Source organism: Vicugna pacos, chromosome 13 (genome assembly GCF_048564905.1).
Source record: "Vicugna pacos chromosome 13, VicPac4, whole genome shotgun sequence".
Classification (NCBI taxonomy): Eukaryota; Metazoa; Chordata; class Mammalia; order Artiodactyla; family Camelidae; genus Vicugna; species Vicugna pacos.
Genome location: NC_132999.1, coordinates 55,611,369 through 55,714,375, shown reverse-complemented (window position 1 = coordinate 55,714,375; position 103,007 = coordinate 55,611,369). Strand labels below are relative to the sequence as shown.

At 49.0% G+C, this 103,007-nt stretch overlaps 1 protein-coding gene and 1 non-coding gene across 2 annotated transcripts; both read left to right on the top strand.

Moving 5' to 3' along the window:
* Nucleotides 1-9,741: 9,741 nt before the first annotated feature.
* On the top strand, nucleotides 9,742-70,970 carry ACTL8 (actin like 8). The gene is made up of 3 exons (XM_006197048.4): nucleotides 9,742-9,820; nucleotides 66,957-67,373; nucleotides 69,729-70,970. The coding sequence occupies exons 2-3, from the start codon at nucleotides 67,026-67,028 to the stop codon at nucleotides 70,476-70,478; spliced, it is 1,098 nt and encodes a 365-aa protein (XP_006197110.1). The 5' UTR covers nucleotides 9,742-9,820; nucleotides 66,957-67,025; the 3' UTR covers nucleotides 70,479-70,970.
* Nucleotides 70,971-71,340: 370 nt separating this feature from the next.
* TRNAT-AGU (transfer RNA threonine (anticodon AGU)) lies at nucleotides 71,341-71,413 on the top strand. Its single transcript has one exon. It is a non-coding gene; the product is annotated as a tRNA-Thr (tRNA).
* Nucleotides 71,414-103,007: the final 31,594 nt, after the last annotated feature.

Genomic DNA, 103,007 nt, shown 5'->3' with positions numbered 1-103,007 from the left:
AGGCAGACTCTGAATTCCTACCAAGGGCTCAGGTGGTGTCTGTGCTGCTGGCCCATGGGCCGCAATATGAATGGCAAAGATTGTGAAGATGAAATGAAATGTAAGTTCTTGGCATCATAGGAAGTGCTCAAAGTACGTGTTACTTACCATCATCATCACCACTACCACCACAGCCACCCTCAGCGTCATCACTTCATCTTCATCACCTGTATCCCTGGCATCAGCAGCATCTTGTTTATCATCACTGACGTCACCGTCTTCATCGTGGTTGGTATCATTGTTAGATCTTGTCTATGTCCTCCCTTGCTCCCATTCTCCAGGGGAGGTAACTGAGACCTGGAGATGATTTGAGACTTGTATCAGCTAGTTTTACACATAAGAGAAACTCTCAGGACTGGAGGGCTGGTCTGTTGAAGTAGACAAGAGTCTGGTGGTTGAAAGGCGGGAGACTGAGATTCAAGTCCTGCTCTGTACCTTGCTAATTAAGCCTGTGAACTTTCCAGATGGCTGGGCTGTGCCCTTAAGGGTTAGCCCATCTGACTCCTTCCTTTAACATCTCTAACATTTGGTGAGACTGAGGCCAGGTAGAGGAGAAGATACCCAGTTTGGGGTCCAGCTGCTGGAGCAGGACAGTCCTGCATTCAGATCTCTGCTCCTTCACTTGCTGGCTGTGTGGCCACAGGCTAGTCACTTCACCTGGCCAAGTCTGTTTCTCCATCTGCAAAATGGGATGCGATGGCCAGTTTCTAAGATGTTCTCAGATGATCCCCACCTGCTGATATTTACACCCTTTTATCAATTTTCTTTCTGCATTTATCAGGTTTGGTCTGTGAGACCAATAGAACATGGCAAAAGGGATGCTATCCACTTCCAAGGCTAAGAGATTAGGTTGCTAAAGATGCTCTGTCTTGGGATTCCTCGCCCCGTCCTTTCCTCTCTCCCTCTCTGTCTGATCACTCACTTTGAGGGAAGCTAACTGCCGTTTTCTGAAACCACTCAGGCGGGATGTGGAGAGGCCCACGTGGTGAAGAACTGAGCCTCCCAACCGCCACAGGGATGAGCTTGGAAGTGGATTCTCCAGCCCCCGGTTGGGCCTTGAGATGAGACAGCTGTCCTGGCTGACAGCTTGCCTGCAACCTCGTGGGAGACGCAGAGCCATCCAGCTAAGTTACTGCCAGATTCCTGATCCTCGGAAGCTGCATGAGATAATAAATGTTTGTCGTTTTAAGCTGAGAAGTTGTGGGGTAATCTGGTACACAGGAGTGGGCAAATAACATATGGGAGATAATAATATCTGTCTTGTAGGTGGGGTGCGAGGATGAAATTCAGGTAGGCACTTTGCATAGCACATGATGCACTTTGAAGTCTCTGAAACCGAACAACACAGGGACAGCATAAATCATATCATTGACAACACCCAGGGTCGCATAGCAAGGGGGTGAGAGGGTTGATGATCCTATGGCTCCCAGATGCTCAGTTTTAACTCTTTGTGTCCCCTAAGCCTTCGTGACCTTGGTGGGCACCAGAGACGAAATGATGGGATGGAGGGGGAGGGAGAGGCGCTGAAGATATGATGGTGGTGATGAGACTCACTGGGCCTCTGGGAGAGGGAGCAGCCATGGTATGTGCAGGGGGGTGTAGGGCTGAGGCACAGAGTTAGTGTCTATGTGCATGTGTGACAATGTATGTGCATGTGCACATGTGTGCATGTACGTGTATTGATATATGTTTATGTAGGTGTGCACATGTATAAATACATGTGCTTTATGTTTATATAGGTGTGTGCATGTGTAAATATGTGTGCATGTGCAGATGTATGTGTGTGAGCACATGCATGTATGTGTATACACACGTGTACACGTGTATGCATGCGAACATGTGTGTATGTGTCTGTGCGTGTGCATCTGTGTGGGTCACCTCTGAAGACCCTTCAACCCAAGAGCGACCGATGATCTGATTCATTGCTTGTTTCTGGGCCTTCTCTCTGTGGAAGGCTCAGAAAAACCATGGCAACAAAGAGATGATTAATGAACAGGGATGGAGGAGGCCAGGAACCAGGGTATCTCTGAGGTAACAGAGAAGGAAGCTCAGGAGGAAGGTTCACTGGGGTTTGTTTCCCTGGCCACGTGGGGCTTCTTGGGTAGAGAGCGATCCAGGTGGGTCTGAGTGGGAGGGAAGCCCTCGGACTTCCAGCCCCAACATTCCAGGGAGCACAGGGCTCTCAGTGACCACCAGCTCATTGCGGGGCATCTTCCTCAAGGTTTTGGGCTGCTGAGTTAGACTCATTTTTCTTGGGAAGCTGTCCATGCCTTCCACCAGCTTCTCAGATGGGACTGTGAACCATGGAGACTTCCTAGATATTACTTATTGTAGAGACAAAAGAAATGGAGGCACAGAGAGGTTAAGGAAACCACCTCAGGTCACACAGCAGGCTCAGGACAGAGTCAGGGCGGGAATCTAGGCCTCCTTGATGAACACTCTGTGCCTGGGTGGGGCCTATGGTGGGTGTCCCGGGCCGCACTTGTCCAGAGGCCTCCTGTATGTGTGGGCCTCTCTGGCTGGTGGAGCCTCTGCTGGGAAAGCTGGCCCACCCCTGCCCCCTGCCTGGACCAGATGGGCCGCCCTCTCATCCCCTGTCTTTTCCACCTTTGCATTTTCACAGGGAATAACTGGGGCAGAAACTTCTGGGGGAGCACAAAATCTGCCAAGTTTGAGTCTGGCATCAGCCTGGGTGCCTGGATGCCAGGCAGAATGGAAATAGAATTAGTAAAGGGGGCCCCTGGGGGACGGAACTGCTGGAGGAAGCTTGGCAACTGCTTCCCCTGGCGCCTGCCAGAACTTCCGTCTCAGGAATGCCTCCTCCCCGCCAGCTCCTGCTTGCTATGCTCCAGAAACATCTGGGAGAGGCTGTGCTGGCATGTTCTGGGGTACAGAAATGGGTTACAGGGGTCTCAGTCATGTATTCAATCATAAACATCTTCCAAAGAAAGGGAATTGGTGTGCATTTGGAGTGCCTGCTAGTGCAAGGCACCAAGTGAAGCCCCTGCACATCCTTTGCTTCATTTCTCATCACACATGGGATCTAGGAAGCCCCTTTTTGCAGATGAGGAAACTGAGACTTATGAACTTCAGATGACTTGTGACTTGCCCAGAGTCACCCAACTTTTAAGTGTTGGAGCTGCGATTTGAATCCAGAACTGCCTGACTCCAAAACCTGCCTTATTCCATCTCTGATATCTCTCTGAGTGCCCTCCACACCCACTATGTCCATGTGCAAGAGATAGACGTAAATGAGCTATGGACCTTGCCCTCCAACCATGCATAGTTTAGAGAGCGTATTAGCTATTGCTACTATGTTAGTGCTGTGTAACAGATAATCCCCAAATCGCAGTGGCTTATAACTCTAAGCAATGATTCCCCTTGCTCACAATGATTGGGTCGGCTGGGATTGCTCTGCTTCAGGCTGCAGGCTGGGCCCAGGTCAGCTTCACTTGTCTCCAACTCCTTGTAACAGTGGTTACTAGGTGCCTACTTTCATGGCCTGGGCAGAAACATACAATATCCCCTAAAGCTTCATCTTGAAATGAGTGCCCTGACCTGCCACTCACATTCCAAGGCAAGTTACATGGCCAAGCCCTACATTGCTGGGATGGGGAAATTTTATTTGCCTACTCTGATGGGAAGCTCTACAGAGTCATATGATGAAGGGATGGTGTCTAACTCTCTAAAAGGAAGACAAGAAGAATAGAGAACCATAACATAATTACCTGCAGTGGGGAAGACAGACTTGTGATGATAATACTGTAGTGCATTTCATCAAACCTAAGAAACCATAAACTGTAAGACACACCATTAATTTAGGTACCACTAAAAAAGAAAAGCAGCTGCCAACTACAGTATGACATGATGCTTTTCCAGCTCAGCGTATTTTTATTTTATTCTTATGGAAAGAGCTTTGATACTTAGACATGGAAGTGACAATAGTATGAATGGTCTCAACCAGGTTTACTCCTGAACAGCCAGCGACAGTGACAATGACAACTGTGTCCCAACAGCCACTGTCCAAGGAGACAGTGAAATGTCATTGATAGCCAGAACATCCTGATTTCAAAGATATGAAAATGTGAAAACATGTAGGTCTTAGGATTGATGAAATGCATTGTTTACTCATGGTGAGAGCTTGCTCTGAGGTGGACACCATGCTAAACATTCTATGTGGATAAACCACGTGTAGCTCAGGACAACCCCAGGGGACATTATTATCCCCATTTCAGAGATGAGTAGAATAAGTCTCAGAGTAATCAGTTGTCTTGCCCAAGACCCACAGTTAGCAAGTGGAAGAGCTGGGATATGAACCTAGGTCAGTCTGACTCCAGAGATAAAGTGGTTAACCGTGTAGAGAAGCTGTATCTCAGTTTCCTCATCTGTAAAATGGGGATCACAGAGGTAATTACTGCACAGGTGGTTAGGAATGTTAGAAGGTTGAAAACAGTGTCAGGTACAGAGCACTCAGGACATGTTGGTCATTCTGATGGTACTTCTTGTCCCTCTGCAGGACATCAGTATAATAAAAGCTAAGACTGAACTCAGAGCAGAGGGCTATGGGAGCCCAGAAAAGCAGGTCAGTAGCTTAGTGATGTGGGGGAATTGTCAGGTCAGATGTGAGGAAAGCAAAAAGCATATGTGATTCACACATCCGTTTACTTACTCAAGCACATTTGTTTATCTACTGTGTGCCAACAGTACAGAGTGACTGAATTTGAACCCCCAAATTTGGAAGCTAATTTAAAAAATTTGAATTATAATTTATCTGCAGTGAAATGCAGATAAGTTCAGTTTGAAGTTTTTTTTTTCCACAAATGTAAATATCTGTTACCACTGCCCCAATCACAATAGAGAATATTTCCATTACCCTAGAAAGTTCCATTGTGCCCCTTTCCAGTAAAACACCTCTTTCTATTGCATTTTTAAATTTCTCTCGCTGCAGATCAGTTTGGTTTTGAACTTCCTATTAACTGGAGCTGGCAGATTGTGCTGTTTGGTGTCTGGCTTCTTTCACTTAACATAATATCTGTAAAATTAATCCAGGCATTGGTTGTTCTTTTTGCATTGCTGGGTAGTGTTTCTCTGTGTGCGGGTTTATCTATGATTACCCTGCAGCTGCAAATTCATCCTTCTTGCCTGCTGGGTGAAAATGGAGCTGGGCCCTTTAAAATTTTTTCCCCGTTCAGCCGGCAAGTTAAGCTTCGGGCAGTAGAGGGCGCTGGAGAGACCGCGCGGCAGGAAAGGCTTCTGCTTCCGGGTTTCCACGCACTCACAGGCAGGCTTCTGCAGCGCGTGCAGCCTCCCCAGCGCCTGGCTCCTGCAGTGCACAGTGGTAAGTAGCTCTCAGTGCCAGCACCCCGTTTTAGGCAGTTTTGTAGTGGGGTGCCTCTGGTGAGATACCTCGTGTGAGCAGCTTATGTTGCAGCCTCCAGGGAGGAATTCTGGCAAGTCCCGCAGGTTGGATTTCTAGCGGGTTCCACTCGTGTGGCACTAGACCGGCTTTTTTTGCATGTCGTGAGCCACAGGTGTGCCCTGTTCAGCAAGGTCTGCTCTGGAGGGTACGTGCGTGGGTTTGTAGGGGCTTTTCCTGGGGAACTTTATTCCAGTTTTGAGAAGGGGCTCTTCCTTGGGGACCCTTTCTCGGCCCTAAATGGGAGCTCCTCCTTGGGGGTTCCCTCTTGCTTGTTGGGGGGCTCTATCTCAACCTAGTGGGAGGTTTATTTTGGGGGGGCTCTATGCTCTATATCAGCCATGAGTGGGGACCCCTCCTTGGGGGCTCTGTCTCATTTTGGGGAGACTCTTTCTTTGGGACTTGACCTTAGCCTGATATGGGGATGCTTCCTGGAGCGGGGCTGTCTTTGGGGCTCTATCTCAGCTCTTTCTTTGGGACTTTATTCCACTTCTGGGTGTGATGGAGGGGGATTTATCCTTGGGGGTTCGACCAAAGCCCTCAGAGCTCTCCCTTGGGGACTGTACTTAGCCCTGCAGGGCGGGTGATGGAGTCTTAGGGGCTCTGTCTGAGCTCTGTGGGTTGTACTGCTCCTTACAGCTGCTGTTCTTATATTAATTGTAGTTCTCTTTTTTCTTTATTAGCAAATGCCTGTTGATTCAATCCTTTATTATAAGTTCACAATTCTTTTTTAAATTAAAAAATTTTTTAAAAATTTTATTGAAGTACAGTCAATTACAATGTGTCAGCTTCTGGTGTACAGCACAATGTCCCAGTCATGCATATACATGCATATATTCGTTTTCATATTTTTCCATTAGAGGTTATTATAAGATATTGAACATAATTCCCTGTGCTCTACAAAAGACTTTTGAAAAAAATCTATTTTTGTATATAGTGGCTAGCATTTGTAAATCTCAAACTCCCAAATTTATCTCTTCCCACCCCCTTTCCCCAGTAACCATAAGATTGTTTACTAAGTCTGTGAGTCTGTTTCTGTTTTATTTTTAGAGGAGGTACTGGGGATTGAACCCAGGAACTTGTGTATGCTGAGCATGTGCTCTACCACTGAGCTATACCCTCCCCTTGTTTCTGTTTTATAGATGAGCTCATAGTGTCCTTTCTTTTTTATTCCACATAGAAGTGATATCATACAGTATTTTTCTTTCTCTTTCTTTCTTACTTCACTTAAAATGATGATCTCCAGGTTCATCCATGTTGCTGCAAGTGACATTATTTTACTCTTTCTTATGGCTGAGTAGTATTCCATTGTATAAATATACAACGACTTCTTTATCCAGTCATCTGTTGATGGACATTTAGGTTGTTTCTGTGTCTTGGCTATTGTAAATAGTGCTGCTATGAATATTGGGGTGCATGTGTCTTTTCACATTAGAGTTCCCTCTGGATATATGCCCAGAAGTGGGATTGCTGAATCATATGGTAAGCCTATTTTTGTTTTTTTGAGGAATCTCCTATTGTTTTCCATAATGGCTGCACCAAACTGCATTCCCACCAGCAGTGCAGGAGGGTTCCCTTTTCTCCACACTCTGTCCAGCATTTATCGTTCATGGACTTTTGAATGATGGCTGTTCTGACTGGTGTGAAGTGATACCTCATCGTAGTTTTGATTTGCGTTTCTCTGATAATTAGTGATATTGAGCATTTTTTCATATGTCTATTGGCCATTCGTACGTCTTCATACAATTCTTCATTTGAAACGCTCCCTGTTAAAATGACTATGTGGTTTCTTTTTCTTGTTTGGACCCAAACTAAAATAGAATTGGTGTCAGAAGTGATAACCAGGAGATGGACCTATAGGAATGAGGTTTGTGAACTGGTTTTCTCATGCCTTTGGACTTCAGCATGAGCCCTTGCCAGTGGGAAATGGGATGCTGGTAACCCAAGGCATGTAGTGGCCTTACAGTTAACCAAGGTGTCACCTGTGGTTGATTGAGATAAAGCCTGGCTGAGGCACATCCCTTAGGAGCCTGAGTGATGCTGCACTTGATTGTTAGGGCAGTAATGATGACTATAAGGAATGTGGGGTGGGGTGGAGTGGATTCTCAAGGGCTCTTGAGCACTTCCAGAGAGAAAATGACAAGCTTGGGTCCATTAACCCTCTCTCATTTAGTGTGAGAACCAGAGAGCTTACATGACAGTCCCTCCAGAAGCTCTTTATTTCTTGCAGCTCCAGGGCTGATATTGCTGAAAATCAAATACAAAATTTAATTGTGCTGGTTGCTGAATTACAACTACAATTGAATTCGCCTCTTGACAGATTGCCCATGTGAAAATTAGGGCATTAATTGAGAAAGAAGTGAGGGTCATGGCATGTGGAATGGGGACTTCTGTGGGGCCCAGATGAAACTGATGATCTCAAACCCCAAGTGGCTTCGAGCCTCTCTTATTGGTGGTGAGAGTTTCCCTCCTGTGTCTGGGCAGGTTGTTGATCCTCTGCTTAAAAACCCAGTAATAACCTCAGTGGGAGCACATGCCCTGAAAGAAGATGCCCATTTTCCTTAAGATTCGCTGGAACCACCCTCCTGTTGTCAGTAGACTCTAAGGGTCAGACCTTAGTGCATCCCTTGGTGACAGAGACACGCTGGGACCTGCGAGGCAAAACCAAAAGAATTGCCAGACTTTGCTAATATATATCTGTAGAAACCTGGAGAACATGACTGGGAGTGGATTCTAAGGGTTTTTGACCAAACAGGGTGGAATATCACATTGCATTGGGCTGAATTCACTGCTGTGGATGTTCGTACTAGAGATTCAGGGTTCGGTTATTAGCGGGTGCAGCTGGGAGCGGCTCTAACAGCTTACTTGGTTGGTCCTCTGAAATTTGGACTCAACAGTGGCCTACAATTAATGAGGTTGTGATGTCATGATGTGGAAGGGGGAATTGAAAGTCTTGGCGATACAGGAATGTTGGACTGAATGTATTACATGAAATCTGCAACCCTCCCCCACCCCCAATTATGTTTCTAATAAGAAGGAGCAGGAGACAGAGGCACCTTCATCCTTGAAATGCTCTATGGCTGACCTTTTTGTAGAGGGGTGTGTGACTGCAGGGGTTGCCTCCATTGATGTCAGTGGGGATAAGGACATCCCAGAGAAGGAGAGACCAGGGGACTTACTGCACTGCTGAGGACAAGGTGGGTGCATCCACTATAAGGCAGCAGGGATGTACAAGCAACCAGAATGCCTTGGCCATTTTCAGTGATGGCCGATGGATCATAGTGTCCCTGGGATAAAATAAATGGCAGCCTACTAGATTATTCCTTGATGTATACAACATGAAAAGCTCCAGGTCTGGCAGCTGAAACCCAACTTGCATTGCCACAATAAAGAGGACTGGCCTCTCCTCCAGTTTCCAAATCTAAGTCAGTTCACAGACCCAGGAGCCCTTGAGAGGCTATGTCCCCTTGAGGAAGGAGTCTGCATTATTGCTGCAAATACTGTAAATATACCGCCAAAGCTTCCCCTCCCCCACCCCAGGGACCTGGGGCCGTTTACAGAGTGATTGTGCACTAGGGGAAAGGAAATTCCCAGATGGTTCTGAGATTACTGGGCATTGGTTCTGAATACACATGAATTCCTAAGGGTCTACAGTGTCACTCTGGCCCACCCGTAAGTCAAAGCAGGGACTTACGATAGGTGATAGAAAGAATCTTGGCTCCCGTCTGATTCACAGTGTGCCCAGTCGGTCCATGGACCCACCTGGAGGTTATTTCTCCAGTTCCTGCATCAATAATTAGAATAAGCACACTTAGCAAACCTGTTTTTTTTTTCTGTCTCCTTTCCAGCTTTATTTTATATGTATGCAAGTTTTTGGAAGTTAGCTTTACAATTTAGTCTTTAGGTGACGATAGTCTGTGGAACTGTGACATTTGAGGAGTAATGAATGCAGTCAGTGATGACTCGTGGGACTGTTGGTTTCATTTTATGGAAAGGAAGAGAATGTCTTTTGTAAGAACAATAGCTGTGTCTTCTTAGGTAGAAATATAGTGTCGTGTTGTTGTTCAGGAGTTCAGCTGTGTGAGAAGGGTTCGCGTGAAAGCTGAGTCATCGAAGGGGTGGAGTGTGCCGATTGTCTACAGTTGCAGCTGCAAATTCATCCTTCTTGCCTGCTGGGTGAAAATGGAGCTGGGCCCTTTAAAAATTTTTCCCCGTTCAGCCGGCAAGTTAAGCTTCAGGCAGTAGAGGGCGCTGGAGAGACCGCGCGGCAGAAAAGGCTTCTGCTTCCGGGTTTCCACGCACTCACAGGCAGGCTTCTGCAGCGCGTGCAGCCTCCCCAGCGCCTGGCTCCTGCAGTGCACAGTGGTAAGTAGCTCTCAGTGCCAGCACCCCGTTTTAGGCAGTTTTGTAGTGGGGTGCCTCTGGTGAGACACCTCGTGTGAGCAGCTTGTGTTGTAGCCTCCAGGGCAGATTTCTGGTAAGTCCCGCGGGTTGGATTTATAACGGGTTCCACCCGGGTGGCACTAGACCGGCTTTTTTGCATGTCCTGAGCCACAGGCGTGCCCTGTTCAACAAAGTCTGGACAATAGCCCTGGAAGGTATGTGAGTGTATATACTTCCTCTGGGATTCTGCCTCAGCCGCGGTGGGCCGGGGTGGGGGGGTGGGGTGGGGGGGGCGCCTCTTTGGGCAGTCTCTCATCCTGAGGTCGCGACGCTTTCTTGGAGGCTCTATGTCAGCCCTTGGGGGCGTCTTCCTCAATGCTATTCTCTAGAGTTCTCTACTTTTTTCTAGCCAGTCCGTGTTAATTCAGTCTCCTAGTATAGTTAATAATTCTTTATATGGAACTTGCCCTGTTCAAATTACTGCGTGGTTTTTCCCTCCTGATTGGTTGCAAAGGAATACACATTGAATGCGTAGTTTGTTTATCCATTTTCATGTTGATATTTCCAACTTGGGGCTGTATGAGTCATCTATGCGTATTCTCAAATGGGCAAGCCTTTCTGTGTAAGATGTTTTCATATCTCTTGGATAGATACCTTGAATGGGGTTCCTTTGTGAAAGCCAAGCTAATGGGCTTTAACTTTGTGTAGAGGGTGCTGTGGAGTTACTGGAAGTTTTGTGGGTCTGTTTTTTTTTTGTAATAGCAGTGGTGGGATTTGATGTGGGTCTTAGAAGGATCGCTTGGCCTTGTGTGAGTGGGACGGGAGGACACCAACTTAAATTTCCCAAGATGAAGGTGACAGCTCAGCCTAGTGACTCTGGCTCGTGACTTTGCTCTCTCATTTGTTTTCGAATCTGTGAAATGGGAGTGTTCACGTGCATCTGTAGGATGGTTGGCAGGACTGAACAGGCTAATGCCATGGGGCACTTGGCACGGGGCTGGCATGGAGTTGGTGCAGGGGTGGGGGTGGCCAGCACGCTGATATTATTAGGTATTTAAGCCAGGATGTTCCTGCCTCTCCCTGGCACTGGCTATCGTGTGTCCAGAGGCCAAGAGCCTAGAGGGGAGGGCAAAGTTTTCAGCATCTTGCCCAGAGACAGCTCTGGACCTAGAAAAGGCAGAGCACAGCTGCCATTTGCTGCCCGGCGCCTGGTGCTTTCTGATGCCTTCTTGTCGCTTCCTTCTGGTTGGTGGACCCACAAGGTGGCCTTGGGTTCCAGGCTTTTTGCCCAGCCCCCTGACAATCACCTCAGCTGGCATCCTGCCAGCTGGATCCCCGAGCCACCGCACCCCAGCAAGTCAAACGACCATGATTAGTCAAATAAAATTTCCATCTGTTGAGGAATTTATGAGAGTTATTACTGGCTATAAAAGCGATCGGAGGAGAAGGATGGATCTGAGGGGGTAAGTGCCTCCAATTATGTGCGGTAGTGACTTTTAAATAAGGTTGCAGATGTCCTTATCGGAGTGAGCCAGATCCCCGGAGCAGGCTGGGCGGGAGGTGGCTGGGCTGGTGGGGGCCGGTTGGTCACTGCGGAGGGAGGAGGAAGAGGGTCCTCTGCATTTAAACCTTGGGGGGTGTGGCATTTAGAAAGATCCTGGATGCACGCTGCAGGTGCTTAATGAATGCACGTTTCTACTTTCCCTGCTTCCCTACCTCTTCCCCTGGGTCTGGTTGAAGGCAACACTCTTTCTAGGCTGGGTTCTTGCTCTCAGACTCCAGGTGACCAGTCCATGTGACCTTGCTGGGCCTCTAGAACTTCATCTTTAAAATGGGACAGTTAATTATCAAGCGTCCATCCCAAAGGAACGCTGGGAGAGATGACTTGAGAATGTGGACCCAGTCTTGTTCTGATATTAATATATGGCTTTCCTCGAGTGCCTGACTTGCTTTATCTCCTCAGCATCTGGGGATGGAGGTGACGCCCCGTATCTTGGATGGGAGGGTTTGGGGAGGGAAGGGACTCATCTGTGGTCACCCGGAGGCCAGGTGCTCCTGTTTTTTTGGAGAGTTGTAGCTTTAGAAGTCCAGGCCCCTACCTTCACCCTACTTGAGATGCTGAGAGCAAGACTGCACTTTGGGCGCAAACTTGTGCTCCTGATGGCTGGGGTGAGCTGGTGGGGTTGGTGGTCTTCCTGGAAAGGACTCAAGCAGGACTGAGGGTGGAGGTGGACTGCCCTACTCCAGAGAGAGGGGTTCACAGGGTCTAGACCCTCAAAGGTGGGGCTTGGGCCTGAGGGTCTGAAGGCACACAGTCCCCTGACTGCGAGGCCAGGGGTCTCTCCATGGTCACTTCCTGTCCCTCTCCTGCCTCCCCTGCCCACCTCCCCATCAAGTGAAAACCAGCACCCCCACCACCCTGAGCTCTCGGGCCCTTTAAAACCTGGGGCGCATGCCCAGGCCCCGCAGCTGGCCCTGCTTTCATTCCTGGGCGTCGGTCCTGTTGAATAGCCCACATCTGTGCCCAGGAACCATCCGGATCCAGTCCTCCCCAGACCCCGGCTCACCTCCGGGCAGGTAACTCTGGCCCTGGACCCCTTTCTCTCTGCCGGGCAGTTTGAGGGTGACCTTTTAGCAGGTCTGGAGTCCCCTGGTGCCTGACTCTGGACCCGTGGGGTGGGGAAAGGGGGGAGGACAGGCGCTGGCTGAGCCAAGGGCCTGGGTTGGCAGCATGAGAGCTGAGCCCTCTGGTTGCACCTGTGGTCAGGGAAGCCTTCTGCCTCAGTCTCCCCAGTCCTACGTCTTGGTCCTTTGGGCTGAGGGTGGCTGTGGAGGGGAGAATCTGGCCGCGATGGGGGGGCCCCCAGTTCTGCCGTGGCCCTGTGACCTGGGCAGGTCCCATGACTTCCTGGGGACTCGGTTTCCATCCCTGTGAGTAGAGATGACAGGGCTGCCTTGTAGGGTCCGGGTGACGATGAGAGGGAAGTGTGGGAGAGAGACCCCGGGCCAGGAGCGGGTCTCCGATTCCTTGCTGGCCTTTCCGGGTCAGGCTAGGAGACCTCTAGGGACGGGAGGCTGTGGGGCTGGGGTGAGCGGAGTATCTCGGATTCTCCCCGGCACCCCACTAGGGGATGGAAGAGCCTGTGATGGGGTGGCCGCCAGGAAAAAGCCTTGGTGCCTGTCGGCCCTGAACAGCAGCAGGACTTGTGTCTTTGGGCGAGCGTCCGTTGTGCTGATGGCTTCATTCCCTGCTGGGTTTCCTGGTGTCTCAAGTATGGGGTGGGGGGGCCTTGTTGGTGCAGCTCCTGTGGTGGTCCTGGCTCTGCCTGTGGCACATGCGTGTGCACTGCTTCGTGCCCCCTCCCTCCCACGTTTGTTGATGTCAAGGTGGCCACACAGCTGTCATCATTCCTGCTTTCCAGATGATGAAACAGGCTTAGGGATCGGGGCTGCGGTGGAGACAGGGTACAGTTGGTTTCAGGCCTCGGAGCTCGGACCTCCCGTCACTGTAACATAGCATTTATGTGCTGAAAGTGCCGTCTTACGCCCGGTGCTGTACCGGGGACAGGAGAAGCAAGGAGAGCCAGAAGCTGCCCGCGTGGCGCCCGGGTTGGCTGGGGGAGACAGACAATGAACAAGCAAACCCAGGATTAAAAAGATTTCGGATAACGAGCGGGTGGTGACTGCTATGCAGTAGATGAGATGGGTGAGCCGTGGGGGTGGGCAGGTGGTGCTCGGGGGCTGTGGTCTCAGAACGGCTCCCCCGAAGAGAGGGCATCCCTGGTTCCCTCACGGTCACAACTGCATGCCCCCCACCCTGCCCCATGATTCTCCCATCTCAGACTGGGGGCGGGGTTGGATCCTGTGCTCCTGGCCTCCCCCTGCCCCAGGCGTTGGGAGCCCGCAGGCCAGGAGCCCAGCAGCTCTGAGCTCCCTCCGGCCCCTCCTCCCGGCCTCCCTTCCCCACTGTTGAGGGACCCCAGCCCCACGCTCTACTGCCCCTTGTCTCTGGCCTGGGAAGGGAGTCTGGTCATTTCCCTCCGGAAAGCCTGGTTTGGAGGACACAGTAAATCCCTCTCACGCTGCAGGGACTTTTCTAAGGGGCTGAGTCCATCTTCCCTTCCCTTCCTTTCTAAGGGGCTGAGTCCAGTTCCTCCCGAGCTGGAGGCCTTCTCCATGAGAGGGTCCCTGGGGCTTTTGAGTTTGTGCCCATGCCTTGGGCACAGGAGGGCATAGAGCAAAATGTTCCTTAGTCTTTTCCTTCATTTCCCCCCTGCCCCCCACCCCCGCCCCAAGGAACGGCGGCTGGGAGCCTTGAGCTGACAGGTGTAGGGGGTGTGGCGCGGTGGGCGTCCGCCCTCAGGAACCCTGGGTTGAGTGGAGCCCTGCACCTTCCCAGCCGATGACCCTGTGAGTAGGAACCTCACGTTTCTGTTCGCTAAGTGGGAACGGTCACCTCACAGGGCCATCACCAGGGTTAATGAGACAATGGCGCCTCTAATGCTTTCTGTCACGATCATCATGATTTTTGGTGATGTGTCCCCAACCCAAATAGCAAAGGATGGAAACTAAGCCACATGGCGTGGAGCTGAGGAAGCAGCGGCAGAGCCCGCTGAGGGCCAGCGGCCCCATGATGTGTGCACAAGCTTCTGGCTGGTCCCTCCCCTCAAGGGGGCATCCCTGGGGCTGGCTTTGGATGTGGCCCTGTGGTCCTCCTTCCTGAAGGTCCCTCTGTCTTTCCCTGAGAGGCTGGGTCCCCTGTCCCCACAGGCTTTGGAGTTTATCAATGTCCCCTCCAACTCTAGACTTCCCTTCTTGACCAAGCTGGGCTGGGAAAGCAGGTGACCACGGCATGGTCCTGCCCACAAAATGCTTAGCTGAGTGCTGCGATGGAGTTAGCTTTGGGGCCTTGGGAGCACAGAGAGCGTGCTACTTCCCTGGGGTGGGGGGAATAGCAGGGAAGGCTTCCTGGAGGAGGTTACGTCACGAACAGACAGAAGCCAGGAAGAGTGCTTTGTTGATGCTGGAGGGTCAAGTTTGGGGTGAGGAATGGTGAGCATTGGCCTGGAGGGAGCCAAGTCACGGAGGCCTTGCATGTCAGGCCACGGAGCTTGGATGCCATGCCCAGGGTCCCGGGTGCCAGGGAAGGTTTGAAACAGGGGAGCAGTGAGGTCAGACTTGCTGTTTAATTGCTTTCACCTCTCTAGCCCAATAGTCTTTAACTGGGGGCATTTTTGGTCCCCCCAGGGGGCTTTTGGTTGTCATAACTTGGGGCAGGGGTGCTCCTGACATCTAGTGGGCAGAGGCCAGAGATACTGATAAATATCCTCCCTGCCTGGGACGCCCCTCCCCCTACGACCATCAGTTATGGCCCCAGATGTCAACAGTGCCTGGCCCGTGTTGGCGCTTGGTGAAGTTTGTCTGAATGAGAATCTGGGGCCAGGCCAGGGGGCCTGGTGTAGAGTCAGCCTGAAAATTGGGAGTTTTCTTCCTCTTGGCATGTTCCCCTGTCTCTGATAGGGGTGGACTCGGCTAGGCAGGCTCAAGCCTGGGTACCCTGGGCCCTGGGGCAGCGCTGTGACCACAGTGGCCCAGCCTCCCGCGGTCCCTCCGTGGATCCCCCTCCCGATGCCTGTGTCCGTTCCAGCCTCCACCTCCTTGCCTCCCTGCTGTGGTGCCGCAGAGAATCCACCAGCCCCACTCAGTATGCAGTCCTAGCTGGCCTGAGAGCCTGGGTTTTAATAGCTGAATATTTCAAAAAAAAAAAAAAAAACTCCACTTGTCTGGAGGCCCTCATCCCTGCAGCCCCGCCCGCCTGGCTCCCTGGGGGAGCTCATGCAGAAACTGATGTGTTAATAGGCCTGCGGCCTCTCCCGGCCTGGCTCCCACTTGGCCTCCTGCGGGAGCCTTGTGCTGCTCCTTGGCCTCTGCCTGCAGCCCAGGCTGGTGTCTGGCTTTGGGCCCCGGGTCCAGGAGGTGGGGGCTGGGGGGGGCACCTGTGATCTGCCTTTTCCTCATTGTGAAATTCCTGGACTCCTTAGCAGGGGCGGGCCCTGTGCTTGGCCCCTGGCGAGCCTTTTTTTTATTCAGTCCTCACAACCTCACATAATAATGGGAGTGCTATTATTTCTCCCATTTTGCAGACCAGGAAGCTGAAACTTGGAGGGGTCACCTGTCCAAGGTCACACCTCAAGTGAGTGGTGGCCCTGGGGCCTGCATCCAGGTCGATGCCCAGGGAGCCTGCCACCTGCGTCAGTCTTTCCAGGCCTGGCAGGTTTCTGGTGACTTCCCTTCAGTTGGGTAAAACAAGAAGCATCCCTGATCTGTGGGCTCTGAGGGCAGGACTGGCTTCCACAGCAAGAGCTTCCTAGCAGTAGGCCAGCCTGCTTCACAGTGTGATGGGTTTTCTAGTGAGGTGATGAGCACCCCATCACTGGGAGTATTCAGGCTGAGGCTGATGGCCATTGTTCAGGCAGGACAGAGAGGACCCTTCTCAGGTGTGAGGGGCTGCACTGGAAATTGTCTGAGATCAAAATCCTTTGTGTACATTAACTCATCAGACCCTCATGATAACCCCATGAAGTAGGCATGATAATTGTACCCATTTGACAGACGAAGAAACTGAGGCCCAGTGAAGGGAGGTAGCTGCCTAGGCCCCTCTCCATGGCTGGCCCCTCAGCATCCTTTAGGGCTCAGCTTAGATTTTGCCTCTTCAGAGGGGTCTACCCTGAACCCTGGGCCAATTACACAAGCATCCTCCTCTTTGCTTCCTTCATAGTGTGTAGAAATGTGCTATCTCTGCTGCCCTGGAGGGTAAGGTATCTGAGGACAACGGCTGCCTTGTGGTGGGCACAGGGAGGGCAGAGCCAGCTGCTTAGACTTGACATCTGTGTTCTTAACCACTGGGCTTTCCCGCCACTGAGCTTGACAAGAGCTGTGAGTTCATTAAATGACATTGGCGTCCTTTCCCGGGGACCCTGATGTGAGGCAGTTTCCCCCAGATTGCCCCCACCCCAACTCCCAGGGAGTTAACTCTCACCCCCAGGTTTTAGATAAGGCAGAGTTCACACAGCCAGCCCTCCCGTGCAGTAATTACTATAATTTCCCCTGCATAACCGTCAGCTCTTGGATGATATTGTGACCGAAATGTAAGAAGCAGTGACACTCCTTGCCCTTGTAATTGAGGCTTTGGAAGCACTGCCAACATCTCCAAAGGGAGCTGATGCTGGAAGCATCGTCACCTTTGAACTCTGGCGTTTTGACTTTGTGGCTGCCGGGGAGCTAGAATGACTAACGGGTGAGATGCATTGATTCACTGTCCCCCCACGTTGTGTTCACATCGCTGGTCCAATTTGTTGTCTCGTGGCAGCCCTGTGAGCTGGATGGGTGCTCAGCCCTGACCTGTTGGGCAGAGAAGTTATGCATCCCTCTACATTGCACAGCGTGTAAGTGGCAGGGCCTGTCACCAGCCGGGGTCTCCTGCCCCCACACATCCTCTTCTGCCATCTCCCATCCCTTCTGCTCAAATGTCCCCTTAGAGAGGACTTCCTGATAATCCTTCACCCAGCTGACATTTGAAAAGCAGTAATATAAAAGCAACAGTCACAATCCTGGGCAATGACGACTCACCACACACCACCCTCTTCCTCTTGAGTGTGAAACACATGCCGTCTTCCCAGCCCGCTGTGGTCGGGGCTCTTATTAACCCCCATTTACGGATGAGGGAACTGAAACCCAGAAAGTCTGTGCTGCCCGAGGGCAGGCAGCCGGGAGGTGATGGATCTGGGGTTGGAACCCAGGCAGACCCCAGGGCCGAGCTTCTAGCCATCCTGCCACGTGAACTGTTCAGAAAGTCAGCCTTCCCGGATGTCCTCTAGTGTTTCTCCAGGGAGTTCATTCGTTCATTCATCATTCAGCCATTGCTTATGGGTACCTGTTGTGTGCCAAGTGTTACTCTAGGTGTTCAGGATTCAGTCCTGGATGAAACAAGGTTCCTGCCCACATGGAACTTCCGTTCCAGTTGGGGGAGACAAACCACAAGCAGACAGATAATGCAGTTTCAGGCAGGTGAGCTGTGGAGAAAAAGGAGTTAGGACGGAGGATGCAGAGTGATGGGAGAGGGGAGACCTTAGCTAGAGAGCGCAGGGGTGGGTTAGAGACCCAAGGGAAGTAAGAGGGGAGCTATGGGAACGTAATGGGGAGGCATTTTCAGGCGGAGGGAGCAGCATGTGTTAAGGCCCTGTGGTCGGGCTGTGCAAGACATGCTTGAGGACCTGCAGGGAGGCTGGGAGGAGGTGAGGTCAGAAAAATAAGAATGGGGAGATGCTGGGTGGTGGTGGTGGGTGGGGTTTGAGCAGAGGAATGACAGAATCTGGCTTCCACGGTTGAGGACAGGTTGTAGGGTGTGAGGCAGAGGCGGAGGGGCCGGCGTGGAGGCTGATGCCGTGGTGCCAGGGAGAGATGGTGCTGGCTGCTTAGACCACAGTGGTGCTAAGGAAATCTCTCCTCTCTGCTTTTTCTGAACCAGCTGATTTCTAAGCATCCTTCCCTCATGGCTAAGACCTTCCCTGCACTCCTGGGGGGCTGAGTTTGGCTGCTTCTCCGCCCACGGGCCCTGGGTGCTGCTCTCTTGTGCCCGCTGGGCTGTCTTGTCCGTCGGTCTCTCCACGCATCGTACGTAAGCCGTTTGCTCTTTGGACATTGACTGAAGATCTGCGCATGCTGTGTTTATCCTACTCAGGTCGTCAATTTTTATTTTTGGCATCTGCAGAAATGCCTGCTTTATAGGTGATCGGCTCAATTACATCTCACTGTTACCTTTATTTATTTTTTTTCAAGCAGGAGGCACCACCTCCCCCGCTTGGCTTGTCGGCTCACTTGGATTCTGTTCGCTGACACGGGAGGAGTTAAGCTGCGTTACTTAAGCAGTTGACAGCTTGGCTTTTTCCTGAAAGCATGAGAGTTTTGACCTCTCACTATGCAGAGGTGGTGCCCTCGAGCCTCTCTATGGGACCGGGTATCATTGGTTTCGGTTCTGGGAGGCGGATATGAGCACGGATGTGATATGGGGTCTCTTAGCAGGATCTGTTCGGAGGCCTCTGGGACCCCACCAGTATGGGTGGCCCCAGCTTCTAAGGACCTTACAGGATGGGATTCCATGTCCTGGGAGAGAAGGGCTCTAACAGAAGGGGCTTTGGCTGTGTGACCAGTCCTGGCCTGGGGACATTTAGGACTTTGAGATCAGCAGTCCCCCTAAGATTGCATTTTGGAGGGGAGGATCAGCCCTGGACAGGAATTTGGGGGTGCTGGTATCAAGAGACGAGAGGATGGGTGCTTGGCTGCTACAGATACCTACTGTCCCCTCAAAGGCTCTCAGAGCTGTGTGAGCTGTGTCCTGGACCTTCACGATGCTAAAGACAGAGAGGGTGTCACTGTACGGAACATTAACCCACAGGACCAGATTCCCCCGAGCAAATGAAGGAGCCGAGTTGAGGGTGGTTAGAGGTTCCTGGGTCTGGGGGAGGTTGTGGAAACTCTGGGGCTGGCTGGGCCTTGAGGCCTGGGTGGGCTTGGAGAGGAGAGGGGAGGGGAGGGTGGGGAATGTGATCTGAGTGGGGCTTACCCCCTGGGCAGAGTCACGGAGGCTGCGATGTGCCTGCTGGATTGAGTGGAGGCGGAGACCAGCTGGTGATTCACTCCTTGGTAGGGAGCGGGGAGTGCAACTGAAACTGATGGAACTGAATACCAGGTGGAGGAGGGTGACTGTGTCTGGTTGGGGAGGACCAAGGATGGGGAGGAAGCGGATTTTGAGGAGTAATGGAATACATTGCTTTGTGGAGCACCTACTATGTGTCTGGAGTTCTACTAAGTGCTTTGCTGTGGCCCTATCTAACCTGCACAGTAATCCTACCTGATAGTGCTATTACCCCTACTATACGGGTGACAAGATGGGCTCAGAGAGGTTAAGTGAGTTGGCCAAGGTCACACAGCAAGCAAATAGCAGAGAGGGGATTTGAGCCCAGGCCTGGCTGATGTTCTCTGCTCATCTGTGTTACAGAATCATCAGCTGTGAAGTTGGAGGCAGCCTGGCGACCTGTCCTGGGCTGTTGTCCCCATTCTTTTTCCTCCAGCCTTTTCTTCCTCGGTATTCCTATGCAGTATTGAGTGTGTCTGTGGGCAGGTAGGGGTGGCAGAATGCAGGGGGCTTGAGAAAGGTCCGAGGAGACTTTCTCCTTGTCCCTGCAGAACTCTCCTTCCTCCCTGCCTTCTCCCTGCAAAGCGCTGAAACGAAGCTGGCAAAATTGGCGTCAGCAGAAAAATCTAATTTTCACCTTAGACACTTTTGTAGCTGACAGACATTAACCCGGCCTCTAGACTTCCCTACCAGATGGGTCTGAGCTGAGTCCTGCCCCAGACATTGGGAGACCAGCTCTGTCATGGCATCCACTGTCGCATTTTAGGCATGATGTTTTCCCTCCATCGGCCTCAGTGTTTCCACCAGTAAAATGGGGGTGCTCAGGGTAGTGTGTCACAAATTCAAAAGCCTACTGAGACCCGCCAGGAGAGACAAAGGTATGAAATAGGCCAGGTGCAGGAGAGAAGAGGATGCTGGGGACATAGGGGCCTGGCGGGCACGTGCCTGCCTCCAGGGGCAGCCTCCGGTTAGGACCTGCTATGCAGGGTTGCTATGGCCAGAACTTCAGATTCTTTTCAAGAAAAGTCAGAACTCCGACTTGTGCTCTAAAATATTTCAAATTTTAAATGTTAGCAACTTCTTTAGAAGTTTGGGAAAGCGCGTGGAGGCCAGTAAGAGCAGCGCCGTGGTCTGAGGCTGGCTTGTGGGTTGCCGGCTCGCAGTGCCTAGGCTGGACTGTTTGGGTTTCTTCCAGCTGGCTGAGATGTGGCTACATTTAAAATGCATATAAATAAAAATCACATCTTTGCCTTCCAGATACATCATATTGTAGTTATTGATGAGCCCTTTGGTTTATAATGTGCATCTAAGTTCAGAGTTAATGATGGGGCAGAAACCTCTTTGAGAAACTTTAATCACAGATTAGAAATCCATGTGCCTGGACCTCTCCCTCTGGATGACTTCTTCCTCTCACGTCTATCTTTAATCCTTCCTGCTGCAGCCATAGCCTAGCCTAGTTTCTATGGCAACAGAGCATACTACTTTCTCCGCTTCCTTCTCTGCATATTCAGAGAGAGAGAAAAGCGGGGAAGGAGGCCTCGAGATTTCCACCACCTGGACAGCAGTCCCAGGGCCTTCTGTTCTCTCCCTCTGTGAAATCGTGGGCAGCGCAGGTTTATCTGAAGCCAGTGGGCAGCCCCAGAACAAGTTTATTGGCTCTCATAAATTTCTAGAGACTTTTGGCAAGAGCTACCAACTGTATCATACATATCTGCCGCTGTCCCTTCTGGTGGGTGCTTGTGGATTTTTTTTTTTTTTAGTATCCAGAGAGCAGTGGGTTTTTAGCCCATTTAAGGGTGGGCTTGGGAAAGGCCTAAAAGAGCCAGTAGGATTAGAAGAGGATCTTGGGGTCATAGTGGCCAATGAGCTGACTGGGTACTCTGGTCATTCCCACCAAGCACAGTGAGACCAAGAGGGCCTGTACGCAGGGGAGGGAGACGGCTCCACTGGGGCTCTGGTGTGTGAAAACTGTCAGCCCTGGGCTCTGGCAGGAAGAGTAGGGGATTGGGTAAGGCTCGGAGGTGGGAATCGAATTGTCTGCGTTTGAATCTTGATTCCATCAGCATGAGGCTGTGGGACTTGGGCAATTTACTTACCTCTGAGCTTCCTCTTCTCTGTAAAGATCGCAGTTACAACCTCCTTGTAGGTTGTGCTAAGGACTGAGATGATACAGTACAGCACCTCGCACGCGAGTCAGCACACTGTTCCTGGGAAGGGTCCAGATAGTGAACATCTGAGGGTTTGTGGACGGTAGGGTATCTGCCAAACTCCTCAGCTCCACTGTAGCAACTTGAAAGCAGCCATAGACAATATGTAAATGATGGACAGGGCTGTGTGCCAATAAAACTTTATTTTTATAGACACTGGAATTTGAATTTCATATACTGTTTATGTGTCACGAAAGAGTCCTCTTTTTCTGATTTTTTTCCTCAACCATTTAAACAGGCAAAAACCATTCGCGGCTCGCAGGCCGTGGAAGAACAGGCAGGGAGCTGGATTTGGCCCATGGGCCACAGTTTGCTGACCCCCGATGTGGAATACTGCCTACTGAGTGTTCGTTAAATGTTAGGCATTGAAATTACCTCTCTCTTCTTTATTATTCTTTACATCCTAGGAGGGTGGATTGGAGGCAGTCAATATTTGGTCCAGAAAGAGATGACTTGGGTGGGGGAGGGAGGGTACCCAGTGACTGCACTCAGAGAGGGAAGATGGGGTTTGTCCCAAAAGCCCAATAGGGGTGTCCTCCCGGCTGATGGATTTTTGGCCCCGACACTGCTAGCATCTAGAGGTACCTAAAGTTGGAACAGGCTGCCCTGGGGGCACTGAGCAATTCCCACCAGACATGCTCAAGCAGAGGCCAGATACCCCTGACACTCTGCTTCGGGGAGACTGGCTCACTGGGTGAATGGACACCAAGGTGCGGGGTCTGAGCTGGGTTCCTGCAGCCCTGGATGGAGGGGAGTGGGTGAGGGGAGAGTCTTTTCTTCTACGTTCCCCTTCCCTAATTCTCAAAGCACCTTGCCCTCTTGCCTCTTGAATAATCCAACGATGTGTATGGGTCCAGCATTGCCCCCATTTAACAGGTGGGTAAGTGGGGGATAGGGGACGAGCTGGCTACTTGGCTGGACCTGTCAGCTATGCAGGGAAGCATGGTGTGGTGGAGACACAGACTGTGGTCCTGAACCTGGTTCAGGTCCCAGCTCTGCTGTTTCCTACCTCTGTGTTGCTGTGAAAGAAGCCCCTCTCTGAGTCTCAATTTCCCCCTCTGTAAAGTGGAGGTGTATTTTCTCCTTGACAAAGTGGTCATGAGGCTGAAAGGAGTTACTGCATATCAAGGGCTGACCGTGGTACCTGACGCGCAGTAGGGATTCCAGCTGTGCCTTCATGTTCACCCTCGTCCCAGCCTCTGGTCCCAGGCTGCTGGGGTGTCCTGAGAGTGTCAGGGAGCAGCTGTCCTTTGCGATGTGGCCTGACTACCTGCAGCTGGCTGTTTCAGAGTCCTCCCATGACCTCGCAGTGCCAGCATCTTCCAGGGAGGGGTGGGTGTTAGGAGGCAGTGACCCCAGTCCCGGCCAGCCACCATCTCTGGGCCTGGAGGGAGATGAGGCTGAGTCTGGGGCATAGTAACCACCCACATGAGCCACCCCCCCTTAGGAGATGGGGCTGTTGGGTTGGGGGTCCCGGGATTCATGTGCTGGGCCCCCTACATGAATGACTCACACGGGGGAGTCCATGAATCCTCACAACTGCCCTACAAGGAGTGTGCAGTTTTTACCCCATTTTATGGATGAACAAACTGAGGCTGTGAGCCCAGGTCACCTGTCCAGGGCTATGGAGGAGGAAGTGAGAGAGTTGGGATTTAAACCTGAGTCTACAGCAAAAGCCTGTACCTCCCAACCTGGCATCCCCACCTCCTTTGGTGATGCTGGAGCCGTGGGGTGGAAGAAAGCCTTGATAATGAGAGTAGTCAACATTTTGGGTGGTGACTGTGTCTCGGACATTGATCTACACAACAGTGTAAGAGTCCACGTTCTCCTACACCTCTTAGTTTTGTAATCCTCACAACCTCTCTGAGCTATTCCCTGTTTTATAGACGAGAAACCTGAGGCACAGAGAGGTTACGTACCTTGCTTGAGGTCACGAAGCTAAGTGATAGAGCTGGGATTTGAACCCAGGAAGTCTCACTCTGAAGTCTGTTCTCACTCAGCTCTCCTGCCTTCGTCGGACACAGAATAGGTGAGCAATAAACATAAAGACTCAAGACTGGCAGGTGGAGGGAGGGGATAGCTCAGTGGTAGAGCACATGCTTAGCATTCACAAGATCCTGAGCTCAATCCCCAGTACCTCCATTAAAAAACAAACAAACAAAAAAACCAACGAAAAAACAAGACTGGGTCCAGTGTGAAGATATTCGGAGATAGGTGAGTCTTTACCCATCATGGACTTTATCTTCCCTCCTGTGTGATGGGGACGTGACTCTCCACCACACTGCTCTTGCCTTGAAGGATGGTTTGTGCAAGAGGAGAAAGGCCCCTTCTGCTATAACAGCCCCTCGTGCATGCCTCAAAATCATTGTGCTGCGCAAAATCTCACGATTCAAAACCACAGGGTTTATGGGGAAGTGGGGTTAGAGGCATAAATAACACTCAAGCACTTTGTCAGTGACACATAAAAAAATAGGAAGTAAATAAAATGGTGGCCTACTTTTATCCATATCTAAGGTGAAAAGTTCATAAATACTAAAGTAAGTATAGCACTTCGTCCTGAAGGAGACAAAGTTTGCTTGTGGGAGTGTGTGTGCCACTCTCTCTAACTGCTGGCCGCCTGCCCTGTTCCCACACCTGCCACCAGTGGGCAAGAGGAAGGGAAAGAAAGGGGTAAAGAGAGGAAAAGGCAAGAGGGTGGAGAGAAAAAGTACCAACTTGGCCGAGGGGAATAGCAGTGAAGTTGCCCTGGGAAGCGGCGGGAGGAGGGTTGTGGGAAGTCAGCCGGACAGCTGCAGCCCCAGGTGTGGCTGGATGGACCTGTTTTCTAGGGAGGAGTGTGTCTCTATGTCCGCCTACCTGGCTCTGTTCAGCTGGGCGTGGTTTTCTATTTACTTAGTGCTTCTTGCGGATGAAATCTTGTGTAAGCAAATGTGAAATTTGCATGATGCTCAAACGGTACCCTGATGCGGGGATTGCACTGAAACAGATCTGCGTTTTCAGAACGGGTGCTCTAGCAGCACTGAGGTACTTTGGAACGTCAGGAGTCAGGAGGGTCTCTTAAAGAGGGATTTCCTTGTAAGTTTCACCTCATCCCGGAGGGTGGGCTGTTGCTCCACGATTCAGGTCTAGGATGGCCTCTGGGACTTGAGTGAGGTTGGCCCTCTCTCCCCTAACGTGTGTCCCCTCTCCGACCCCCAGCAGCTGGTCTCTCAGATCTCAAGGCACCGCCCCAGGTCGTCTCATAGATCCCACTCGTGCAGCCCCTGCTCCTTGGAGCGTCTGCCGTTTGGCCAGGAAGTCCATGTGCTCTGCAGCTCAGGGGACCACGCGGTCTTTCTCTGGTCAGACCCGGGTGGTCTAAGAATCTGCCTTCCTTTGCAGCAGAGCCCACAGTGGGGCCTCCATGTGGGTAACAAGGTCTCGTAAGTGGGTTCTCCTTGGAGCAAAGAGGGAAAAATCCAAAAGGATTGCCCAGAATTTATGAGTCTAATTACATTTTCCGAACGTGGTTGACCCCCTGTTCACAGCAGTGTGCTTATCAAAGCTGCAATCACGCCAGCATTATTGGAGTTTTAATAAGAGTCAATTGGTTATTGTCCTCGCTGCGTCGGACACCGGAGATGTAATCCCCTGAAGCCCCTTGGGGAAGCAGGGAGCTTGCTTTCTCTGCCGGAATAGTATTTACATTAATAACAAGGATTAGGGGCTGGTTTCATGTGTTTAGGAGAAGCAGACCTCTTCTTAGTTCAAGCAGCTTCTGCCACCAGCTGAGTGCCCACCAGCGCCCCCCTGAAGTTGGGAGAACACTGGACTGGGAGTCCAGAGATGGAGTTTACCACTCACCACACCTTGCTGTGAGCTCAGGCAAGTGGTCGCACCTCCCCGGTCCCTCCTGGGAGTATGCCTGGGGAACACTTTCTTAGCACATAGCAAGTGTGAATAAATGCTGGCTGTTTTGGAAATAGCCAGATAACGGGGGGTAGCTAAGCCCCCCTCACACATATTTATTGTGCTTTACAGTCTAGCAGTTTCGTATCGGGAAGGAGCTTTTCTGGAGTGCCAGCTGCTGGCCTAGGTTATGACACGTAGGGGGCGGTCTCGCCTGGTGGAGAAGAGATGGGACCGCAAGGGCTCGAATTTCCGGTCTCCCATCCACTGTGTGACTTTGGCACCATTCGTGATCTGTGCCTGACTTTCCCTGTCTGTGAAGTGGAGATAGTAAGAGGCTCTCTCATGGGGTTAATGAGAGGATTAAACGAGATAGCAATGCCAAGTGTGTAGGACGATGCTGACTAGATGCTGGTCATTGGGGTACTGACAGGCTTTCTCGGCTTCCGTTTTCTGGAAGGTGATGCCGCCTTTGCAGGTGATCGCGAGGATGTGGTGGGATCGTGTCTAGGCGATGCTTGGGAAGGTGTCTCTTCACTCCTGTTCATGGACAAGCTCAATCAGAAGTGCACGCTGTAGACAGCAGATCGAGGACTTAAGCCCAGGACGTTCTGAGGCCAAAATCTGGGCTCATTTGGCTCCAGTGGGGATGCTAGGGGGCTTTGATGACCGAGGGCTTGGCAGCCTTACAAATAATTGCTTCATGCGTTTGGTCCTGGTCCTGCATTTCCCCCATTTGCAAAACTTCTCTGCCAGCTGAGCAGCTGTAATGCTCTCGCTTTCAGCCACATTTTTGGGCTTCTTGATTTATTACCAGTTCAAAGGTCAGCACTGAGGGTGGATGTGTGGGCTGTCTCATCCACTGCTGTGTCCTCAGGGCCAGACACAGTTCCTGGTACACAGTAGGTGCTCAGTAAACATCAAACGGAGCTTGATGTTCGTCTGGAGCTTATAGTATGTCAGATGGTGGTAAGTGGGACAGGAAAAGATAAGGGAAAGACAGGATGAGGGACAGGGATTCCGGAGAGTCTTTTGGGAGGCTTGCAATTTTAAATCCCCAGGGGCCAAGAGGGACCAACCAAAAAGGTGTCATCTGAGTAGAGACTCCAAGTTGGTAAAAGAGCAAGCTATCTGGGGGAAGGGTGTTCCAGCAGAAAGAATAGCAAGTGCAAATGTCCTGAGGTAGGCACATGCCTGGAGTGTTTGAAGAGCAGAAGGGAGCCAGGGATCTTAGAGTGCAGTGAGCAAGTGGTTTGAGGTCCGACCTCTCCCTGCTTTGATAACAGCTGGGGCACCAGGTTCTGGTGGTACTTGAGGCAGCTGATCCCCAGGGCAGCTGGAAGGAGGCTGAGGAACACCTCCTTGAAGCCCTACTTTGTCCAGCCTCTGGTGACAGGTGTCCCCTCTCACCTGGTGATGCACCTGCATTGCCGGGCTCTTTGACATGGCCTCCAGCCCTCTTTTCCCTGATTCCCATGCAGGAAGCGTGGCTCTGGAGCCTGGGGGTGAGGAGAGAGAGCCCTAGAGGTGCCTGGGAAATGCTTTCTCCCACGAGTTCAGGGAGGGGGGCCCTGCTGGCCCCTTGGGAAGGATTTATCAGATCAGAGCAGAATTAACTGACTCTCTCAAGATACAGGGAGAGAAGCTGAGGTCAATGGGCAGGGCTTGGCCCAAGTTCATGCAGCAGTTAGAGACCCAGGGCCGACATCAGGCAGGAAGTCTAGAGCCCAAGGTGTCTAGCTGGGTGGGGGTAGGAACAAGGGTCCTGGGAGGAGCCTGCAGAGGTGGCCCCCTGCCCACCCTACTGATTGGCTTCTGGAGCCTAAGTTAGCTTTGCCTGGAAATGGAGGAAAGGTGGCTTTGGGGATGGGAGTGGCCCAGAAGTTCATTCACCAGCACTGGGCTGGGGAGGCAGGAGATTCTGGAGAGAAGTAGACAGATGCCAGAGGCCAGGTGGTCCAGCGACCAGGGCTGTGCTGGCAGTATTGAAAGTTGAGGTGGACCCAAAGGTAACATCGGAAGGAAACCATTACAGGCCTGGACCAGGGCGTTCCATCCAAAAGCTGCAGCCCCCTGCTGAGGTCACCTGTGACCAATGACAGCTACAACCATCAGCCACTTCAGTCCTCAACCTGATTCAACTCAAAGATAAACTCTCTGTCTCTTGGCTTGACTTAACTCTATACGCTGTGTATGTGTGAATACTTTTCTCTTGGAGCTCCTTGAGGTTTCTCCCATCCCCCCTCCTCCTTCCCTCTTAACAAACTTGCCCTATGTGTCTCAGTCTGGTGGGGTGGACAGACCAGGGCTAATGAACCCAGCGTTGGGTGGGGAGGGGTTCTTAGAACTAAGACAGGAGGTCCTAGGGCAGTGTGGGAAGTGCCTGGTCTACCTGGAAAAGTCAGGGAGGACTTCTTGGAGGAGGTGTCACTCAGTGAGCAAACTGTAAGCAGAGCAGTTACTTGGGAGCCTAAGGTGGGGTGAAGGGAAGGTCACTGCAGGCAGAAGGGCACAGTGATATAAGAGATGGCGTGTTTGAGAGACTGCAGAATTCCATGTTGTTCCATACTGTTAATCTCTGAGGTTTGGGAGCATGTGGGATTGGGGGCCAGAGAAGAAAACTACAGAAGGTCTTGGACAGACTGATAATAATGACAGCAACCCCTCGAGTATCTCCGGGGTGCTGAGCCCACGTTGTCTCTTGTCCTCAACTCTGGGAGTAGCTGTCATTTTCTGCACTGTGGAGGTGCCCAGGTGCAGGGTGGGGAGCGGGGTCACTGGCCCACATCACACAGGCAGGAAGTGACAGGGACGGGATTTGCACCCCTTAGCCTCTTCTCCCCAACCAAGATTTGTGACCTGTCCCTGAGGGCCACAGGGAGCCACAGAAGGCTTTAGAGCTATGGAAGAAGCTTACAGTGAGAGCAGCATGAAGGTCCAGGGCAGGATGGGACCTGTCCAGGCAGCCGTCAGCCTGCCCTTTCCACCAGCTCTGACAAGAACTATCCTCTCTGGGAGGTCCGCTGTGGACCTAGAAGATGGCAAAGATCATGGATTCGAACCAGATCCCGTGTCAGCCCCCTGGGGCCGATTAAGTCTGAGTTGCTCAGTGCCTGGAGTGGGCTGCGAGAACTTCTGTGTCAGTTGAACTCCTGAGCTCAATTCGCCTTTCTCCTGTTCTGGGCCCTTCATCTGCCCCCTGGTGCACGGGCAGTTCTAGGAGTCGGGAGGGAGGCTCCCTGCAGCCTTGTGGGAGCGTGGACAGAGGCTTTCTTGCAGTCCCCGTCTCTCTGGAGCAGCCTCGGCTTGCCTTCCATGCCACGCTCCCCACTTTTCCCTGCCACGTGTCCCTGACGGCCTCATTTCCCCTTGCAGGCGGAGTCAATTCCAGCTGTGATCTTGGCAATCTCTTGCATGTTCTTTTGCCTGACTCACTTGTGAGGGTTTTAAATAAGACTGATTCTAGCACCAGTCCCTAGGGCGACCTCACTTTTCACATTTTTCCTTCCAGAGGGACCTATTTGTCCCTATTCTTTATTTCCTTTTTCTAAGCCAACAACCTCACCATAGCCAAGCAAGTGCATCTCCTTAAAAAATGCAAATAATGTGCATGTTGTGCCAGGTCAGACCCTTCAGGAAGTCTGAGGTGCCACATCCCGGTTCTGGGGGAACCTCGTGGCCTCTCCAGAGCGGTAACTGGTGGTTTACATCATAGAAATGCCGCCTCCCTGACCCTGTGACTTCTACATGTCCAGCATCTCTTGCTCGGCTGAATGCCACTTGAAATTCATTATCCCGGGGCTCCAGGCATGCATCATTCCCACTTCTAAGTGTGTCCCGATTTTTTCACTCACGCCACCAGCTAAACGCGTGCCCAGAGGTGGAAGGCAGCCCTCGAATCTGAGATCCTTGGCCGGCGATAGCAGGTGTGGAAAGTGGCTTTTGTCTAGTGCAGCAGCTCTGATAGATGGCCATGGCTAACTGCGGTGGCGTGTGGAGAGATCCCAGGCTGTGTTTCTGCTCTCTAAGAAAGAATCCTATGATTAGTGATGTCTGCTGGGACTGTTGGGGAGCAGAGTGATGGTGTGTGTGCTAGAATTCGCCATCTGCGTTTTCCTCTCTGGTCACGCCATGAGTTCTGGAAGCTGGCATTGCAGGTGGCGGTGCCCACTGGCTGCTTTGAAGGCTGAATGGGAGACAAGTTTCTGTTAGTCCCAGCACTGGAGGAAACACTCTATCCTGAGACATGTGTTTCTCCAACGGCATGTGCTCTGCCAGTAGCAAGCCACGAGGTGCCCCCTATGCTGGGGCAAGTCTGGGAGATTGGGGTGAACAGGAAGTGATTATCTGGGCACCAGTTCTTGAAATTCTTCTAGTCTTGATGCAGAGGTCTTGCTCTTTCCTCAGTGGAGTCTCACTGGCCAGAGGGGCTGCAAGGCTGAAGCATCTCTTGGCCATACCCCAGGCTGTCTTTCAGGCCCCTGGGGGGTGGAGGAGGGGATGAGCACAGGGCTGGGGTCTCTGCCAGACCCATGAGGGTGCCCTAGCTCAGCTGCTCCCCCCAAGACCCTGGCTCACCTTTCCCCTCCTCCCTGCAAATAGACCGGAAGTGACAGCCAGTTGGCTGAAGGTGTATTGTTGGGCATGGCTGCTGATTCAGAGAAGGGTCAGTTTCTGGTGAATTAGAAATCCCAAGGACCCTGGGATCTTAAGAAGTGGAGTAGAAAAGAAAGAACAGCATGTTTGGGGCCCAGGCTGCATTCTCAATTCACCGTGGATTTGCTGTGTGGCTTTAGGCAAGTTGCTTCTCCACTCTGTGCCCATCTTTCTTCTCTGTAGCAGGAAGGGGGATGACTAGAGATCTGAGGGCCTTTTCTGCTGACTGCAGCAGTGGGCTGTCCGGTCACAGCCTTGTCTGAGGGCTGAATCCTGGCAGTGGGGGTGTGTCCCAGGAGCCCGCTCTCCCAGATACTGGCTACACACCCCTTCGCATGTGCAGGGTGGCAGGTGGGCTGCCGTAGGAGTGCCAGTGGCTGGCAGGGAGAATGATGATGACCGGTCTCCAGAATCAGGAGAGGCCTGTCTGTGGGCCCACCTCTCCCCAGAACTCGTTGTGCTTGGAGGTGGTCAAGGCTCATGGAAAAGCCTGTGGTCACCTCCTCCCCCACCGTGCTCCTGCCTCTGCCGCTCCAGCCCTCATCCCCCTTACACACCTGAGATCCAGCCATGCTCAACAGCTCACAGCTCTGAGTTTAATTTCTCCTCTGGGCGTTTGCACTGGCTGATTCCTCTTTGGTTCTCTTTCCTGTGCCCTTTCTTGCCTCTTCCAGCCCTCAGCGTGGGGGGACCTCTGAAAAGCTGCCTCAGACCTCTGCCCCATGCCTTGCACCTGGCTTGAGTTAGAGGCAACCCGCCACTCCTTTGCTGGTTAAACTCTGTGCCATGCTGCCTGTTTGACTGCTGTCAACTTGTGAATTCAGGAAAGTCCCTTTTGCTTTTGCCCGGATTCCTCGTCATCAGATCCTTGAAAGGAAACAGTACCTGTGCTCGTCAGGCTAGGCCAGGCCGCGCTGCATTGTAAATACATCCTGAAATCTCAGTGGCTTAATCAGCCAAGCCCAGCTCTTGCCCATGCGGAGTCAGAGACGAGTTGGGTGGCTCCCCAGGGTGGCTCCCTTCCACGTTGTAGCTCAGAGATCCAGGATGGACCTTGGCTCCACCGTTTCACCATGGGGCCTCTACAGTCACCGCTGAAGGGCAGCCTTTTAAGTGCCTTCACCCAAAAGTGATCGCTTCTGCTCACAGTTCATAGGCCAGAGCTAGTCCTCTGGCCCCACCTGGGCTGGGAAGGGTCCTAGGGTGGGGGCTGGAGGGTGGGCTGGATCTAGGTGAATATTAGGGACTCTTATCACAGTCCATGAATCCAAAACGAGTTAGAGATCTTCTGGTTTTGTGACTGGCAGGGGCCAAGAAGTGACACTAGCCTAGACAGACCTTGACATGCCTCTCATGTTTATCACAGACGGGAGCACTGAAGTCCAGAGAGGGCTGGGGTCTTGCGTGAAATGGCACCTGGAGTCTGCAGAGGGGCCGGGGACACTTCCTGGTCCTCCTGCTGTCCAGACACTGTCCTTTGCTCCTTCCTGTTCTGATGCCATAGCCTGGAGTCCCTGTCTGACCCTGCTGTGTGATGCGGGAAGGGAGACGGACGGCATCGCTGGGGCTCTTCTGAAATTATTTTAAGACCTTGGAAAGCAAATTAGAATTTCCAGCCATCCAGCTCTCTTGAAACCAGACCAGGGGTGTGTTGGAAGTAATTTAATTTTTCCTTTGTTTTATTAATAGGACCTGGGAGGGGAGGGCGTGAGTTGTGGCTGAGGGTGCTGGCTTCGGAGCCTGGGTGGATGGAGCCAGGACTGAAGCGGGCACACTGGAGGAGGGTGGGGTGAGGTGCAGTGATGAAGAGGCAGCCGTGGGGAGTGTCCGGGGGGCTCTGGCCTGCACACGCAGATTTGAGAGCTCCAGGCTCATACCCGGGGGGTCTACCCGGGGGCCTCTAGGCTCTCTGGGTTGAGGGGCTGCATCAGTTTCCCGGGTCTGCTCTAACAAACTGCCACCAACTTGGTGGCTTAAAATAGCAACGTATTCACTCAGTTCTGGAGGCTAGAAATCGGAAATGAGTATCATGGTACCGAGCTCAGTGCCGGCAGGGCCTGGCTCCCTCCGGAGGCTTCAGGGGAGGAAGCGTCCATCCTCTTCCAGCTTCCGGTGGCCCCTGGTGTTCCGTGACGTGTGGCAGCATCACCCCAGTCTCAGCCTCCGAGGTTGCAGACGGAAACACTGAGGTCCAGAGAGGGCTGGACTTAAAATTCATTGGATTTTGGGCCCAGCCAAAATCCGGGATGATTTCATCTCGAGGTCCTTAGCTAATTCTGCCTACAAAGACCCTATATCCAAATAAGATCACATTCTGAAGTTCTGGGTGGACATGAATTTTGGGGGGACAGCATTAAACCTACTATGGGGGCCATTCATAGAGGGGGTTCAGGAGGGTGCAGACCTCCTAGATTCATCGTAAAATTCAACGTGTACCTCCCCGCTCCAGGAAGACACATAGCTTTCTCTGATTTGTCAAAGACCCCGAGATGAGGGCCCTGCAGTCTTGCAGGACACCTGTCTGGCAGGTGGGACTATAGGACAGAGAACATGTGATGGGAGAAAGAAGAGGGACTCCATGAAGGAGCCTGATGGAAGGAGAGGAGGTGGCGGAAGGGTGTTCTGGGGGCCTGGCTCAGCAGGCCATACCTCCCAGGGGTCACGGGCATCTTTAAGAATAGGGAGTTTTCATTCTTCTCCAGGAAAATGTACTTTAGATAAACACACACACGTTTGGTGTACAAATCAGTGCGCAGGTGCCTGCCCCACCCCGAAGCCCATCCCTGGACCCTGGAGACCCCAGTTAGGCTCCCCACCTCCCGCGCCCCGCCACTGCCAGGGGAGAAGAGTTTTGTAAGAAAAGCAGGGAGGGGGGGAACAGCAGGAAACACTGCGGACAGCACAGACAGCTCAGGCCGGATTTGGTAGTGTCTGGGCCAGCATGGGGGCCCTCCTGTCTTCTGGTTTTGAGGATTACAAGAGATAATGTAGGTGAGAGTGCTCCCTGGTTTAAAAAGCTAAATTACTTATTTTATCTTTTTTTTTTTTGTTAAACTGTACAAAGCAATATCTGTTCACGGTAGGAAAAAAATGAGGAAATGCAGATAAGTGAAAGAAAGAAATCCCTTTAATCTCATTCCCTGCAGAGAGCCAGGGGTAATGCCTCGGTCTAGGGCCTCAGGAGCCTTTCCCTCTGTATTTCGTTGGACTTGAAGGGGATGATAATATGTGTAATAGTGAAACTCACATTTAACCTAAAATATTCAATACCTTTTCGTGGGAAGAAACGGTCATGAAGCATCTTTCCTGACAGTGTGAAATTCTGGTGTCTGGATGTACATCACTTAACCGACCTGCTTTTGGACTCATTGCCCTGTTTCCTGTCCGTCTTTATAGAGGGTTCTGCTGTGAACATCCTTGTAGCTTCGTTCGCACATCTGCGTCTGTACCGGGAAGCGTGTTGTAAACCATAAGCTGTAAAGCACTTTACTGAGGGACCCATTTTGAAAAGCTGCATTTGACCTTGGGTCTGCGTATGGGGCATGGGGGAGCCCCGAGCAGAGGACGATGCCCTGGCTTTCACGCTTCCTGGAATCCTAGCTGGGCCCCCGGGTCAGATTACACCTGGGGCTCTCTGTGAAGGTGGTGTTCATTATTTTTTTAAATTTTTCATTGAAGTATAGTTGATTCACAGTGTTATGTTAGTTTCAAATGTACAACATAGTGATTCAGTGTTTTTATAGATTAGACTCCACTTAAAGTTATTATAAAATATTGGCTGTAGTCCCTGCACTGTACATTACACCCCTGTGTCTTCGTTTGATACCTAGTAGTTTGTCCCTCTTAATCCCCTTTCCCTGCCCCTCCCCTCCCCCCTCCCCACAGGTAACCACGAATTTGGTCTCTGTATCTGTGTGTCAACCTGGTTCCGTTTTGGGTGGTTCATTATTTAAAATATTCACTACTTTATGCCTGTGTTGTGGACTGAAAGGGCTTGGAATAGAGGAAAAGGACTCCCTTTCAGGCTGACCTTGGACTCTCTGTGGCTTCTGCAACTCTGGCCCCCTGGTGTGTCCTAGCGATGAGTTCTTGGTCTCTGGAGAGGTTGAAGGGAGGGAGACCTGCATGGTCATGGCTCTAGAGACATGATCGCTGGCTTCTCCTGCAGGTAAGTGTTCACTTCCACTCCAGGGAGAAGCTCTGTTTCTGGGAGAATGCATCTCTCGGGCCTGGGCTGCTGGACTGAGAAATCGCGCTCGGCCTGGGCTGGTATAAAGGGCAGGTCTCTGCCAGTTGGCTGAAAGCCTTTGAACTGTTTAACAATTTAGAACTTGGGGGTTCCCGGGGTGGGCCCCGGGTCACCCTCAAGGTCTAAACAGGCATCTGTCTTCCATCCTGCCTCCCACTGTGCAGCCTCAACCATTTCAGGCCTCAGTTGTTGTCTCTGATCTGGGAAGGTAGCCCCTCCCTTATGTGTCTTGTAGGAGAGTTAGAAAGTTAGTCTCTTTGACCCGTATGAGGGAAGAAAAGTGCCGTATGCTTGGAAGAAAGATTTACATTAACCCATTTCCCCAGGAGTTGTTACTGTTCAGAAACTGAACTTTTATTCTGTCTGTCCTCACTTTTTGGAGAGCAGCAGAGAACCATAGGGAGAAGGTTCGGCACTTTCCCCTCCTTTCCCGGGCTCTCCTACAAATGCTACATGTGCATGAATCCATTTGCTCCTCACTAGATGAGCCCAGTGCTTCTCCCCATTTTACAGGTAGAGGAGACTGAGGCCAGAGGGAGGCAGCATGGTGTGCTAGGAGTGGGGCTGTGGAATCAGAGGGGACACAGCACGGTCTTGGCATGCCCTGCAGAGCATGTGACCTTGGAACCTCTGCTCTGTCACCTGTGCAATGAAAGCAGCCCCTGTACCTGGTGGGTCTGTGGGTACCACTTCAGTGCCTGGACCCACTCTCAGCGTGGGCTGGGGAGCACATGGCGAGCCATTCTTCCTGGAAAGGTTTGTGCTGCAGTGTACTGTCCGCCCGCGATGAGAGGATTTGGATGGTTCTGTCTGTTCCTAGGGATGCTAGAAGCACCCATCTGACAGGTTGCTGCAGGGACAGTTGGGAGTTCTAATTTTCACTGCCCCCTCCATCTCCTTGCCTCCTTCCCGGTCCCTGGCAGCTTAGATAGCGACCCTCTGCTGTGACCAGGGTGCTTGTAGGATCCTTCCCCCTGACTCAGGACGGCCCCAGATAGTTGTTATCTGGTGTATACCTGCAATTCTTCATCCTCATGGTTGATTCTTACAGTTCTTGGTGTATTTTTCCTAGTTCACCCTTTAATTTCTTGATTTAACAAACATGTTCGTTTTCTCTTGCGTTGTAACAAATCACAACAATTTAGAGGCGGGAAACAACACACATTTGTTGTCTCATGGCTTCTGTGGGCCAGGAGCCCAGGCATGGCTTAGTTGGGTCTTCTGCTTGGGGTCTGGCAAGGCTGCAGTGAAGGCATATACGGGACCATTTCTCACTTGAAGGCTTAATTGCAGAAGAATCACTTCCAAACATTCAGATTGTTGCTTTCATTTCCCCATGGTTGGATGACTGAGGACGGGAGCTCTTTCCTGACTGTTGGCTGGGGCTGCCCTCTGGTCCTGTAGGCCACCCTCAGCACCTGGAGGCTGCCTGCAGACGTGTGCCTTGTGGCCTCTCTGTGGGCTGTTCCCAGCGTGGTACTTGACTTCTTCCAGGCCAGCGGGAGCGTGTCTCTCTCTCTCCAGCTGGCTAAGATGAGTCATATAATGAAACACATCATAGGTGTAACGTCCCGCCACCTTTGTGATGTTGTGTTGGTTGGAAGCAACCCTATGTGCCAGGGGAGGGGATTATGCCACCATGTGGATCCCTGAGGTCACTTTCAGGTGTGTCTGCCACAATGAGCTTAAAAAGCTTATAAAAATTGGGTAAAATAAGAGCAATTAGCTCAACACACTTTCCTCAGAGCAAATAATATATAATCCTTTTTGACTATCAGATCTCTTTTTGCTTTGTTGTTCTAGGCTCTGTTTTGAACAGTTAAGAGTGCCGGATAAATAGGGTATTATTTTATATTTGGAATCTGTTTTTCTTATCTGAATTATATGTTGTGAGAGGAAGAGTGAAGAAAATAGGGGATAAAAGTGAGCCCGAGGCCCTGAGAAATAAAGGAGGAAAAGGAACATGGAAGTGGAATTTCTTTACATGCATATGTAGATGTCTTTTCATAGGCAGTTTTATACAAATGCATAAATATTATACATTTTAGTGTAATTTTTCTTTAATAGCAGTGACGTCCTCCTCCTCAACTCCCACCCTGAAACCATGCTACTGGTCTACTAGAGAGCCTTTCATATTTTCCCATGATCTCCTAATCATATACAAACATCTATGAATGTTTTTCCATTCCTGCCTCATCTCTCATTTAACAGTGCCCCGTGGAAATCCTTCTACACCAATAGCTATGGTTCTAGCACATTCTTTTTAATGACTGTATAGTATTCCAGAAGATGGATGTCCTGTCATTTCGCTGACCATTCCTCCATCGATAGGCATTCATTTCCTGTTTGCTACTGTAATCAGCAGCTGAAAAATGAATTTCCACTCACATACACATCCTCAGGCACGCCCTTCAGTTTTATTTCCCTGGGCTATAATTCCAGGAGTTGAATCGCGAGGTCGAAAGGTTTGTATACTTTTAATTTTAATAGCTGTTGCCAGCTTGACTTCCCCAGAGGCTGTAACACTTTCACCCCAGTAATTGGAGGCTCATCTTTCCCCTGTATCCCGCCAGCAAGACTTGTTATGGGTCTTGTTAGTTTTGCCCAGGTTGGGAGTTATAAAGTGACATCTCATCATTACTTCTAATTTGCATTTCCCTGACGAGCAGTGGGTCGGAGCCCTGTTTCATCTGTTTGGCCATTGGGATGCACTCGCCTGTGAATTGCCTGTGTGGATCCTTTGTTCATTTGTCCTTAGGGCCATTTGTCCCCTTCTTGTCAACTTGTCAACTTTCTGTATGGCATAGATATTAACCCTCTTTCGGCTTCTGCAGAGCAGTTATTTTGCCTGATACCATGTTGTCTGTTAACTTTGTTGACGGTTTCTCTAGCCAGGCCAGAGGTCCGAATGCTGCTCAAGCTAGGCACACTTGTCTTTTCTCCTGTGGTTTCTGGGTCTTCAGGGTCGGTTAAGAGGGCTTCCTCACATACGTCTGTTTGCTTTCTTTTCACACCAACAGTTCAGTCTAATAGACATTTGCCAAGTATATGAACTGCGCCAGGCCTGGGCCACCCGCCACAGAGGTGGGACAAATAAGAAGCATTCCCACCCTCAAGGAGTTCAGCTTCATGTGGGTAATTGTAGCCAGCGTGACGGAGCACAGGTGGCAGGGTCAGGAGGGCTGCTGCCTCAGCTCAGAGCCTCCCAGTCAGGATACAGGGGACAGGTGTGCCAAGGTCTAATGCCCTCAGAGCAGACAGGTGGGCCCTTGTGGGGCCCAAGCCCCCAGGAAGGTCACTGCCTGCCATGGGCAGCTGCATTCCTGTACCCCATACAAGTACCATGTTTCTCTGCGGTTCGTGTCATGGGGTGGCCTTGGCTGATGTTTCAGGGATGCTGGCCGAGTTAGCCAGGCAAGGAAGGAAGGTGGGGAGGGGTCCCACCAAGTTTCAAAAGGTCAAGTGCAAAACATAAAGGGAACTGGAGCTGGTGCCCACTGCCAGGGGATGTGCTGGGGAGAGAGCTGAGCTGGTGGCCTTGGAAACTTGACTCCTTCCTGGCGCATCTGGGTTGGAGGGGCAGTTTGTCTGCCAGCTGACCTCCTGGCCTGCCTCGGGCATCTCTGGGGCTGCTGGTGATTCGTGGTCACTAAGTGGGCTACGTGGATGCCCAGGAGGGTGTGAAAGAAACCACAGAGAGTGGGAGGCAGAATTAGAACTTCATTTCTATTTATGTCCCCACCTCCTCCGCTAAAGGTGTATTTTTGTGTATGTTTAATGATGTACATAAAATTAGGAAGGCAGTGCATGTTCATAGTGATAAACAAATGCATATCGGGATGGATGCACAATCAACAGTGTGGAGGTCATTGATCTTAGCGGGATGAGCGATTTCTGCCACCCCCAGGTAGCCCGAGAGAGGGGAGGGGAGCCCCTGACATAGATGGGGAGGGAAGTTCACATGGGTTGGGGGGACCTGGGAGAGTCACTGCTGGGAAGGAAATAACTTCACCCACTCTCCTTCTCCTTACATCGCCTCCTTGGAACAGCCCCCTTCCAAATCCCTCTTACATTTTATTTTAGCCTCTTTTCCTTTAGAAAATCTTTTATAATTTACAGTTACTTTGTTTAACGTGTTGGCTATTTCCCCACTAGACCATAAGCTCCATCAGAGCAGGGAACAAATGTCTCAGTCCTTCGGGTGACCCCAGTACAGCGCCTGGCACACTGGCGGTTCTCATACCTGACTCAGCACAGTGAATGGATGTGTTGGCACAGAGTAGTTGTTATCTGTGCCCCGTGAAGGTAGACATCATTCTCTTCATTTTGTGGACGAGAAACTTGGATTCAGAGAGGCTGAGTCATGTCACACAGCTCGTTGGGTACGGGTGCAGGAGGAAGGGGGCTGACATTTTTTGGAGTGTCTACTGAGTGTCTGACTCTCGCTACAGCTTGATACCACCTCAAGCCTGTTCACAGAAGAGCAGACTGAGGCTCAGAGGTGGGAAGTGACTTGCTCAAGGCCACTCAGCTAGGAAACAGAAGAGCTGGGATTTGAACTCAGGTCCATTCGCGTCCCAAGCACATTCTCTCTCCATCCTTGACAGTGATTTCTTTATTCACGATCAACTCCGGGGCTGTGGTGTCTTGTAAGGGGCAGGGATGGGCACAGCCTGAATGGCAGGCACCCCGGCAGACACCTCCCTGTGGGCAGGCAGTGAGGAGGCCGTCTGGATCGGGGCACCCCGAGGGTGGGTGCCGGTTCGCAGGCACCAGGCCCCAAAGCCCAGCTGATCTGCCTGCCTGACGAGGAGGGTGATGTTTTATGCATGGTGCCTGATTTTGCCCCGGCAGTCTCTGGCTATATTTAACACCATTAATCATTATTGTTGGCTCCCAGAGGGATGGAGCTCTGATTACTGTCAGAAACACATCACACAAGGAAGAGAGAGGGAGAAGATAAGAGCTCTCCCCCACCCGGAGTCTTCCTGACTGGAGATGAGACGCGTGTTGGTGGCACCCCCCCCCCGCCATCTGTGAGGTTCGTGACTTGCGGCTGCCTTGGGTTGGATTCCTGCCCCTCCATGGCTGGGTCACAGCCAGGCTCTGTTGCCTCAAAGCCCCTTCTTCTTTGCATCTGAACAGCTCAGCCAAGTGAGGACAGTTGCCTCAGTCTGAGCTCAAGAAAGGGCAAACCAAGCACATATTAGGCTCCTACTGTAGGCAGATGTCCCCGCCTAGTCCCTTACCTACCTTCTCCCCATCACTCTAACTCTGTCTTGGAGAATGTGTTTTAACCTGTCTTGATGAATTGATAACTGAGGCCCAGAGTTAGCATCCACAGGCCAGTGGCTGGTTTGATCCAACGTGTGGAATCACTACCCCATTTACAAAAAATGACTTGAACGTGATGTGACCATGTGCCTTTGCCTTCAGATATCTGGAAGGGGTTTCTGGCTGCACTGGGTACAGGAAGAGCCCAGTCTTTCTTATCATCAAATGTGAACCTACGTGGAGGCCAGAGAGTTGAGTAAATTTCTTTTCTGCTCCTTTCAGTCCTCAGATGGGCTGGAAGTCCCAGCTCATCTACCTTCACTCCCACTCCCATGCCACCCACCCTGTCCTCCCCCGAGGGCCCTGCTCATCCTGCCACCACCTTTATGTTGACATTGGGGACAGAGGCTCCTGTCTCATCCCAGAGTTTACAGGGGCTTCCCTCCTGGGCAGTGTGTGCCCTCCTGCTCGTTTATCCATGTAGCCAGTTAACCGAGGAGTGTTAATGCTTCGTGGGTAAAAACAGCAAACGGTTTTGATTTTTCTATTTGTTGCCCTTAATGGAGTTCCTTCAAATTTTCCTTTCTTTGGCTTTTATGTCCTCAGGCAGGTTTCACTGTTTTCTGGCCCTTTCTGGTTATTAAAATGTCGTCCAGTCCGTTTTAGAACTACAGAACTCACACTTTATCTAAGGCTCTCTGTTTCACTCCCACCCAAGCCTTCCCAGGCTCCTCCCTTCCCAGGGAGGTGGGGGCGGATGCAGGTCCACTCTTAGTTGGAACAGGCAGGGTGCAGAGAGCAGGAGCCACCTGCCCTGCGTTGGGTTGGTTCTGTGCACTCTGATGGCCTCTGCTGCTCTGATAGCATCCCCTGCAGCCTGCTCCTTGATGACCTTCCCCTCTTTTCCTATGTCACTGCTCCATGGCCAACACTGCTCTCTGTAAAGCTGGCCTTCTGAACACAACATGTGTGGGGAGAGTTGGTGTTTGGAGCTAGCTCTGCTCCCTCCTGGTAAATCCTGGCAGGGGGCAAGAAGTGGTAATCTGGCCCCAATTTAAGCAGTTACCTGTGAGCTCTCTCTGGAATCTGAGGGCACTTGGCCCTCCTTATCTCTCATTTTGGTTTCCATGTAATTCCAGGGCACCAGGAGAAGTCCCACCCACATTCTGATACATACAACATCCTGTTTGGTTTAATGGGATTATTTCCATCAACAGGTGAGGAAACAAGCTCAGAGAGGTGCAGTCACTTGCCCAGGGCTGCTCAGCAGTGGATAGTGGGTGCGATTTGAACCGAGATCTGGCTAACCTCAAAGCCCTTGGTTAAAAGGATCATAAAGCCTATTTCCTGGACTGGAATCTCATCTTTGCCATTTCCTCGCTGGATGACCTTGGGGCAGGGTTACTTACCTTCCTTTGCCTTGGTTTCCTCACCTGTCAAATATGGATGGCAATTAACAACAACACCCAGGGTTGTTGAGAGGATTAAGTGCATTATGCTCCAAGACTCATTACTGCACTTGCCACCAAGATTGTTGCTGGCATGATCCATCAACTGCACTGTCTAGGCTCCACATGAAAAATGACTCTCAGGCTTTGAAGACTCGGAAATAGATAGTGAGCAACCAACAATCACCATGTGTTGATTGTGTTTCCCGCTTTGCTTTGGCTGCTAGGAAGCTCAAAGTGCTGCAAGTGTATAGGCCTTTTTGATCTCATTTTATTTTTTCTACTTTTTTCTTTGCTGTAATTTTTAAACTTCATTATGTTTTATTTCCTACTACATGAAGTTATATAACATTGTCTAAATTCCTAAGTGAAGCTCTGGTTGCCATCAGAGGGGAAGTTGAGGGCAATGTAAATATCCTAGAGGGTTGCTCTTCCAGATAGTGTGGAATGCTCCCCACTCAGAGAAAAGCATCTTTGAAAATGGAATGCGTGGGAGTGGGTGGTCAGTAACACTAGAAACTCCTTCTAACCCTTTGCATGCTGAGGCAGTAGACCATCTGCTGATAAAGTCTGCAGAGGGAGGATTACCTCATAGGTCCTTGTATCCATTTAAGATTAATGCAGAAAACCACCCAATAAGAGGCTTAAGCAATATAGAAGTTGATTCACATTCACGTTCAAATACTTTAGAGATGAGTCCATCCTGGCGTGGCGTGGGGCCCCACTGTGTCGAGGTCTGATCTTCCTCTCTCTCTGTTTCTGCTGTGTAATATCTTCCATCCTCCGAGACACTCATGTTCCGAGACAGTTATAGAACTCACCAGCATGTCTGTCTCCAGCCGGCAGAAGTGAGCAAGGACAAAGGAGGGCACTTTCTTCCATTAAGGACATTTCCTAGATGGTGCAGATAGAAACCTACCCCCTATACTCGCCTGTGACCAGTTTCAGGACCATGGCTAGCTCTGAGGAAGGCTGCGAAAGGGAGTCTATCCCACGCAACCCCAGCTTCTCCTATTTCCTCGACTAAAAACACTCACCACCTCGCAGGGTTCTTGTGAGGATTAAATAAGAATATAGTAAAGTATAACAGGTGTTCTGCAAATGTAAATTTCCTTCTATTTTTAGTTTTCCCTTCCCCTCCATTACTTGGGACTAAGAAGGAAGCTTTAGCTACACCGGGAAAAGTTTAGGAGCAATAAAAAAAGAACACTCTTTGGGAGGAATGTCACTCACACCCGAACGTGGAGGGTAACAGATTTCCTTTCGCTCCAAATCAGTGAGGCTGTAAAACAGATATGTTTGAAAAGCAGAGTTGGGGTCCCACGTTGATCACTAGAGGTTAGATATGTGTAGAAATGGGATGTAGACTCGATGACCTTGGAGTGATCTTACCTGCCTTTGGTTCCCCCAAATCGCTATGATTGTCTTCTCCAAATGCACATGATGCTTGTTCCAGGCGGGCTGGGTTTGCGTGTGTGGCTGTTTTCCAACTCAAGATGAGCGTGGGCAATTCCAAGACTGCACACCAAGCAAAACAGGCATGGGGTGCAGCATATGCAGCCTCTCCTTCGCCTGCCACCCACTCCTTGCCAGGGCTGACTCCCCCCAGGAACCCCCTTGGGGCCTTTAAAAGCTGAGCTGGTGAGTGTGGGAACCCAGCAGGCGGCTCAGCCGAGCTTGCTGGGAATGATGGTCTCCTCCGGCGTCTCACTGGGTGGGGATGTTGAAGTCAGCAGTGGGGCAGCAGGTCCTGGGGACCCCCCTGCTGCCCCGTCTACTGAGCATGCCCAGACCAACTCCACTGGGTACAGTTTGGTTTGGTTCCCTGGAGGATGATGGAGAAGAGGAGGTGGCCTGGGTGGGTTTTAACTTGATGGAGGAGGGAGAATGGCTCTGTGTGTGTGTGTGTGTGTGTGTGTGTGTGTGTGTGTGTGTGTGAAGATCCTGGCACGGGGAACCTGGGAACTTTCCAACCTCCAGGCTCACACAGATACCACGTGCCTCATCCAGGATTCAAACCCCAGGCCCAGCTGGCTTCAGAAACTGACAGTGTCCTTCTTGACTTTGTCTTCTAACCACTTCCAGGTGGACCCCTCTGTGTCAGCTGATAGTATGTGCGAGACTCAGCCTGAACCAGGCAGGGAGGTTTAGGTGGCAGCTTGTTTGAGTATCGACTTGTCCTCCTTCAAGCTGGGAATTTCCAGAATGATAAAGTTGGTATATCTCTGGGACTCCAGGGGAGGCAGTCCAGCCCCGAGGACCAAGGCAGTTGGCAAAATCTACTCTGCCACTGACTGGGTGCCCCTCTGCTCTGGCCTCTCCAGAGTGCATCCAGTCAGCGCCCTTCCCTAGCTGCCTGGTGTGGTACCCATCACTCTGGGCCCCATGCCCTCCCCTCCCAAGGCATGTAGCTCAGTTTGGGAGTGCCTGTGACTACGGAGCACTCGGTTAACAGAAAGAGCACAGGCTTTCCACCAGACCAGGTTGGAGACCTGAATCGCTCCTGCCTGGCTGGTGGTCCAGGCCCAGGTCCCCAGCATCTCAGAGGCTCAGTTTCCACACCTCCACATGCTGTTTGGCAGTGGCCAGCCCCTGGGGCCATTGTGGGATTTGAGGTGATGCTGACAGCTCGCCCAAGCCCCGCTGTGATAGGTGCTCGATACACAGTAGCTGTTAGTGGTGATGTTAGGCCCCCTCTGCTCTCCTGTGAGACTGTGATGATTGGAGCTGAGCCCCCTCCATCCTGGAGCTGACCTGGCGCCACATCGGCATCTCCTGAGCCATGTTCTGTGGACACAAGTGTCTTGGGAAGGAGGGGTCTGTACTCTGATGTGCGTGAGAAATGCCCTGTTAGACAGGCTTCTCGGGGTCTTCAATATGTCACAGAGTCTCTAAGGGGGACAGGGTAAGGGTGTGGCATTTCTGATTCATCAGTCAGACCTTCCTCTCACCCTCCTCATGAAACACAGTGTAGAGCACCCCTGAGAGGAGGTTCTGGAAGCCTGCAGGCCTGAGTGCTGTCTTCCACTTACTGATTACCTTTCAAACCTTGGTTTGCTCATCTGTAAAATGGGGAGAGGGATCCCCAGCTTTCCAGGTGCCTGAGGTTTAAAGGATATGAAGTAGGTAAAGCTGTTAGCACAAGGCCAGGCATGTAGTTGATGTTTGGCAAGCGGCAGCCTTATTACCAGCAGGAGGGTTATGGGCGTGGGGGGCAAGAACCCTGACTTGGCTCTAGAGGAGATGAGGTGGGACCTGGAATTATTAAGAAGCTGGAATGCTATTGGATCTGAATGCAGAGAGGATGGAGGCGAGGGGGAAAGTTCCCCTCTCTTCTTAAAGGCATTTTGATGTAGCCAAATCCTCGGGTGCATTCCCAGTCCAAGTTGTCCCCCATCACGACTCTGCTCTAGGAACACCTGAATTCTCTCCGAAGCTCTCAAAGAATTAGCTAATTAGGCCAGTTCTGCCTAGAAGGCAGAGGTCGTATCAGTTTGTAATTCTATGAAATGTGCACGTAACTACGCAGCCTCATCGGCCCGGGCTCTGCCTTCTGTCTCATCTTGAATTATGCAGTAAAAGTGCTGCCGGATGTAACATACGCCGTCACTTCACTCTGCAAACACTGGCCACCTGTAAGGTGCCCAGAGCCAGAGCATAGCGGAGCAGGTGGGGCGCCCCAAGGAGCGGACATTTGTGGGGGGAGCCAGGCAACAGATCTGCAATTAGGATTGGCAGCTGAGGTGGTGTCTGGGAGGGCAGTGGACCCTCTGATGCTGGGAGGCAGGGCCTGGATAGCATCTTGGAGTGGGTGCAGGCTTTTAAAGGAAGACTCACAGCTGACCTGTGGGTGCTGAGGACAGGGAGGGACATTTGACAGATAGATAGATAGATAGAATATGAAAATAATAGATTCAAAAGGCCCGAAGAGTTTTCTTGAGAGCCCTGTTTTCAAGATTTGTTAGTCTGAATCATGCCCTAATTTCTACCAGGGTGACTGAGACACACATGATGGTCTGCATTTGGTCCACTCTGCTTTTCAAGTGCCAAAACCAATTTAAAAAATTCTACCTCTGTCCCCAGGTGAAGTCAGTTCATTTCATTCTACCGCTTGTCTGGCCAAGGCTCCTCTCTGGTTTCACTCTTTACCCATCTTTCATTCCCAGACTCTGCTCCTACACCCTCCCCATGGGGCACCTGTGCTTGTCTGTCCCGAGGGACGTGCGCATCGGTATGAGACATGTAGGCACTTGTGTTAACTTCTGTCACCGGCATTGTGCTATTGAAGGGCTCGTTTTATTCCTTAATCGTTTCTGCTCAACACTGTTTTAAAGATGTGTCCATGTGGCTGGCAAGCAAGCTTTTTCTCATGGATGCATCCAGGGCTCAGTAGTACCCACGGCGGTTACATCTCCAATTCCTACTCTGCAAGCAGTGCTGCAGGGACGTGCTTGTAAAGCCCCGTTGCAGGTTAGGAGGGGTGTAGACCCAGGAGTGGGAACACCGAGTCACCAGGACGCATGCATGGAATTCACCGGATTCCATTAGATGACCTCCCAGAAGGTCCCACCAGGCTCATTCTCACCACCAGGGCTGGGACCTTCCTTCCCCTGCATCCTGGCAAGCACTCGTGGATGATTTTCTAATTTCGCTGATCTGATGTGTGTAAAACATCTTGCTTTACTCTGTGCTGCCAATCAGTGTGTGGATGAACACCGCATGCTTGCAGGCTGTGTAGACGGCTGGTCTGCACATCGTGCACTTTGTCCATTTCCCCATTTTTTTTTGGTCTTTTTTCTAGCCTTACTTGTCACTTTAAGACATGGCCAGTATCTTGTCCCATTTTGGTATGTTTCAGCTAGATGCAGCTGTGCTTTCACTGAACAGAAGTCTATCACTTTTATGTTGTTACATCTCTCTCTTTTTTGGCCTTCGAAATTGTGTTTATAGGTGTGTTTTTCTGTCTTGGTTTTAGAAGTCCTTCCCTGTTCCAAGGCCAAAAAGATTCCCCCATGCTTTCTCCCCTTAGCTTGCTTTATAGTTTTCCTTTTAACATTTAGGACTTTCATCACTCTGGATTCTCTTCTGTGTTTTTTTGTACGGTAAGTGCACAACTTTATTTTTTCTCCATACTGTAAATCAGTTCCACCCGCCCTGCCCCCGGCCATCCACATTCCATCCTTTCTCCTCCAGTTTTGAGAACCGCCTTTATTGTGCTTCAACTTTCCACGCCCAGAAGGTTCTGTTTCTGGGCTCTCTCTTCTGTTCTGTTGGTTCATTTGCTTATAGTGTGAGCATCACAGCTGGTTTTTATTACTGCACCTCTGGGATCTCTCTTAATCCCTCAGAGGCTTTGCTCTTCTTTTTCGAGACTGAGCACTTGGAGGACCTTTTCTTCCTCCAGATTAATTTTAGAATGAATTCATCAAGTTCTTAAAAAAAAAAAAAACAGCTGTCATTGTTATTGAAACTGCATTACAATTTGTAGATTACTTTGGGGAATTCACACACTAACAATGTCGATGTGACACTTAGGTTTCCTTTTTTAATTTATTTTTTTGTCATTTAATAGTTTAAAAGTTTCCCCATACAAGTCTTGGGCATTTGGGTCAATTCCAAAATAGTTTATATGTTTTGATTGATACTAGAAATGATATTTCATCTTCTGTTATGTTTCTAATCGGCTGTTGCCAGTGTGGAAGTATGTGATTGATTTTTAAGTTGCTCATTCTAAACTGTTCAGATTCTGTTGGATTTTTTCAATAACGCTGACATTATCTTAAATGGGAACAATGATAGTTTTCTCTCCCTTCTTCCGATTATTTTGCATTTTATTTCGTCTCGTCCTGCTGAGTGTGATAGGACCTCTGGTGCAATGTGGGAGAGGAACAATAGTGCCTGGCTTCCTTGCTTCGTTTCCAATCTTAAAAGGAGTACTGCTAATTCTCAGCCAAGGATGGCATTTACTTTGGGTTTTACTCTGTAGTGTTGATCCAGTTAAGGAACTTCTCTTCAGTTCTCTTGTTTGAGTTTGAAAAAATAAATAGCTTGTTAAATTTGATCAAATGCTTTTGTCAATTTTGCGAAATTGACAAAAGAAATTCTTGCACTTCTCTGCTAAGCTGCACTCTGTCTAAAAGTACTTATAAAGCACTGTCTATGTGCCAGATTGTGTTAGAAGGGCTTTATAAATATTAACTCACTTAATCCTTATAACAATTGTGTGAGCTGGGCACTATTTATTATCCTCTCCTTAGAGGAGACAGAGTAGGCACAGAAAGGCTAATTAACTTGCCCAAAGTCACGCAGCTTGTCAGGCACACCTCTGGCGTTCTCAGAGCCAGGGGAGGAGTATAAATGGGTACTCATACATCAACGATAAATATTTGAAGTTATGAAACAAGCTAAGAAACTCTGAAATAAGTATATTCCATCCTCCTATCTGAGAAATATACATCGATAAAGATCAAATCTTTGCAAGATAACCAATGCATAAGATACCAAGATGACAGAGTTTAATTATTTGCACACATTTCAGTATCCTGTTGATAAATCTAAGATATTCAGAAGAGTAACAGTCATACACAAACCATAAGTTATGTATTTACTTCATAAAACATAGTTTTCTTGCCTCCAAGTCAATGAAATAACTGAATTTTGTTGTAGTCGAGACTTTCCCATAGTTTGTGCTCTGTTGATAGTAATGATATAAAAGATTAAAGTATAAAGCATAATTATGTTCAAAGTATACAAGGGTAAAGTTTTATCAACTATAAATTAAAGTAAATATAAAAAAACAAAAAGGATTTCTTAACCTGTTAAAAAGATTTTTATCCAAAATTTAAAATTATGTGTGAACATTAAAAAGCAAAATATGTATCGAGAAGTCTAAATTCAAAATTATTTAAAGCTTAAATGTATCTACCCGTTGGAAATATAATTCTAGCATTCAATGTCCATCTAGTTGCCAATATAAGTAATTGGTATTGTGCTTTTACCTTAATTACATTTAGATCCAGGTTAATACAGGCAGGCCTGGTTTTATTGCATTTCACTTTATTGTGCTTTGCAGATACTGGGTTTTTTTTTTTACAAATTGCAGGTTTGTGGCGACCCTGTGTCAGACAAGTCTATTGGCGCCATTTTCCAACAGCATCTGCTCACTTCTTGTCACATTATGTCCCTTTGTGTTATTTTGGTAATTCTTACAACATTTCAGACATCTTTCATCATTTTTATATTTGTTACAGTGATCTGTGATCAGCGATCTTTGATGTTACAACTGCAAAAAGATTATGACTCGCTGAAGGCTCAGGTGATGGTTAACATTTCTTAGCAATTAAATATTTTTCGTTAAGGGATGTACATTAACCTTTTTAGACACAGTGCTTTTGCATGTTTGCTAGACTACAGTATAGTGTGCATGTAGCTTTTATATGCAGTGGGACACCAAAAATACTTGTGTGACTCGCTTTTTTGCGATATCCGCTTTCTTGGGTGGTCTGGAACAGAACCTGAGGGCTGCCTGTACACGTATAAGAGTCATCTGAATTGTTCAGTGCTTCAGAATGTTCCTGAGCTGTCACGAGAGGCATCCAGCTAATTCATGAGTACCTTTTGCCCCCACAAATTGGACTATGAAGAGCAGCAAGGAAATGGGTGCACCGCACTTCCAGGAATGGAACCTGGTTCTGCAGGAATCTGTCACCTGAGTGCTGAGAGAAGGATTTGAAAAGTTCATCATCTCTCTTACTGAAAGGTTTCTGCTGCTCAGTTCCTCCTATGACTTAAAGCCGTGTCTCTCTGGTGTCTGCAGCGTTTCCCCCTGTTTCCAAGAGGTTGAGCAGGAGCTGCTGCAAAGCATGTCTCTGGGGTCTTGGTCATGAGAGTGGATGTTGAGTCAGGGGTTTTGTGGTGCTGAGTGATGGAGGAGGGGTGCGTGTGTGCACGTGTACTTACCATAGGGGGCGCCCAGAGCCGGGTTCCCCCTTCCCTGGCTCTAAGGGAGTTACTACAGTGAGTAAGGAGTGGAGGGGTCAGGATTAGAACCCCAGCTGCCTGGCTCTAGTCTGTGCTCTTAACCATAGCACCACACGCCTCTCCACCAGATTGTTTTAAGTTGACTCTCACACTTGGCTAGCTGGTACTTTATTTGGGAGTTTTACAAATCCATTTCTATGTGAAATGGGGCTATGATTTCCTTTGATCATATTTATTTTATTGTGAAATTCAGGTCCTACTCACCATATAAAGTGGGTTTGGTAACTTTCCTTTTTCCCTATTTTCTGTAAGCTGGGGAGAACCGGTTTGGTGGAACTCGCTCGTGCAGCCATCTGACTACTATTTGAGCTTACTGAATAGGTTGTTTGGTCTACTCCACTTTTTTGGTTTCTTTTTTTTTTTTACCAGCATTAGCACTTTACATTCTTCTGGAAGCTTTAGTTGATTTTCAAATTTGTGACCTGACCAGGGCCATGTTGGGGAGGACAGAGGATGCAGCGTTGTCCTCTGGGTGGCCCTCGTGGGTGGTTCCTGGCGTCTTCTCCGTGGGTCTGCTGTTCTCCCACAGCGGGCCCCGCCTCCGTCTGTCTCTGGGTGGCTTCTCCTAGTTTTCAGCATCAATGATCACCTTCCTTCCATGGCCCCAGCAGGGCAGGGTCTGCGAGAGGGCAGCTTGTGTTGGCTGGGGAACCATGATTCAGCAGCCTGTGTGACTTCTTGATCTTGTCAGGACCGTGTTAGTCATTACCTTGTGTGGGAATTCCGAGTGGCCAGAAGTGCGTGAAGAGATTCCACGCTGCTTCGGGGCCCTGCAGGAAGGCGTTTTTCAAATGGTTAGTGATGCCTGTTAGTGATGGTGTTGCTAAGGGTGTGCGGGGTGGCGGTGGGGTACCATGTAGGCTGCATCTGCTTTTCTCACATTACATCATTCAGCCCAGCTGAAGGTCCCTACGATTTTAAATATATATATATATATATATATATATATATAGAGAGAGAGAGAGAGAGAGAGAGAGAGAGAGAGAGAGAGAGAGAGGCGGGGGGACAGAAAGAATGAGAATAGAAGCTCAAAGCAAAGCGAGGGTTTTTAAACCAGCAAGACCTAGGATCATATTCCAGCTTTGCTCAATCCTAGCAACATGCCATTAGGCAATTTATTTCGTTGAACCTTGGCTTTCTTATCTGTAAATTAGAAAATTGGTTCTAGTACTTACTTCCTAGGGTACCTGTAAACCTGAGGTAAAATTATATACAATAGCATGAGTTTCTGTCAGTGAGGAAGCTAACCTACCCAAAATGGCTCAAAACAAAACAAGGAAATTGACTGACTGGAAGAACTGAGAAGTAGGCTGGCTTCAGGAGTCATTTGATCCAGAAGTGCATGGTGTCACGCCCTGGCCCTGTTTCTCCAGACCTTCTTGGCTCGGCCCTTCTCCTTGGGTTGGCTTCATCTTCAGACTGTAGCTGTGTCACAGTGAGTGCTGTGATCATTTCAGACCCGACATCCACTATATTCAGTTTCTTGTAATCTATAATGAAAAAGAATATGGAAAGGAATATATACAGAACTGAAGTACTATGTTGTATACCAGAAACTAACACAACATTGTAAACCGACTATACTTCAATTAAAACATTTTTTTAAAAGAAAAAGAAAAGTAACTTTCTTCTTCCGTAATATCTACCTCAGCGCCTTGCTTTCTTTTCCTTTATAGCCAATGTTTTATAAAACAAACATGTTTTCTTACACACATGTACACCGATGACAGCTCCACTGTCTCCTTGTTCATGGCTGTGGAGGCAGACCTCAGAGATCCTGCAGGTTCAGTTTCAGACCATGGCAATAAAGCGAATATTGCAATAAAGTGGGTCAATTTTTTTGGTTTTCCAGTGCATATAAAAGTCACGTTAGACTGTACTATAGTTGGTTAAGTGTACAACAGCATTATGTCTAAAAAAATCCCATGTATATACCTTAATTAAAAGTATTTTATTGTTAAAAAATGCTGTTATCTGAGCCTTCAGTGAGTCACAATCCTCTTGAAATAGTGACCTCCAAGATCACAGATCACCGATCACAGTAACAATTACAATAATGAGAAAGTTTGAAATGTTACGAGGATTACCAAAATGTGACACGGAGACAGGAGACAAACAAAGGCTGTTGAAAGAATGGTGCCAGAAGACTTGCTCGGCACAAGGTTGCCACAAACCTTCCGTTTATCAAAAACACGGTATCTGTGAAGTGTGATAAGATGAGGTCTGCCCGTATCTGCAGAGCCCAGCACAGTGCCTGGCGCGTAGTAGATCCTTATGTGTCAGAGGTTGTAGCACTAACCTCGCCACTGTCTCCTACTAGCCCGACAAGGGCCCCCTTTCCCTTTCTTGCCTGCCCGCCCGACCGTGTCCTGGGTCCAGGGGAGGAGGTCCCAGGGAGCAGATGTCACCTGCCCCCGATGATCTGTGATATGTGGCCTAGACATCGGTGCATCCACTCTGGTCCTTGGGGGCAGCTGGTTAAAGGCGATGCTTCCCCCGCTGCCTCCTTTCCCTCCTCACTCTAAGCTGCCAGGATCTTATTAGCCCTGTTTACACGGCCGGGTTGTCGAGCGATTAATTTTTAATGGCTTGGTTTATTGCATGTTTGAACGGTTTATTGAGTAATTCCCACATTTAAGTGATTAATTCCCCAGAGTTCAGAATGACTGGTTAGTTTTACATTAATCAGGGTTTCTGAATGCCAAGAGACAATCAATCAATCCTTCCTGCCAGGGAGAGTAATGTTAAAATACCTCAAGGCACAATGAGGTTAAGAAAAGGAGTAATTAAAACCCTGTCTTCCCCTCATGCAAATTTGATGTCTCTCTGTCCCTCTCTTCTGCCCCCCCGCCCCTTCCTCAATAAAGGCTCTCCCTGAACGCAGTTGCTCCTTGGAAAGATTGGTTTCACCTTTGTCCTTGGACTTCTGATGAGTTTCAGCCCACCTGCCTCTGGGAGGTGGGGCCTGCCAGCTCCCCGCCCCCAGGGAGGAGACTTTAGAACCCATCAGGCCCGCTGTGTAGGGCCCCTGGCTTCTGCTCTCCCAGCTGGATTCCTGATTTACAAGGAAGCTGGGCCATGTCTGGTCTTGGGGTAAAATGTCTGTGTTCACCGGGTAGCCAGACAAAGCCTGAGTGGACTTCAGGAGGAATCCCCTGACAGGGGCCAGGAGAGGGTGTTTGGGGTGGGGCTTTGCTTTTAGACCTTACCACAGAGCTCCGGTGGCCTGGTCAGTTTTGAGCAGGAAGGAAGTGTGAGCTACTTCTGCATCTGTTTGAGTTTCATGGCTGCTGCTATGACAGATGACTCCAAACTCTGCTTAAAACAATACAGTTTTAGGATCTTATTGTCTGGAAGTCAGAGCATGAAATGGATCTCGTTGAGCTAAAATCAAGGTGCTGTCAGGGCTGTGTTCCTTTGGAGGCTCTAAGGAAGGATCCATTTCTTTGTCGTTTCCAGCTTCTAGAGGCCGCCCATGTACCTTGGCTTGTGGCCCCTTCCTCCGTCTTCAGAGCTGACAGTGTCATTGCATCTGCACGCCCTTCTCTGACTCTGACCTTTTTCCCCTCTCTTCCCCATTAAAAGGGCCCTTGTGGTTCCATTGAGCTCACCTGGATAATCGGGGCTACTCTCCCTAGCCCAAGGTCAGGTGGTTAGTAACCTCGATTCCATCTACATCTTTAGTCCCCTTTGCCACGTAACCTCGCACGTTCCCGGGTTCTGGGGTTGGGACGTGGATATCTTTGTGCCGTGCCGACAACAGCAGCAGTAGGATGAGAAGCAAAGTAGTGGCTTGGTGAGGGGCACGGACTCTGGAGCCAGAGACTGTGGGTTCCAGTCCTAATCCAGCCCCTCAAAAGCTGTGGGAACCTGGGTAAGTTTTCTGTGGCTCCGTCTCCTTAGAAAACAGAGGCCAGTGGCAGTTCTGCATCATCGCAGAGTGGTTGTGTGGTGAAATGAGGACGGAGGTGCCCGGCAGGGTGCCTGGATTGTGGGGAGTAGCCTCAGCAGTCATGGAGTGCCGATCCCCATGAACGGGGCCAAACCCGGGATGATGGTGCCCACCTCCCGACGTTAATTAGGATTCCCTGAAAATGTAGATAAAAGTGCTAAGTAGAGAGAGCTCCTTGCAAAATGTTTACAAGCACAAAGCAATTCACAGGGTCCCCAGATGAAGCCTTGATGGACACACCCTCAAGTGCCCCGGGTGTACAAACACGGTGAAGAACCCAAGGGGGAGTGGAGCCTCGGAAGGGAGAGAAGGCAGACGCCAGGTAATTAACAGGAGCAGACAGCAGTAAGGGGCGCCACAGACTAACAAGAGCTAATGTGTTAGGTTCTGCACGCTGTTACCTTCAAATGATATTGCTAGTTCTTTGAGCATCCATGAAAAGGAATCTCTCTCATCTGAAAACTAAAGCTTAGAGAATTGATTAACCTAAGGTCAGATGGTTAATCATGGGGTAGTTAGGAGCTTGGGCTTGGAAACCCACAGGCATGGATTTGAATCCTGATTGCCCTGGAGCCTGGGTGTCTTGGAGCCAATTCCTTCCCTTCTCTAAACTTTAATTGCTCCCTCCGTAAACCAGAAATAGGATGATAGTACTATGCCCTGGTCGTTGGGGTGTGCAGATTAAATGAGATAATATATGGAAAATGCCTGGCTCAGTGCCTGGCAGGTAGTGAGCGGCGCTCAGAGAGTATTCTGTGTTGCGGTGGTCCTGGGAGGGTAGGGCTCCCATGTGGAAGTTGTCTGGTGTTAGAAGCCTTCAGGAGACTAGATTTGATTTGGACCTTAAAGACTGGTGAGGTGTGGTGGGAGGGAATTTCAGGCAGAGAAGTGATGCAGAAAGGACACGTTTCTCAGGCAACACATACTGCAGCCTGGCTCTGGCTTCATGTGCCTGGAGAGGAGAGAGATGAGACTAGCTGGGAAAGCCAGACCCAGGTGCCTTGCAAGTCAAGATGAGTTCAGGTTGTATCTGCATGTTGGCTGTGGGAGTGGTTAAATGGTTTTGAGCAGGGAAGCAACCAGAAGCCTATGGAAGAAACTAATGTTTGAGGGACATGGGAGGGGAGTCCATGCAGAACCATCCTTCTGCCAGCAAACCAGTGTATTCTAAGACAGTGATTCATTCAACACAAATTGATTTAACAAAAATATGCCAGTTCTGTGATGGGAACATGGAAGCGAAAGACAAAAACTTGTCCACCTTGGAATCTACATTCTGGTGGTGCTGAGGGGGAGATAAGTCAGAGAGCACACAACAGGAAGATGGAGGATATAGCACAGTGGTAGAGTGCATGCTTAGTATGCATGAAGTCCTGGGTTCAATCCCCAGTACCTCCATTAAAATAAATAAGTGAAAACCTAATTAACTCCGCCTCAAAAGAATTTTAAAAAGAACGCAATGGGATTATGTGTTGAGGTAAGTGCTATGAAGATAATAAAAGTAGTTGATAAGATATTGGCTGGGAGCAGAGTTGGGGTCCAGTGAAGCCTTCTCTGATGGGGTGACCCTTGAGCTGAGATCCAGATGGTGAGATGCTGCTGGTTTCCAGAAGACCTGGGACAGGTGCTCCAGACAGAAGAGAAAACACATGCAAAACCCTAGGGGAGGAAGGAACAGGCTGTGGTCCAGGGACAGGAAGAACAGAAGAAGGGCAGTGGGGCTGGAGGTCCATGATCTAGCGGCGGGTCAGGGGCTGGGAGGTGGAGAAGTAGGCAGCGTCTAGATTTAATTGTGGTTCTAATTTATTCAGCTTTTCCCTCCACTAAATTATTCCCATCAGCACAAAACCTTAGCATACTATTTCTCATCTTAAAAAAGAAAAAACCCCAAACCTCCTGGGGTCCCTTATCTCTCTACATCTATTGTTGAATTTCTTTGCTTCTTTTCATAGCAGAACTCATCAAAATCACCAGTACTTGCTGCCTCCAACTTCTCTCCTCCCATCCTTTCTTTTTCTAAAGCTTTTTAATTTTAAGAACTGTTCATCCTTAGAGAAGGTATAAGAATAATTCAGCGCACCTCAAAATGCACCCTTCACCTATATTCAGTAGTTATTATCTTTGACCACATTTGCTTTGAGACTTTTTCTATACATACATGCTGGTTTTTTTCCCCCGATCTACTTGAAACTAAATTGCATGACATTCTGCCTGCAAATATCTTTTTATGGATCTCCTTAAAATCAAGGATATTCTCTTTCAAAACTACAATATAGTGATCAAGTGCAGGAAATTTAACATTGAAAATATAACCCATATTCAAATTTCACCAATAGTTCCCCGAACGTCGTTTTTAAAAATTCACTTTAAAAATGTGCATGCAGTCACCCTTTTTTTGTGTAGTTCTAAATTTTGACAGATGCATACAGGCATGTGACCACTACTGCAAGCAAGATATAATACAGTTCTATCAGCCCCCAAAATTCCTCCATGGCCCCTGTGTAGTCAGCCCTTCCCACCGCACCCAGCCCTTGGCAACAACTGATCTGTTCCCTGTCCTTAGAGTTTTGTCTTCTCCAAAATGTCATATTAACAGAAACACGCAGTAAATAGGTTTGGCTTGCTTCGCTCAGATACCAGTTTTGGAAGTCATCCACATTGTTGCTTGTTTCAGTAGTTGGTTCCGTTTTATTGCTCAGGGGTGTACCATGGGATGATTGTACCGTGGTTTATCCATTGCCCAGTTAAAGAACACATAGGTTGTTTCCAGTGTTTAGTGATTTACATTGGTATAAAGTGATTTTTACATTGATGTGAAGGCTTTTGTGCAAACCTAAGTTGTTCTTCCTCTGAAGTATAGAATTTGTCGGTTGAATGGTATTAAGTGTGTGTTTAACTGTATAAGAAACTTCCAAGCTATTTCCCTGATTGTAGCTTTGTATACTCCTACCAGCAATGTGTAAGTTCCATCTTCCATATCCTTGTCAGCAGTTGGTATTATACTTAAAAAAATTAGCCTTCCTAGTATGTATGTAGTAGCAACTCATTGTGGTTTTAAACAGCATTTCCAGAATGATATTTAGCAACTTTTCATATACTTACCATCTATACAGCTTCTTTGATAAAGTGTTCAAATCTTTTGCCCAGTTTTAAAAAGTTTCTTTCCCTTCCTTTCCTTCCTTCCTTTCTCTCTCTCTCCCCTCCCTCCCTTCCTTCGTTTTCGTTTTCTTCATTCAAGTCTGATTTGCATATAATATTATATTAGTTTCAGGTGTACAACATCATGATTTGAGACTTGTAAACACTGGCACTAGCAAGGTAGAGGGAGAGTGCAGATACGATCGATGCTCGCCAGTGCATCCCTGGAGGGAGTCCCGACAGCCTCCTGCCCCCGTGGTAGATGCTTTAAAGTTAACCCATGAACTTCCTTCACGTGTGGTCCAGGCGCTTTTCAAACTGCTGCTTTTGCACTGGATCCCTGGGCCAGTGAGTCTGTACGTGATCCCTTCAAGAGTGGACTCTCCATTCCCTGCAGCCCCGTGGGCCTCCTGGATATAAGTTCTGTGGGTCTTAAAGGGAGATGTTTAAGGGGCTTCTGTCCCCAAGGGCTGGGGTGCCTTAAACATCTCACTTTGAAGACCCACATGTAACGTTACAATTGGCCTTTTGTATCCACGGTTCTGCATCCGTGGAGTCAGCCAGCCGCGGGGAGTGTCGCAGCGCAGTATGTATTTACTGAAACAAACCTGCATATGAATGGACCTGCACAGTTCAAACCTGTGCTGCTCAAGGGTAAACTGCGTTTTACTATTCTGTGGTGTATCTTTTAAATTTCCCTAATAGTGTCACAAAGCAGACCTTATTAATTTTGATGATGTCTAGTATGCCATTTTCCCCTTTTATGGCTCCTACTTTTGATGTATCTCAGAACACTTCAGTGTTCTCAGATAAGGTCACAGAGATGTTCTCTTATGTTTTCTCCTATAAATCTTACCGTTTTGGGTTTTATAAATATGGTTTACATGATCCATTTTGAGTTCATTTTTGCGTTAGCGGTAAAGAATAGGTTGAGGTGTTTGTTGTTTTCCCCTCAGAGAGGTTCAGTTTTTTTCCAGCACCATTTATTGAGAAGACTATCTTTCATCACTGAAATCCTTGGAGAAATCAATTGGCTGTGTTCGTCTGCGTCTGTTGCTGGACTCTGTTCTTTCCTGCTGATCTGTGTGGCTGTCCTTTCACCAATGCCATACGTCTTGATTACTGTAGGTTCATAGTGGGTCTTGAAATCACGTTATGTGAGTCTTCCGACTTTGTTCTTCTTTTTCAGAATTATTTTGACTATGTTAGGTCCTTTACCTTCCTATATAAATTTTAGAATCTTTTTGTTGATATCTTAAAAAAACTCCTGCTGAGATTTTGATTAGGATTAAATTTATAAATAAATTTAGGGAGAATTAACATCTTAATGATACTGAATATTCTAATCCATGAACACAGCGTATCTATTTATTTATTTAGGTTTTCTTTGATTTCTTTCATCAGTGTTCATAGTTGTTAGCATATTTTATGACATATTTTGTTAGATTTATACCAGAGTATTTTATAGTTTTTGATGCTATTACGAATGGCACTGTTTTTAAATTTTTGATTTCCAGCTGTTTATTGTTAGTTTATAAAATATAATTGCTTTTTAAAACATTGAACTTGTATCATGTGAGTTGTGCAAGCTCACATATTACTTCTAGAATCTTTTTTTGTAAGTTCTTTGGAATTTTCTGCATAGACAATGGTGCCTTCTGTGAATAGGGACAGTTTTATTTCTTCCTTTCCAATTTCTGTGCCCTTTCTTTCTTTTTCTTGCCTTATTGTACTGGCTAGAACTTCCAGTTAATTGAGTGGTGAGAACTGACCTCTTCACCTTGTTCCTGATCTTAGGGGATCCCCTAAAGGGGGAAAGCTTTCAATTCTTCACCATTAAGTGTGATATTATCTGTAGGTCTTTTGTAGATGCCCTTTATTAGGTTAAGAAAATTTCCTTTTATTCCTAGTTATTGATCCATGGTGAATTTTACCCAATGCTTTTTTTTTTTTTTGCAGCCACTGTGCTGATAATGTGGTTTTTCTTATTTAGTCTGTTGGTAGATTGGATTACATTGATTTCAAAATGTTAAGCCAGCCTTACATTTCTGGGATAAGTCCCGTTTAGTTGATATATGTATTATTCTTTTTATATACTGCTGGGTTTGCTAGTATTTTATAGAGAATTTTTAGTATTTATGTTCATGAGAGAATTTGGTTTGTATTTTTCCTTTTTGGTAATATCTTTGATTTTGGCATCAAGGAAATGCTGCCCTCATAGGATGTGTTCCCTCCTCTTCTGCTTTCTGGAAGTGATTGTGTACAATTAGAATCATTTTTTCCCTTAAATTTTTAGTAGAGTTGACCAGTGAAGCCTTTTGGCCTGGAGTTTTCTGTATTGGAAGGTTTTAAACTAAAAATTGAATCCCTTTAACGGTTATAGTGCTATTCAGGTTATATATTTCTTCTTGAGAGAACTTGGGAAGATTATGTCTTTGAAGGAATTTGTTCTTTTCTCCTACATTGTCAAATTGATAGTCACAAAGCTGTTCATGATAATTTCCTGTTGCTCTTTTCATGTCTGCAGTGTCAAAGTAATGTCACCTAATTCCTGATATCAATCCTTTGTGTCTTCTCTCTTTTTTGCTTAGTCTGACTAGAGACATATCAATTTATTAATCTTTTCAAAGATCAGTTTTTGGTTTTATTGACTTTTCCCTATTGGTTTCCTATTTTCAGTTTCAATGATTTTGTTCTTTATTATTTCCATCCACTGCTTACTTTGAGTTTAATTCATTTATCTTTTTCTAGTTTCTAAAGGTAGAAGCTTAGATTATCGCCTTGACATATTTTTTTCTTTTCCAAATACAAACATTTCATGCTGTAAATTCCCTCTGAGTTCTGTTTTAGTGACATCTCACACATTTTGATAAGTTTTACTTTAGTTTTCATTCAGTTCGTAGTATTTCCCCATTCTTCCTTTGACCCATGCACTGTTCAGGCTTGTGCAATTTCCAAATATTTGGGGATTTTCCAGATATCATTCTGCTTGTGATTTTTAGTTTAATTGCTTTATGATCAGAGAACATGCTTTATATGATTTCAGTTCTAATTTGTCAGGGTTCCTTTTGTAGCTTATAATGTGTCCTGTCTTTGTGAGTTTCATGTGTTTCTGAAAAGAATGTATGTTCTACTATTGTTTTTGATAGAGTGGTCTATGGATATCAGTTAGAAAATTGGCAAAGATAGGGAATTTCTGAACAACCAACTTGACCTGTCTACTTTTTCTGTCAATTACTGAAAAGTGAACTGAAGTCTATAAATTGAAAGGTGGGTTTTTCTGTTTCTCTTTGCATACCTTCCAGTCTGGGCTGAGAGTTTTGAATAGCTGTTGCATACATGCTAGGAGTGTTATGTCCTTTTGGTGGATTGACTCTTATCAGATGCAATGTCTGTATTCCTGATAATATTCTTCGTTCTGAAGTCTACTTCGTCTGATACTAAGATAGCTATTCCAGCTTACAGTTGTTCACCTGGTGTATCTTTTTCCATCCTTTTACTTTTAACTGATCTTCATCACTTTATTTAAATTGAGTTCTTGTAGGCAGCCTATAATGACGTCTTTGTATTGCTGTTATTCCAGTCTGGCAACCTCTGTCTGTCAATTGTTGTATCTTGGGACATTTTATTTTAATGTGACTATTGATATGGTTGGATATAGGTCTACAGTTTTTGGCTCCTCCAACTCCCCCCCCCCCCCCGTCCTTTTGTGTCTCCATTCCATCTTCCCTGCCATGTTTTAGATTATGTGAGTATTTTCTAGTATTCCGTTTTAATTTGTTCTATTAGAGTTTTGGCTATGTCTGTTTGTACCTTTTATTGGTTGCTCTTGGGATTATCATATACCTGCTTAACCTATCAGTGCAATTAGTCAATATTTACACTTCAGGTAACACGTAGAACCTGTAACCATGTGGGTCCCTTTACCCTGCCTCCTTTTTGAAAGTAGTTGCATGTGTCACACCTGCCTCTGTTGGAAAACCCATCAGACATTGTTACCCATTTTTTTTTTCTTTCAATGACCACACATATTTTACGTGGAGAAAATACCCTTCTGTAATTTACCCCGATATTTGCCGTATCTGTTGCTCTTCCTTTGTTCCCCAGGTTACAGATTCTGTTGTTATTTTTCTTCAACCTGAAGAACTTTCATCAGAATTTCTTTTCAAGGAGTTCTACTGGTGATTAATTTTCTTAGTTTTCCCTCCTCTAAGAATGTCTTATTTTGTCTTCATTCCTGAAGGATTTTTTTCTTGGGTGTAGAATTCTGGGTTGACAGTCTTTTCTTTCAGGGCTTTAAAGATGTTCTGTTGCCTTTCTGATGAGAAATCTACAGTTGTTCTAATTGCTGGTCTGCCATAGACCATGTTTTTATTTTTCTCCAGATGCTTTTAAGACTTAAAAAAATTCTTAGGTGTTCAGCAATTGACTATGATGTGTCTGTGCATTAAAAAATATTATTCTTTTTGGGATATACTGAGCTTCCTGAATATGTTGATTTATGTCTTCCGCCAAATTTTGGAAAACTTTAGCCTTTATTTCTTATTTCTGTAAGTATTTTCATTGTGTCAATCCTTTTTCTTTCCTTCTTGGATTGCAATGACATGAATGTCAGACCTTTTTTATATAGTCTCATAGGACCCTGGGGCTCCTTCTATTAAAATTTTTTTTAGATTGGATAATTTCTATTGATATCTTAACTTCTCTTACTCATTCCTCTGCTATCTCCATTCTACTATTGAATGTAATTTAAAAAATTCAGATGTATAATATATACATCTTCTCAAATTTCTATTTGGTTATTTTTATAGTTTCTATTTCTGTCTGAAAACACTCATTTTCCTGTTCATTTCCAGCATGTCTGCCTTTACATCATGGGCATAGTTATAATAGCCTCTTTAATATCTTTATAGTTCTAGCATCTGGATCATCTCAAAGTTGGCATTTTATCTTTTCCCTTAAGAATTAGTTACATCTTCCTGATATTTTGTATGTTGAGTAATTTTGGTTTCTGTCCTGATTATTTTGAATGTTGTGTTGTGAAGCTCTGTGTTCTGTTAAAATCCTCTGGAGAATGTTTGTTTTTGTTTGTCATGTTTTAGCATTCGGCCAGCCCAGTTGGATTCAGACTGTAAATCCGTCTGCCTCCGTGGGTGGTGGTCGCAACGTCAGTTCAGCTCATGAGGCCTTTGCTGTGTTGCTTTGGGCCTGTCCCACATGCACAGGGGCGCCTGGGACTTGAGCGAGTTCTTACAGAGAACTAGGAGAATCCTTTCAATGCTCTCTTCTCTCCATCCTCTCTGACTTGCAAAGTCCCCTTTTCCTGAACTTACGGTCAGAAAGGCAGGTTTTTCTCTTAGTCTAAGTTGCCAGTCACCACTCCTGAAGCTCTATTGGGAACCTGCCTCAGGCCAACACTGCAAGAGAAAAGAGACCCTCACCCCTATGTGGTTTGCTTCTCTGTTTATTTCATTTTATTTTATTTTTACTGAAGTATAGTCAGTTTACAATGTAGTGTCAACTTCTGGTGTACAGAATAATAGTTTTGTCATACATGTATCCGTTTTCATATTCTTTTTCATTATAGGTTACTGCAAGATATTGAATATAGTTCTCTGTGCTCTACAGAAGAAACTTGTTGGTTATCTCTTTTATATGTAGTAGTTAGTATCTGCAGATCTCAAACTCGCAGTTGTCCCTTCCCACCCCCTTCCCCCGCCTGAGTAATCGTAAGTTTGTTTTCTGTGTCTGTTTCTGTTTTGTAAGTAAGTTCTTTGTCTTTTTTTTTTTAGATTCCACACATAAGTGATCCAGCTTCTCTAAGTTCTGATCCTTCTCTTCAGTCTGCCTGTTTTGTTCTCTTCTTGCTTTTTAGAGCCCTGGGGTAGTTGCTTTTTGTATTTGTCTGAACTTGTTATCTCTTTTCTGCGGTAGAGAGGGCTGTAGGGAGCTTACCCCATCCTGACTGGTACCAGAAGTCTGTAATAATGAATGCTCTTTATGGGGATTTGTTTCTGATGGATCCAGAATCAGAAAACACACGTTGTGTTGGTGGCTGTGTCCTTTAATTCTGAACTCTTAACACTGTTTTCCGTTTTGCACACTGCTGATGTTTCTGCAGAGCAGGGCAGGTTTTCTCTCTCCCACCCCTCAGAATTTTCTGCTCGCCATTTCAATGAAACTCTTGCAGAAGTTGCTGATGGCTTCTGTGTTGCTAAATCCCCTGGATGTTCCTTTGTCTTCATCTTAATTTCTCAGCACATTTAATTCTTCTCTTCCTGAAATACTTTCTCCGCTTGGCCTCCGAGACACGACTCCCTCTGGGTTCCCTCTGACCTCCATGGCCAGTGCTTCTTGTCCTCTTTACTGGTCCTTCTCAAGGCTCAGCTTCCAGACCTTGGAGTCCCCTCAGGCACCAGTCTTTTCTACCCTTCATGATTGCGTCTGTGTCCATAACTTACAATTTCATCCATTCAGTGATTCCCAGTTATAGCTCCAGCTCAGGCATCTGTAAACTCCGCCTTTAGACATCGTCATGTGTGTCTAACAGGCACCTCAAACTTTTAGTACGCCTAAAATAAGATTCTTGATTTCCTTCTGACCCCAACTAAAATTCCTGATTTCCTCCCTACCCCAAACCTGTTCCTTCCGTGGCCTTTTCCATCTTAGTAAATGGATATGTCATCCTTCTGTCTTTTCAGAGTGAAAATCTTGGCATCTTCCTTCATTCCCCATCTTGTCTCACACTCCGTGGTTCCAGCCCTTGTTAAATATATCCAGAATCTGCCCACCTCTCACCCTCTTCACTGCTACTGCCATAGTGCGGGCCACCATCATTTGTCACATCCTTTCCGTCTCCTGGTTCTCCTCTTGCCTTCTACAGTCTGTGCTTCGTATCAGCCCACATGGTCCTTTTATGACTCAAGTCCGATCACAACATTCCTGTGTTTAAACCCTTAGTGGTTTCTCATGTCTCTGAGCACAATACAGGGGCCTGAAAGTCCTGTTCAAGATCTTCAACGCTCTTTCCCTTGCCTACCGTGTCCCCTCTATACTGGCCTCTGGGCTGTTCCTAGATCACAGCTAGCAGTTTCTTCCTCAGGGCCTTTGCACTTGCTGTTCTTTTGGCTTGGGATGCTTTTCCAGGCAATCATGTCTTACTCTCTCACTGAATTCAGTTCTCTGCTTAAATGTCACCCTATAAAGAGGCTTTTCAAGTGCCCTATTTAGAATAACACCAAGCCTCTGTGCCCCTAATACTCCTTGTTGCTTTTACTAGCTTTTATTTTTCTTCATTGCACAACCCCCCGCCCCCCCCCCCCAGCATGATACATTTGATCGAGTGGTTACTGACAGTCTTTCTCAGTAGAATGTAAGCTCTAGGAGGGCAGGAAGCATGTCAGTTGAGAATGGTTTTGGGTACATAGTGGGTGCTCAGTAGGGACTGTACAATAGGTGACTCAGAAAATGCCTTTGAATGTGTAGATTTTATCTTTATCCTTGGGGCTGGCTGCTTGGAGTCATCCAAACTTCCTTCCTACAGTCATGGTCCAGTGGAGGGATGGCCCCTTGCTCCCCACCCTCATGTTCCCAGACCAGGTCAGTTGAGCCACCAGCCTGGAGCCCCCTCAGTGAGCATCCCAATTGACAATCACAGTGGAAATCACCCTGCTCTTGAGGTGTGAGGATGTGAGCGGCAGAGCCCACTTCCCAGAATGTCATCCAGGTGCCTGGTTCTCCTGATTCAGTGTCGGGAGTCCATCACTCAGCCAGCCAGCCAGCGGGCGAGGGGAGGGGACCAGTACCTCGGCCCCCTCTTTCCCCTCCTTTTCGCTCTCCCCCATCTGTTGTCAGAGCTAATTCAAGGCAGTGAAGTCTAATCACTGCCCTAAGATTGGTGACAGTGGGCAGCTGCTGGCCGGGGCCATGCAGTGGCTGTCATGCTCCATGGTGACAGGCAGATGTAACTGCTGCTCAGAAACTGAAGCAGAGCAGATAGCTGGCAGAGTGACAGCCCCGGAATGAGGCCTCCAGGCTTAACTGCCTCCCGGGGTGTGTCTCTTACACAAGATACCTACATGCATCCTGGGCACCGAGTCTGCAGTCTGTGTGATGATTGTATTCTGCAGGGGGATTTCATTTACTTTTTATTTGTCCCCACATCCACTGGGCTTTTTCCCTTAAATATTTTCTGCTTAGAGTAAAAGTCACTCTTCTTGCTATGTAGTTGTGAGAATTTTGACAGACGCGTACAGTGCGTACTCACCTCCACAATCAGCACAGAACGTCATCACCTCGCCCCCACCCAGTTCTGCCATTACCCCTCATGGTCAGCCCCTCCTCTCCACCTCTGGCTGCTGGCAGCCCCTGGTTTGTGTTCTGTCCTTACAGTTTTGCCTTTTCCGGGCTGTCGTACAAATGGAACCCTCCAGTACGTTGCGTTTTGTGTCTGGCTTCTTTCACTCAGCTTCAGGCATTTGAAAATTATTCATGTTACTGTGTGTATCAGTTATTTGTTCCTTTTTATTGCCGAATATTATTCCATCGAATGGAGATGTGTTTATCCCTTCCCCAGGTGAAGGAGATTTAGGCTGTTGCTAGATTTTTGGTGATTACAAATAAGGCTACTAAAAATATGTGCATGTGGCTTTTATATAAACATAAGCTTTCATTTCCCTTGGGTAAAGACCTAGGGGTAGAAGTACTGGGTTGGATGGGAGGTGTGTACTTAACTTCCTGGGAAGCTGCCAAATTGTTTGCCGAAGTGGTTGTACACTTTTCCATTCCCAGCGGCTGAGTGTGAGGGTTTCAGTTCCTCCACCTCCTTGACAACACTTGGTACAGTCAGCCTCTAACTTTAGCCATTCTCACAGGTATACAGTGCTGCCTCATCACAGTGTTAATGTTCATTTTCCTAGTGACTAATTATGTTGCACTTCTTTTCATGTATTTTCCATTCTTATATCTTCCTCTGTGAAGTGTTTTAGTCTTTTGTCCATTTAAGAAATTGGTTTTTTTTAAATTGGGTTTTGTGAGTTCTTGATATTTTTTTGGATACAAGTTCCTTATCAGCTACTTGATTTCTAAGTATTTTCCCCTGGTCTGTGGCTTATCTTTTTATTCTCTTAACAGTGTCTTTTGAAGAGCAAAAGTGCTTACTTTTTTTTTTAATAGTTTTTTAAATTGAAGTACAGTTGACTTATGAAGCTTAACTTTGATGAAGCCCAGCTTATCCAGCTGTTCTTTTATAGACCAGGCTACTGATGTTGTATTTGAGAAAACATTTATCTGCGGTCACGATGATTTTCTGCTGTTTTCTTTTAAAAGTTTTATAGTTTGAGGTTTGATATTTAGGTCTGAGATCTAGATTTTCATTCTTGAAGTACAAGGTACAGATTAAAGTTCATTAGAATTTTTTTTGTGTATGGATATGCCATTGTCCCCTATCATTTATTGCAAAGACTCTTCTTCCTCCACGTCACTGCTTTTGCACCTTGTCATTTTTTTGTGCGAGTCTGTTTCTGGACATTCCACTGTGTCCCGTGGATCTATGTGATCATCCTTTCACTGATGCCGCGTTGCCTTGGCTACTATTGTTTTATAGTTAAGTCTGGAAATCAGACAATGACCACACGTACCTTTCCAGCATGATGGTTTTTACTACCTCCACTTTACAGATCAGAAAACTGACCCCCATCATGGTTAGACGTTCCACATGCAGCCTCCTGCACGTAATACGTTAGCTGCTCAGCGTATACTCAAAGCTCACATCTTCTCATCAGCCTAGCCTGATGCTAGCAGTGTGGTCTTTGGAATCCAGTTTGGGTTTAACTCTCAGCCCTGCTTGTATTAGTCGTGTGGCCCTGGGAGAGTAACTGTCATCCCCCTGTGCCTCAATTTCCCTACCTGTAAAATGGGCATAAGGATGGCGACCACCTTAGAGATTGTGGTGAAAATGAAATGAGACCATTTATCAGGTCAAACCATATGAAATGGCTGATATTTGATCCTTTCTGATGGACACACAACAATTTTGCATAGTTCAATGGGAAATTCAGATGTCCCTCGTAGTACTGGATGGAGGGTGTGTACTCCAGAAATGGTGTCCAAAGCTGTCATTGTCACTATTACTCCTGCTGCTCCTGCTGCTAAACTATTATTGTCGAGGGTGGGGGCCCCTAAGGCTGATGGTTTGTGTCCCATGTGTCCTCAGATCAGGCAGCCAAAGTCTGTCAAGTACTTCCTGGGTGACAAACTTCTTGTGAGTCTGCAAAGCATAATAGGGCCCAACCTCTGGGAGCAGAAGTGCCCACCTGATGTAATAGACGGGTGTGTCAGGTGCATAGGAGGAAGCCTGGTGGGAAGGTGGGGTTCGCAGGACCCGTTAGGGCCCATTAGGTGGGCCTTGTAGGGTGATCAGGAGTTTGGGATGAGAAGAACATTCCAGGGATGGGGTACAGCCTGTGCAAAGGCTTGGGAGGGGGAACAGACAGGCTCAGAGGAGCCTGAGGTTTGGCTTGTGGTGGCCTAATGGGGTCACAAATAAATCACCCCTATCCTTTCCCTCCGCAGGTGGCCCTACTTTGCCAGACATCCTTGGGGAGCCACGTCTAGCAGACCTCCCCGACCTCTGCCTCCGCCATGGCTGCAAGAACCATTATCATCGACCACGGGTCTGGCTTTATGAAGGCTGGCTTGTCGGGGTGGAATGAGCCCCAGATGGTCCTCCCGAGCATTGTGAACTACATTCCATGCAGGGAGAACCCCGGCCCCAGCTATGCCCGGCGGCGCGTGGGTCTAGGCATCGACTTTTGCCGTCCTGACACCTTCAGCTACCCCATCCAGCGTGGCCGTGTCCTCAACTGGGAGGGCGTGGAGCACATCTGGTCGTTTGTCCTGGAGAAGCACAGGCTGGAGCATGACGACTGCCCTGTGATGGTCACGGAATCCCCCCTGCGGGAGCCTGGGGACCGAAAGAAGACCCTGGAGGTAAGATCTCCTTGGGGCTGCCCATGCCAGAGAGCAGGGAACACCCTGGCTCTTTGTGTTCAGACATGATCGGGCACCAGGAACTCTGCTTTCTAAATAATTTTCCCTACAAATATTTGCTGAGTACCTAGTGTGTGCCCGGCGCTTGTGTTAGGTGAAAGGGGGCTCCCAAAGGCTCCTCTTGCAGGAAGAGACGCAGCAGGTAAAATTATCTGTGAACCGGGCACTATCACCGTTTCCATAAATGTTCACAGATCATATTCTGACCCTCAAATAGCTTATGTTCTGGGTGGGGGCCATGAATAAGTTAACCAACAAAAACTTCAGATAGTAATCAGTTCTAGAGACAAAATGAAATGGAGTGCGAACTGACTGGTGGGGAGAAGGGGAGCCCCTTTGAAGAGGGTAATGGGAAGGGGCTTTTTTGAGGAGGTGATTTTAGCCAGTGAGGCTGGAGCCCAGTGAACTAGGGAGGGTGGCAAGAGAGACAGGAAGGTGAGGTTTGCAGGCGCTGGACCTCACAGGCCTGGTAGGCTCTGGGAAGTGGTTGCATTTTACTCTAAGCCAAGGGTTGGCAAACTAGCGCTGGTGGGCCCATCATCTGTTTTTACAAATAAAGTTTTATTGGTATATAGCCACACCCACTCATTTACATATCACCTAGGGCTGCTTTCACACTGCAACAGCAGAGCAAAGCCTAAAGTATTTACTGTTGTAGGTTTGCTAGATAAAACCCATGAGAGATTTGAATTTCAGATCAGCAGCAAATAGTGTTTTAGTATAAGTTTGTCTCAAATATTACATGGGATATACTTATACGAAAACATGATTTGTTTCTCTGAAATTCAAATTGAATTGGGTATCTTATGTTTTTATGAGCTACACCTGGCAACCTTGACTCTTTAAAGAAAAGCTTTTACAGAAAGTGCTGGCCAACCTCTCCTCTGAGTGAATAAGCAGCTTCTGGAGGGTTTTAGTGGGGCCATATTTGATTTTCTGTTTGATAAAGAGGACCCTGGCCTCTGTTTGGGGAATGGATGGTGAGGGGATGATATTCTGAGCCTGGGAATGGAGGGAGCTCCTTCCCACTGAGGGGAGAAGATGGGCCTGCAAAGGTGAGTAAGTGGCCAACGGCTGCAGAAGGATGGACTGTTGCAGACTCTGCATTTGTAGTGTCAGAAACATGGGGGTGCAGCAGAGCTGGGAAACTGGGGCGGTGGTGGAGGTGCTCTGTAAAGTTGGAAGGGGTGATGGGCAGGAGAAAAATCAGCCTAAGGGCTTTGCCAAACCCTAAAGATCAGAATTCCAGCTTTGTCGTGGTGTTTGAAAAGTTTTTATTTTATTTTATTATGATGATTGTTTTGCTCTGGAGGATATTATTATTTTTTAATCCTGTTTTTTAACTGAAGTGTAGTTGATTTACAAGGTTAGTCTCAAGTGTACAGAAAGCGATTCAGTTATACATACACATAGATACACATATATATATATATACTTCAGTTTCTTTTCCATTACGGCTCATTACAAGAAATTGAATATAGTTCCCTGTGTTATACAGTGGGTCCTTGTTGTTTATTTTATATCTAGTAATGTGTATCTGTTACTCCCAGACTCCTAATCTATCCCCCACTTCTGCCCTTTCCCCCCTGGTAACCACAGTTTGTTTTCTATGTCCATGAGTCTATTTCTGGTTTGTAAATAAAATTTGTATCTTTAGAAAAGTTTTTATTTTAAAAAATAGGCTTTACTTGCCAGGAGGTGAATATATTTCCCTCCATTCCTCCTTTCCTCCCCTCCACCCCTCCTTCCTCCCCTCCATCCCTCCTTCCTCCCATCCCTCCCTCCTTCCCTCCTTCCCTCCCTCTCTCCCTCCCTCCCTCTCTCCCTCCCTCCTTTCCTCTCGTCCTTCCTTCCGCACTCTTTTGGAGGCAGTGGTGAACATGCAGCACTTGTTTCTTTTCTCATCTCTTCTTTCTTCTAAAAAAATGATTCAGGCTGCAAATCTGCCCCTTGGCCGTGGCCCCTACTTGTGCCCCGACTGCTCGCAAGACCAGGCATCTCAGTAACATTTCCTGCAGGCTGGGGGCTCTTTGCACCCATCCACCAAAATGGTCTTCTGAGAGACTGTCATCAAGAAGCTCCCAAGGCAAATCCGGCTCCTTCTAATCCTCTAGAGCCCTTCCCTTATTCCCCCAGCCTGAGCTCCAAGGACCAGCCAGTCCCTTGAAGATGCAGGTCTGTGCCGATTCCCTCTTTAAGAGGAGACACGTAGTGAGGTCTTGGGGAAAACAGAAATGGGTCAGGGCACTTTGGGGAAAATACTTTGAATGTCTTCTGTCTTCTCCCGTCTTGCAGATTATGTTTGAGTTACTGGATGTCCCATCCATTCTCCTGGCTGACCAGCTGGAGATGTCTCTGTACGCCTCCGGCCTCCTGACCGGCGTGGTGGTGGATTCAGGCTATGGCCTGACCCGCGTGCAGCCTTTCCACCTGGGCCGCCCTTTACAGCCCAGTGGTAAGACGCTGGAGTTCGCGGGCCAGGATCTCTCGGCCTACCTCTTCAAGAGCCTCTTTAAGGAAGATTGCAATCGACACGACATCTTTCAGCTGGAGACGGTCACCAGCACTCAGATGACCAAGTGCTACGTGCCGCAGAATCTGGGGGAGGCGCTGGACTTTTGTCAGAGCCTGCCGAGCGGCTCAGACGAGAATAACACCTATCAGCTCCCAGATGGGACCCCCGTGGAGCTGACACCCATGCAGCGGCTGGCTCCCGAGATGTTCTTCAGCCCCCAGGTGTTCGACCTGCCAGGGCCCGGCATCTCTCAGGCCGTCGTGGATTCCATCGAGACCTGCGAGGCCGCCATGCGCCCTCTGCTCGTCTCCCACCTGATGGTCTGCGGGGGCAACACCCTCTATCCTGGCTTCACAAAGCGTCTCTACCGGTTGGTTGCAGACCATTTCTCCTCCACCAAGGCCACTATGTGGGTGGGTTCCAACAGGAACTTTAGTGTCTGGCTGGGAGCATCTGTAGTGGCTCATCTGTCGACTTACAAGTCTGAGTGGATGACCAAAGAGGAGTATGATGAGAGCTTCAAGCTCTGACCTGTTGGCTTGCTCTGGGGACCCGACTCCTGTCAGATGCGCACGGGTGGATTAATTTCAAGAAAGGAGTCTGGGCCAGGGTGGGATTAGCTGGCTTTGGAATTATGTAGTCATGAGCGAATTTTTAGGTTTCTAGGGTTTTATCTTGTTTCGAGGGTGGGATCCAGCCTATGAGAGGACAGGGTGTTGTCCCTGGAAACCCTCCAGGGGAGTGTTCTGTCACTGGGATGGGAGTGGCCAGCTGCCATCCCTAGGCTTAATTTTCCCAGCATCTCCCCTGGGTTGTCCCATTCTTTTTGGTTGAGTAGGTTTTAAGTGGGGTAAGAGAGAACTGTTTTTGAGCAGGATATAGGGAGGGTGGGTAGTGGAGTGTTGATGTTTCCAGACCTATGTACTCTTTCTGGCCAGGGAGGAGCTGGTACAGGAAGCCTTGCCTTTTCTGCCCCTGGGCTCCTGGCCAGGGTCTTGTTTTATATATGCAAATAAACAACTTGTTTGGAAGTACTGGCTTCTGTGATGGATAGGGGTAGGGTGGGCAGTCCCTTGGGGTTACCCAGGGAGTGTGTGAGAATGAGGGTGGGACCAGGGCAGCCCCTGAGGACTTCGGGGACCTGTGAGCGGACCACTGAGCTGAGTGGATAAGGGCTTGGAGCCTCCTGTTTATTGAATGCCGCATTCTCTCCGTTCTTACATCCCACATGTCCTGATATTCTGCTAAAGTTTGTGTTCCTATTAGTGTAATATTTATTTGGTAAATATTGGAGAACCTACTATGTGCCTGGTACTATGCTAGGTACTGAGGACTTCAAGGTGAAAAAGATACATGAAATTTTTTCTGGTTTCAGAAGATTGTCATAGTGGGGGAGGGTATAGCTCAGTGGTAGAGTGTGTGCCTAGTATGCACAAGGTCCTGGATTCAATCCCCAGTACCTCCATTAAAAATAGGTAAATAAACCTAATTACCTCCCCTGCCCCCCCAAATATTGTTATCTACTGTAGGGGCACAAGTGAGAAATACAGGCAGACCTGGGAGATACTGAGGGTTCAGCTCTAGATACTTCGATAAAGACAATATTGCAACAAAGCAGGTCCCATGAATTTTTTGGTTTCCCAGTGCATGTACAAGTTATGTCTACACGAAATGGTAGGCTATTAAGTGTGTAATAGCATTACCTCTAAAAAAACAAGCACATGCCTTAATTTAAAAATACCTTATTGCTAAAAAATGCTATCATCTGTGCTTTCAATGAGTTGTAGTAGGAACGTCAAAGATCACTGATCACATATCACCATAACAAATATAATGATAATAAGGAGAAAGTCTGAGATATCACAAGAGTTACCAAAATGTGGCACAGAGACATGAAGTGAGCAAATGTCGTTGGAAAAATGGTGCCTATAGACTTGCTCAAGGCGGAGTTGTCACAAACCTTCAGTTTGTAAAAAACACAATTTATTTGCAAAGTGAAAAACAAAATGAATTCTGCCTGTAAGGAGATCTATTTCAGATGATGAAGAATGAAGTGAATGTTCCAAGGCCCTGTGACTGGGGTGGTGGGGTGGACCATCAGCGACAGCGGCCCCTCCCTCCTCAGCACACTGTGAGGTGGCACTGCCCAGCATCCCGGTAGTTAGGTAGGGCCACGTGACCATACACAGGTTCTGGCCAGTTCCGTGAGGGCTGTTTTTTCAATTCTTATTTTTTTATTGAAGTGTAGTCGATTTACAGTGTTAGTTTCAGGTGTATAGCAAAATGATTCAGTTATACATATACATACATATATATATTTTCTGTTTCTTCTCCATTATAGCTGATTACAAGAAATTGAATATAGTTCCTTATGCTATACAGTAGGTCCTTGTTGCTTATCTATTTTATATATAGTAATGTATATTTGTTCATCTCAAGCTCCTAATCTATCCCACCACACCCCCTTCCCCCTTGTAACCACAGTTTATGTTTTCTATGTCCATGAGTCTATTTCTGGTTTATAAATAAAATTTGTGGTTTTTTTTTTAGATGCCACGTATAAGTGACATCATGTGATACTTGATTGAGGGCTATTTTAAGGACCAGGCACAACCAGCCTGCGGGATGCAGAGGATCTCATGGGGGAGGGGCTGAGCAGCAGACGGAAGGGGGCTGAATGACTGGGTGGAACAGTGCCTCCTCCCCAACCTCACCCAGCCCCACCACCCTTCACTGCACTGAGACATGAGGAAGAATCTACCATGTTTAGCCACTGAGATTTGGGGATTGTTTGTTACAGCTTATTCTAACTAACACAGAGAAAGGAGTACTAACTTACTACTTAACAAGTTTTTTTTCTGGTAAGTGGCTGAAGTGGGTTTCAAATCTAATCTGAGCTCTCAACCACTTTGTTATTTGGCAGCATCTGGAAGGGGACCTTGGTTCCCCACATTTGAGAGATGGAAAAGAGTAGCAAGTATAGTGGGTGGAGGACTGAAGTGCAGGGAACCTGCATGTTGCAATAGGAGGAGGAATTTGGAGACCAGGGTCAAGCGCACCTCATCTTTGACACGTGAACCATAATCTCTCAGCCACATCCTTACCCCCAAGCTTGAGCCATCAGTGGTTCCCAGGGGCAGAAGTGGGGCCGAGAATGCCACAGGGACCTGGAGTCAGACTTGAGTTGCTGGCTGGTCCTGTCATTAACTAAGCTCCCTCTGGCAAGTTGTTTACCCTCTCTGAGTCTATCAGGTGTACAATAGGGAGTGAAACTTCCTTCTTTCAGAGATTTGGGGTTGAGGGTGAAAGTATGAGAAGTCACCTTGAAAACTGGAAAGTGCACTGAAATATGAGAGGTGACTTTAAATTTTATAATTTGATATTGCTCTCCTATTAATCAGGAGCATTAATAGCAACAGTGGTCACTGTGCCTTGTCAGGCATTGTGGTGGGTGCTTTACAAGTGAAGTTGCATTTCATCCTTGCATATACACTGAAATAAGTGATATTTGTCTCCATTTACAAATAGGAAAACTGAAGCTTAGAGATGTTAAGCACTTGCTCAAATTCACACTCATGCTCAAACCAACAATGGATTGTCACAGTTAGGAATGGATTCAGCATTCCTAGAAAACTAGACTAAAAGTGGCTGAAATATTGGGATTCTTTTTTTGTCTCAGGTAACAATTAGGCAGGCAGTCCAGTGGGACAATGCTATATCTGTATTATCAAGGACTCTCTTTTTCCACTTTTAAGTTTGTTGCCTCATGGTCACAAAATAGCTGCAGTAACTCCAGGCATCACACCTACATTTCCTGCAGGAGAAGGCAGGTTGAAGGGAGTCTACCGTCTATCTCTTTATAGGCAAGCCTCATTTGGCTGATTTCTGCTTATCTCTCATTACTTAGAAGTAGCTGAAAAAAACAGGAGACAGATTAGCATTGTGTGAGTCAATCCATAGTGTCTGTCCCTTTGCAGAGAAGGGATTTGAACCTAGGTCTATCCATACTAAAACCCATGTTGTTAGCCACAGTTCTAGACCATCTTCCCAGTTTTCTGGGCCCCGTTGGACCCCTTGGCCTGAGAGATGCAGACGTGCAATTTTTCCAGGCTTGAGTGAAAGCTGCTTTTGGCTTGCAATCAGAGTGTTGACATACCAAGCAGTAACCTTTGTGCTCCAAACTGATTTATTTGTGTACTCTTGAGCCTTAAAAGGCAGAAGCGGGTGGGGGGAAACACAAAAATGAGTATGAGGGAAAAGAGGTAACTGGAGGAGAGCTGGGCAAGGGGTATTTTTTTTTTCCTTATTTAGCTCTGGGCAACTGTCATCAGAATTCTTTTTCTCATTTTATTCCGAATGTAACATTTAACCTTTCTGTTCAAGCATCAAATCTGGCTGCCTGGTGTATAATTACGAACTTTTCTTCACGTCCCCCCCTCCCCTATTCCGAAAGCGTTTAAAACTCCCTCACTGGGTACCATCTCTCTCCTCTGGCTCTCCAATTAAATTAAAAATAGCTCCACGGGGCTGTGCAGGGCCATCAACCTTATGTGGAACTGCTGGCACACCAGGCCTGGCAGGGCGGTGAGCGGTGCCCGGAAGATGCCTGCCGGCCCCGGCACCACCTGGCGGCTGCTCAGGCCTGGAAGAAGCATCCTCCATGAGGGGTCTGGGGCCACCTGCCAGGGGCAGCCAGCTGCAGCGGGGTGGGAGACAGGGTCTTGGCAGCCAGGGAAGGGGCTGGGCGGGGCTGGCAGAGGGACAAAAGGGAAGAGCCCCCAGGCAGGCCACTCACAGCTGTGAGGATAGAGTCCTGCCAGTCTCTGTTGCCAAGGCTGGGGCTTGGCACCCTTGTATTTGGGTTTGGGTGGGGTTTGGATGCCCAAGTTTCCTGTGATAACCCCAACAGAAGCTTTAGTCCTGCCGATGCAGAGAGTAAAGTCAGTGTTAACACTGAGTACCCTCCTGGCTCTAGCAGAGGTTTCCAGTGTCTCTCCCACCTCTAGGTCCCCTTTCCTTAGAAAGGCAGATGGTGAAATGGAAAAGGAATCAGACTCTGAAGCCAGACTGTCTGGATTAGCATCCTTGCTGTACTGCTTTCTGGCTCTGTTGCCTTGAAGGGAGGTATGTAACCTCTTGTGCCTCAGTTTTCCCATCTGTAAAATGGGCCCAATAAAGATGCCTACCTTAGAGTGGTTTTGATGATTACCAGATGGTCTTGATGAGTTAACATATATAAAACACTTAGCAAGTGACAGACTCATAAGCATTAGCTATCATTACATCTGTACACACAGGCCTCGGTTGACTAAATCCTTATGCAAAAACCTGGCTTTTCTGTTTATTTTTACTTGATTACAAGCAGGTAAATGCTAATGATAACAAAGTAGATAAAGTATCAAAAAGTGCTAACTTACTTTCCAGGGGAAGGCATGGTAGGGTAACTGAGTGATGGGGCAGAGTCACATTCTATACCCAAAGGGATCAGAGGGATGGAGAGTGGGTGGCTACAGAGAGAGGCAGTCAGCCAGAGGGGTCTTCTGTCGGAAGTGATGCCTTGTAAGAGGGGCAGGACCTAGCACGTGCTGTTCCTTTTGTTTGGATGCTTGTCCCTGCTACCAGCCTCATAGCTGCCTTTGACAACCTGGTGTGGGGTTAAATAGGTGGAACACTTAGAATGACTGGAGAACGAGGGCAGTAGGGAGTGGGGAGAGATGAGCGGTTGGTGGGGCCAGCTCTTAAAAGGACATTGAGTGTCACACTAGGGAGTGAAGACTTCCTCCTGAGGGTGATGGGGAGGCCTGTCAGAACTGGAAGCAGAGTCATGACATCACTTGAAGAATTGGAGCTCTGGGAATAGCTGGAGAATGGCCCAGTGAGGGATCTGACCAGAGCAACACCATAAATTATAAACACATGCATTCCATTAGACTCCAGGCTAAACATTTTTTTGTGTCGTCCAGGACCTTGCTGATGCCTTAGATTGGGAATTTGGTATTGGCAATAGTTGGGGTTGTGGTGGGTTTGAGGGACTAACAGATCTTCCTTCCCATTGTCTGGCAGATGTCTGGTTGTTGTCAGTTTTATAGCGCATCAGCCTGGATGACGGCAGGAGAGGCAGCCCCCAGTGTGGGACTTGGGGAGAGTCATCTCCAAGGTGAGAGAGTGAGATGAATCCATGTCAAGAGTAAGATGTGCCCTGCCCCAGATGGGACGTCTGTGCTTGGTTGGCTTGATGTACGTTTTCAGCACAGCAAACCCCAGACAGCTCCCTGGCTTCTCACTTCCTTCCTGCCTCATTCATGATCTCTTCCCAGAAGCCAGTCCCTGCTGAGAAAGAAGGAACAGTGGCTGAAAGGAAAGAGCTCTAAAGTCGGAGTCAGGTGGACTCAGGCTCAGAATGTCTGTTCCCCATTTGTATGCTGTGCCCCCTGGTGTGAAGGACTGTCCCTCTCTGGTTCTATTGCCTCATCTGGAAGGAGGTGATAATAGTACCTCCCTCCCAGGGATGATATGGGGCTTTAAGTCGCTTATCCGTTCAGTGAGTTTTTATTAGGAACCTACTCTGTGCTGAGCCCTTTTCTTGGCTCTGTTAAATTGAAGAATGTTTCTAAACTGGCTTAGCACAGTGCCTGGCACGTAGTAGCTGCTCAGTAAGGGTTAATTTTCTCCCTGAGTCACTCATCTGCAACAAAAAGCCAGGATTAAAGACTCCGAGAGCAACCAATCACATAAAGGCACCACCAACGCGCTCAGGTGCTGCAGGCAGATTCCCTTTCATCTTGTCCTCTTGATGAACTTTTCCACTAAGGTGTTACGATCTTGATATACAACCACTGTCAGGGATCTTTGGAGTTTTAAAGAGGCCCTAAAATCAGAGTGGGAAAGGTAGGTCCCACTCTTCTCCTTAATTAAGGCAGATTTCACTGGAACTCTTTGCCTAAATTCAGGCCAAGTCTCCTGACCCCCGGTTCTGTGGCTCACCCCTTGACTGTCAGCTCCCTTCTAGGAGAAAATGATGCTTAATCCAGGAACACTGGTGGGATTAAAGACACAGATTCATTTCAAGTCTTCTGAACCCCATTTGGGTGCTTGGCTCTGCCCAGGATACTGAGGACAGACCTGATGCCAACTGCCCAAGACTCAGTGAGGGCTGGACAGGGTAGCCAGAGCCTTCTCCTCTGTCACCCTGCACTGCGGGGTTCACCACCTCCACTGAGCTCTCCAGACCAGCAAACGAGGCTCCTGGAGGGAGCGAGGGAGCCCAGTGGCACTGTTCCTGCTGGAGACATTCAGCCGGGGGAGGGGGTTGGCTGTAATCCATGTTTAATTTCTCTAGGGCCTCCATTATAAATTCCATAACTCTACCAGTCAAAACATGACTAATTCCTGGGATGGCAGCCCCCACCTGGGAGTAAAAAGCCCGGCGCTGTTTTTGCTGCCTTTTATCACCACTAATAAAGGCTCGGCAGTTAGAATTTAGCTGCTGTGGGTGGTTTTCTTATGCATGTGGGTTTCTTCCCCTCCCCCCACAGGGTTGCTATAGAATAAAAGCTTGCTTGCTGGGCTGGCTTTCTACCAGCTTTGTAACATCCCCAGTCTGAAAAGCTGGGGATTTGGAGGAAGTGTGCAAAGAAGGGGCCACAGTATTCAGGGTTAATTTGGCCTTTGATGATTCTGACAAGGGCAGGACGCTGTGCGATTTATGGAGAAAAGAGTAGGTTCGTTGAAAGTAAATACAGCAAAATTGCAGGTGTGACGTTCAGCCTGCTGACACGTTCCCTCACCCAGCCAGCTTAACGGTCCTTGTGAGAGTGGGCTGTGCAGGCAACAAACCTATGTGCGAATTGCCACTTCACTCCTACGGGCTGTGCTACCCTGGGCAGGTTACTTAACCTTCCTGGGTCTCAATTTCCTTATCTGTAGAATGGGTCCAATGAATCATCCACCCTGTCTGTACTGTAAGGTTTTATGTGAGTGTGCATTTAGCAAAGTGCCTGGTCCATCAGAAGGAGACCATCTAAAGCAAGACTAGGGGGGAAAGGTCCCCTACGGTCATGTCATTTAATCTAACACCCTAGGCATTACCTATTCATTAAGAATGTTCCCCGAGGGCCTTGCTAAGGCATTAGTTTGTTGTCTTTGCAATAAGCAACCAACTTGGCCTTCATCTCTAAAAATAGAGCCTGCTTCCCACCTGACTGGCCCCCTACCTGGAGTTATGGTGGTCTCACTGCAGGGAGGAAGTTGTCGATTGGTGGAGCCCTTGCCCCGGGGAGTCAGTGGGAGGAAATAAATCGATGGGAGGGGGTTGTTGAGGCAGGCCCTGCCTCAGAAGAGACCGGTGGGACAGTGGGGCCAGGGGCCAATGGTGGTGAGGTGATGGGAGGTGGGTCGGGGTGGGGGGCCTGGGAGGGGCCTTCCAGTGAACGAGAGTCGGTCAGCAGGGAGGCATAAGGCTGAAGGAGCAGTTACGCTTGAGTTTCAGCCCTGGGGATGTCACTTTCTAGCGATGTGACCTGAGGCTGATTACTCAGTAGCTCCTAGCTTCATACGCATCTGTAAATTGGGGATTATAATAGTACCTGCCTCGCGGTGTGTAGAGAGTTACGTGAGCTATGGCTTAGCAGAGTGCCTGGCGCTTAGTAAATGTGTGGGTTGCTCTTACTGCTGTCCTGACTGTGATGGCGGTCGTTATTATTACATTCCTTTGCACTGGACCAGTGGGGGAAGCCATTGGCACTAACAGACGCCACTGTTGTTCTGGGGTTATTGGCCATCCCAGGGGCTGCAAGTTTGCTTTCCAGGTGTGGCTGGACCCCTTAGGAAGGCTGAGTTCCCCAGGGCTTGCCCAGCACATCTTAGATCAGCCTCAGCAGAGTCGGCCTTGCCCCTGGCTCGTCCCCACCCTAGGCGGTTAACAGTTTTAATGTGAAAGGCCTCTTTTCTTCTAGCTTCTGGGAGATTAGAGTGAAGAGAGAGAATGTCAGTGTCACCCAAGGGCGCCTTTAAGTCAAACTGTTGACCTGGTTGCCAAGACCTTGAACATCTGACTCACCTTGAATAAGCCAGAGGAGCCATAAAAAAGCTTCTGTCATCTCTGTCTTCAAACTGCCTCCAGAAACAGCCACTTCTCACCCACTCGACACCAGACACCTGCTAGCTCATTCTCTTGCTTTCTCAACTGCCCAAGTACCACCTGACTAGAGAGGACTTCCTTGACCCTCATGCCCTACGTGAGCCCCCACACCCCCTCTCTGTCCTCTCCCTGCTTTATTTTGTAAACTATAAGTTTGTCTCTCCACTAGAATGTAAGCTGCATGAAGGCAGGACTTCGTGATTTGTTCCCTGCTCTATCCCCAGTGCCTAGAATAGCACACAGTACCTTTTCAATAAATGTTTGTTGATTGAGTAAATGATCAAACCATACTTCCTTGAGTAGGTCTGTAATCTACCCAGAGAATGGGCAGCCAGCTCTTCCTTCTCCCCTGAGGACCAAGCAAAAGTGTATGGCTCCAAATATCCAGCAGGATGTATTTAGATGAGCTCCTTACAGAATTTTCTGGCGTTGGGTTAAATACTGGCACGGTCTTGTGGGTACATTTATTAAACTGACTTTGAAGGAAGTTTGAAAGCCTCTTACCTGCCGGATTATGTATTTAGGTAGCTGTCTGATAGACCTGTTTACTGTGGGGAGAGTTGGGTCTGATTATAAGGAACAAAACCTAGAGGGGTGACAGGATACACTCAAGGTTGCCCACTTAGTAATAGTGGACTAAGGTCCAAATCAGGTCATCTTGTTTAACCACCCTCATTTCCCTTTATTGAGCACCTACTATGTCTTAGGCACTGGAGATTCACAGACGAATGGCTCCTGTCTGGGAGGGGCTCCCTCAGTCTCACCATCTGGGCTTCCCATCCCAAATCACATCATGTGAGGCTCTGTCAGCCTTCCTCCCAAATGCTGGACTATTTCAGGCACACCCTCCGTCTAAATGCCCCCGCCACGTTCCCCCACTCACCGCCCTCTTGCCCTCTGCTGGCCCTCCCCTCTTCCTGCCCCTTCAGTCTGGCTGAAAACACTATCACCTGCCTGGCTCACTCTGTGCCCTGACTCTTGCCTGCAACGAGTTGAGGGCATCGCCTCTAGTTCTTAGATATACTCAGGAGGCTGGACTTCATAATTCTCAACTTGGCTGTGGCTACTGGAGTCCAGAAAACATACCTAACTGTCCTGGGGCAACAGAAAAGCTGAGTCGAGGGACCTGAGGCTGTGTCTCCCTGGGTAGGAGACCCAGGTTCCAAGTCTGGGTTTGCTGTGAACCTCAGCGTTCTCATTTGTAAATGAGGATGAGAAAATACCTCGTCATTATGGGGAAGATAGAATGAGTCACAGCATGTGAGGCGCCCATCACGGCACCCGGCCTGTTGAAAATGTTGTGCAAATCTTGTAGGGTGGTGGTTAGAGGCATGCTTTCTGAAGCCTGAAGGCCTGAGTTTAAATCCTGACTCCATCACTCTCCAGTGCTTTGACCTTGGATAAGCCACTTGACCTTTCTCTGCCTCATTTGCAGACCAGGGTATGCGTGTGTGTGTGTGTATAAATATACCACATCTTCTTTATCCAGTCATCTGTCAATGGACATTTAGGTTGCTTCCATGTCTTGGCTGTTGTAAATAGTGCTGCTGTGAACAATGGGGTGCATGTATCTTTTTGAATTAGAGTTTTCTCCAGATGCCCAGGGGTGGGATTGCTGGATCATATGGTAAGTCTGTTTTTAGGTTTTTAAGGAATCTTCATACTGTTTTCCATAATGACTGCACCAAACTACATCCGCACCAACAGTGTAGGCGTTGACTCACTGTTATTGCTTAGGAAAAAGATTGGGATCTTGCAGAAAAAAATAGGAGGGGCAAAATCTCTTTCTCCCTGATTTACAGATGGAGAAACTGAGGCCCAGGGAGACGGAGCAGAGACTTGTGTCACTGACTCCTAGGCCTGCTCTCTCTTCTCAGTCCGCTGTCGCTGTCTTTTCTACCCTCCTAGGGCTGGAGGCGTGGTGGGGGCTTGTGACAGCATCCCGCCTGCCCCTGTGTGGACACCCTGGAGCTGACACGCTGCTCTGATCCCTGCTTGGGAAACTCAGACTCCAGTTCCAGGATGCCTGCATTGTTCTCCCCCAAACGAGGAAATATTTCTGGGATATGCCTTGTGCTGCCAGCACCCCTAATCTGTAAACCCTGTAATTCTCCAAAAGAGAGGAAGGGAAAAAAAAAAAATGCCTATGCAGTCGGCCCAACTCTTGGGCCAAGATTTAGTGACGGGAACTGTAGCGAGGTCTCGCATTACTGAGCCTTCATTACTTCTACAAAATATGTTCCGTTGGGTTCACCCGCAGCTATAAAGCGCTGTCGTAAATAATTAAACTCTACTTGTCAAGGGGGCGAGAGGGGGTTGTTGAAACCGAGACACCGTGTTAAGGAGCGCTGGGCTGGAGATGGGAGTTCTGGGACCCATCACGGCTGTCCGATCCTTGTGACCTTGAACCAGCGACTTCTTCTGTCCTGACCTCTGCTTCCCCATGTGCAGGTGAGGAGGTTGGAGCAGGTGGTCGGTCTCCCAAGTCCCTGCCGGCTCTGACAGTTTCAGTGATGCTCAGCTCCAGTGAGCGTGCATTTTGGGGAAGATGATTCCAGGTCCCCTAGCCCTCCTTTCCATGCATCCTTCCGTTTATTCAAGTTCCAAGCACCCTATCAGACCACTGGTTACAGCACAGGCAGCCTTAGTTCTTTAGAATCTCACAGTCCCGCGGAGAAAACCCTCTGGGAAACTGACCACAACACTAGAGAAGGTGGAGAGCCCTGTGGAGGTGCAGGAGAGGACCCAGGAAAGCTTCCTGGAGGAGGTGCTGTTGGGCTCAGCCTGAGAGAATGGGTAGGAGTGAGACAAAGGAGGACATCCAAGGAAGGGAATGGCCTGTGCAAAGGTGCGGAGGAAAGCCGAGGATTTCGACGGGTGGCTGGTGGTCCTGTTAATTGTGATGGTGACCCAGCAGGGTTGGTGGGTGACAGGAGCAGAACGGGGTGGGTATTGAATGCTTGGTTGAGGAGCATGACTTTCTCTCAAAGGTGGCGGATCTTCCATGGCCTTGTACCTCGACCTTGGCAAAGCCGGGCTGGAATTTTGGTACGTTCGCCCCCTACCCAGCCCCACCCTGCCCCTTGAGGATTCCTTCCTGGGATTTGACAGAACTTGATGGGGTGTATTAGTTTGCTCAGGCTGCATAACAAAATACCACAGACTGAGGGCTTGAATGTCAGACATCTATTCCCTCACGGTTCTGGGGGCTGGCAGTCCCAGATTAGTTGCTGGCAGGGCTGGTGTCCTCTGAGGCCTCTCTCTCTGGCTTGCACATGGCGCCTTCTCTGTGTCTCACACGATCTCTCCTCTGCACATGCCCCTGGCACTCTCTGTGTCTTAATCACCTCTTCTAATAAGGATACCAGTCAGACTGGATTAGGGCCACCCTGATGACCTCATTTAACATGGTGACCACTTCCTGCAGCTCCTTGGCTGGCTCCTGGGGTTCCTGCCATCCTCTGCCTCCTTCGTGGTCTCTAGCTGCTTCGTGCTGAGGTCCACTCGCCCCTGCAGTGACCCTCTGATCAGCCCTATCCCCCACCCGTGGCCCACATCCCGTCCCTGGGAGACACTACGCCTGACACACACCAGGCTTTCGGTGTCCCCTCCCCTCCCCCACATTCTCACCCTAACATTTCCCAAGTAAATCACTCATCACTGTTGTGTCCCCACCACCCAAGCACCCAGGGGCCAACCCTCCAGGTGATTTTTCTGAAGATCCCCCTCCCCAGGCTTGAGGAAGGGCAGGCTCCCAACCCTTCCCTGAGTAGGAGGGACTCTCAGTCTCCAAAAGCTCTCCTCCGAACCCCCTCCTCATCCCCAGCCCCCTCTTGGCCTTTCTAAGCTGGCGGTGGGAGCTGAGGGTGGCAGACACAGCTCTCACCACCTCCTTTACAAATCCCGCTTGGGTGGCTCACCGCTCATCTCAGAAACAGGTGTGGTTGGTGTCTATCATCTATTGCCTTTGAATCTCATCCAAAACAGAGACCCAAATGGTTTCATTTTAACATCCAGTTGCCCTCAAACTTACCGCAAGCACTCCCACCTCAGGGCCTTTGCATGTGCTCTTCCCTCTTCCTCTGCCTAAATATCCTGTCCTCCAGATCCCTGCATGGCCGAGGCCTCATGTAATGACCTCAGATGTTTCCCCTTGTCAGGCACGTCCCTCTCCCTAGCTGGTCATGCTATCAAAGCATCCTGCTCTTTTTTCCTCTAGAGAGTATTATCAAGACCTGAAATGATTTGTTTGCTTGTTTATTGTCTATCTCCACTCCACACCCTCCTCCTCCACTGAACTTAGCATGTTGGCTCCATGAGACTTGGTCGGTTTTTTTCACTAGTTCCTCAGGTTGACAGTGGTGCCTGGTAAAAGGCTGATACTCAGTAAGAATATGTTTAAGTGATCTCCCCACTCCCTCTCACCCATCAGTACAAGGGGTCTGCAGTCTAGCCTGTAGGATTTGATCAAGACACCAGGACATCTCAAAGGGTCCAGGTCACAGGGACTGCAAAGCTCTCTCCCCTGTTTGATGTGGGGGAGAAAGGTGTATCACTGGTCAGAATGGCATGAGCCAGCCTGTCCAGCTATCCCTGGGTCCTCTTCTACACTGAATGAGTCAAGAACTGGAATACAGATGCTCAGACCTCAGGCAGGAGACCGAAGGCCAGGGGAGGTGAGTGGGAATATTGAAAGAGGAAGAAGCAGGAATGTGTCTTGGGCAGGTGCCAATGAGATACTGACTGGCTCCATCGCTAGGTAGGGGGCCACGCAGGGTCCCTGAGATTGCCCAGGAGTGAGAGGAGGCCCAGCAGTGAGTGGGGCTGGCTGGGAGTGGGGAAAGCAGAGCATCAGCCAGGGGAGAACCAGCCATCACTGTTGGCTGGACTATGGGAGAGGCTGATCAGACCAGGGATGGGACTGCATGGAGGGAGGTGGTGTAGACAGACCCCCCAGGACAGGTGGGCAGTTGGGCAGAAGAAACCAGTCTAGACAAGGGAGAAGGAGTTGGAAACTCAATGCCTCTGGGGCTAGAGCCCTGGTCTCAGCTGCCCTTGGCTGGCTTGGCTTCAACCCATGTGGGAGATAGTGGCTTAGTGATCTGGGACACGCTCTAATACCCAACCTCAAGCTCACAGACATCCCTCTTTGTCCTAATCTTAATGAGATCAGAATTTAACTTTTTTGGTTTTTATTATTATTTTTCACTGAACTATAGTTGATTTGCAGTGCTGTGTTAATTTCTGGAATACAGTATAGTGATTCATTTACACATACATATATGTATATATATTCTTTTTCATAATTCTTTTTCATTATAGGCCATTACAAGGTATTGAATGTAGTTCCATTTACCTGGCGGGGAATGGGGCAGCCATGCCACTGTCCATTGAGCATCTACTGTGCGCTTGGTGTTGCACTAGCCTCCACCTTGCAGGGAGGTGAGGCGGGTGTGGGCATAGATGCCTTCCTGGGGGTGCCGGCAGATACTCCCCAGGCACATTGCAGCCCTTGCCCAGGATGGGCCCGATGGGCCTGGGAGTCAGTGTTCAGGAGAGACCCTCAACCAGAAGGGATGGGGGCTAGTGGACCAGCTGCCTCGCCCCTACCTTCTGGGGGACAGTTCTGTGCTGTGCTCCACACGGTCTCTTAGAGGGTCCCGGTTGGGTGGGGTCTCCATCATCACAGTGGTAACTGCTCAGGACTCACCTTCGTGTCCTCCCTTCACCCCTCCTCTCCCTTCCAACTCCCTTGCTGTGTACATGGTGTCCTGTGATTACCTCCTTCATAACTGATCTGCACCCAAATCCTTGTCCACTTTTGGGGAAAGCCAAAACAGGATAGGTAGTTGGCAGGTTAGAAGAAAATGAGATGTGTGGTTTTCTTATGGAGAAACACAAGTTCAGAGAGGTTAAGCAGCTTTCCCCATGTCACCCAGCCAGGAGGGGAGGAGCCTGGCTCAGAACCCAAGGCTGTCTTGACCCAAGAGGCCCAGATGATGATGTGGAGAGAAGACAGAGGAGTTGAGTCTGTGGAGTCAAAGCCTTGCGAGGGTCTTGTTTGTAGGGCAAAAAATGGTCCCTGGGCTTAGCTTCCAGAAGATTCTTCAAAGGGCAGAATTTAACAGAGACATCACTGGCCCCAAATGGGGGGCTGAGGGACCCTGCAGGGCAGAGGTGGAGGCGCTAACACTGTGCACGATAAAGTGAGGCGAGTCCAAGGATGAGGGGTCCAGCCACATCCAAGGGCAGTGGCCCCAGCAGCTGCGGGGTCAGAGCAGGAGAGCTGCCCAGCAGGAGCCCTGCAGGTGGGGATGTGGAATTAAAAACCAAATTGAAGGGGAAGAGGATGCGCAAAGCCGAGCCCCAGCGCAGATGGTGCAATTAGAAGATTGGACAGATTCTCTGCAGAAGATGATGCCACTGGAGGAAAGGAAGCAGTTCTGTGGGGGGCCTTTTCTCTATTTTAAAAGCAGCCGGCAGTGTGTAATTCCTTTAAGTAAATTGTATGTTTAAGTGCTTAGGGTGGGGCTGCAGCCGCGGTGCTTGCTTCTACGTGGAAATTAGGAATATGCTGAGCCCTTGTATCTGGAGCTCCTGCTGGGGGCGGTGTGGGGGGGGGTGCTCAGCCTAGGCTGGGGGGCAGCGGGGACAGATGGCATCGTTTTCTGAGGCAAGGTGGAATCTGCCCCTTGCCCTCCTCTGTGACGGCTGTGCCTGACCCCAAAGACCAGGTCAGGGTGGAGGATTTGAGGGCATGTGTTCCAAGTCTCCTCAGGGCTCAGGCCTTCCCTGCACTGCCCCTGTGCCCACAGGAAACAGCAGGATCTCCAAGCATTTTTGGAATTGCAGGAGGGCAGGAGCCCCATCTGGCTTATTCATGAGGTATACAGGAGGTGCTCCGTAAATATGAGTTGACTGAATATGAATAGGAGAAGGGGAGTAGTGAGGGCTTCATTGCTTTTTTTTTTTGTGGGGGTGTGCTCTTGAAACGTTCGGGTCCCTGGTTTTATTCCTTTGTACGTGGAGTAGAGGGAAGAACGCTTACCTGGGGGATTTCTAAGGAGATGCTCGGAGGTGGTACCCAGAGAGCTGGGCCAGGCCTGGCACATAGTAGGTGTGTAGGAGACGGCAGGTCCTGTGTCCCCTTGATTCTCTCAGCCCTGCTTCTGCCAGGTGGCCTCTGCGTCAAAGAGGGGAGTGGACCATACTCTGGGCCTAGGGGACTAGGGGGCCATTAGATCTCCCTCTGTGAGCTGGTCCCCTGCCCTGCACCCTACACCCCCTGACTCCCTTTGTAGGTCATGACTCCTCCTGCAGGCAGAGGAGACAGGAGCCTGACTGCAGAGGAGGCCCACCCTTCACACCTGCTCTCTGCTTTGGAAAGGGCAGGGTCTAGGTTTGCTTTAAGGGCAGCGAGGTGGGTGAGAAGCTCTCAGGACCTTCCCACCCTGGTCCCTTTCAAGGGTGCAAATATGCCATTCCCTTTCAGAGCCTGGGATAGACAGGTGGGGGGTGGGAATCCAGGAAGGGGTGTGTGTGTGTGTGTGTGTTCCAGTGTCCTTCTCTGTGTCTGATGCCGTGTCTTTTTCTGGTTATCTAAGGACACTGTCCCTCTCTGCCCATGTGCCCCCTGCCCTGACATCTGGGTGTATGTGTGTACACACAGAGGGACGACTGTCTCAGAAACAAGCCCTCCGCTCAGGCCTCCCTGTGCCCCCGCCCCACTGCCTTTCTCCCTCCAAGCTCCAGCCAGACCAGCCCCTGGAGGAATGGCTCTGCTGGCCTCCCCAGGATCAGCCCTGAGTTAAGCGGACCCAGGTCCCTCTACTATCCTTTCCCTGAATCCCTCCTTCAGCCCTCTCCTGGCCCCCAGTTTAAGGGCTCCCACAGCCACCCTGGGCAGGCTGGGTTGGGGGTCTGTCTGGGGGTGGGGGGCACCAAGAGGCCTGAACACCAGCTTCTCAGGGGTCTCCTTCACCCACTGGGGTCTCCAATGCCAAACAGTCTCCCCAAGGATCTAGAAAACATGGCGTGAGTCCCACGCCAGCCGGGGTCCCGGCACATGTGATAGATGTCCAGAAATGAATGGTGAGCTGCTTCTGAAGGCTGAGGCAGCTGTCCTGGGTGGGGTGGGCAGGCATGGGGCGGGATGCTACTTTGCCTCCTTCCAGAATGTTCCAGGCTCACAGATCTCCCTCTGCCAGGAAACCCTGGGCTCTCAGATCAAACGCTAGATGCTCCAGACCGAGGAGTGTGGGGACGTCGATGGCACCAAGAGGCCCAGTTTCAAGGTCTGTCTTTGTTCCTATGACCCTGCTTAAGTCCCCTAGTGGGTCTGGGCCTCAGTTTCTCAACCTGTATACTGGGAGTGTTGGACTAGATGTCTTGTAAGGGCCCTTCAGCTCAGGTCAGAGGGACCACAGGATTCCTTGGATTCCTTGGACTGGCCGTGTTCTGCCTCTCAGGCGTACGGCAGGTGATTTGGTTGAAGGGCAGTGGTTTCCTCATGAGCATGGCCCTGTGAAGTGGGTTTATCTCGTTCCCTGCTGTAGCATCCAGCTCCCAGCACATGATAAGTGCTCCATAGATTCTTGTGGAATATAAAGTTCTGCAGGGGCATTCTTTCCTGTTTTGTTTGCTGCTATCTCCACCGTAGGTTCTCAGCAGGTGTTCTGGGATGACTGGATGACCGCTCCTGGGATGTCTTTGGAGTTGAGATGGAGATCTGCTACTTCCTTCTTCCTTTACTCCAAGAAATTGGAATGAACCCCTGGCATGAGTCTATAACCCTTCTTCTGAATCCTGTGGGACCCTCCTTCCTTCTCTGCCTGGCCAAGTCCGCTGGTCCTCTGAGGTCTGCTCTGGCCCAGCTCTCACAGAATGTCCCCACTATGAGCCAGCCCCACCTGCTCACCCAGCTCCTCCCGTCCTCAGGCTCCTGTAGTGGATGGGAGGCCGTGGGAGGCACTGTTGGCCTAAGGGTTGGAATGACTGCTCCGGCTCAGCTCCCCAGGGAGACCAAGGGACCCAGGAAGGCCGAGTTGGGAGGGCTGTCAGAGACCTAGTCCAACCTCTGCATTGTCAGTGCAGGGATAGTAAGGCCCAGATTAGGCCCAGATTACCTATGACTCACTCATGTGGGGGTTGCAGAATAGGGACTGAACTCCTAACATTTCAGGCCATCGAAAAACCTGTCAATTGCACCTTCTGAAGACCTCTCAGCTCAGACTTCTCTCCTTCTTGGCTACCTTGATCCTTGTCCAAGCTCCCATCACCTCTCCCTGGAAGGCTGCAGGGCCCCCTAGCTGGCCTCCCACCTCCTCCTCCCGGCCTCTGCACAGCAGGAATCCTCCATCAGCCTGAGCCTAGGCTGCAAGGCCTCTCCTAATGGCTCCCGGGCCGCCACCCCTTCAGTCTTCCCTCCACCCAGCTGCCGGAGTGATAATTTAAAAATATAAGTTCGATCATGACATTCCCCTGCTTAGAACCCTCCAGGGGCTCCCACTGCAGTCAGAATAAAATCCAATGCCCTGCAGTAGGCACCAGCAACCTTTTCTGTAAAGGACCAGATAGTAAATATTTTTGGCTTTGTGGGCCATATGGTCTCTTCTGCAACTATACCACACTGTTGCTGTAACAGCAAGCCACAATTCGTAAATGAACAGGCATGTTTCAATAAAACTTTATTTACAGGAAGGTGGGGGACTGAATTTAGCCCCAGGGCTGGAATTTGCTGATCCCAGTCCCCACCTCCCTCTCTGACCTCATCTCCCACCGTTCTCCTCCTTACTGTCTTTGCCTGGGCCACTTTATCCATCTTTTTGTCTCTCAAAAATTCCAGGCTTATCCCCATCACAGGACCTTTGCACTCACTGTTCCCTCTACCTGGAATACTTATCACCAGATCTCTATAAGACTGACCCTCTGTCAAAATACTGATCTCAGGGCAAAAGTCACTTCCTCAAAAAGCCTTTTCTGACCAGTCTAGCTAAAAAGCATCCTCCCTGCCATTTCTTGCTTAATCATACCTTGTTTTCTTTTCTTCAGACCACAGAATTTACTTATTCATTTACTTATTCATCCATCCATCCACCCATCCATTCATTCATCTACCTGTCTGTCCATCCATCCATCCATCCACCTATCCATCCATCCATTCACCCATCCATCCATCCATTCATCCACCCACCTATCCATCCATTCATCTACCAGTCTGTCCATCCATCCATCCATCCATCCACCCACCCATCCACCCATTAATCTATCTGTCCATCTGCCCATCCATCCATCTATGCATCCATTTATCCATCCATCCATAGTCTAACTCTTCCTTCCAGAATTTAAGCTCCACCAGGGCATCATTGTATTTATCTTGATGGCTAACATGGCCTCCACCATCAAGAATCATGGGAGGCAGTGGACATGGTACTTGCTCACGTAACGTGTGCTAGCTGATTGCCTTAATTAACCTGCTCATCCAAGGTCATGGAGCTGCTGTGTGACCAAGTCAGGATAGGCCTGCCCTGGCTTAGAGGGGAGTACACAGTGTACCTCTCCATGATTTCTCCCACCTCTGATGCAGCAGCGTCCTGCCCGCTGGAAAGCTCTGCCAACCTCATCCTTCTCCAAAGTAAAATCAATTTAAAGAATGAAGAAGTCACCACCTTTGGGAGCCTTCACAGGAGCACACTGCTGGTTGAGTCAAGGAAATCTTTGCTCCAAAGACCGAAGTGACGTGGAAGCACTTGAAAATGAAGTGTCCATATAAGTGTTTAATTATCCTATTATAGGACAGCAACTGGGCATTAGGATTTTTTAATAATTATTAATAGAGTATTAAACAATGAATTATCATGAACAATTAAAATTAATTGCATTTCTTGGAGTTAATTAAATTATTCCTTTAATAGGACGAGTGGCTAAGCAGACATAAAAATGAAGAACCACCAGCGCTAGGAAAAGTCTTCAGGGGCAGGGTGTGATGAGGCTAGGCGCTTTCCCCTCTCCCGCCAGGGGGAAGGGCTCAGCGAACAGGCTGGGGCTTTGGACATCCCACAGTTCTCCCCAGAGAAGGATACACTGGTGTGGGTGGACCCAGGCTGCCCGCTCAGCATCCTGCCTGAATCCTCACCCATCAGGCCCAGCTCAGGGCCTCTCTCCTCCTCCTTCCCTTCCTTTCTGTTCTTTGTTCCTCTTCCTTAAGCCTTTCCTTCTCGCTTTGCTATGAGCCAGGAAATGTCTCGGGCACTGAAGTGCAGGAATTAATCAATCAGAGTTCTAGCCCACCTGGAGTTCATGGTCAAGGAGAGAGACCCAGTGCTGTATTAATAATGGGTTAGAGTCAGATAGCTGGTTCAACCCTGAGCTCTCTCTTACCACCTGGGTGACCTTGGGCAAATTACTTTCTCTGAGCCACAGCTTCCCCATCTGTAAAACAGCACCTACATTATGGACCTCTTGGGGGACCAGACCAGTTACTACATGTAAAGCATTTAGTCCAGTGTCTAGAACATAGTAAGTGCTCAATAAATGTTAGTTAATATTCTTGTTTCATTTAATTGCTATGACAGTTGTAAGCAAAGGAAAGATAACTAACCTGGCCTATTAAGTTCAGAGAAGCTTTTCTGGAGAAAAAATCCTTATCTGAGTCATGAAGCACAGGTAGACTTTGGCTTGGTTGGGATGTGTGGGAAAAGCATTCCAGGCAGAGGGAACAGTACGTGCAAAGGCGTAGAGGAATTAGGTGGGGAGTGCCAGGAAATGCAGTAGTTCTGTGTTCCAGGAGTGTTGCTGAAAATTTGCAGAGCGGGGGAAGCTGTGGCTTGGAGGGCTGTGGGTACCAGCCTCCAAAACGGTACCCTGTCCTTGAGTAGTCCTCTCCTACTCTGTATCGGGGTTGGTGTGTGTGACTGACGGAAGATGGCAGGAGTGGCGGTATGTCACTCCTCAGGCTAGATCCTCAAAGGCACTGTGGCTTCTGCCTTGCCCTTGGATCAGTTGCTTTAGGCAAAGCCAGTTGCCATGTCAACTCTTCAAGTGGGAGATGAAGGCAAATTTGCAGGTTAGGGAGTTCACTCCAGCTGCTGCAGAGAGGATGGAGAGGGGAATGACAACCGCTGTTCGTTATTGCTTACTAACATTCCAGGCACAGTCCCAAGGGCTTCACATGTATTAATTCACTTAATCCTCCGAACAACCCTATCAGGTAGGTACTATTATCACACTAATTTTAAAGATAAGGAAATTGGCAAGGGCTGGAAAACTTGCTCAATGTCCTACAACTAATAGCTGCCAGGGAAGCTAGGTTTTGAACCCAGGCAATTTCCTAACTACTCTGTAATGTTGCCTCCCTGGAGGCTGGGAGACCTGCCAATGTCAGAGATGTAGGTGTGGGAATTCAAGTATGTACCGGGTACGGGGGTGGCAGAGAGTCACATTTGAGAGGTGTTTAAGAACTGGAGTTGACAGGACTTGGTACCTGACCGGATGGAAGAGTGAGAGAGGAGACACCCACAGGTCCCTGCCCCTGTTCCCGCCTTGGGCCCAGGGTTGAAGGTGGTTCCAACCTGAGATGGAGAAGCCAGAAGCGGGGCAGGTTTGGGGGCAAAGTGAGGATGTCCTTTGGGGAGGTGATGAGTTAGAGATCCTGAAGGGCATCCAGGCAGCTCAAGGGAGATGTTGGGCTGGAGACCCAGGTTTTCCCTGTGGCCCACAGCCCCTTCTTAGTGCCTATTAGATCGAACAGTTATCCACAAGCTCATCTCCTTGACATTCCTTCTGCGAGGGACCAAGCCTCAGACCTGTGTCATCTCAGGTCCCCCATGCCGAGCGTGCAGCTTGGCCCACGGGGGTGTCCGGGGATGTCTGTGGAAGGAATGACCGAGCCTCAGCTGCTGGGCCTTGAGCTGCAGGCTGCTCCTGAGTGGGTGGGATGGTGAACATTGTGGCCGGTGGGAGCCTGGAGCCAGGGGGCATATCTCGATGGCCAGCTCAGGAGCGTGGCCAGGCCCCACGTCTTCGCCCCATCAGCTGGTCTTCCCAAACTGACAGCCACCTGCTCCCTCTCCAGCCCAGCTCCACCAGCTCAGGCTTCTTGCAGCAGGTGGGGCTGTGTCGCCATCCTGTCTGTCACGTGCAGTGGGCTGCCGGGCAGGGTCCCTGCACATAATACCAGGGCCTGGTTCCTGGCTGATGCTGAGAGACTGCATCCCTGGGCCCAGGGAGGGGCTGGGGAAGACCTCCTCCAAAGGCAGCGTGGACCTCTTGTTCCATCACCTTTACCCTGCCAGGGTCGGAGCGCCTGCTTTGACATTTACTGTCTGTGTGTTTCTGGAAATGCTTCTGCTGCTCTGAGTCCGTGCTGGGTTTGATACCACTTGGTTCCATGTAGGAACCCCCCAGGGCAGGTGGCTGGGTCCGCAGGGGTAATTTCTCCTCACACGCTCACATGGGCCAGCAAAGACCCAGACCCACCCCACCCGCATCTGTCTGGAGGGTCTCATGTGACTGGTCTTTGACAGGCTTGGGTGAGCAACCCCAACCTGGGAAACATTCAAGAAAGCCAGCAAGAGGCCGAAGGGACCCTTTATTTTATTTTTATTTACTTCTTCAGGGGAGGGGTTATAGGTTGATCAATTTATTTTACTTTATTTTAATTTTTTTAATGGCGATACTGAGGATTGAACCCAGAACCTCATGCATGCTAAGTACCCACTCTACCACTGAGTTCTACCCTCCCTCTGTCAAAGGGACCCTTTAATGCAGAGGTCCTCAGCACGGGGGAGGTGGGCATGGGGGAGGAATTTGCCCCCTAGAAGACATCTGGCAATACCCAGAGACATTTTTGGATGCTATAGGCAAGGGTGGGGAGAGGCGAGAGAGGCTGCTGAACATCCTATGATGCACAAGACAACCCCGCAAGACAGAGTGAGCCAGCCCCAAATTCAATAGCGCGGAGGCTGAGCATCCCGGCTGTGGAGGCCCAGGGTATCCGCGTAGTGCGGCTCTGCAAGTTCTGGACGCGTCCTCCCCAGGCTCTGAGTGGAGGCGTGCTTGCCGAGTCCCGTTCCTGGGACAGGCCCTGGGGCCTCCATCTGCTCTGATCTGCGGTGACAACTCAAATGTGGGAAAAGAGAGTCAGCCGAAGAGCAAGGATGAGTTGGTGTAGGCATCACCACCCTCCCACCCCATCTCCCTCTGGCCTGGGGTAGAAATTTTCAAACTCTGTGTCCAAAGGGAGGCTGAGTGGATGGGGGTCGGGGGCTGCTTATCACCCCAGTACTCTTACTATTTTCAAATCTACTGACTGTGTCTCGATGTGTATGAGTTTCCAAACCACATACTGTGCTGTGCCAAAAACTATAACTCTGTTTTTCTCTTGCTGAACAGAATTTCGGTCCCAAACTCCCTTTCTGCCCGAGGGCAGAAAATGTAATCTCAGACAATTCCAGGTAAACTCAGTCATTTCAGGTTGACGTTCTGTTCGATTCAGGGCTGCCGTCCCTTCCTGCTCCTCAGGGTGCTAAGTTCCAGAGGTGTTGTGAAATCAGCAGGCTGTATCCAGTGCCTTGTTGTCTGTGTCTGTCCACGTGGGTCTCCTCCGAGGTGGGCAGTGCCCAGCTGGCGCTTGGCGGGGTGGCTCCTCCCACCGGAGGGCCACACTCCTCTCTGGTCTCCAGGAATTCTGACTCTCTGACTCTCCCCCTCTTCGTCCTTCTCCTCTCTCCTCCCTTTTCCTTGCTTTCATCTTCCTCCCCTTCCTTCTCCTGGTCCTTCCTTTCCCCCTCTCCTTCTTCCCCTCCCCAGTGGAATCCAGTAAATCTCTACCCTTCTCCAAGCAGAAGCCCGGAATGTAACCCCAATTCCCCAGGGGCAGCAGCCTGCTCAGTTTTGTTTACAAAGTGCTTCCGGAATCTCTGGGCTGGTTTCAGGCATCTCAGGTGAGCTTTGCCAGGGCAGAACTTTGAGCTTTGCATAACAAGCGATATTTACCCAAGAGCCCTGCCCTCTCCCTCACTTAGTCACCATCCAGAGGCTCCACCGAAGAGTCTGCGCACACCTGAAGTCACACTGGGCCTCACGGGGAAGCCAGGGACATGGGGCACACCTAAGAAGCTGGCAGGAGACACCTGCCTTTTCCCAGGTGGGGCCACTGGAGCTCAGAGCGGGATGGACATTTGTCTAGGTCATTCAGCCATAAAATGATGGAAGCTAGCTTAGCAGTTCCAGGAGCTGGGGAAGGCAGGGAGGGTGGGCAGCATCTGTGGAGGGGGATGAAGGCAGAATCTCCCCCAAATCAGTCGAAGTGACTGCCCTGTCGGAGCTGGGCCACTGGCTGCAGGGGCATAGCCTCCCCTCCCCTCTTCCCCTCTCCCACACGAGGGAAACACACCTACTCTGTGCCACGATCCATCCGACTCACACAGTGAGTCTACCAGACAGACATTGTTAATTCCATTTTACAGGAAGAAACGGAGGTTCATCGAAGCGATATGCGTAAGTCCCATTGCAAATCAGTGAGATGGGAGTTTTAAAAATTGCTGCTGCTTTATTTTTCACACATATCCTCTCTAAGACAGTTTAAACAATACTAATGTCTATAAGATGTAACCAGACTTTCTCACCCTTCTTTCATGTTCTGTCCCGTACGTTGGCCTCCCACCTGACGTTCTGATTGCCCTTCCATACCTATAAATAGATACAAGTGTGTACACACCCATACACATGTCCTGGGGAAAGTGTGGGCTACTGCTCTGCTACTCCATAACTTGGTTCTCTTTTAATGTGTTTTTTCCTTAACAATATATTTTTTTGCTTGACAGTATATTCTGTATACCTCAGGTCAATGCGACGGATGTAGATTATGGTTTTTATAGTTTTCTAGTACCCGACAGCACGATGCCCCGCACTTTATCAACTGTCCTTCCGATGCACGTCCCCACTGTTTCAAGGTTTCTGCTCTTACAATCCTGTGCTAGCCACCCTGGAATGGATGTCCATCGATAATGGCGCTTTAATGTCTGAGGATCGATTCTTGAAGCAGGACTGCAGGTCAAGAGTTATAAACGTTTTCTGTTTTCATAGATACTGGAGGCAGGATTTGAATTCAAATATGTCTGATTCCAACGCATAAGGAAGACCCAGGATAAAACATGGCAGCATCCAAGTCTCCTGCCCCAGCTGGACCACAGCATCCTGCCTGGGATGCAGGGATGCTGGCCTCCCAGCCTGGCGGGAACCTCTGGCAATAGGACGGCAGCCATAACCCTTCCTGGACATAGAGCTTCCAAATACACAGGCTGATTTATCCTCAGAAGCAGCCTGTGAGGTGGAGGGTGGGCAGGATGTCATTTCTATTTCGCAGATGGGGAAACTCCCACGTTGCAGAGCAGCAGGGCCAAGGCTGGAATGGAGATTTTGGGGCTGAGCAAAAAGGAGACTTACCAAAGGCCATGTAGCCGCTAAGTGAAACCTGGGAGTAGGACTCCAAAGTCTGGTGTTTGCAGCAGTGTTTGTGGGGCAGGGAGGACTTCCTTTTTGTGCTCTCTTAGCGGTGGAGCCAGGGACAGGCAAGCCTCCCCATCCCCTGCTCATGGCCTAGATCAGGTGTGGGCTCAGCGCTGCCTGTGGCGGGAGGACTGGGCTGTGCTGCCCCTCTGCCCCTCTGCTCCCAGCTCACACAAGCATGCAGGTTCCCTTCTGCTCCAGCTGTGGGAGAGACTAGGGCCAGATGTGTATGGTACCTGTTAGTGAGATGATGGATGTGCTCTTTGCCTCAAAGAGAGGAGCCACAGGAGGGGGCCCCAGGGAAGGGACATCACTGGGGCCATACGGGGAAGGTGGTACCCCAGCTGCCTCCTTCATAAAGTAACTGACAGATGGAGGGCAGAGGAAGGCAGGGCAGGCAGGGCAGTGGCCAGGTGGGAAGGGAGAGCTGGAACGCCTCGTCTGGTGAGAGAGGCCCAATTTCTGTCTACAAGGAACTACTGGTTTGATGGGGGAGGCACGGCTCTGCTCCCAGTCTGATAGGAGAAGCACAGCTTCTATCCTCAAGGAGCTCCCGGTCTAGGGAGGCGAGTAACAGTTCCGGCCCTTGGAGACCTCCCTCTGTTATAGAGAAGATGATAGAAGAATATTAGAAAACCTTAACATAGTTTTCAAACACCGAGAACCCTGCTTCAAAACGCTGGAAGTGGTACCTACATCAAGGAGTTCTGTGATGGGCAATGTGGCTCGGTGGGAAGAGCACAGGCTTTGGAGTCACATGGACTTGGTTGGAATCCCTGTCCATCCACTGACAAGCTGTGTGACCTTGGATATATTACCTTGCCTCTCTGTGCTTATTTTCTCACTACGTACAGGGAGATTTTTTTTTTAAGTGAGTTAATACTCATGTAGCTCCAAATTCTGTGCTTGTCTGTGAGCACCCAAATCATGGTAGCTACTCTGACTAATCTTTATTTGGGCAGATTGAAATCATGGAGGACTTCCTGTAGGAGGAGAACCCCCCCAAGCTAGACTTGGAGGACTTGGGCTTCTTCCTAAGTTTCCTTGGAGGATCTCAGTCCTGAACTGTTCCCAGCCTTTGCTGGCCTCTCCTGGGCAGCTGAGCCAAGCGGGTCAGGAGTGATGATACTTCCAAGCAAGAGGTTGTGTTTAAAGGCTATAATGGAAAGGTGTAATGCAGGTAATTAAAGGAGATGGAAGATGCCCGTTGGAGGGTTCAGCTTGTAATGGAAAAGCCATCAGGTTTGAGTGCCCCCTGTGCTCCCCTGTCGTGAATACTCCACGCATTGCCACATCAGTCATTTCTGTTCACCTGCCGTGGCCACGTTCATTGTAGACAAATTGGGAGCTGGAGTCAGGCCAAGCTGGCAGAGGCTGGCGTGTTAGCAAACGCCACAGACAGGTGTTGAGGCAATAAACAGGAACTGCAGAGGGCAGGAAGGGCTAAGAAGCTTCAAGGGTCTTGGGATGCTGACCGGAAGCAAAGCAAAGCTACTAGGAGCCCTTTCTTTGTGGATGTGTTGGCGGGCGTTAGAACTGGACACTGTCTGATCCGCCTTTCTCAGCGGGCTTCTCTCGCCTCGACCTCTAGGCTGCCTGACCCTAGTGGCTCATGGTTTAGCTCCTTCTTGTCTGTTTAAACTCCAGCCCCTGCCATGCGTGGCTGGGGCCCCAAGGCCAAGCTGGTGGATATTGGTCCTACTGGGACAGGTGGAGCCAAATGGAAAAGCATGGGAAATTAGAGGGTCAGAGATCCCAACACCTGGTGCAACAGGAGAGAAAGAGCCACAGTGATCGGGGCTGGGAACTGGGAGGCTCACCCAGGTGTAGCCTTCCTCATGTCTTCACTCACTGAGCAATTGCTCCACCTTGGATGCGGTGCCAGTGATGGATGTGACCACATCGAATCCTCCCAACCACTCTGTGGGTGGCTGCACTGTTATTCCCACTTTACAGAAGAGCAAACTGAGGTTGAGAGAGGTTGAGTCACTTTCCCCGGGTCACACAGCTACTCTGCGATGGAGCCAGGATTCAGATGCAAGCCTGGAAAATTCCAAAGGCAGTGTTCCAAGCAGGCCAGTCTGAGAGGGAAAGCCCACAGGCAGGCTGGGGTCAAACCCTCCCTGGAACCTTGCCGACACAGAAAAGCCAGTGCAAGCAGATTCAGGAAACTGGAGTCCTCTCCTCGGGTGGGCCTTGTCTGCACTGTCGCCTCTTCCGCAGACCCCAAGATAGGCCTCTGTGATGAGGCTCTTCCGGCTTAAAGGTGCAGCTTTTTGGGCCCCAAGGAAGTGCCCCTTCCTGGTCAGGTTAACTCAAGTCCCCGCCGCCTTGGCCCGGTGCCTTGGAGCGCTCCAGACTTGGCCAGCCCAGCCCACAGCGGGTAACTTGGGCACTTAGGACCATGTCAACCGCTTCCCAGGGGTTGAGCCCACTCTCAGTCGGTCCTCACGGGGGTCCTCACCTTGGACTTGCTTTCTCTCGGACCTGGCCTTGGCTTTTCCCTTTAGATTGCGCAGCCCTTGCCATTGGCTGTAGACGTCTTCCACCACTTCTATCTACTCCTGGCCCCTCAGAACGAGTATTCTGCCCAACGTGGTACCAGAGTCCGTGCCTGAACCCACTGGCTTCTTGTGCCTCCAGAGGTTTCTGGTCCCTGGCCTGGAGGGGCCATCTGTCTGATTTTCTCAACTCCACGTTGTTGAGAGCAGGGATGGGAAGGGTTAAGGCAAGCATGGTGCTCAAGAGGTGGAGAGAGAGGAAAGAGCAACCCCGCAGGCTGTTCCATCCAAATCCCTGCAGCCCCGGACAGGGCTGCTCCCAGATAAATGGGTGAAATAGCACGAAGGTGTGTAATGACACAGAGTTATTTCAAAGCGATTATCTGGGATAACAGTAATTATGTCCAAGAACAGAGAAGGTCAAACCGGCTAGTCCCACTGCTCGGCTCCACTGAGCCTCTTGCCAAGAGAAGGCTGCCGCATGTGTGAGGAGGTGGAGGGAGGGTCAGGGATGCGGGAAGTGGGAGGAGGAGAGGTGGGGAAGGCAGGGTACAGAGCCCAGCTCTCGACCTCAGAGGGCACTGCTCCAAGGCTGAGCTTACGAGAAAGCTTAGCTGTGGGTACCTTGTGTCACCCGGGAGGTTCTGGCTCTGGTTTGGTCTTGGTCATGATCTGAGGGCGACTATCTTTCCCCATGGACCTTACAGTGGATCCCTGCTGCGCACGTGGGCTGGGGTGAACTTTCCCTCTGGTCTTTCCCTTCATTTCTTCTCTCCCTCTTTCCCTTCCCTCTCTCAGTGCATCTGCTCACCCATCCAGTAACCTAACCACCTCTCTACCCAAACCCCTGTCCAGGTAAGTGTAGCATAGAAAACACATGGATCTACAGCCAGAGTGATGAGTACTGTAATTCTGGCTTAGTTATCACCAGCTGCTTGACCTTGGGAAGGATCCTCAGCCTCCCGAAGTCTCCATCTCCTCACACATTCAAGGGGTTGATGACACCTACTTTGTAAAGTAGTTAAAGCGTTCAATTAGATTATCTAAAAGGTGCCTAGCACATATCTTGCACCCAGGGGATTCTCAACAAATGTATAACTCCACTGAGGAAGAAATCCAAAACTAAAGATCCTCCTAGACCCTCAGGGTATATGGATGAGATGGCTGGCTGGGACAGGCATGCTTCCCGAGGCTGACTTCTTCTGCTTTTACTCTGTGCTTTGTGTGGTCTCTACTTAAAACCATTGTTACACCCTCCAGAGGTATTAAAATCCGAGACAAAGGGTGAGCGGTGTGGACAGCAGGATATGGTTAAATCAACTTCATCTCAGCAGGGACCCAGGTGGGCATCACGCCAGCTGCTCATTAGAGACCTGCTCTGACATGCATAGCAATGACTCCAGAGGGCTGGGGTTTGATATTTCCAAAGGGAGCTGGGTATGTGTGGGAAAGCCCTTTAACTGGATCCTGTGGTCATGGAGGACCCCTGCTGAGATGAGCTGGGTGGCTCGACCCCAAAGGGGAATGTGCACTGAATTTCCCACCTCCCACAAGGAGGCTCGGAAACTCCAGAACTGGTGCTGTTTTCTGAAGTGAGATGTCCTTTTCGAGCCAAGGTGGCTTTCTCTTAGTCATCCTGTGGTGTAGTAGAGAATCAGGAAGCCATTCTTTGATTTGTGACCACATCCTAGGTTGTAAAGCTGCCATAGTTTGCTGATAAATGTTTAATAACAATCTCTCTGGAACATTAATAAAAACAGGAACTGGTTTGCAGCATTTGCCAATTTCCATGGTGTAAATACTCCCACCATGCCTGATTTCAAGCTAGCAAAGCGAAAAATATTTTGAGTGTGGGGTTGGAAGAGATGGACTGCAAGATGTCATTAGGGAGTATTTTCATCATACAAATACAATAGACATAAATAGCCTTCAGAGCATAGATCGTGGTCAAATAGAATAAAATAATTACGAAGTAAAGGATTTTGTGTGTTATCTTTGCTTTTCATGTAATTTATTTAATGGTAAGTTTATAGACATTCATTTTAAAATAATAGCCGTGTTTAACAACTGGCTCACAAAATTCCTGAAAATTTAACAATTGGCTCTCACGAGCTCTGCTTATTTTAGTTCAAGTGAATTGGTTTTTCCTCCGTATTCTCATCTTCAGTGGGGTGGGAGAGCGTCACGCAGAAATCGGAGCTGGAGAAATGGAGAAAACCTCCTTGGCTTTGAATTTCTGCTGGGGGACTCTCCAGGATGAGTAATCTACAGGGCTGCCCTGGTGCCATGTTTATGAAGAACAGATGGATAAGTATGATTTTCTGCATCATTCACTTGAGAGGCAAAATGATGGAATGGGCTTTGGCTTCCACTGGATTCAAATTCAAGTTTTACTGTTTGGTAGCTGTGTGACTTTGAGCAAGTTACTCAACCTCTCTGAGCCCCTTGAGTAAGTTAATTTATTAATTCAACAAATATTTATTGAGCACCTACTATATGCCTGGTACTAGAAACACAGCAGTAAACAACTAGATAAAAATCCTCTGTGCATACAGTTTATATTCTTACTGGACACAGTATCCAATTATCTACCATATAGTAGGTATGTTACCTGTCATATACATATACAATTGATATTACTCAGATTAATTATTTAGATATTATTGTTGCCTCCACCCATAGATGTTGGATGAAGCAACAGTGGACGGGATTCTAGTGTTATTTATTTTTTTTAAACAGCTACATAGCTACCAAAAATGCAATGTTCTCTTTCATAGAGATTTGACATCTGTAGCTTTTAGAAATAGAAGTTGACTCCCTGCTCTAGTGTGTTATGTCTTACCTTGATTTCATACTATCTGTTCGTTCGTTAATCATCCATCCATCCATCCATCCATCCATCTAACCATCCGAGAGGAGTGCGTCTCCAATTCCAATGTTACCTTTCATGAGAATGTGGCTTAATTAATGTACCTCTTGGCCTCTCCCCATCCTGTCCTAGGGGAGGTAGTTATTTATCTGATTGGTGAATTTGGCTCATATGGCCTTACCTTCTTCTCTTCTTCCTACTTGGGTCTTGTCCATAGGGAGCAAGCATAATTCCCTGACCCTCTAAGGCCTTTGCCGTCCAATATGGGGGCCACTCAACCCCATGAGACGATTAGTATTTGAGATGTGGCTAGTCCAAACTGAGATGTGCTGTTAGTGTAAAACACACTCTGGAAATTTGCACATTTAGTATGAAGAGAAAATGTAAGATATCTCGTGAATAATTTTTATGTTTGCTTATGTGTTAAAATGACCATATTGTAGAGATACTGGGTTAAAGAAAACATATTACCATGAATTTCATCTGTTTCTTCTTATGTTTTGAACGTGGCTACTTAAAATTTAGAACTACATTCATGGTTTGTTTTTCTATTTCTATTGGACAATGCTAGTCTAGACGTGGGCTTTGCTCCTGTGAGGGGGCTGGGAGGAGGGTGGTCTGGCCTGTCTGTGACAAGGTGGTTTGTTCTGCCTAATTCTGGGGTTCATTGAGCAGGCCCATTTGGCTTTCACAGAGAGCTGTGTTCTGTTCTCCAAATTAGCCTTTATCTCACCAGAGGTGACATGTTGGTCTCCATCTGTTACTCCTTTGTCTTATTTCCCAGTGTGTTTAGAACTTGGGTGGAAAAGACGAAAACTATTTCTGGGTCTCGTTAAGGACCCCCTGCCACTCATCCAAACAGTGTGTACCGAGCATTTACTGTGTGCCCCGCCCCATGCTGGGCACCAGGCAGAAAGCAGTCAAAGCATTCAGCAGAACACCTGGCCTCCATGCTGGCCCAGGACTTCAAGTGATGGGCACGCTGGAAAAATTCATGCATATGCATAGATCCCAAATTTTGCTTTTGATTTCAGGGAGGTGCCTGGATTTCTGGAAGGACATCTGTGGGTCTTCTAAGGGTGCTAGAACTCCTGGTTAAAACCTCCTCCTTTACAGCAGGGTTTTCCAACTGCAGCACTGTGGACGTTGGGGGTTGGATCATTCTTTATTTTAGAGCTGTCTGGTGCATGACAGGATGTTTAGCAGCATCCCTAGCCTCAGTCGATGCCAGTAGCATGCCCCTTGATAAGTTATGACAACCAAAAACGTCTTCAGACTTTGCCAAGTATCCCCGAGGGGTGCAGTCACCCCAGCTGAGAACCACTGAGTTGGTGGGAGCTGTATCTGCTTAGATTCAGACACCAATGCAGTGGGATCCTCCTATTTCTAAATGGACTGTGGGCTCTGTGAGTACAGAGACCCCGTCTTACTCATCTTTGGGCCCCCCAGTGCCTGGCCTGGTCCCCTGCTTACTCCGCCTGGTGCTGAGCACACGACAGCTTGGTTGGGTGGAGACGGGAGGAAAGGATAGAGGCCCCTTCATCTTCCCTTCCCACTGGTATGTAAAGCTCATTCAGGACCCAGTCCTAAGTCTCCTCTTAGGCCCCGAGGGACACACGGAGAGACACCACGGATGCGGGCACAAAGAGGAAGGCCATGTGAGGACACAGAGGGAGGGAGGCTGTGGCCAGCCAAGCAGAGAGACCTCAGAAGAAACCAAACTTGCCAACACCTTGATCTTAGACTTTTAGCCTCCAGAACTGTCAGCAAAGTAAAATGCTGTTGTTTAAGCAGAAAAAAAAAAATATATATATATATATATATATATATATATATATATATATATATATATATATATATATATATTATTTTAAACTCAGACAGTGCTGAACCATCTCCCTTACCTCCCAACTAGAAATCACTGCTTTTGAACAGGTGAGATTAAAAGGCCTCGGAAGAGCCTCAAGCCAGATGTTCTTGGAGGTCCCCTGGCCTCTGCCTCCCTCCCCCGCTGCTGGCAGCTGTGAGTCTGACAGACACG

Coding starts and splice junctions, on each gene's coding strand:
- ACTL8 (XM_006197048.4), top strand. CDS start 67,026: ATGGCTGCAAGAACCATTATCATCGACCACGGGTCTGGCTTTATGAAG. Junction 67,374..69,728: donor ACCGAAAGAAGACCCTGGAG/GTAAGATCTCCT, acceptor CCCGTCTTGCAG/ATTATGTTTGAGTTACTGGA.